At 31.4% G+C, this 144,179-nt stretch overlaps 4 protein-coding genes across 6 annotated transcripts in view; all 4 read right to left on the bottom strand.

The window, feature by feature from the left end:
* LOC129976126 (uncharacterized) overlaps positions 1–12,381 on the bottom strand; it is a 24,658-nt gene extending 12,277 nt beyond the window's left edge. For both annotated transcript variants that reach the window (XM_056089526.1, XM_056089527.1), the window contains exons 1-3: positions 12,261–12,381; positions 6,205–6,408; positions 4,529–4,720 (exon numbers count right to left, since the gene is read on the bottom strand). In XM_056089526.1, the coding sequence (XP_055945501.1) occupies positions 4,529–4,720; positions 6,205–6,408; positions 12,261–12,296 (432 nt within the window). In that variant the 5' untranslated portion in view covers positions 12,297–12,381. The remainder of the gene's footprint in view (positions 1–4,528; positions 4,721–6,204; positions 6,409–12,260) is intronic.
* A 10,542-nt stretch (positions 12,382–22,923) lies between these two features.
* Positions 22,924–50,254, bottom strand: LOC129976197 (uncharacterized). 2 transcript variants are annotated; one of them, XM_056089646.1, is made up of 8 exons: positions 50,122–50,254; positions 46,392–46,586; positions 41,892–42,080; positions 32,580–32,768; positions 31,076–31,267; positions 27,854–28,039; positions 23,677–23,862; positions 22,924–23,338 (listed from the first exon to the last, which is right to left on the bottom strand). In XM_056089646.1, the coding sequence occupies exons 1-8, from the start codon at positions 50,155–50,157 to the stop codon at positions 23,243–23,245; spliced, it is 1,269 nt and encodes a 422-aa protein (XP_055945621.1). In that variant the 5' UTR covers positions 50,158–50,254; the 3' UTR covers positions 22,924–23,242. The 2 variants fall into 2 exon arrangements, with proteins under 2 accessions (XP_055945621.1, XP_055945620.1); XM_056089645.1 differs by lacking the exon at positions 50,122–50,254 and adding an exon at positions 49,955–50,064.
* An 8,764-nt stretch (positions 50,255–59,018) lies between these two features.
* On the bottom strand, positions 59,019–89,467 carry LOC129976259 (uncharacterized). Its single transcript, XM_056089738.1, has 8 exons — positions 89,334–89,467; positions 83,050–83,244; positions 78,411–78,599; positions 74,580–74,768; positions 69,496–69,687; positions 67,728–67,913; positions 63,886–64,074; positions 59,019–59,344 (listed from the first exon to the last, which is right to left on the bottom strand). The coding sequence occupies exons 1-8, from the start codon at positions 89,367–89,369 to the stop codon at positions 59,339–59,341; spliced, it is 1,182 nt and encodes a 393-aa protein (XP_055945713.1). The 5' UTR covers positions 89,370–89,467; the 3' UTR covers positions 59,019–59,338.
* A 7,071-nt stretch (positions 89,468–96,538) lies between these two features.
* LOC129976283 (uncharacterized) lies at positions 96,539–122,218 on the bottom strand. Its single transcript, XM_056089768.1, has 8 exons — positions 122,086–122,218; positions 119,782–119,979; positions 118,099–118,290; positions 113,506–113,691; positions 112,377–112,571; positions 108,754–108,936; positions 102,830–103,015; positions 96,539–96,776 (listed from the first exon to the last, which is right to left on the bottom strand). Exons 1-8 carry the CDS (start codon positions 122,125–122,127, stop codon positions 96,759–96,761), a joined length of 1,200 nt encoding a protein of 399 aa, XP_055945743.1. The 5' UTR covers positions 122,128–122,218; the 3' UTR covers positions 96,539–96,758.
* Between the last annotated feature and the right edge of the window lie 21,961 nt (positions 122,219–144,179).

The following is a 144,179-nucleotide window of genomic DNA, read 5'->3' as shown; positions in this document are numbered from 1 at the left end:
AAGCGTAAATAATAAATATTTGACATTTATTTCTGAAATAAGTTAGATAAATAACAAAAATAAATGTTCTAAGATAATTTAGATTAAACAAATAAAGATTAAACAAATAAATTTCAACTTTGAAATGACTAAAAAAAAGAGTAGCACAAATTTTGTGTTTCAAATTTTTAGGGACAGTGGAATTAAAAGCTTCAAAACTTCAAATTAAACTTTTTTACCGTTCAATATTAGCACCATTTTTTCTGATGACATATATTCTGTTTGGCATGGAATATATTAGGTTCTGAAGAAGTGTTGGATCCAGAGAATACCATTATTGCTTGTTGAAGCTGCATTTTCGAATGAAATTGGCGCCCTCCTTCATAAACTGTTCTTGCCAAAAGACCCCATAGATTTTCAATGGGGTTTAGATCGGGGCTTCTGGCTGGCCAATCCATAACTTTCACATTGTTATCTCTAAACCACTTTTTTGTTGATTTTGAGCTGTGGATAGATGCATTATCCTGTTGAAAAGTCCAATTTGGACCACATATTTCAGGTCTTGCATTAAGTAAATGTATTTGTAACATTTCTTGGTATCGATCAGAATCCATTCTTTTATTCACAAATGCCAGTTCGCATGTACCATTGAAGCTAAAAGTTCCCCAAATCATAACAGATCCACCGCCCATTTGCCTTTTGGAGAAAATCTCTGGTTCTTTTCTTAGATCATGCCAGTAATATCTCCAACCGTCTGGCCCATCTAGATTAAGCTTCTTCTCGTCGCTGAACATGACTTCTATCCACTCATCTTTGAAATGATGTGTTCCTTTGCCCAGGATAAACGTTGTAATTTGTGTTGTTTGGCAAGTGGTGGTTTGCAAGCCTTTTTCATGTTTTTATTTCTCTTGATTGACCTCCAAACAGTAGTGTAAGAACATCCCAGTTTCAATTCTTTTGTTACTTTTCGTATTGATGATTTTCCATTTACACATTTCTGAATAATTCTCTTGCGGGTACGTGAATCTAGCTTTGGCTTAGGTCCTCGCTTTTGAATGGCAGTTGATTTCCCATTTAACTGCTTCACATAATTTTCCACAGCACGTTTTAAACGTTTTATGAGGACTGCAATATTTCTCAAAGACTTTTTTTCGTTGTAATGAGCTTTTATTTGGCCTTTTTCAAGATCTCATAACCATTTACCTGTAGCCATATTTCTTCGGCAAAAAATTAAGTACTAACGTGGACGTTTTCAACATAAGCTTTTTAAGTTATTAAAACAACTGGTAGTAAATGAAAATGAGCAATAATAAAGATTTAACTTGAATTTGTATACCATCTCATCTAGCTGTCCCTAAAAATTTGAAACACAAATTTGGCATTTTTTTTCTATTTTCTTCTTTTATTAGCATTGATATTTATTTAATTATTTTAGATTATTTTATTATATTTAATTTTTCATGTTTTTCAAAGAAGTTTTTACAGATATTAGGTAAAAATTATTCCGATTTTATGTTTTCATATGGTGTCCCTAAAAATTTGAAACACACCTTAAAGTATATTGTCCAAAATATAAACGTATTTAATGATTAAAAATGGCGTGCCACCTAATAGACAGTACGATCTTTTTAAAGCTTTTTATCAACTTTCCCTCCAGATATCAATTTAGCATATCATTTTATTTATTTATTTTTTGCTATTGAGTCAGTTATCGGATATTCAACTATCCTACATTAGGATTGGTCCAGATTAAGCATTATCGGAATTCTATCGTCTAAGCAAATTGCACGCTTAATTACATTTATAATTTATTTTAAATAATTATAAATGCAATTAAGCGTATATTTTTTTAGTAAATGTTGAGCTGCACGAGAGCTATCCCCGCCTTGCCGTAGCATACAGGATAAACTAAATTATTGCCATCATAGTGATAGCCTTCTGTCGGAAACAATACTTGAATCATCCCCCCAAAATGAGTTCCAAAAATAGTGATGCGAAGTTTCCGATATGATGATTGGCTCTCGTTTTCATGGTAGTTAAAGTGACGTGATGTTTACTACCTCCATTCTAATGATGGGACATACCTTTTACAGGAAGGGATGTGGTATGGCCAGAGATGTTTATTAGAAACCAATAAGTATTAAAAAGATTTAATTGTTTTGATATTCGTTGCGATGATTATTATTTTTATAGTAAGTTTTTGAAATATTCTGTCACAGTTTTGTTTCGCAATCCATTTTTTTAGAAATTTAATATACGAAAAATGTAGAAAATGTACAAGATGCGATTTATTATTTTCATATATATTATATATATATATTTACTTATCTTAGACTTTATTATAAATATTATAACATCTCATATTCCATTTTCTACGAAATTAAATTTCCAGAAAGCACATCACTTAAAAATCAAGATTTTAGTGAAATTTATCAATTTATAATTAAATTCTGAAGATACTAAAATATTGGCAATGGGATAGCACACTATTGTGCAAAATTGATGAACTGTGCTAATCAATACCATATTTATAAACACAAAATTAACTTAACAAAAACTTGAACTAAATGCAATCATCGAATGCTTTTATCTAATTTTAAAAATAAATAATTGTAGGAAAGTCATTCCATTTGTAATAACTTTAATCATTATTCATTCGCTTATGCATGATTTTGCGCTCGCTATATTATACAATATTATATATATGATGCATATGTAGGATTTTTTTTCTAAAATATTATCTACAAAAATAACCAGTAACATTTATTCACATATATATAAATTCTTCTTCGTCGTCGTGATTTAAAAAAAAAATCTAATGTAAGGTGATGGACACATAAAGTGATTGCAAAGGAATATCTTCTAGCTTTTATCTGGTAAGGATAAAAGACGCTTCGAGGTATTTCCACGAATAATAGTGAGAAGGCGTTAAGTGTTTTTCTAGATAACGATGCTTTATTCTAAAAGTAAGATTAAAAATACTGGTAAAAAAATGCCGCAGAATTATATTCAAAAGATTTACTTACAGAAGTCAACAATAACACCGGTTTAAGCATTGGTTTTGAAGGTCAAATAACCGGTTATAAATTTTATTAGAAAATTCGTCCAAAATGTCATCTCCTTTTCACGTTTAATTTTACGATTTTTTTCTATTAAATACATGCTATTAATTTTACAACATTTATTTATATTTTTATTTGTTAAATTTGATACACATGTGTAGTCTAGCGATATTTATCACTGAAAATCATTTGAATTGGTGAGATATTTATTGCCTTTTAAGGTTTAGGATTCGAAAATCTGATGCTCATTCAAATTCGACGTATTTTACGAGTTTCTGCAAAGACTTACGTAGTAGCTGAATCAAAAATAGTTGTGAACTGAAAATTTAATAAAGGGCTTAAAATTTGAAGTTGCGAGTATCGTTTTATTAGATAGAAAGGATAAATGTGTAGATTGTTAATAGATAGCTTATACTTTGCTTTTTGGGGAGTTACTCCATTTCTGTTGATGTGTGCGTGTTACAACGGAAAGGGGGGGGCATAACTTCTGAGGGTAAAGACTCCTGAGCACCTGATTAATTTTACAACAGATTCTAATATACTAAAAACATATGAAATAAAGAATTATAAAGACAATAAAACCGTAAAAATCTAATCTAAATTTAGAAAACATGTTTGCGAAAAATGTACATTGGAGCTTCCTTGTATCTAAAAATTATGATTCGCTATAAATTACTTAAGCTTATTTTTTATATTGACGAAAATAATTATTTTTATTTAATTATCTTAAATTTATTATTTTCTTACAAAAAAAATGATATTTTTCTGTTCAGTCAGGAAAATAAAATTTAGAAACCCGTTATTTGACAGGTTGCTGCTCAAACAGTTATGTATAAATCTTGGTACATTGTAGTGATAAACAACGGTAACAACAACAACATTAAAAAAGGTTAGAATTCAAACTCCGAAGAGAAAAGTCAATCAACTTCTGTTTACTTCTTGTCTGTACGGCTCAGCTCTTACAGTTAGTTCCCTTTACATGGTATCGAATGTTCAAGAAGCTAAAAATCATTCGTCCTAATTGAGATATCACCAATATTCCATATTCCAGGACCTCCATTTGTTCCCAAAATGACCATGTTTGTCATCAAGCCAAGGTCATCATTGATCCTGCCTTCCTTCAGAATGCATTAGAATTAGAAATATTTGTAAAACTTCCTATGAAACTGCATATGAGATCTCTAATTAAGCAGAATTGGGTATCGTATTAGATTTCATAATTTTGACATTTACCCCCTTACTTTAAAAAATACTTTAACATGAATGTTTATTATCTCACTTATAAGCATAGTTACAGAAAAGGTTTAACAATGAATAACAGTTGCGAAAGTAAAGGCTGCATGATTTATATTTTGTATCTTACATATAAATTTGCTGCTGTGAAAAAGTATTCACGTTTATAACTGATTTAACTCATATAACAAAAGCGTAACTAAAATATAGAATACTGAAAACTAGATATTAATTGGGAGTATTATTCTACTTACATTATGCATGGAAGATACGGCGAAATAATAAGCAGATGCAGCAAGTCCAAGGCAGGGCATCCATAGTTTATCATTACGTTTCAATGCTTCGCTGAATGCATAAACACTCGTGATGTAAAAAACAGTTCCATTTGCCAGATTCCAAGCTGACCAGATCTGTTCCCTTTCAATAAGTGTTGATCTCCGGTAAAGCTGGAAATTTTAATTGATGGAAAAGAAAATCATGTATAGGAATTCTAAAGTTTTCAGGCAAATTTTAAGAATATGTAAAGCGTACACGCTCGTACACATAGATAGAAGAAATATAGAAATCAAAAAATCAGTCAAGTCTCCCGTCCAATCTTAATATAATGAAAAGCGCATCCACATATAAAAGTTTTGTGCATCATGGTAAGTGAAGAAACCTATTCTGGAATTTTGGAGCCTTTTGTTCAATTGATTGAAACGAAGATTCGGATACAAGCTAAATTTTACTAACAAACTATGTTATTTATCTAAATATTGGGGTTATATTATCGTATTTACATGCATATACTGATGCATGACCGACGACCCCTCGATAGATACAATTTAAAATCTGATATCAGCCTGACTTAAAATGATGAAAAAATATATCGCGTTTTGTTTATCATTTTAAGTTTGAAGTAATCACTTACACTCAGACAAGAATAAATTCGTTTAAAATTTGAAAATTCACAAGTTTGACATTAAGATTACATTCTAAATCTCACTCGTCTACAGTTTGTTTCAATATCCTGAATCTACCACTTTTCGATGATTCCATCTGACTGACGAGTGAGACGTGAAATGATGAGCGCCTTTCCAGAATCTCAAATTTCCCCCATTAGATACTTTTTGTTCCAATTTTTTTTTCCCACGTGTATGCGAGTTGTGTCGTTGCTGACTGCATTTTATTTTAAATCAGAATTGCGTATTGAAATGGCTAGTTCAAGTGGTAAAATAGCTTTCAGGCGTGGTACGAAGAAAATTTTGCTAATTATTTCATGCAATATATTTAAAAATAATAATATACTTGAGTAGAAAAATCATTAATATTTTTTTAAAATATCAAAATATTATAAATTTTAAAAATATTTATAACGTTTCATATTTACAACAATTCCTTAAATGAAAATAAAATGTTTTAAATAGAATAAACTCTCGATTTTCCATTGTTGTTAATCTTAAAATATTGTCAAAAAATTCAGTAACATAAGAAAAGAAGCATTTTAATAAAAAAATCATTTTGTAAAGAAGTAATTACCAGATTTTAAGAACAATTTTTCTTTTATTCTTCATAATTTAATATTTGTGCCCTTACATTAAATAAAAATTGCTCTGAAATATTTTACTGTGTATTAGTACCTTTTTTCTGCCAGTATTACTAATTATCTGTAATGTTTACGTCCCATAAATCCACGAGAAATCCGAGTTTACTTTATTGTAAAATATAAACATCCCCTCCTTTCATCATTACCTAGATATTTTTCCCAGATCGGCAGACATATCATTCCAAAACTGTTTCTCAGATTCAGAAATCTATATCTTGTAGATCCATCAAAAATTTAGAAATCGATTACTTTGGCGGTTACAACAATTTCTCTTCGTAAACAAGAAAGCAAAAAGAAGATATTCTTTTGTGTTCTAAATTATTGTTTCAAATAAAAAAAACTTACTTTTCGTATTCTGGTGAAGACCATGGAAATCCCTCCAATGGCAATCGCAGAAGACATAAGGGGCCAAATTCGAGAAGTGCTATGTTTGTATGTGTAAATGGCAAGAGCAATACCACCAGAAATTCCAATTCCAGCACATGCGGTTATTTTTAATGGATTCTCTATCTCTAGAATTGTAATTGAACGAGAGATCCCTTGCCCATGCTAGAAAAGGAAAACAAACAATGAAACTCGAGAGCTCTTTTTGAAGGCTTTGGCCGGACATGGCAATTTTTTTTTCAATAACGATGATATAAGTATAAATCTTTCAATTTGTGATTTCCTTTGTTTTACGATGGAAATCTGAGAAATTGTGTTTAACATTAGTCTTTTTTTTTAACATCAGTCTAAATTTTTCAGACATTATGATGCATAAGACTAGATATCCTTGGAGACTCATGCACATAGTAAATAAAATAGGTTTAAAACTATTAAAATATTACTACTTTAATATCTGTCATAAATGGATGGTTAAAAAATAATTTATCAAAGAAGTCATGAACATTGCGCCTAAAAAATCGATACTGTTTATTTTTTTTCAGCCTCCGCGATAAATATTAAAAAACGCAAATTATCACAAGTACGGCATTTGGCAACTCAAGAGTTGGCGATATTGATATCCGAAAATTGCCAAGTAAACCCGGAATGCAATCATACAATTCCATCATACAATCTCATGTTTGATGCAACTTTAAAACTGGAAGTTTAATTGTCGATCTTGGCATAATCTGAAACTCGCCCATTATCTTGGCATTCTTGACGTAATCTGAAAAATCTTCAAATAAAGACGGAAAGAGCTTGGTGATCTCGGGATAATATTAAATCCAGCCATGCTCTTGGCGTAATCATCTAAAAATAGATAATCCGTAAATGCAACCATCTTGACGAAATTAGGACATTTTATATGCAATGGAAATTTGCGATCTTGGAGTCTAAAAATCACCAAATAAACCTAGCTCCGTAAAAATAAATACGCGCTAGAAATTTAATAGAAATTAAATCGCCAATATTCCCGGCAAATCAATTGATTGATAAAGGCATTTTACTTCGTAAATTAAATGTTCAGGAAATCCCACGTTTTAATAAATCGGTATTTACTCCGATTTGTGATTATACAAATGTAATGGTAATGTTTTATTACTCAAAGTATACTGCTATATCAGTTTATTTACATATAAATAATCGCGCTTGCGAGCCCTATTTTGGCATTTCTTTAAGAATTTTCATTTTCAATCTTAACGTTATCTGATTTCTACTTTAAATACGTATATAAGCCTTTTAAGCATTTTTTTTGTTTTGTAATTGAATATTTTATTATATACGTTATCGTAATCTTTTCTCCAGTGTGATCTCTGACACTCGATAAATAGCCTAGAATATGCATTAAATATTTTGGATTTCGCCTCTTGAAGCTAATAAGTTGATATTGTTAAAAAGTTAAAAGATGTATAATTTTTCAAGAATAATTATTTAAAAATTCTCTTTTCCAAATTTTATAACACGTGGAAGAGTAATATAACTTATGGAAGGATTTTCAAAATATATCAAAATGTACAATTGGGTTTTGTTTTCTTCCCGCTTTTTTGTAATACTTCAGATCATTATGTCCGATTGTTTTTTTTAATAGAATACCACCTCCCTCCTCCATCCATTTTTTTTTGTCCCATAGCATCTTTGAGTTTTAGAAAATGAGCTCACTTCTATTGGGTTGGCAACTAAGTAATTGCGGATTTCACTCATAGATGGCTTCAGTTGAATTTTTAGGTTTGCAGACGTAGTACAAATGTAAAACACACTTTATTTGATAGTTGGCAATTCAGTTGTCAATCAGTAAAAAAAGTTTTTTGAACGGTTGCGTAGTTTTCGTTTGGCATTCGTTGAAATATTAAAAATTAAAAGGAACATTTTCGTCATGTTTTGCTTTTTTATTTCTGCAAAGGGAAAAACGCATCGCAAGCTCATAAAAAGTTATGTGCTGTTTATGGTGACGAAGCCTTAAAAGAACGGCAGTGTCCAAATTGGTTTGCCAAATTTCGTTCTGGTGATTTTTCACTCAAAGATGAAAAACGCTCTGGTCGTCCAGTTGAAGTTGATGACGACCTAATCAAAGAAATAATCGATTCGGATAGTCACAGTACAACACGTGAGATTGCAGAGAAGCTTCATGTATCACATGCATTGAAAATCACTTAAAACAACTTGGCTATGTTCAAAAACTCAATACATGGGTTCCTCACGAACTGAAAGAAACGCATTTAACGCAACGCATTAACAGCTGCGATTTGCTAAAGAAATGTAATGAAAATGATCCATTTTTAAAACGATTGATAACTGGCGATGAAAAATGGGTTGTTTACAACAATATCAAGCGGAAAAGATCGTGGAGCAGGCCAGGTGAACCAACTCAAACATCAAAAGCTGATATTCATCAAAAGCAGGTTTTGTTATCAGTTTGGTGGGATTACAAAGGAATTGTCTACTTTGAACTCTTACCACCCAACCGAACAATCAATTCTGATGTCTACATTGAACAACTAATGAAATTAAACAATGCAGTTAAAGAAAAGCGGCCCGAATTGACAAATCGAAAAGGTGTATTCCATCATGACAATGCAAGGCCACACACATCTTTGGTCACTCGGCAAAAATTATTGGAGCTTGGTTGGGATGTTTTGCCACATCCACCATATAGTCCTGACCTTACACCATCTGATTACTTTTTTTCGATCTTTACAAAACTCCTTGAATGGTAAAATTTTCAATGATGTCAAATCGTACCCGATTTAGTTTTTTGCTAATAAAAACTAGAAGTTTTATGAACGTGGGATTATGATGCTGCCTGAAAGATGGCAAAAGGTCATTGATCAAAATGGGCAATACATTACAGAATAAAGTTATTTAGTTCCATGAAAAAATTGTCTTTGATTTTCTAAAAAAAATCCGCAATTACTTAGTTGCCAAGTATATAGTTGTAATGAATATCTTCTCATCTATTTATCATATTTAGAACAATTTTATTTGACAAAAATTCGGACTTGTAGCAGTTGTATTATTCTATCGTCTTTTGAATAATAGATGACGATGCCTGATTAGGTACGCATTCCATAGTGCAATGCGATTGTTATTCAAATGAGATCAGATGTTGTTCTCCAAGAGGTGTGTGATCATTAATGTCTGGTCTTATCTTTCGTTTGTGTTTGTTTTGTGTGAAATGCGATCATTAAAGAAATGTTCCGGAAAACATACGTCCGCTTGAACGGATCGTATTGATCTTCATTACACCACAAACTTCCAATCTAACATCATAAATTTACAACAAAAATAAATCGAATATTTCTATAATACCGATTTCAACAATGCTTTTAAACTAGCTTGACTTCTTTAAATTCAGCTTTGCAAAAATCGTGAATCTCACACAAACGGATAGTAGAGATCATCGCTTCTAGATTTCCAAGTGATGTTACAATATTTTTAGAAATTTAAATTATTAGATATTAATCGTAATTTCGATATTTTTCCTCAATCACTTTAGAGAATGCAGTTGATCAAAATCCTTCGTAGATCGCTTCGCAGACCAAAATATTAACCTTCCAATTTATACTAACATTTCCAATTAATTTTTTCTCGATTACATCTCGATAAATCATTATTTATTTCTAACATTGCTTTTTGTTGATGAAACAATCAAAATTTTATTGTAACCTCAAATCATTCACTCCTTTATATTTTCTAATATCAAAATTATGATAGATAATTATTTCAATTTAATAATTCCAAAGCAGAATTTTCGCTTTTATTTTTATTAATAGTATTGTTAGATTAGTAATCTTTCTGTTAATTGTATATTCTAACAATTGTTACTTCTCGAATGGAACGGTTAATATAATCAAACTAGTAATAGAAGATTGACGGATCAAAATGAATCTTTATTGTGATGCATCGGAGTAGAAAGAATTTTTTCTTCATATGATTAGAAATGTTTGAAAAATTCAACTTCCATTGAATTATTTTTCCTCTATTTAGTATTTTTCTGAAAGCTTAATGCATTTTAGTATTATTCTAATCATTGGACTGAAATTTCGAAATTTTAGGCGATTTTTTTTTTACCTTATCGTTAACAAAAAATGTGCAACCCAGAGGACATTGGGTTGCACATTTCCAATGTTTATTTTAAAATAGTTTAAAATAAACATTGTATTGCCCTGATAAAAATACTTACACTTTGGAGCAAAGTTTAATAAGATTAATTTCCTGTTTTGAAGCTTCGCAGAATTTTTGGACAGAGTTAAGTCAGATAACGAATTATTCTTCCCGATTTAAATACTTCTCAATAATAGAGACGTTCGAACCGTGACACATTTAAACAGCAAACCAAAAGTGGCGAATTCGGTGACATCAAGTCATGAAACCGAGGATCTTAAATTCGATGCCGAAAAAAAAAGCCACCAGAGGATGCTACTATTTTACTTTCCAAACGCTCGGCATTTGGGATTAAAAAATATAAGAACACTGCTTTAGCGAACATTTAAAAGATAGAAAATTAAAGTTAAAATTAGTTCAGGTATTTAGATTGCGTACTTTATTTAACAGTCGGCTCCATCCATATAAAAGATTGTAAAGATCACAAAATCTGCAAAAGGGGTAGAGGGTACTTGGTTATAATAAACTCGAATACATTTTCGAAAACGATAAGCTTTCTTACATCAAAAATAAGAAACTAAACAGAATAACTAAGACAAGAACTAATCAAAAAGTCATACTGCTTCGAAAATTAAAACATGAAAGTAATCGTTCAAAATGCGCAATCTGGTTTCATGTTTTTAAGTTTTGAAATATAATGTTTTAAATCAATAAATACGCTTAATAGATGCCATTATATCAAAAACGCATTGGTTAGCATAATTAAAACATACTATATTCCATGACGATTGCATTTTAAAAGTCAAATATAATTTCACATTTCATCGCTTAGTTCTTAGTAAAAAAGTAATAGAAAACATAATGCATCCGTAGAAGATAAAGAAATATTGCAGACTTTATTGCTATTATAAATTAGCTGCTCCGTGTTCAGAAAAAACATTAAACAAATAATCAATTCAAAACAGAGTTTCGAAGTTCGCAGATATGTTCTTAAGGACTATTACATATAACTGTTTCTATAAATACAAGCTGTAAAGCAGGTTAAAGTTTTAATAATTGCCGAAATTACTCTAAATTACTTTATCTTTACTAGATCAGAGACACTTTGGAATAAAAAAAAAGTTCAACTTTAAAAATTGCAGTAAATTAAAAATAGGCAGTAGTTTTTGTACCTTGATATTGGGCAAAATCAGTATATATCCAGCCATTTGGATTTATTATTGCTGTTATTTTGTAATTAAATGAAATTAAAAATTAAATTAAAATTAAAATTAAAGAAATTTGAGAATTTCGTCTGTTTAGAAAATCTAGTTGATATTCAGCAATAATTTATATTACTTAATGGAACCAGAAAAAGTAAGTATATTATAATATTATATTGGAGATTTTAATAATGGCAATAGCGTTCGAAATTTGATCGAAACTGCCATTTATAAATCGAAACCATTTCCAATATAAAAAGAAATGCGATCAGTATTTTGGTAAACTGATTTCTAAATTATTAAGATGATATAAGGGAAAAAAATTAGCAATATTTAAACAGAGAATTTTTTTAGAAATGTAAAGAATCGGACAATAAAAAATATCTATGACTAAGATAATCAAATACAAATTTTTGAAAGAAACATTTTTTTCTTCATAAAACTGATCAATTACGGAGCTTGCTGCCTTCGATACAAGCAAAAAAAAAAAAAAAAAATATTCGACATGATTAAACCAGAGAAATGAATATTTTCCAATCAAAGTTTATACACAAATTTATCAGTAATTACTTTATTATAGCATAACCAATAGCAGAATTAATCACATTATAGTAAAATTAAATAACAACGCAAATGAAAACATCTAAAAAGTTTAATAAGAAATTTAATACTTACATTCTTCAAGTAATTAAGAGGTTTCGACCAAAACATTGCGAAAAAATGCTGATAAAATTATGAACTAGATATAATATGTATGGTAACTCTAAAAAAACTAGATGCGTATTTTGCATTGACTGACTATCAAATGAATTGACTGAAATAACTCCGATTATATCCACTGCCAGCAGCAGAATTTTGACTGTTGCCAACCTTATGATTTGTATTTGATTTTTCGCTAGTGAAGCTGGGTTCACACGAGGCCAACTACAGCTCGCAATGGTAGGTCACGCCTACTTCAAGAAAATCACGTGGTCACAATGGGACAATGGCAAATGATTGTCCCGATGAGACACCATTTGCTAAATTATTGTCCCGATGAGACATCCATTTGCTATTATCCCGTTGGGTTCACATGATCATCTTGAAGTAAGCGTGACCTTCCATTGCCCGCAATAATTGCCTTGAGTGAACCCTGCTTTATTCTGTAAACTGACTGGCAAAGTTAAATTCCTGTAGCTTTTCCAGAATGTCTTAAAGAAAAAACTATAAGTATCTTGCGAATCTTATATAATTAAAATATACAGATTGATTCAGAACCTGTATAGTTTACATAATTTACATGAAATTCAAGCTTAGCCAATTAAATCATTTTTTCATAAGAACTTATGGACACAAACGAAACATCACAGGTTGCTAGTTATGTGCAGTAATGGAAGCAACAGGACACTATTTTACTTCGAATATTTACCAGAAAGTAGCTTTAAGAACGCCTTCTGTAAGAAGATCTGTTGTGCTCTTTCATCAAAACATGATAGCAGTTTATGTTGTGCGAACGAACAAGCTGTCTCCCACCATCCCCGGCCCATACTAATATGCTGAAATAGTTTTGTGTGCCATGTTATTTGTGTTTTTTAAAGTTTTAAAAGTACTCTTTATTTCAGGATCCCAAAATTGCTATTTTTCGATCACTGTATTTCGCAATAGGGTGGAACGAAGATGATCAATTCTTACGATTCCTGATTCAGCGAATAATTTGAATTCACCTTATTTCTAAATGTAAACATCTTTTCTTTTCTTTTCTTTTTACCTGTCACCCATTTTTTCACGATATAATCATTTTTTGACGCATGCGCAAAAGTATGGAGGATTTTCGAATCCCAGACTAAACAGTGTAGTATTAGCAATGCATAATAATAGATGCGTTCATATCAAATACAGTTTTGTCCTTGAAAAGGTAGTTAGGACTGGAAAATACGTTTGTATTACAGCCTTTTATATCTCTGTCACATATACTCTTTAAGAAACGAAATTTTGCATTTTGGTCATTATTGGATGATTTTCATTTCTTTGTCTGTTGTCTTTTTTTGTCACAGAGATTCTTCTTAAGATAAAATTTTGCGTCTGCTTATCCCCTTTTCCGTACATTTATACTATTATTGGAATATTTTTAATTCCTATCCTCTTTGTAAATTATGCAAAGATTCTTATGAATTGTCTTATATGTATTGCACTATTTTTTCTTTGGAAAGCCCTATGATTTCTTTTATTCTTTTAAAAACTTTTCAAAGCTGTCCCATATAATATTTTTTTTTTCTTTTGACTATGTCCAAATAGTCCATTCTTCAATGATTTTTACATTATTGTTTTTACATAATTGACACATTTTAAACTTTCTAATGAAAGAAAATACATTTTTTAAAAAAAATTATTGGTTCCCAGATGGTCGTGAGATGGGAATATTTTCACTTGGGGAGCAGATAATTAAGGGTTCAAAGCAAAATTTGATCGAAAAGTCTCCAAGTATATGAACGAAGTAAATTTTAAATCTACTGCCATAGATCTCTCACTTTGACGTAGTCTGTTATATTTATATATACGCCGCGTTTTGAAGCAGCACAAAAGCTAGTTTAGAATAAACTTCGTAAATGTTGGTCGGCATCAGACGGCAAGGACGTAATAGATACCTCAATTGGCAATTATCTCTAAACTTCTATGATACATTAACGGCAACATATTTGACCCTTAAGGATTTACCGAAAACAAGACTCACTTATACGGCTACTAATATTTGGATCATATTCAGAATCTAGAGCTTTGGGTCTCTGGAGCAGAGACATTATAACCAACTTATTGAGAGCACTTACTTTGTTGTTGGTCTGACATATGCAACATCTTCTTAATCTGAATAAAAATGATTTGTCCTATTTCATGATAATCTTGCCTCGAAGCTCTTTGGGTAAGTGGTCCAATAGGTTTAACGTCAGTAGATGAATTTCAAAATATTCGATGAATTCAATCAAACAGAAAAAACACAAAATCAAGTTTTGTTCTCTTCAATAAATCATAAGCATAAAACTGACCACATTGAGGAAATAACCGTAACTTAGCAAAACGTGTATCCGTAGCGGGGAATAACTAATTTCAAAGAATGGTATTAAGTTTTTTTTCTCTTTACTTTCTTGTATCAGAAGTATAGAGGGAGTATAATAGACAAATGACGAATCTCCACTTTTTAGATCTCCTTGAGATCGAAAAGCACATTTTTGGCATTATGTTTGTTTATCTGTGAAACCAATACACAAAAAAGGCTTTGAGCTTGACAGTTGAAATTTGGTACATAGAACTACGATCAAATTTATGGATTTCTACCAAATTTTAAATGGTCCGCAGTGGCCTGGTGGTAAGGTCTCGGCTCGTGAGCAGGAGGGTTTCAGCTTCGAGACCCAATTCAACCGACGAAACGTCGAGTAAGGGGGTCTGTTGCACGTTTGATCCGTCAGGGTCAAACGTTCTCCCGCTGCTATGGTGCGGTGTGGAGAGGGCAATGCCAGCTCAGATGTCGTCCTGGTTATCTGAGAGCGGTTCAAAATTACAAGGTCCGTCCCAAAATAGCTCTAGTGTTGCTTTACAACGTGACGTTAATATATAACTAAATTAACTAAACCAAATATTAAATGAAATCTATTCACAGTAGGTCTATGTTGTTGTTCCACCGCAATTAAATTACAAAATGCAAAAAGCTAAATAGATAAAATTTAGCATTTAAAAAATATATATTTATCAAATTTTGAACCAAATTCGTCAAACGGTTGGCGGTCTGTAGGCCGCACTTTCATATTCACATAAACATAATGATTTTAATCAATGAAATTCGGTAAAATGTCTTATGACTGCATAGCTTCATGTTAAATTTTTGTGTCAATCTCTCCCAAAAACAATTTTGGTGTCGACAAAAATGCCTCCAAAAATACTCATGATAAATTCTTTAAAAATTGTAGATTCAAGCCAAATGTATATATTTTGTATCTAATGATCACCATGCTGTTCGCTGCCTTATCCTACGGCGAAAAATATTGATCATAGGAGGAAAGAATAAATTTTTATTGAAGAGTATGTGAAAACGTTTCGGAGGATATTTATTCTAGTTTGGATTTATTTTAGTTTCGGTTTCAAGGAATGAAAAACCGATTTTTACAATTGTCCAAAACGTTTTTCATTCAGTTGAATTTTTAGCAGGTTTTTTAGTTACATATGGTTGAGTTTTAATTTTTTTTCAATGATTGAAGGCTATTTGAATTTTTCAATTTTCAATTACTCTTGACTTTTATTGTAGCATGTACTCTCGTTATGTCCTCGCTACTATACGGTTCAAGGCTAAATTCTGAAGTGATTTTTGAAAGCTTTGTTGACGCATTGAATAATGAATGTACCTTATGATGCCTTGATGGAATTTTGCCGTGTTATCTAATTGCCTAGATGTTCTTAATTTGGATACTTTATTATGTAGCAGAGTCTTAATAATTTGTAATTATTTTCTAATTTCTCAGGTTTCTATTACATGGTTTTGATTTTAAGATGCAAAGATATGTTGCGGATGATATATAATTGCATATTTTAAATTATTTATCGTTTAGAATTCCATTTTCCCCTTGGCTGAGCAGCCTGTTTTTAAAGTTTCGTCTTGGCCATCCGAACATTGGTAAAAATTAAAAAGTGTGTCAATAATAGCTTTTATTAGTTCCATTATGAGAAATATTCAAATGAAGGAAGCTCGTAAAATACCGTCGTCAGTGTTTCTTTATGAAGAGAAACTTCATAGTTCAACAACTTAATTTTATAAGTTTGCTGACTAGTATGGTTATAACCCATTAATCATTTATTTAATATGAAATAGAATTAAGAAGGTGATGTAATTACACAGAGAGAATAATAAATTGTGAAGTACTGTAATATCTTGATCCTGGCCAATCAGATAAGAGAGTTGCGTAACAAAACAGTTATTTTATTTGCAGCCCTATATATGTACACAAAAACAACTTGTTCTCATCTAGGTTAATATTATTTACAAAATTCAACAACAGTTGAAATGTTAATCATGAAATAGTTCCTCGATCAAACCGGAGAATAAACACCAAAATGACGCTAACTGGTTGTTAGCTCAAAATGGCTACTCCAAGGGCCAGTCCAGAAATCCACCGATCTTAATAGGGTGGATCTTAAGACAAAAGCCCGCATCACATGGAGCTTCTCACAAAATCAAGAACAACTTCGAGCACCAACGTTTCTCCGAATTCTCCTTCGACGCCTCTCACTGCTCTCCTCTTTTCTCCCAATTAAAAAAAAATATTGTATTTCCGTCAGATCTCCGACTTTGATTTTCTCATTGTTGAACTTAAGTTCCTGATCACCCAGTATTTGCTCAGCAATGCTTCCTCAATGGTCTCCTGTCCATCGTGGGAATATCTATTAACGATCCATGTCTATAGCTGACCCTTCCCAAGTACATGTTAATTATATTCAATCCACGCCGGCTAAAGTCCACCTGGCTTCGACACTTAGTGACAACGGTTGCTCTTTATTCATTGTTCCTCGAAGATGTTAGGAATCCATACAAAATGGAAAAAAAATTAACATCTGGATGTTTTGGCATTCTTCTCCCTTGAAGACATGATGGATCTACTTGAAACGGCGACACCCTCACATCCGTGACCCTTGATCGGGTTACGATAAATGACCAGACACAATGACACTACTAATGAAAAGGATCCACATCTAGCTGTCCGTAGACATTTATCTATGTGCGGGAAATAGTGGGATGTTATATCTGGCCGGAATGCCAATTACCATGTGAGGGAAACGGGAAAATGTTACAGTACATAGAATCTGAGCTTTGTTGCTGTAGTTGTTGCACTGAAAAAAAATTAGCCGTCGATTTTAATAACATTTGCGAAAACGAGTTTCTGTAGCATTTCAAAGTGCTATCACTTTATGCCGTACATTGTTAACTAGATTGTAGTCTTCCTGAAGTTCTATAAAAAAAAATATTTGTTACCACTCCCTCAAGTGATGTTCTGATTTGTACAGTACAAATCGTTAGGATTAACTTCAACAATGCTGGTTCTTTCGGCAACGGAATATTAATTATTTAGAATTACTTCATACCTTATACTCAGTTTTGAAGCTAAATTGGAACAATTTGAAAATCGATTTCTTAATTTATAATAGGTGACAAAGCAGTGATTTTCTTTATTGGAATTAAAATATTGATATGGAAAATCCACAAAATCAACAAGTCTGGTGTAGTGATTGTGTAGTGAAACAATCCAACATATACAATAAAAAATAAATACGTTTTTCCCAACATGAAGACCCAAACACGCTTAAAGTAAAACACAGCTGATGCGTATACAAAAACAGCAGCAAATAAACGCAATTTTACAAAGAGCAGTAGAAAGAGAGACCTCAACCAATTATTTACATCTCTTAAACTTTTGATATTCTCCTCTGTCTACTACTCACTATGGCTGAACTGGATTGAGGATTAAGTCGACTATATAACTGACTACTTAGCACTTTTTGCTTCAATACTTAATGCCAAGACCCAACCAAAGACCCAATGCTAAACTCGCTAATCGTTGAATTCAACGCAATTGACTGACTCTAGCTCGGCCTCGTGGTTTTTTCTTAGTCTCCGAAACAGGGTCCAGAAACTTCTAGGAGAATCGTTATACTTAGCATCCTTATTTTCCCGTTGCCGAAATTCTTTATTATGTAATCTTCCATTTCGTAACTTAATTCGCCAAATGATCTCCAAACCCGGGAGTCTGTCTTCTGTTCGATATTCATCAGAGTCATTCGTAAAACTGACTTCCTTACGATAGAACTAACTGCGTTGGGAAGTGATATTACGAAGTCGTAACAATATGTATGTATAGTTTGCCAACAGATTTTAAAACCCTCCGCACTTGTGCGCATGCGTTAGGTTGGGTTTAATTCATCAAAATAGGGGTAAGAGGAAAGTTCAAAAGAGGAGATAATTACATTTAATAATAAAGTAAACTTGGATTATTCGAGGGTTGAATTGAAATAATACGGTTAGAGACGATACGATATTCATATACATTTGGAAAAAAATTGGACAAAAAAGTGCCTAATAGAGCGGAAATCAATGTCGAAAAATGACGAAAAATTCCAGAAGTGCGCCCATTCTACTGCATCTCACCCCTTAGTGAGATAGAATCGTCGAAAACTGGTCGTCTCAGAATGCTGAAACGAACAGTATACTAATAGAACAGTATATAACGTATACTATTCTTATGTGTACAGCGGATCTATGGTGAAACTGGATCAGAAAGTCAAGATCCTCCCCACCTTTCTTAATTCCAAACCCGAGGATCTGCTACCATTATATGAAAAACAGGACGTTTCTTTGTAAAAGTTACCGGATGTCTAAATTCTTTTTCTTTCTCCACATTCAAGATCACGAGAAACAATCATATGAAATTTTACAAACAAACGTTACCTCTCAAGTATTATTCTTCACGATGTGCCATTATGTGCCCATTGATTTCTCTAGGGCTTCAGAATTGTAATTGATTAACTTCTTTTCTCTAGAATTTGACATAGGTTATCATATATATATATAGGTTATCGCATATCATATTGTTTTTCTTTTACAATACCCCCTCCCCCCGCTAATTTGAATGTTGAGAATTCAATCCCTTTTTACTAAAGAAAGTCTGTCGTAAATGTCAGGCATTCCTGTTGAAGTTTCGCATGTCAAAGTGGTAATGATAGAGAAATATAATAAGAGAAAGTAATATATTGATAATAATAGAGAAGTAATATATTGACCAAGAGCAAAACCTTTGTTTCAACTATTAAATTCCATCGCTTTACTTTTTTTTCACATGAAACCTTTATTTTCAGTTGCAACAGTTTGAATTAAAGTAGTAATCCGATAGGAAGAGAGACTTTCAAGTTGAAGAGGGAGTATTCCTGCTTAACGGCTTCACTTAGCTTATTGTAAATTATGTGAAAAAAATCAAAACTAATCTTTTGCATTTGGATGACTCCTCTCAGACATCATTTTGATGTTTTATTTATTTTTTGATTTTGATGTTAAGTCAACCATCTAACTCTCCGACCCGCCCTAAGGCATACGGATTTAAACCATAAAACTGAATGACCGAACCGCCGCAACAGCAACACTGGCGGGAACTGTGGTTGAGTCCTAAAGGCCATCACCGGCCACGGTACAACCCTCCCCGAAGGAAGTACGTCCCGTCATCGATGGGAGGAGCCAGATCAACCACCTATTAGTGTACCCTCCAGGGTGGCGAGATCCAACCACCATGCCGGAAGCATCTCATCCTCATTTCGAGGTGCCCCCCCCCGAGGGACTGATTTTGATGTTAAAATCAACTAGAGAATAGTAAGAAGCTGCCCATTAATTTTACGCGAAAATTCAACTTTAAAAAATTATACGTATTTGTTCTTTGAGGCAATGAACAAGTCCTTGTATTAGACGAATAATTAACTATGCATCAAATAACTTTTTTAAGTGCAAAGGGTTATTAATCTTTCACATTATAATAGTTATCCACTGTGAGAATAACCAAAATTCATCACAATGAGTAATTTAGCCTTAAAATCTTAGTTTGAATTTGAGAGTTAAGTTGTTGAAAAATACCTTATTATTGGAAACTGACTTGGAATTTTACTTCGTGATGAGTTAATCAGTAACTATACAAAAACTTACTTCAGTAATAGCATTTAAAAATGTTGAATGGACCTCAAATTAAAATGATGATTAAGATGCAAAATAATTTTTTTTATTCTTGTAAAACATTGGACGATCAGGTATTGACGTTTCTTGTTCTGTTGCCTTCAGAAAGGTTTCAGAATATGTATTAAGAACTGCTAATTTGGAAATGTAACGTTCTCCGTTACTCTCACCTGATAATTGGAATTCCGGACAGATGTAACATCATCTGCTATCCTACCCATTATTAAGTACCACCAGACTTTACTTAGGGGACCTTTTTAGCCAGTAGTCATTGTGTCTGGTCATTACTTGTATCCTGATAAACGATAAATATGGGCGTTCGTCGTTTCAAAGAGATCCCTCATGTCTTCAAGAGAGATATGACGGAAATAAAATGCGGGTTTTTTGTTTTGAGAGGAGAGAAGAGCAGTGAGAGGCGTGTAAGTCGGAGAGACGTGGGTATTCGAAGTTGTTCCTGATTTTGTGAGAAACTCCTTGTGATTCGGGGTTCTGTGTTAAAATCCGCTTGATTGAGATCGGTGGTTTTCTGGAGCTACCCCTGAAGTAGCCGTTTGCACTAACAGCCTGTTAGCATTTTTTGTGGTGTTTATTCTGCGAATTGATCGAGGAATTATTTCATGATTAACTTTCAACTTTTGTGTGAATTTTGTAAATATTAACCTTGATGAGAACAAGATGTTTTCTTGTATATATATAAAGCTATAAATAAAATAGTTGTTTTGTTATGTTACTCTTTTTTTTTTTTTTGATCGGTCAGGTTTAAGACAGTACAGTAATGAGGATAATTTTTGCATGCAATTTTCTTTGTCCTCGTCTACTTTTTATCCAAAAATTCAAGTTTTAAGACAAAACTCAGCCCAATTCCTTTGTGTTTTAACCGAAATAAAACATAAAAATAACAGTAGAGTTTAAACCCACAATTGTCTATCCCGACAATATTCTAATACCGAATTGCCATAATTTTAAAATTATCTAAAATTTCTTCATTCTCAAACGTTATAATTCGATATGAAAATGATCATTATTCCTTAAATATCTCAAAGGTTCGGTAGATTTAAATTAATGAAAATAACTTTTTTTGTCGTGTGATTATTTAAGCCAACTTTTTGCGTAGTAGCTTCTGAGAGAAAAGACCCCTGAGCATCCGAGAGCAGACGTCTGACTTCTAGCTCAAATGAAGGTAACACACACACATTCGCTTGCACAACCCCTTTTTACAGGGGGGGGGGCTCATTCATCCACCTCACAGGGAGAACACAAGGAAGAGAACAACCATGGCCGAACCAGGACTCGAACCCGGAAGATCACGAGGAAGACGCGCTACTCCTAGGCCTGGACGCCGGTGAAAATGACAATAAATGTACAAAATAGAATGTCATCCAAGTAGATACAAACAAGTAAAAAGTTGTGCAGGCAAAATGTTACATCAGACGAGTTTCATATTCAATATAATATTCTAAGGAAATTTTATTTTTAAATACAATAAATACTCATTAATACAAAAAGAAATTTAATTGAGGCATTGGAAAATTTATTTGTCAAAATGCATAAAAATGATACAAAGGGCTTAAGCACTGTATTTTTTTTTTTTTTGAAATTTGCTATTTAGTATTTTGATTTGTTAAAGAAATCGCCACCCCGAAGAGGCAATAACAAAAATTAAATGCTAGATAAATTAATTGCATTTCTTTATAGTAGAATTAATTTATGGTAAAATCGTTCGAGATAAAAAACAATGCATATAATTACTCTTAAAAATATGGAATTTTTGGGTCATGAAATTACCAACAATAAAAAAGGGAGTCCATCATAACCCTAATGTAATATCATATATAACAAGAAATTCTCTTAAGAAGGCAATGTATTTGTGAAAAATTTAAACAGTCAATCAAAAAAAAAATTCAAATCATCGCTTTAACGGAGGAATAAAATTAAATCAGGCAAATAAAAGATGTTGCGATTTTGCAAAATAAAGATTTTTTGAAAAAAAGGATTTGCGGTTTGAATTTCATTAGAATGATAGAAAGCATTGTTACAAATGTGTATGAAAACATTATGAAAAATTAAAATTGAATATGCAGAATTGAAACTGAAAAGGATATTTCCTTTACATTTTAAGATGGTGAATAATAATTTGGTCCAATATTACTATAAATATTTAACTATATAATAGTTTGATTAAATAAGATGTAATAAAATTTTCGTAAAATGTTTCCTTATTTATTGTACCTACGCCGAAGAAGCAACCACCAAATGAACCTCAAGTTTCTAAGTCTTAATTCGATTAGGAGATTCTGTAATGAATCAGTTAATTATATTTGTTCTTCGTATTTATAGGTTTTGAGAAATAAATGTTTCATTTAAAAGTTATTATTAAAACTTAAATATAATAGAGAAATTTCAAGTTTTATTTAAGAAATGTTTTCAAATTCATGCAGCATGTAAAACAATCAGTTAATTGTATTTGATGTTCGTATTTATAGATTTTGTGAAATAAATATTTCATTAAAAATTATTATTAAAGATTTAATACAATAGAGAAATTTTATGTTTTATTTACTAAAGGTTTTCAAAATCATATAGCATGTAAAATAATTTTATATAGCCTTATCTGACACATGAATTTTATTTCTGATTAATATCATTACAATAAGCAGGTAAATGAATAACATGGGTAAAAGCATTCATTGTATCTCGTTTTTTAACAAATTAAAATGCAAGGTAAGAATCCATTGTCCTAACCAAAAGAGATCCAGGTAAAACTTTAAAAACATATGTGAGTAATTAATAAGCATGTTTCTGGTTTGAATATATTCTGTATTGCATGTTCATATTTATTTTCTTGAGAATGAATTTGATGGATGGGAACCATGATTTCATATCTTGATCAGGAATAGAATACCACAAAATGGGATTAAAAATTGTACAGTCATGCAGGAGACATGTACCTACGCAGAGCAACGTTCTTCTGATATTTTTTATGTATTTTTGCCATTCTGTCCATGATAATATCCCTGTCTTTTTCCTGAAAAAAAATTATAAATTTAATAATAATAATTTTTTAAGCCTTTTTATGGATGCACAAAAAAATATTTTTTTATTCTTTTATTTAAATTTTTTTGTTATAAAAATTTAGTTGACTGAAATATGCAAGTAAACAAAATATGAAAATTTCAGTATTTTCAGAAGAGGATTGAAAATCAATTGTAAAATATTTTTATGGCATGAGGCCTTGTGAAGTTATAACTAGATTTTAGGATTTCCATAGAAAAAAAAGACACGATTGTATCACCATAAAAATATATTTTAGTTCATTTAAAATGTTGATTAATTATATATTAAAATGAATGTGGAAATGCTTACTTTTCTGAAACCTCTATATGTAGCATACATTCCAGCAGGTATGAAAGGCATTATCACTAGAGAGAATCGCCAACCCATTCGGCGACCAATGCATGTTGCAACAAAAGAACTGTATATTGTCACCACGGGACCCAACAAGCACAGATAGCATTTTCGAAGAAATGGTACAGGAAGCATCTTGTAAAACTGAAAAGTGTAAAAAAAGGGGTATTTTAGTTAATATTCTTTGTTGATAAGAGAAATGATTAAGAATATATTTGTTAAAATAATAAACTCTTCAGAATCAAAGAAAATACATTTTACAATGATCATAACATGAAGTCAGTAAAAATGTGAATCTAGTAAAAATGTAAAGAAGAATTGTAAAAGTAATTTTAAAAACATTATCATCGTATTTTTTTGTTATTTGGTATCGCTTGTCTAAATCTCCTAAGGAACAATTCTTTTGTTTTTATTTAATGTCCATTTATAAATTCGGTTATTCAAATGTAAAAATCTAGGAGAATGAAATTTGGACATTTAATTAAGATATTTTCGTTTCTGCAAATGTTTTGACCAAATTCTCTTTCAGAAAGTACGTGCCAAATAGTCAGTGTATATGTTAAAATGATTAAAATTGGAACGAACTGCTAAATGATATTTAATATGACTATCATATACTAAATGTTAGATTTAGATGCATATTTGTGAATATAGTCAAATTTTGGATCAAATATGCTAAAAGTTTTGCTGCTTGATTGCTTATTTTTGTATAAAAAACTGCTTATTGTTGTATTGAAAGCACGCACGTTAACAAAAAACATAGGTACTAATGTAAATGATACTTTGAATTCGAACTCCACATAAAAATGATGTTCATTAAATTAGGATGTAATTAGTTAAAGTATTCGGAAATAACTTTATTTTTATTCTTTTCTTAAAAAAGATGGGAAAAATTAAAAAAGAAAAAACCAAAATATACAAAAGTGATTTTTTTTTGGCTCAAAACAGGTATGAAGCAAAAATCTTCTAGCTTAGACGCTTATGAAATAACTTGGTAAAAATTTTGTTGACAGCCTAAGAAATTTATATTTTAAATCCTGAACTAAGAAAATAAGCAGTAATTGTTATTTATTCTTTAAATTTTAGGACGAGACTGATAAATTATCATTTTTCATAATGTGCAGCACTAAAACAACTGTAAAATACTTCTAAACGAATACAATACTTATTCTCTATTTCGGGAACTGCAGAACATACCGAGAATTTATTTTAACAAATGTGAGAAAAAAATGTGCATTATATTTTAATTTACGACGCTTTTTTTATGCAAAAAAAAATTCTACTAAAGAATAGAATTTGAGAAAATAGCATCTAAAGATGTAAAATAGCATAAAAACTATGTAAATTCAAATATAAAAATCAGCAAAATTTCCCAAAATATAGACTTGAAAACCAAATTCTAACAGTTTTATAATTAAATCTGTTTCAACATTAAGAATATTAAATAAAGATGTTTCATAATTTGGCCAAAAAAATCGAGTTTTCAACGTAATGAAAGAAATTCAAAGGGTATGCTCGAACGTACAGAATCGAAAGGAACGCCTTTCCCTTCTTTTTCTTTCTTTCTCTGTCATACACTCTGTCAAGTAAGCTAATTGGAATCAGTTATGTATGCGTTGGAATTAAAATAGCTACATTACAGAGTTAGTTCAGAAATTTATATTTTTCAAGCTCCAATAAGCCATAAAAATATTTAAAATAAATGAATAAAAGGAATTTATTCTTATGTAAAAACTTGGTTATTCTTCCATATATTATATATATATATATATATATATATAAACGCTGATGCGAAGTGCGTCTTTACATTCTTTTGAAGATCTTATTTAGTCTGAAATTTCTTTGGATTTAAGAAAGGAATAGGATTGGGCATATCTTATTTTTAGAATTCACCATAAATTCCAAAATCACAATTTTGGTAAGCTAGTTGGCCAGCTCGTTATCTGGGTCTTAGGAGCGTCTGGGTCCAGCTCGTTAGGAGCGTCATTCACTCCTTTTGAATTGCACAATAAATACATTGAACAATATCTACCGTCGCAAGAGATTCGAGCCTGTCTCCATCCATGGAGAACGTGGCTTATATCCGAGTGATTTTCTTCAACTCCCTGAGTTGAGATGCGTTTAATTCCTTTTAGTTATATCAGCGTCCCATTTGTAAAGCAACCCAGGGTATTTTAGGAGAAACCTTTTAATTCTGAATCACGTTCAGATGACGAGGACGACCCTCCCCCCTCCCTGGCACAACCTCTTCTCCAAGCTTCTACACCACGTTAAAGGTCAGAACATTTGGCCTCGATGGATTTAACGTGTATCAAATCAAGTTACACAGCGAGTCTTCGGACGGCCAAGACTTTACCACCAGGCCAACGCAGCCTCTTTTCTGAACTGATGAAAGGGTTAAAAGGCCAAAGCTTTTGGACTAATAAGGAGCTTTAAAAGATGTTATGGTATGTGACTATGTTAGGCAAGAATTTGAGAAACACTCTAAAATAGTTATATTTTTGAATATTTGCATAGAAACGATTAAGAAAACATATATGAAACCAAAAATTACCAATTGAATAACAAAGTTAATTTAAAAATTAGGTAAAGGGCTTTCTTGGACTAAAAAAATTAATTAAAAAATTTTAGTTTAGAGGTTTACCAATTAATTTGCGTAAAATTTTGCAGAAAGCTTAAAAAACATATTACCTAGTTCCTGAATTTAAAATACATTTGCTTTTTAACGTAATTATTTCTGTCCACTCTATAAATATTGGAATCCATTGGAATGGCACATAACTAACAAAATTTTCAACATTTTTTAACGCATTGTGAAGCATTAAAACAATTGTAGAATATTCCTAAAGGAATAGATTTGCCGGTTCTCTTGTTCAGAAACTGCAGAACAGAGATATTATTGCACCAAATTTGAAAGAAAAAAACATGCGTTAGATTTTAACATATGACGATTTACATGATACAATTCTGCCAAAGATAAGAATTTCAAATAATAGCTTTTAAAGATTTTAAGTAGCCATAAAATGTCTATAAATGCAAATATTAATATTACATGTAACTTCCTAATAAATTGAGTAAGAAACAAAATTTCAAAAGTTTTATACAGAGAATTGTTCAAAATTAAATTAAAAATCTCCTATTTTCATAGAAAATCGACTTTTTTACTTAATCAACTACTTAAAAAAAAATTCTGTCTTTTGAAAATAAAGCTGGCCGAGTTATATAACTTTGTTTTAGACCATTTCGAACAAGTTCAAACGTCTTTATCAATGTGTATTTTAGAACAATCTAGATTTTTTTTTTTAAATTTCAACCAACATTAGCACCATAAGAACAAGAAATTTATACACTAAAATAGTGTCTAAAAATTGATCTTACAAATGCTGATGAACAAGAATTTAGTATTGCAGAAGCATTTAGATAATGAAATGGATGATCCATTGTGTTTACGGATAATATACCTGCACTTAATTTTGACCATAAAAAATCTACGTTCATATTTCGGGTTATTACCGGGAATTCTTTCCTCAATTCATTTCCTTAATTTCGTTTAAAAGGAATCTTTTTCCGGGTTACTAACAGGAATTTTTTTCTTAATATCGTTAACAGGGATTTCCCTGATACATTTTCCTACTTTCGTTTATCAGGAATTTCCCTGGTTCATTTTCCTACTTTCGTTTATCAGGAATTTCCCTGATTCATTTTCCTACTTTCGTTTATCAGGAATTTCCCTGATTCATTTTCCTACTTTCGTTTATCAGGAATTTCCCTGATTCATTTTCCTACTTTCGTTTATCAGGAATTTCCCTGATTCATTTTCCTACTTTCGTTTATCAGGAATTTCCCTGATTCATTTTCCTACTTTCGTTTATCAGGAATTTCCCTGATTCATTTTCCTACTTTCATTAAATGGGATTTTTTTCCGGGTTATTAACAGGGATTTTTTTTCCCAAATATATTTTCCTAATTTCGTTTATCAGGAATTTCACTGATTCATCTTCCTACTTTCGTTAAATAGGATTTTTCCCCGGGTTATAAACAGGAATTTTTTTCCTAAATATATTTTCCTAATTTCGTTAACGGGGATTTTTTTTTCTTTAACTGATTTCATTTTATGAAGAACAATTGTACTTACCTCATAGATCGATCTGCAGAGAAGAAAATGGCCTAATCCAGCTAGAAGTAGGAATATAAAACGCACCATAGATGCATCTTCCACATAGTGAATTGTGAAGCATGCAGAAGAGAATACGAGTGGCCCAGCTATCATGCCAGAGAAGGAAAGAAATATTTGCGTCTCCAAGTCAATATATCGCCGAAGCTGTTGAACGGAAAATTCAATCTGAATTTAATTTGAATTATTCACTTTGATAATTCAAATTAAATTGAATTAAACTGCGTTTTAAGTAAATTTAATTGGAATTAAATTGAATTAAACTGCGTTTGAATTAAATCTAATTGGAGTTAAATTTAATTTGAATTAAATGGATATGAATTAAATTTAATGCAAATTCTGTTTTAATTCGAATTAATTTCAGACAAAATTCAAATTAAATTAAAAAAGAAAACGTTTAATCTTATTGTCTTTGTACAGGTAAGAACACAAATACAAAACGCTAAACTTTCAAAATAATTAGTGAATTAAGAAGAACGTATTTGGATTAATCGGATATTGATCCAATTTTTTGAATTTCCTGCTAATTTCACCTACTTGTGATATTTGGGGGTGTATGAATAAGGTTTTCCTGATTATATGATCAAACAAAAATGCACGCATAAATCTAGATTGCATTTGAAATTATGTGGGTTATATATTTATAAACTATAGAACATTTAGAATAATTTGATGAAATTAGATATGTTATGTGAGAACATGTTTGTGTTTTTTGAATCTACAAAATGCACTGTCAGAAAATTGGCGATATATCGCTTTTGAGGCATCAATTTTTCGCTTTTATAATTATTTCAAAACGAGAAAGAAGGTTATCAAATTTAGCGTCTTATCGCCAACAAAAGGTACAACTTGTTGTGAATGTCCACCATGTAGGCGAATTTCTTGTCTGTTCGATAAAGTGCAGAGTCCTAAGAAGTTGTCGCCAGAAGAAGCACAGAGAAGAAAATAGGAATGAACACGATATAGCGAAGGGAATTCTTGAAAATTACACACACACACACACACACACACACACACACACACAATTTTCATAACTGGCAAATGAAGTTTTGGATCTCGAACGATTTTGAAATTAAAAAAAAAAAAAAAAAACAGTTTCCTAAATATCAACTCATACGCAACTTGATATTCCCGTGATTGTTTCAAACCAGTTCAAACTGGTTTGTCAATAGAAAAAATTCTGCAGTCGAGAAAAAATTTTCAGGACTCTATTTATTTTGAGATGCTCAAAAAAACATAGCTTTTCTACACATTGATGATGTCGAAATACGAGTTATGTTAGAACATGATATTTTTTATCTACGACTTAAAAAAAGTTTGTTTTTTTAAAAATATTTCTTTGCAGTGAATAATCTTATTTCATTCTGCTTATTTAAAAAGGGTGTCCCAAACTCAGCTCGGGATTTGAATTGGCCATCGTTCGTTGGCAAACCTAATAAATAAATAAATAAATAAATAAAAAAAAAAAAAAAAACATTTGGCGTCTGATAGTTTAGGGTTAGCAAAAATGAAGCGTTACACAAAAGAACAACGTATTTTCGTTGTTGAACAATATTTCAAAAATAGTGGAAGTCTGGCTGCCACAATTCAAATATTTGAGAATTAGCCCTCTAGATCGTGTGATTTAACACCATTGGCTTTCTTTATACGGATTATTTGATGCCAAAGGTATATACCAATAAAGCCACAAGCACGCGTGCTTTGAAGGAGGAAACTAAATGCTGCATCAACAAAATTCAGTTACACTTATGCAAAATGGTCATAGAATAAATTTAGACAAAAAAGTGCGCGTGAACCATCAAAGCCGTGGGTTATCCTGTGTACTCTACGACTTACCTTTTTTTGTACTTCAATAAATATAACAAATAAAAACATAACAATTTAAAGAAAATTTCTTTTATTTAATTCAAATCTTGCGTTAATACGTTGCTCTATCGTGCAACGCTCCATTTTTATGAACCCCTAACTATCAGCTGTTAAATGGCTTTCTTAATAGGGTTGCCAATACTTGACTGTACGAATGATGGTAAATTCGAATCTTCCGTTAAGTTTGGGTCACCTTTTATGATACTTACTTCAGGCAACCCTAATGAGGAAATTGTTTTTTCTGAAGATGATTCATGTGGCTTCTGGGAGCAGACTGATATAATATGTTTTTGCTTCGAGAGCGCACCTGGAAGCACTAATAGCGGGATTTTAACTTTTCAAATAATTCAATGCATATTGTAAGAACTAAAATTTTGTATGCTATCCTTAGACATGCTAAGACCCTTGATAATACTTATATTTGTTAATAATGCTATTAACTGTAGAATGAGTTACGTTAACTATTTTCCTGATTTCGTGAAGCGGTTTACCTAACTTAAAATGATGAACAATCAGCTCTCGTGTATTTATAGATACCCATGCTGTCATGTCAGGAAAAAAATTCAAAATTCTAACTTATTTTCTGACTGACCGAACTTTGTATCACTGTTTTTATTTTAATGTGTTCAATGCGGTTTGTTAATATTTCCATCCTTCACTTCAATACTATAATGCGAAACAGATTTTTAAAAATGCTTCATAATATCTACTTATTTTTTAATTTTTTTTTTCGAAATAACTGGCGATTCGTTTTTAAACATAACCTTATTGATATATTTTTTTTAAAAAACAACATGCACGATTTCTGTAAATTTTTTTATGTCGATAGAAATGTGCGAGTTTTACTTTGACTGATTGAAGATGAAATTATAGGAATTAGTGTATTTGAAATACTTATTATATAAGTGAAGAATTATAAAAAGAGCTTTAAAATAATACATAATAATAATTTGCTCTGCATGATCGTATCGACATTGCTCTGCATGATCGTATCGACATTGCTCTGCATGATCGTATCGACATTGGTTTACATGATCGTATCGACATTGGTTTACATGATCGTATCGACATTGGTTTACATGATCGTATCGACATTGTTCTACATGATCGTATCGACATTGTTCTACATGATCGTATCGACATTGTTCTACATTATCGTTCAAAATATCGAACGATTATTGTTCTTCATAATTGTTAGATATTGTTCTGCATTATTATTTCAGTATTATCCTATATACTGTATTTAAATGTATAATCAATTAATTCATAAAACAAGATTTCATGCATCAGTTTGAGGATTACTCAAAATATACTCACACAAGTAAGGGATCCGAAGATAAGAAAAGCGCCAAAGAATATACCGCCAACCATAAAAGTAATCCATAGCGAATGGAATTTGTTTATTGATCCATAAATAGTCAGAACTAGACAGCTTAAGGTAAGGACGCATCCACCCATCATTGTTTTAATCACTTTAAGTAGCAACGAACTTTTGTCTCTATTATCTGCCTGTAAAGATGATTATATCATTTATGTTTTCACAATTTCATATATCTCAAAATTATTTCTTAAATAATGAAGTGCAGATCAAGTGTTGTTAGTTTAGTTAGATTTTGATGTTATACCAAGAATTTTTTGGATAAATAAGAAGCAGATGTCATCCATAAAGAAAAGTGCACACGTCTTATTTCGCATTCACCAAAATTGCACACATATCTCCTTATGACTAAATGCTAGAAGTTAATAATTAAAGGACAAAAATTCGGCTGAGTGCATGAAGTGTGCTTTCAAGATAAATCTGACATGTCGAGGAAGGATTTATGATTATATGATGCTACTTAGTAGATGTACTAGCTGAGACAACTATTATTAGGGACTAGTGTGTGAATAGAAAAAAACGAAGAAAATGTTAAATACAAAAATATAGACATACAAATGCCTCGAAACGTTTTAACACTTTGTACTATTGAGAAGTAACAAGGTGCATAATTAAACAGATGCAAGCGCATGGACTCATTTGATTGCTAAGGGGTCTCATAATTTTAGGTTTGTTATAATTCCTAAAAATTGATTAAAGAAATTGTTATTTTATGGCTTTTATAATTGTCATCATTACCTAACAAAAATATTGTTACGAATATGTAATGATTCTTCCCAGCATAGTTGGTTCCACCATCGGAAAGAATGTTTTACAGTCATCCGTATTGGACGGAGTCCGTGTGTCGTGTCGGAGGTCCCGGAGCTTGGCGACAAACTTGACGACCATTTGGCGACTTTGGCGCCAAAATAGGTTATACCCGAAACATCGAGAATTTTCCCGATCTGTCCAGTAGGAACCGAGATACGCCTCGAACGTTCCTGATTGGTTGAGAGACTTCTAGTCCCGCCCCCTGAGACCTATAAAAGGAGGCGGCCGCGGCTGCCAGGGTGGTCGTAGTCGGAACCGATGGTAAAGAGCTGGCCTTCCAGAGATAAGCGGAGCAGCGACGGAGTGAAGCTAGTGCTGAACTAAGCTGTGTGCTACTGTCTGCAGTAGAGTCTGTTGTATGCTGCTGTTTGTGCTGTTTTGTATGCTGCACGTCTCGGCTGAAGATAATCGTCTTCTGTGCTGTATATTGTTGTCGTCTTTGTGCTGTCCTGTGTGTCTTCGTGTAAATAAACGTCGTTGCTTTATTTTCTACTGCAGCCTGGTGATTGAGCGTTCTTCACACCATATAACCCCACTATCCAAACGAACCTCGGGAAAATTCGTAACAATATATTGCTTTCTTTAGAATGACGAGTCATACTTAGCTTAGAAATGTAAAGGGTTAATACTTACTTCACTAAATCCTTCAGTGGCAATATTAAATCCAATAATCCCAATAAAGACAAATGGCAGCCAATAGAGGCAGTTTTCTTCATGATGCCGATAATAAATCAAGTAGGTGTCTGCGCATGCTATTAGTCCTGGTTCAAACATCAGATGACATAATTGCAAAATGGGTCTCCTATTAAAAATTGGTACCAACTGAAATAATAAAAAATTAAACTTTTTAAAAATAGGTTTCTAATCGTGATAAAAAATTAATTTGTTATAATCAAACAATGTGTGAAAACAATGGTAAAAATGTAAAGAGAAGATTGAAAAGTAAACCGATGTTTAATCATATTTATGTTTAAATTTTTTGAAGAAAGTTTAGGAATTTTAGTTGTGATACTCAATATGGCTTTACCCTTTAAAAGGGCCATTTTTTTCTAGTCATATTATGTTAAAATATTTTTAGGCTTGAAATTAGAATAAGAAAAAGGATTCATTTAGCTTATTAGATAAATTTAATTTGATTAATTAATTTGCTTAATTAATAATTAACAAATCAAGACACATCATTTTGATTGAGATAAAGAACTGAAGCCTCTAAATTTCTGTCTTTCTAAAAAAATTAGTCAGAACTGATGCCAACCTACAAAATTTCATACAAGGATTAAAAAATTTGGTGGGAAACATACTTTCCACGGCCCTAGAACGGGTTAAAATATTTATTCTACTTTATTCACTGTCTCATGTTTTTTTTTTTTTTTTTTTTTTTTTTTTACAAAATGGCATTTTGACAAAAATTCATAGCAAACTTATTCAAAGAGTTCAAAAAATAAATATTTTTAAATACTTTCAAAATTATTTCTAAAACATTTTAATTTTTGAGAAACCCTCTCTTTTATAAGAATTTCATTGAATATTTCATGTTACTATACAGCAGTACCGTTAGTTGTAATTTAATCGTTTCAGAACCCCCCCCCCTATCACGTGGAAAAAGTTTCAGTAGGTACCCCAAATACGTTGGCGCTTGAAAGTTTACTAACAGTTAACAGTTGAAAGTTTACTAACAGTTAACAGTTGAAAGTTTAATAACAGCGATATAACTGGATTATTCCAGAATCTTCAAATTACTAGAGTCGATACCTCAGACAGAAACTATGTAAATTCTGATGAATTGGTGGATCAATACCATTCAGTAAAATTTTTTGTGCCTGAATATTAATTTAATTAATGAAAAACCTGATAGACCATAGGCAATTAAATATTCATCTAAGACAGAAGAAATAAGTATATTCAATTATTTCTAGGCTACTTGAATTTACTAAGTTTCAAAAGCAATAATGACACATTCAGGGCGCAGTTTAATTTAAAATTAATGGCCCGTTTTAAAGCAACATTAGGAATATTTTGGAACGGACTTCGTAATGTTGAACTTCGGTCAGATGGCGAGGACGACACCTGAGATGGCACCCACCTCTCCAAACTTCCACACTACACCAGAAGAGGGATATTTTGCCCCGGTGGATTTTGCATGCACCGGACCCGCTCACACAAGGTTCTTCGGTGAAATTAGATCTCGAACCAGAAACCCCCTCGGTTCCAAAGACGAGACATTGCAACCAAGCCACCACGACCCCCCCCCCTATAGAGCGCAGCTAATCTTTATAAAATGGCCTTGTAGAGAATGCGGTAAACGGATAACAAACAACAAAAATTTCTGTTGACAAAATGAAAGACCAAGATAGTTTGCTTTTTCCTGGAAATATATTTTAAAAAATGATATTCTATCTCCTTTATGCAGAGAGAAAAGATTATAGTTGATGGTTAATTTCTCAGAGAAATGCCACAGGTACAAATTTAGAAAAGAGGAGTTGAAAAACAATTTTCAGCTCATAAATTCTTGGCAACACAGGTATCGAAAAGTTTTAATGGAATTACTAACTGTAGTGCGTAGGGATTGCAATACCGGGATACCGAATACCGGTATTTTGAGTCATTTGTACAATTTTGTAATACCGGTATTCACAAGTTTAAATACCGGTTTTTCGGTATTTACTAAAAATCTTTTAATCTGTCTTCACTACATGTTCTCGTGATAACACTTACATGTGGAAAAAAATTGAACTAAAAAGTATCTAATAGGGGAAATCCAAGCTCAAAGGTGAATACCGGAAATGCCCTTATCGTTTCGCATCTCACTCCTTTTATTGAGATGGAATCGTCGAAATGTAGACGAACAGTATGTGAATCATCCAAGAAGGAGGGTCAAAATTATCCTATTACATACAGCTCCGAGCAATACTGCACACGCGCAGGATTCGTAGTCTGATATTCGTATCTGTGAAAACAAGGTTGCAGTTGTGAAGAAAGTGCGTAATATTTCGATATTTTTTAAATTGGTGAATTTGTTATTCACATTGTATTTGCATATCATACTTTAGGGATCAAAATATTTTTCAGATTTATTATATATATACTCATAAATAATAACCCATAATAATGAAAAAGAATAACTTTAAAGAACATAAAAAATCAGTTGATAATACTTCGGTTTGGTTTCATTATTTATATGATGAAAAGAATATGGTGGCACAATGGAAAAAATGCTCAAGAGTTATTAAAGTGAACGGAGGAAGTACAAGCGGACTCCATACGCATTTAAAAACGAAAACATGATACAAATTTGTTAAAGAGGAAAGAATTCAATTGCGATAAAGATACAAATTTAAACACAGTTTCTAAGCCCAAGCCATCAGGAATTTTAGATTATTTTCAAAAACGAAAAGATAATTTGGATGAAACTATAAATAAAATGACAGCATTAGATGGTTTACCATTTCGAGTGTTTTGCACTTCTACTGAATTACGAAAATCCCTATCCGCCAGAGGTTTTAAAAATCTAACAACATCGATAAACGCTATAAGAAAAACTGTTATAAACTACAATAATGGTGTCCGCAGTTCTTTGAAACACGGGCTATTACAATTAAAAGTAAGTGGTGAAAAATTTAGTCTTACATTTGATGAATGGACACGGGTAAGAAATAGACGCTATTTAAATATAAATATTCATTCAGAAAAATTTTTTGGAATATAGGACTTACACATGTCTCGGGAAGTATGTCAGCCGAAAAATGTGTGGAAGTGCTTAAGTCTAAATTAGCGAAACAAGGATTATCCCTGAAAGAAGATATTGTATCCATAACGACTGATGGAGCAACATATATGAAAAAAGTTGGAAAGTTGATTGGTGCAAATCAGCAATTATGCTATGCTCATGGAATTCAATTAGGAGTAATGGATGTATTATACCAAAAAAATAAAGAACAGAAGAATCCAAATACTGTGATATAGAAACTTCGGATTCCGACTTCGAAGAGAGTAAGAGTGATATTGACAATGAAACTGTTGAAGAAGATATTGCTAATGAGGATGAAATATTAACCCATCAAGAATTGCTTCCTATAAAGTTTGAAAAATTGTTAAGATATTTAAACGTTTCCTTACAAAAAATACCATATTACAAAAATATATACTAACTGAAAATAAAACAGAATATATATTAATATTAGATTCTAAAACACGTTGGAACAGTTTACTCCTAATGATGGAACGATTTTTGAAACTGAGAAATCCAACACAAAAAGCAATAATCGACTTAAAACTGCAAATTTATTTTTCAGATTAGTGAATTTGACTTAATATCCAGAACTGTATCAGCTCTACTTCCAATAAAACTGGCTGTTGGGGCATTATTAGGGATTGCAATACCGGTATACCGGGATTTTTAGCCCTTTTTACAATTTTGTAATACCGGTATTCACAAGTTTAAATACCGTTTTTTCGGTATTTACTAGAAATTTTTAAAATTGTTTCTATACGTTCAGGGAACGCCAATATAGCAAAATAGTATATGTTTTTATTTTTATGTCTCACTAACGGGCGAAATTAATTAGACTGTGAATACAAAGTTGCATCGTACAATCAAGAGAAGTGATAAAATACTGTTTGACAACAGATTATAAAACCCTCCGCGCTTTTGAGCATGCGTTAGGATGGGTTTAATTCGGTAAAATAGGGGTTAGAGGAAAGATGAAAGGAGGAGATGTTTACATTTAACAATGAAGACTCACGGTTTTATGAGAAGTAAACATTACAGATAATTAGTAATACAGAGTGTCTTACTGTATTTACATAATTATAATGATTATAAAAATGAAAATGAAAAAAAAAAAGAAAAAGAAAAGAGACTAACCAATTTAAATCTGATCAAGTTTATAGTAAATTTTCTTTAATTTTTTTACCCAGGCACCTACCTACTTTCAGAAGAATTCGGCACAGTTTTGAAGATTATGAGGACACTAATGTCGATAGTAGGGATTGCAATACCGGTATACCGAATACCGGTATTTTGAGCTATTTGTACAATTTTGTAATACCGGTATTCACAAGTTTAAATACCGGTTTTTCGGTATTTACTAAAAAAATTTTTAAATTGTCTCCACTTTATGTTCAGGGATCGCCAACATAGCAAAATAGTATACGTTTTTGTTTTTATGTCCCCTAAAGGGCGAAATTAACTAATTAATGGCTTAATTGCTTAAATCTAAATGAGCGAAACATGGATTATCCCTGAAAGAAGAAATTGTATCCATAATGACTGATGGATCACCAATTATGAAAAAAGTTGGAAAGTTGATTGGTGCAAATCAGCAATTATGCTATGCACATGGAATTCAATTAGGAGTAATAGATGTGTTATACCAAAAAAATAAAGAACAGAAGAATCCAAATACTGTGGATATAGAAACTTCGAATTCCAACTTTGAAGAGAGTAAGAGTGAGATTGACAATGAATATAATGACAATGTAATTGTTGAAAAAGATATTGCTAATGAGGATGAAATATTAACCCATCAAGAATTGCTTCCTATAATTTATAAAGTTCGAAAAATTTTTAAGATATTTAAACGTTCCCCTGTATAAGATGACATATTACTAAAATACATACTAACTGAAAATAAAACAGAATATATGTTAATATTAGATTTTAAAACACGTTGGAATCGTTTACTCCTAACAGCACACATCACTATCTGAAGATTATATATTACATTGAAAAATTGCATAGTAGAAAGGCATATCGAAATAGAAAATGTCTTATGGTATTTACATAATTATAATGATTTTAAAAATGAAAATGAAAAACAAGAAAATAAAATAACTAATTCAAATCTGATTAAGTTTATAGTAAATTTTTTTAAAATTTTTTAGCCACAAACCTATCCACATTAAAAGAATTCGGTTCAGTTATCGAAGATTATGATGACACTAATGTCGATAGTGAAAAGGAATTGTCTCTTGAACAAAAATTAGAATTAGCGATAAATAAGAAAATTTCAACGAACCAAAATACAATACAGAAATCAGCTATATCCAAAACCATCCGACGAGAAATCGATTTATTTGAAGATGAGGGATTTAGATGTAAATACTTGGAAAAAGTATATCGCGCATTGCTAACAGTACCACTAACTATCGTAGATGCCGAAAGAGCGTTTTCGACAGCTAGTAATTTTTGCACAAAATTTCTTTTCAGTACAACTGATGCATTATGTATTTTTAAGATCACATTTCAAAAATTTGTATTAGTACCACAGACTGAATAGTGATATTTAGAATTTTTTTGTGATTTAAATAAATAAGTTGTTCCTTTACTTTTTTGTTATTCTTTATATACTGTTAAAATTTATAAGTTACAAATTATTTTTTGTAATTATTTACCTAAAACCCTTACCCTTTTGTAAATTATTTACCCTTTCTAATAAAACTGGCAAATAAAGCAAAGGAACACCTGTGTTTTCTTTCTTTTTCTAAAATTTCTAATACCGGTATTAAGATCTAAAAAATACCGAATACCGGTATTGAAATTTTGGTCCGGTATTGCAATCCCTAGTCGATAGTGAAAAGGAATTGTCTCTTGAACAAAAATTTAAATTAGAGAAAAAAAAATTCAACAAACCAAAGTACAATACAGAAATCAGCTATATCCAAAACCATCCGAAGAAAAATCGATTTATTTGAGGATGAGGGATTTAGAGGTAAATATTTGGAAAAAAGCATATCGCGCATAGCTAACAATACCACCAACTAGCCAAAAGAGCGTTTTCGACAACTGGTAATTTTTGCACAAAATTACGTTCCAGGCTTAATGACAGTACAATGGATACATTATGTTTTTTAAGATCACATTTCAAAAATTTGTAATAGTACCACAGACTAATTAGTTATATTTACACTTTTTTGTGATTTAAATAAATAAAATGTTCCTTTACTTTTTTGTGATGCTTTATATATTGTTATAATTTATAAGTTACATATTTTTTGTGATAGTTACACTCTCTTATAAAACTGGCAAATAAAACAAAGAAACATCTGTGTTTTCTTTCTTTTTCTAAAATTTCTAATACCGGTATTAAAACCAGTATCCCGGTATTAAGATCTAAAAAATACCGAATACTGGTATTGAACTTTTGGTCCGGTATTGCAATCCCTAGTAGTGCGATTACCTTCTGATTTTTAATCATAAGTAATGTATGAAAAATGAAATGTATGTTTGAAGGAATGAAATGTATGGCTTATGAATGTAATCATAAGGAATGCATGACAAAATGAGGCATGTTGCATTTATTTTTAACATTTTTTAATCTGGATAGTCCAATTACGAACTCTGTAGAGATTTCCACTTTCAGTGTGACATATCTCTCGCCGATTCAAATCCAATTCAGATTAATTCAAATTTTTTTAGTTACGTGTTTATAACACAATATGGGTTGAGCCTTATGGCTATATTATATATACTTGGCTTATTATATATATGGCTATATTATAATACTTGGGTTTGTTGCCCACAATTTGTTGATTATTGTTTTGATAAATTTCTTTGGTGTACATTATGTGTACGACATACAATAACCAGATAAAATTGTGCATCTTCTTCGATATTTATGTATATGAATTTCACTGAATATATGCTTTCTTCTCTTTCCTTTTTTTTTAATAAAGTAATCCGCAACAATCGTTGCCCATATCAAATTATCAGACTGTATTGACTTTGAGAAACTCTTTCTTACTCTTTCTCTCCCATAGATGAAAAATAGAAAGAGATTTCCCTCATTGTAATTTTTCGTTCCCTCCCGCCACATTTTTTCTGCTACACCAAATTTCATCTATAATATTATATTTCTTTCTATATACGTTTTTTTTTTAATCAGATGAATTAGCCTTTTTTTAAGCAGTGTTTATTTGGAAAGTTTAATTTAGTTTAGTTATATTAACGTCCCGTTTTAAAGCAACACTAGGGCTATTTTGGGACGAACCTCGTAGTCTTGAACCGCGGTCAGATGACGAGAACGACACCTGAGCTGCCATCCCCCTCTCCACGCCACACCAGCGAGAGGACGTTTGACATGACGGATTTAACGTCAACAGACCCCCTTACACGACGGTTCTTCGGTGAAATTGGGTCTCCAACCTGAAACCCTTCTGCTCAGAAGCCGAGACCTTACTACCAGGCCACCGCAGCCTATGTTTGTGACTATAATTGTGATTCTGTGCCAAATTTTAGTTTCCGTCGGTAGGAAAACAGGCGTCTAAATACAAATATTATTTTTGGGAAATATTAATGACAATAAGGATTAATCAAAGGAAAACAGCTCTCGGGGTTTTAAACTAAGTAAAAATGCTTTATTCACGGACCTCGTAATTTTGAACCGCGGTCATATGACAAATGCGACACATGAGCTGGTACCCCCTTTCCAGACATCCACACCACACCAGCGAGAGGAATTTATTTGAAGAGAACTACATATTTAAATACTTTTTCTAATTTTATGCAAAAAGGGGGGGGGTGCTTTTTTTTTTGGTGAGCGATCCAACATGATATCCTTGCGATAGTTCTATTTAATTTTTTTGTATTTCCTTTAATATTATTGTGTAGGTTTATTGCTAAATCAATACTTCAAAAGATTGCTCTCTTAAAAGATCTTGGTTATAAGGACAAAGATTGAAGAAGGTACTCAGAATAATATTCAGATATAGAATCTTCACAAAAAAATTGTAAATTCTGGCATGTGCATAAAACTATGCCATGTGGCATATGGTACATACATGGTATATAAATATGTATATCGTATTTGTATAAATATATATCATAACAAATTAAACATTGTAGATGTAACCTAAACACTACTTATAATTTCATTGCCAATAACTCTAATACACTGTTTGAATGTATTCAAAATCTAATTACCATTAATCGATTAACTGTATTAAATATTGTTTCTAAACAAGTGGCGCCACCTGGTAGTTAATTTTTAGACAATTTACTATAAGACCTAATAATATTTATAATATCAATTTATTTCTTTAGCCCATTAATCAAAAGTTCGGGCTTAGTAGTAAAGTAAGTAGTTTTTTACGATCCAAAAGTTTCGGCCGAAAACGGAAACAAGGTGCCGACAACGAATCATTCCACGGTTAGGTAAATCGGTCCTAAGTAGTATGCGCGCAACTTTCAGAATGTAAATACTATGCATAAGCCAAAATTGGTTTAATTTTGTGGGATATTTGATAGGTAATTACCACCTGATGTAATAATAGTAGATATATAAAATAATTATTATCAATCTCTAAAATATAAATCAATAATATTTATTTGTATTCCGATCATAGTTGCCGAACATCGTACTGTCTATGCCCGTGATATTTACGTTTTTCCCGATCATCGAACTTCGGGCTATACTCGTAATGGTAGGTTAAGGGGTTAATATTTAATTTGTAAAAGAAAAATTAAATATAGATATCTATTTTGGGCCTTACTAGTAAAAGAATGTTTCAACATCTTTTTATACACTAATTATTTGTGTATGTTTATATAGATTTAGAGAATTAAAGATACTGTTTACATTCTCTTAAATCTTTGAATACCGATTTATTTTACCATCAATTTATGCAGTTCTTATTGTTGTTTTATTTTAATTGTGAGAAGTTTTGGCGCAGAATAAGCTCAGAAAAGAGGGGAAAAAATAATTAAAAACAAAATTTGATTAATTCAAAAAACATTATTTCCTTTACTATCAGAGCTATGCTTCTACTTTTCTTTATAATAACGTCAGACACAAATCATCAGCACGAGTTAACGGTTAAATACCATCAAGATATAAAGGTTTATATTCTGAGAAACTTTCACGCACTTACATTTTTCTGAAAATTACCAATTTACTTTTACTTAATAATAGCACTCACACAAAGATATGAGAGCTTTATTCTACTTACATCATGAAAAGCTTTTATGCAAAAATAGTAACCAGAGGTAGCAACTGCGAGACAGGGAATCCAAATTTTATCTCCACTTTTCAAGCCTTCACTGAATGCGTAAATTCCTACAGAATAGGCGAGAGCTCCATTTGCCAATTCCCATGCTGACTGAATTCTATTAGTTTTAATACGCACTGAACAGTAATTCTGAAAAGAGTATTTCAAATTGGTGAAATAGAAATATACATAGTTATTGGAAGAAAAAAAATTGGTAACAATTTCATATAGTGTTATCTTTAAGTGTATGCGTTTTCCTTTTTAACCCTTATTATTCCACTGGTGTTGCTACTGTAATATCGGGTTGTATACATACGTAATGCTTAAAATATACACAATGCAGCTTTTTTTATATTGTCATTAACCCTTAACTGGGGACTTGCGGTCTGTGAGACCGCTAGCGATGGATTTCGGTCACCCCTATTCTATTTTTAGCTCATTTAAAGGGATTTACCCTGTAGCTTCCTGTTCTGTGACCTTTAATACATGTGCACTTTTTCAGCCGATTTCAGCGGATGCCTTTTAAAATAATTCAGTTATTTCTTTAAGCGCGGTCTCTAAGACCGCACCTCCCTGTTAGTGTCCAAGGCTTAGCAGATGGCGCTAAAACTTGGGCCCCGAAATATCATCCAGTTTACTGATCCTATTATGAAGCAGTGTTACAGACACTTTTAAATGAAGCAGAAAGTGATTTTAGTGATAAGGATAATAGCACAGAAGAGTTTTTCGATGAAAGTTCGCATTCAACTGATTCTGATATGTATGTTCAAACATAATTTTTCTAGTGATAATGTCTTTTGAAAAATTTATAAAATATATTAATATACCAAGAGATATATATACAGAATTTACAGGTTGATTTTTATACTAGTTCTTAACCTGTATATTTAAAATGCCCTAGAAAACCGTGCTATGAAAGTCACTCAAGCCCATAAAAAAAGGGGCAATTTTACCCATTGTCAATTTTTATATTTTTCATATAATTGTTAAATTTTACATTATATTGTCTTCTATATACCTACATATACTGTAAAAATAAATATGATTTAAAAAGTAAAATGTTTTTTCAAGAATATTATTTATTGTAACATGTAATTTGAGAAGAAAACGTATCTTCCAACGCATTTACTTTTTTCAATGATAATATATTTTGAAAAATTTCTAAAACATATCTATATATCAAGAAAAATATCTGCAAAATATATTGACAATTTTTCATACCAATACATTCATTAGAAAATTTAATTTGAGTATAAATGAAATGCGGTTTCGTAGACCGCACCTCCCCAGTTAAGTCCTAAAATTTCACCTCCCCAGTTAAGGGTTAATTTGGTTTGCAGCCAGAATTAATAATTAAAATCGCCGTGAACATTATTTGAATAAAAAATTGAATTTTATATATTTTATAAGCCTAAAGTATACGTGCAACCAAATAGCGCTTAGCGAAATTCTGCGAAAGAGTCTAGGATAGAGCAATTCCAGTTTTCATAATTTCTGCTGAAACCTCAAGCCAGTCGTGAAACTTTGTCGCTAAAACCACATCCAGTAATTGAAACCTCTATACAGAATCCTTATCCCATGGTGAAGTCTCGCAAACGAAACTTTAGTATTTACACAATATCATGCTAAAATGACTTGACTGACATCTTAGCATTGCTACATAATTATTATAACCATCCATCAACAGGAATATTTATATAAAGACATTTTTGAGAGGTTAAAATGAAAACGTAGTAAATTCGATTTCTTCTCATTTAGACTATTTTAGAGTATACTAAATAATGTGCAAAATGAGTTGCTGATCTATTATTTATCTACTTTTTGTAGAGTAAAATTAATACATTATTCATTTAAATAATTCAATAATAAAAAGAAAGTCATGAAATTAAGTTTTTTTAAAATCATTTTGCTAACAATAAATACAGGAATCTAAGACATTATAAGGGATACTTAAAGGATAAGTATATGGTACTGTTCATCTTCGAATTCTAAAACCCTCGCGCTTTACCACATCCTTCAAGAGAGTTTATTTAGTCAAAATAGGGGTGAAAGGATAGATGAAAAAAAGGAGTTTACATTTAACAATATGGTGAACTCGGATTATTCACGGATTTAGGAGAGGATTCAACGGTGAAAAAAAAGAAAGAAAAGACTTAAATCCGGTCACAGATTTAAAAGTGAGTAACTCTTAATTTAAAGGATTTTTATTTACTGTAAGGGGTCGACACTATAAATGCAATGAATGAGTGAAAAATTTCTGATTTTAAATTTATTAAATTAAAAAAAAATTTAAATAAACATTAAATTACAATCAATTAGTGGAAGATTTCTGATCTTAAAATTATTAAGTTTTTTTAAAAAATTAAATAATAAATTTTTTCGAATAACAATTTTTTTTGTGTTACAACACTTACTTTTATTTGTATTCAATTTTTTGATAACGTTTTGAGATTAACAACGGTAGATAATCTGTCACATTTAACGATATTGTATAAAATATTCTTTGTGTCACTCTTTTCTTGCCTTTTTAACTAGTCATAAAATCAGTCAATACGCAATTTTGAATTAAAATGAAACGGTACTGTCAGAAACGGTAAAAAACTCGAAAAAAAAAACTGAACTAAAAGTTATTTAATGAGGCAGAAATCAAGGTAAAAAATGACCAAGAATTCTAGAAATGTGTTCTCCTTTCAGTGTCGTACCCCTCGTTGACAAGGGGTAACCTCGGGATAGTGAAACGTACAGTCATTTAACATGAAACCACAGCCAAATGAAAAATTATGATGTCAATTCCTTGAACTGCTTATTTATTTAAATACCCTAATCTGACGCTGCATTTTATTTTTGGCATGCATTGTTACTATCATCCCTATCAGAATGGAAAGAATTTCACTGATACTCAAGTGTGTCCGAATGATTTTTGCCTTTTAAATTACTATTTTATCATAAATACAGATTTGAATACCAAAAATCTAGTACATTAATGCACGAGTCTGTTATACTATGCAATCATAAGTGGATAATATTATAAAGGCTACTAAACAAGGCATAAATTATTGAGCTAATGCAATATCTTTATCATCTATAAATATCTTATCAATCTATATCAAGTATATTTCAGATGTATAGAACCACCCTTCCCCCACACGTGAATTTTACGATTGCTCAGATTTTTATTTTGAGAATCTCGCATATGAAAGATTTATTTAAAAAGAATAGCTCATAGTATATTCAACAAAATCGAATATGCATTTTGGATAAATTTTTCTTCAACAGTTAGACAAAAATTTGTACATAGATACAATTTTAATAACGAAATCAATACTAATTTCCTTTAATCAGGATAATAACATTTTAAAGTTGTTGCGCTAATGTGCATGCGGATACGAAGATCAACATATGTGAACGCTTAAATGGATTGGAATAAAAATTCCAAACAGATCAGCAATTAAAATGTATACACAATGTACAAAATTTTATTCATCCAGAAATTTGCATTTTATAGTTATGTTCATTTATATTCGGACAGCTTAATAAATTTCCTAGCATGGATTTCACTAAAAATTGTATACAAACAACAAATTTGTATAATTTGTATACAATCTACAAATTTGTATACAATATACAAATTTGTGTAATCTACAATCTACAAATTTGTATATTAGTTCTTAAATTTAATTTACAAATCCAAAGAAGTAATTTTATCGTAGGCTAGACCGGGAACGTCATATGAACCCTTTCCATTATCATACGTTGTTGACCGGGAACATCAAACGACGACTTTCGATTACCATACGTTGTTGACCGGCAACGTCATACGACGCCTTTCGATTACCAGACGTTGTTGACTGGGAACGTCATACGACGACTTTCGATTACCAGACGTTGTTGACCGCGGACGTCATACGACGCCTTTTTATTACCATACGTTATTGACCGGGAACGTCATATAAACTCCATCGTTTACTATATGTATTTGATCAGTAACGTCATATGACGTCCTTCAATAACCATTCGTTGTTCATCGGGGAAGTCATATAACGTCCTTCGATAGCCATTCGTTGTTGATCGGGAACGCCATATAACATTCTTCGAAAACCGAATGCAATTGATCGGCCTTTCGAAAAATTCGCTGGTCACACACCTTAGTTCTTACAAAAAAAAACCCGTCAACAATGCATTAATACACAAATCTCGAAATTTACATACCAAATTTCATGAATTTAACATGTTTACAAAAGTACGGAGATAGATAAAAATTTAAAATAATCTGTTCTTTGGATTTTGGAAGTTCTCATATGTAGAAATGGGACGTTCCATCAAAATATTGATTTTGAATATTCTTAATGATTTTCATATAAGAAACAAAATATTAATCGATGAATTAACACATGAAACTCTGAAGTAAAGGCATTTTTTTTATCTATGCCTAAATTTTATGAAAAAAGAAATGAAGCTCACTTCCTGCATAATTTTGAAAACATGATAAGCTCCACCAATGGCAATTGCAAAATACATGAAGGGTAAAATCCTGTATGTTGGATTATCATACGTGTAGGTGGTAAGAGCTGTGCCACCAATAATTTGGACTCCTGCACACATCAGTTCCTTGAATGAATGCCCGAACTTAGGTAATCGAAATGAATCTCTAGCAGGCTAGAAAGGAAAAAAGAAATATATATAACGATGTGATTTTATTTAATTGACTATTTTCCCATTTCCTGTCACAGAATTGTAAACAGATTATTTTAATTGAAAATATTTTAAATTATATTTTAATACAGCAAATTCAATGGTGGAAAAACTCGAAAGTTTCTATATTTTTAAAATGCAGTCCAGTTATATATATTTTCCAGGAAAAGTTCCCTTGCAGCAATTTACGGTTTTAGTTTCTGAGTTGCAATCTAAAACAAGCCTTTAAGTTTGTACCTAGATATATTATAGGATGAAAGAAGGAAAAAAGAATTTCATGCAATATTTTTGCGTTTAAATAAAATGTCCTTTAATAGTAGAAATGAAATAGAAGTACAAAATTCCAAAAAAAAAAAAAAAGCACAAAAGGAATTATGAGAATTGCAAGGAATTCCATTGCAGAAGATTTTTAAAATAAGAATTTAGACGATTTATTTTAAAGCGCAGACCGGCAGTTAAAAACTGAAAAAGTATATATATTTTATGTTTGTATTCACATTAAAAATAAAATTGTAGTGTCTTATTAGCAGTAAAAAAACTGAAAATGTAGAACTAAATTAAAATCTTTAATAGACATTTTTATTATTTTTAATTTAACATTTTTCATTAAATAGTTGTAGTTCATATACAACCCAACCATTGTAAAAAGTAGTAAACAAACCAGCATTAGGGTTGCTAGAAAAACGTTTGGTTGCCATATTGGTGACAAACTTGGAGCGAACACTAAACTGCACTTCAACCGGAAATGCTTAAATTAAACTGTTGTAGATATTAAAAATGCCTGCATAATGAGATATAAAAGTAATAAATTAATTAGATCAGAAGTAAATTTTAAAAAGTGCTAATTTAATTTTTTTTTTTTTTTTTTTTTTTTGAAATTTTATAGATATTTTAGCAATTATATTTAAGTAAATGTTACATCGGAGGGAATAAGTCGTCAAGATTTCAGATTAAATTTTGCATTATCTTCATCATTATTTTTTGAAAACTTTTCGGTGTTTATAAAAATAAGGTTGTCAAAAATTTTTTATTATTTTTAAAATCAGTCGGAATATGAGAAAAATTTTTTCCTAAAATCTTACTCTACGATTTCAAATATCATAATGATTGACTTTCACAAAAATGTCGCGAACCAATTTTAAAAATCTATAAATGTTCTACAAAAATATGGCACAAAATAAAATATACATTCCAATAATATTAATATTTCCTTTATGCAAAGTAAATATTAATATTATATTTACTTTGCATAAAGAAAATAATAAAATGGACTAAAGAGAAATTTAATTGTATTCATTAGACATCAAAGCATTCATTAGAGACTTTTTCCAATGCATTTTGCTGCACTAAGTTATATCTTAAGTTGCATTAAGCAACATTAAGTTATATTTCCAATGTTTAGTTTAAGTTCTAATGTTAAACATTAAGTTATGCTTTGTTGCACTAAGTTATGCTTTGTTGCACTAAGTTATGCTTTGTTGCACTAAGTTATGCTTTGTTGCACTAAGTTATGCTTTGTTGCACTAAGTTATGCTTTGTTGCACTAAGTTATGCTTTGTTGCACTAAGTTATGCTTTGTTGCACTAAGTTATGCTTTGTTGCACTAAGTTATGCTTTGTTGCACTAAGTTATGTTTCCAATACATTAAGTTCCCTATTTCTAATTGAGATTTTTTTTTTTAATCAAGAGCTATTTAAACATTACTTTTTCTCAAGTCGATTCCCTCTCGGTATTTTAGTAAAAACATCTAGAACCACAATCTTCTGAAATTGGCAGAACTCAAACATTTACGGTGTAAACATGTGTTATGTCAAGATACTTTTGTCACATAAGCGACAACGACGTACTACACAAGTCAGTAGACAAATCTCGCTCGTTAAAAAGTTCGCGATCCATCTACTGAGATTGCTTGCTGAAACACAATCTTAGGTCAAAAATTAATTCATTTTGTAAATAAAATTTTTTTTTCGATTTCTGCAAGATACCGAAAAATTTGAATAATAACTCGCTGCTGTTATAGTGAACTGTTTCGCACGCTCACCTGTGAATTTCTTGCCACTGCAAGTGGTTGTGCATCGAAGCAAAAATTTCTGTTACATTTTTCAAAATGATTGATGGAGAAATACGTTGTAAGGAACGATATAAGAAATTCCCAGAATATATCGAACAGAAAATGCTATGAATTAATATACAATTGAGAAATCAGACAATTATTTACAAAGTATTCTCATTGCTGCTGACAGATTGCTTTTGAGACATTCAGTACATAGTATGGAAACAGAAAATAAAAATTTAAAATACTTTTTAAAATAATAGCAAAAGAAACGTATTTATTGAAAGCATTTGTCAAATTCATTCATATATAAAAGTGAAATTTTCTAGGATTTTATTTTTTTCTCAAGAGACAAAGGACATGCCGATAAAAATTGATAAGATTCAAATCTCGAGTATGAAAACTCTTATAAAGATAGGTAAATCAAACCTAAAGCAATGTTTTTAAATAATCACTCATAATTTTACATTTAACTTGTGTACAAAACATATATTTAACTTTACAATGCGAGCGTGTACAAATCTCGATAGCAAGATAAAATTTAATAAATATAAAAATATAAAAAAGAACAAATATAAAACTGACACCAATAACACTAAACATACCGACATCTCACAAACTCATTGAAACCATTATTTGACCGCTCGCGGTATTTTAGTGTTAAAAAGATTGTTGTTATATTTAAGACTGATATTCAAATGATTTTTGTGCTCCGATGAGCTTAGAAATTATTGAGGATAAACTTTATCTATGTACTTTATCTAGAAGTATCTATGTACAGTATTTCATGACTAAAAGTCGAGCCGTCTTTCAAAAGAGCATTCTGAACAATTTGCAGTTTATGAATGCTTTCATATTAAATTTAGAAATGTTAATCCCTTGGCATACGAATTTACTTAACATCCTAATCAGGTTACACATCCTACATTGGACATTTATTGTTATTTTGATTCTTATAATTACTTTGAATCTTATAACAATATAAGGGGCATTTTAGAAATTGAAATGGACCTTTACAGTTTAAATACTTAATTCCGTCGCTAAGTTACAGAATTGAAACTAAAAATCCAGTAATTAAATGCGCGTGTCAGACACGTCATAGTATTCGAAGGGTTTAAAACAGATGGAACATTTCCTTATAGCATGAAAATCAAATTGAAGTTAAACATCTCTATATATAAACTATTTTTTTTAATTCTAATAATCCTACATCAGATCTTATTGCAATTTTATATACACAAAGAAATGAATACAAGGTTTGGATTAAAATATTACTCACAAGTTGATTTTTCGTTCGACATGGAAAAATATTAATGGATAAAATATAACTTAACATCAATACAAATCTATTAAATTAAAGCTTTGAGCAACAAATTGGAAGCATTAAAGTCAATATTACCAAAAGGGAATGATTGGTAATTTTAAAATATATCGTAGATTACTCACAAATTTAAAGAATTTTCTGTCTTTCCACGAAGACATCGTAAGAAAATAATAAATCTTCGATTTCCAGATTTGCAAATGTATGGATATTCTGATATACTTTTCTGTTAAGACGTATATTTTCAAAAGCGTGCGCCAAAATAACTCTCGATTATTTCTACTGCAGTTAAAATTGAAAATTGATTGCACCGCTTAACATATATTACTTTTCCTTTTCTTTATGTCTGACGCCTATTAAGTGAAGTGGATAAGTGAAAGTTAACACCTGTAGCTTGTTTCGAATCTTAAAAAAGATTACTATGTTTTCAGTTTTGGTTTGTATATTGATAACTTGGGAGGGAAAATATAATTATTAATTAGTATATAAATTTTAATTATGTAATTCTAGAAAATAACGGATCGATTGTCTCTAGTTTTGGTTAATATAGCAATCAGCAAGTTGATTCAAAATACATTCGACAAAACGACAGTGTAAATCTAATGTACATCTGTCTGTAGTTGATATATTAATAGTTTTTATAGATACTGTAATTAGTTATCAATATATATTTTATAATATACTGTTCGTTTCAGTATTCTGAGATTACTACTTTTCGACGATTCTATCTCATTAAGGGGTGAGACGCGGAAAGGATAAGCGCATTTCTGGAATTCTTTGTCATACTGTGACCTTGATTTCCGCCCTATTAAATGCTTTTTTGTTCAAATTTTTATTTCACGTGCGTGCCGTTTCTAATCGCATTATTCTATTTTAATTCAAAATTGTGTATTTATTGTTTATATGGCTAATTCAAGTGCTGGTTGAAATTCTGCTAATTATTTCATGTAATATATTTATAATAATAATATTTTTAAGTAAAAACATCACTATTAATAATATTTTTGAACATACCATTTAAAAATAATATTTATAATATTCTTAAGACATTCCATATTTACAGCAACTTCATAAATTAAAAAAAAAAATGTTCTAAACAGAGTAAACTCTCAATTATCTAAAAATATTGTCAAAAAAATTCAATAACACATCCAAAAGGAAGCATTTTAATATAAAAATGTCCTTATTATCGTCTGAAATAATAAGTTACTAAATATTAATACAATCTTATGATAAAATATTCCATTTATTCATCATAATTTAGTGTTTATACCCCCTTGTAGTAAATAAAAAGTGCTCTAAAATATTTTATTGTGAATTAGTATCTTTTTCCGGTAGTATTGCGAATTATACGCCTCATAAGCCACGAATAATCAGAGTTTACTTTTTCTTAAATGTAAACACCTCCTCATTTCATCTTTCCTCTCACCCCCTCAAAAGAGCGGAAAGATTTAGAATCCGTTGACAAATAATAGTTAAGCAGTGTTCACACGACGCCAACTACTGCACGCAATGGAAGGTCATGCCTACCTCTGTAATATCATGTGTCCCCAACGGGACAATGGTAAACGATTGTCTCGTCGGGACAACTATTTGGCATTGCCTTATTGCAGTCACGTGATTTTCCTGAAGTAGGCGTGACCTTCTATTGCGCGCAATAGTTGGCCTCGTGTAAACCCTGCTTTACAGACAATAAAATAACTTGACTGTCTTGAATGTTAAAGAATCTGTACACACAATATCTATACACATCTTATCTATTCGCACGTGTCACAGAAATCACTCTTATCGAATGGTAGTAGCCCAATGTATACAAATTATCGTATAAATTTCAGACTGCATAATTGAACCTTTTTATACGTGCATTAAATTCGATGCTTCACTTAGCTGATTAATGGAGATTCAAAACATTATTAGAAATGTTCTGGAGAATATTCGCCACATCACCGACAAGTCCATTCATTCAGAAAAAGGAAAACATAAATATAATCAATAAATAAATCTCAAATAGAATGCTTAATGAAGTGTAAAAATAGTTTTAATCGTAGTGCAATGTATAATCATAATGACTTAATTATGTAAATTGATGTTCAAATCTTTTAAAAAAGGTTATCTGACAAAAATGGTGTTTATATTACATAAAAACCCAAAACATTATCTTTTTAATTATATCAATATCATTTTTATTTCATAATAAAGTGATTTTAACATTATATAATGTTAATGTTATATTAAAGCAGTTTCGTAGTCGAAGAGAGAGAGAAGTCATTTCGACTTTTTAAACTTCACGTTTATTCCATCCCGGGAAACATAATCTACGTAGAAGCAGAAGCGACGAGTCACGTCAACGCAGAACGACACAAGAGTAGAAGAGAGCGGAAAAGAGAAAAAAGGCAACGAAATATTTATCCCCATAATTATATGTCGTGAGATTCTGATAAGGATTTCTTTACACGTGTCGATTTAGGTAAGGGAATTATGGGGATCTTTTAAAAGAATGTGTTTATATCAAAATTTTTTATCCCTTCACTCGAAGTGTGGGAATTTGTCGATTTCAGAGCTTTTACAGAGCCCTCTGTGGAATTAAATAAAGAAAGATGGAATTGGATCAGAAAATAAGGGAACATTTTAGAATGAAGTTAATATGGTTAAAATTAAGATAAAAATTAGGAAATTAATTAGAATTTAATTTAGATTTAGAGATATCATTATATATATGCATCGTATATGAATTAGTTAATATTCTAAAAATTCAATAATATGGGTGAACAACTTAGTTGCAAAAGGCGGCGAGTACAATAACACTATGAAATAAAATGACAAATATATCCCTTCACGCGAAACAAAATGACAACAAAAATTACAATTGAAAAAATGAACAGAAACAAATTATAGTCATTGGTGAAATTAGAGTGAAAAACAATTTTAAAACTGCATGTATATTTTTATGAATTTATGATGCAAACAAAAAGAGTATTCAGCATTTGATAAATGATGGTATTATGCAGCTTTTTTCTCCTATCTGATATGCGTTTTATCTGTGCCAAATTCAATAGGACGTAGAAGCATCAGGATGCATTTGATTACATGCTGGAGGTCTGAGCAACAAGAATTGCAATTGTGTGACAATGTTTGAATTGAATTTTATAGCCTTTGTCGCATCCGCGATTTAATTAAAACAACTCAATTTAGCAATTTCTGAAAAAAACGCAAATTATAGTGTAAGGAAATGTATATGCACTCTTCTCGTAAATATTTTTTTTTTATTTATTGTTAATGATTAGAAGATTGGCTATGACACCATTAGCTCTCTAGCCTTTATTTCTGAACTTTACAGTTTAAAAACACAAGTACAGAGCACGCGTCAAGATGGGTAGCATCAAAAATTTGATGTTGCCCGCACAGAGGACATAAGGGATAGTCACAAAGCACAAGCCAATATAAGTACGCGGACAAACAGTCACGGCTAGTAGTAAGGTTGAAAAGTGCCACAGCTGCACTACTAGGAAAATCTGGGATCAACTGTGTATCCTCAAGCAGTGAGGCCCATGGCCTACCGACAGAGTCACACAGAGCTCTCTATTTTATCCCAAAGGCATATCTTCTTTTTATCAGGAGTTTGACTGAATGAAGTGAGAGTCTTTTCAAAGGTCTCTGGTGGACTCTTGCCCCCCTTTTCCCCTTTTGACCATGAAGCCAGCAACTAGTTCCTAGGAATCCCACAGTTGTCGTAAATATTAGTTATATTAAATTCTTTTCCTATATCTTTGAGCGTAAGTTTTTCACACATTCAAATTTACGTAGTTCTATATCAATTTTACGGATTAAAAGAATCCTAAGTTCCAGCATTTTGGTAATTAGAGAAATTTTATTTATTTTTCCAAACTTAATGCTGATGCAACAGCCTTTATGTAAAATTACTTCATATATATATATATATATATATATATATATATATATATATATATACGTGTGTGTGTGAAATAATATTTTAATTCTAATTTCAATTTAATTAATTTCCAATATTTTATCTTAATTTAGTCCATAGTAACTGCATTCTAAAAATATTCTCTTATTTCGTGATCCAATTCCACTTTCGGTTTAATTAATTCCTCTGTAGAATTTACTGCGCAATCACTTCTACGTATCAAATGAAAGTGATACTTCCGTTGAACTTCTCAAGGTCAAAATATGTATTGAATAGGCGCGTGCCAGAAATTCCATCTTATATAAAACTAGTGATCATTTGTTTCGGCACTTTTGCTTCTTTACTTCTGCTTTTGTGTCGAGCTGCGTCTGCTTGTAAATAAATTGCTTTCCCGAGATGGATATTAAAGAGAGAGTAAAACGAAATTAAAAATACAACGTCTCGTCTATGTCTTCAAACCTACATTCTGCTTCAACCAAAATAATGTTACATATATATTGTAGAAATAAAGTATAAATATCGACCACGCCGATTCCTGATTGGCATCCTTTTATCATGTATTTGTCTTAAAGTAAAGAATCTTAGGAAATGAATTGAGATCAAATGTTCCTGAGTGAATTGATTTGCTTCTTTATACTGTTTGTGGGGGTTTTTTTTCTGCAAATGATATTTTTCGGCTTCTTTGCAATATTAGTAATTATTTTATATTTTTACCATTATTGTTTGATCGCCCTGTATATACTTGTAACAATTGTTCTTAATTTGAAAAAAAAATATTTTAGTATTTCTTGATATATATAAATCTGTTTTAGCTCTGCCAATTTGTTGCATACTACTGATTATTTTCGTTTTTCTTCCTAGGTCATTGAATGTTTCTTCAGGATTTTTAATGTGCCAGTTTGTTATTAAGACATTTACGTTCTCTGATGACAAGAAATGAGTTTCATCTTTATGGACAATAGCTGAATGCGCGATGTCCAAGTTCCAAGACCACAGGTTGATTATCAGACTATCTTGGGTGCAGTTCTTGTTTCCATCAGTACCATCCACGCATATTAAATCTGCCATTTTGCCTCTTCGTTAGAAAAGGAATCGTTTTACTTTCGTCATCTTCATCTGGCCAAGATTCGATACAAATTCCTTATGAAATTCCTTTATGGATTCCAAATGGAATTTAATAAAAGCAATCTAAATGAAGGCCAGACTGTAGAATGCAATGGGTTGGTGGCAGATTCAATTCAAGAATAAGAAGTGGAAGATTATGAACAGTGGCTGCAGGCCATGCTGACCAAATAAGGTTTCGGGTTCAGGAACTGAGTGTAATATTAATCTTAATGAGTATTTCCATACAAGTGAATCTTCTACAGATTTAAAGCTTCACGTTGGCAAAGGGATGGGTCAGGTATCATCCTAATTATCTGAGGTTGATTCGAAATAAAATTCAGAGTAATTCTTGAATGCCTCTAAATTCTTTTGTTTATATGGAAGCATGTTTTAAATACACCTGGATACGACTTTTACCCATTTGATTGGAAATCGAGTTTATGCGTCTTCTTAATTTTTTGGAATATGTGTCTTGATGTCAGATTGTATATGTGTTGTATTTTGTAAATTAAAAAATATTTTCATTAAATACTCGCAAGCTAAGTAAAAGAATTTAAGTTAAATATTATAAGTTATATTAATGATACGTTACAAGTATAATTGATGTAGATAGTTCGTTTGTTCCGTCCGATTATAGTTCATGTTTTAAAACTAAACATACCATAACCGGTCAAATGACCGATTATGAACTTTTGCATCGGAAATGAGCATATCATCTTATCCCTTTTGCATCTTTGACTTCATGACTTTTTCTAAGAATTATATGCAGTTAATATTCTATTATTTGTAACTGGTATTTTGAGTAATTCTTGTCGTATACCGTTATCTACCACAAACAGTCATTTGACCGGGAGAACAATTTATTGCTTTAAAGGTTATCGGATCAAAAATTATGAAGTAATGTGTATTCAATGTATTGAATTCAGTTAGTTGCATATTGATTTCGATGGCATAAATGCCTGGATTTTTTATAAATAAAGATGCAAATATCTCGAGACAAGATTTTCTACTCCAGTTTGGAGCAGAACTAGTCGCCGATTTTCGAGAAGCCGTGAACAACCAAAAGAAAGAATAAATACAAAACGATCGATGCCTGAATCTATTTCAGATTCTTACCAATATAATGCATGTCAAATAGAATATTGTAAGGAAAATGAAACCATCAAAATTTGTTCTAAATGGGAAAAATATGTTTGCGTAAAATGTGCAATGAAAACACCCTGTATATGTAAAAAAGGCGATAAGCAATGAATTAATAATTTTTATTCTTTGTGTATGTAATACATAGAAATTGACAATATACAATTTGTTTAATTATAATGAAATAAATTTGTTTATTTCCTTTCTAACATTCATATTTCATACATTCAATCAGGAAACAACGTTCGGTCATTTGACCGAGTATGGTAGAAATGGGTATGTATTAAGTGTTAATTGATTAGTTCATGATGGAATGTTTTTACCATACTCTTCCTTTGAAAATATAGTGCCACAAATTGAAAATTTTCCTTTTACCTTTTGCAGACACCAAGAAATGAGTCAAAAGAATTCACTAGTTCCTGGTGCAGTAAGAATGTTATTGAAAGCACAAGAGAGGATTGCTATTATGGACGCAATCGATGCACTTGAATTTTTAAGAAATTCTGGATCAATTGATGTATTTAACACTCAACACGAATAAATATGCACTTTTCAAAGGCACCAGAATATAGCTACATTATATCATAATTCAATCAATTATCATGCTATGACAGCTTTTTGCGAAATGAATCCTAATTTTCCTTTAGCAGATATCAGTTTGATTAGATAATCTCCAGTTTCTCGGTCTTTTCAAAACATAACCTATTATTTTACAATCGCGACCGCTGCAAACGAATGATAGAGTCCTCGAGTTTGAAGAAACTGTTTGTCTCCGAGCGATGAAGGCAAATTCATTCGTATATGGTGCATATTGCAGTATTTTAAACATACAAATTTCAGGATTTTTCCCATTTCGGTTTGGTGTGTGTCGTAAAATTTCATTATGGTCATCTGACTACCTGTCGAAATTCAAATGATCATAAATCTTGTTTAATGACAAAATACCTAAAGAAGTGATTTGGTAAATTTCTAACGGCTTATATCAGAAAAAAAGAAGCAAAAGGCCCTATCTATATTTTTTTAAATATTAATCGGAACATATAATTTAATTAATACTAATTAGTTTAACATTATAATGTTTTGATCCTGGCCGATCAAATAAGAGTAGAGTAACAAATAATTTCTTTATTTACAGCCTTATAAGTATACAAGAAAAACTTGTTCTCATCCAGATTAATATTATTGACAAAATTCAATCAACAGTTGAAAGTTAATCACGAAATGGTTCCTCGATCAATTCGGAGAATAGACACCAAAAGAAACGCTAAGCGATGCTAGCTCAAACGGTTACACCAAGGGTAGTTCCAGAAATCCACCGATCTTCATCGGGTTGATCTAAACACAGAAGCCCGAAAAGCACGGATCTTCTCACAAAATCAGAAACACCTTCGAACTCTCATGTCTCGACAACTCCTCATTCAAGCTGTTCTCACTGCTCTTACCCCCCCCCCTCTTCAAAAAATATCGCATTTTATTTCCGTCAAATCACCACCTCTCATTTTCTCATTGGTGCACTTGAGCTAATTATCTCCTAATAGCCATGCAGCAATGCTTCCTCAATGATCTTCAGTAGATCGTGGGAATGTCTGAATGATTCATCTTAATGACCCTTCCCGAGCACATGTTAATTACATTCAATTCGCCGCAAACTCCTGCTAAAGTCTGTCCGACTTCGACGCTTAATGACAACGGTTTCTGTAGATTTATGTGAGTTGTTCATTCCTAATGAAAAAAAGTTTAAATTCTGGATGTCTTGACGTTTCTCCCTTGAAGATATAATGGATCTCCTTGAAACGGCGAAACACACGTGCGGTCCTTTATCTGGATGCAACTAATGACCAAACACAATGACCCAACTGGAAAGAAGTATCCCCCTCCCATCTGGCAGTCTGGAGGCTCTTAACAATGCGTGGGGTAAACAGGTGGCGTTACATCTGGCTGGAATGCCAATTATCAGGTGAGGGAAACAGGGAATGTTACAACATTAAAATTAAGAGCTCTTGTCATTACAGGGAACTTAGAAAATACATTTGTGGGAACATCGCCTCTGGCCTGGTTTATAGCAGTTACATTTGTGAAAAGGGAGTAGGATTATAGTAAACAGATACTAGAAGAATATTCTTTAGAATTTTGCTGGATTTTAGATGATGCTGTCAAGCATAAATCGCAGGATTTCTAAAGTCAAAAACTTTGAGATTCATCTGCAAAAGAAACAAGGGTCTGATTTTCCGAATTCAGAAACTATTAAATTGTTGCATTTTTTTTTTTTTTTTTTTTTTTTTTGCACCAGAATAAGAACTATTGTCATAGTATTATACAAAAACTAATGACATGAAAATTAAATTTCGAAAATAAATTAGGGCTATTTGAAAAACATCTCTGCTAGTATCTGCTCTAATTCAGATACCAAACAACTTCGGATACATGCATATACAGTCCAAGATTCACGGTAGGCAAAGAGTTGTTAGTCCACTCTTCAGCCTTAATGAATTTGATTGCATAACTCTGGATATGAAGCAAAATAGCTTTAATGTGATTTCATTTAACCCGATAGCCAAGCAATTAATTTATCAAACTCGTTTCGCACAGAAATATTCCGTCATGACCGGTTAACAGGTTAAAATAGAAAATTTTGCAGCCCGGGAATTGTCATGATCGGTTCTATCCGCAGTTTAAACTACTTAAATTTGGTTTCTTACAAGAACTTTGTAGCGAAGAGCATTGAAACAAAAGGTAATTACGAAGCACTGCACTATTTCAAATTTAAATATTGAGACATCAATTGAGTTGCGATATATAATCGAAATAAATTTATTCATTATTTTATTTACAAGAGAAAAATAAGGAAAAAATGATAAAAAATTTTCTTTATTCAATGCAATGAAAAGTTAAGTGAGCAAAATATTCATAAAACATTTAATAACTCTATTTAATAAAAAGTTAAACATGGAAATAAAATCAATAGTTCGCCAAGGCTGAACAAGTCTAAAATCTTAAAAAAAAAAATAAACATGAATTTACGTTTTGAACATTTTAAATTTATGAAGGTCATTGAGGTAATATGAATAATTGTATAGAACAGCACATAAAATGAAAAGATGAAATTTGATGGTATTTCGATGCATATTCACATTGCAGATGCTACATCAAAGCCTTGTCACTTGGATTAATCAGTTCTGAAAAATAAATAAATTTCACTAAAGTTATAATGTTTATAATCTGGTATACTATCTGTAAACTTCAACATGCATAAAACGAAATTTGTACACAATGTTGTACAAGATAGACAGCTAGACTTTATGATACCACATTTCACTACTTCTTAGTTTTGTTTTGGTTTTAGTTATATTAACATCCCGTTTTCCTAAAGCAAGAAAAGAGACGTTTCGGGACGGAAAGTGTAATTTTGAACCGTGGTCAGATGATGAGGAAGAGAGCTGAGCTGGAACCTCTCTCTCCAAACTTCCACGCCACACCAGCTGGAGGACATTTGGCCCCGATGGATTTGCCGTGCATCAGACCCGCTTACATAACGGTTCTGAGGCGGAATCGGGTCCCGAACCTGAAACCCTCCACTTCTGAAACCGAGACCTTACCACCAGGCCACCGCGGGCCCCACTACTTGTTAGATAATGAAAGAAATTTGAAAATCTTATTGAAATACATTCAAACCATTTTAAATTGATAATGGCATTGAAATTTTAAAGTTATCTATAATTTTAAATTTTTAAAAATATATTTACAATAGTACTAACAATAACAATAGTAAAACAATAATACAATGAAAAATAAAATAATTGTATCCCTTCCTCCTCATCCGATCGTTTATTCACCTTAAAATTGCCCTCGTCAAAACTTTAAAAAACAAAGTTCGCTGTAATTAAATTAATAATTATTGAATTAATATCGATTCATATTAATTTAATACTGATCTAGATCTTCACTTACAATTTTATATGATATATTTTTAAAATACGCTAATCAACTCAAGCCAGTTAAAATGAGGATATGTTTAAATTTAATCATCATTTATATAATGTTGTTTGATCATTATTTATATAATGTTGTTTGATCATTATTTATATAATGTTGTTTGATCATTATTTATATAATGTTGTTTGATCATTATTTATATAATGTTGTTTGATCATTATTTATATAATGTTGTTTGATCATTATTTATATAATGTTGTTTGATCATTATTTATATAATGTTGTTTGATCATTATTTATATAATGTTGTTTGATCATTATTTATATAATGTTGTTTGATCATTATTTATATAATGTTGTTTGATCATTATTTATATAATGTTGTTTGATCATTATTTATATAATGTTGTTTGATCATTATTTATATAATGTTGTTTGATCATTATTTATATAATGTTATTTGATCATTATTTATATAATGTTATTTGATCATTATTTATATAATGTTATTTGATCATTATTTATATAATGTTATTTGATCATTTTCTCACATTAATTTCAAATTCATTTTTATAGCGAGATAACAGTTATTTGATTTTTCGCATACTCTCTGGTAAAGATGCCCCTCCCTTTCATAAAAAATTGTAGACAATGGGCAAAGCCGTGAAAACCACGAGTACTCAGATTTTTATTTTCACATCTCAGAACTGCGGGGTTCTTTTAAATGCAGTAAGGAAAATACGTACTTCGGCATTAACTGCTTCTCACTAGTGAGCAATAATTAAGGAAGAACGATCTTTGATTTGAGAATCTAGAGATTTTATCAAATCAAGTGTACTGGTGTTGTGACGAATGCATTTTTGTTGATTAATTGTTAATATGCGATTATACACAAGTACTGGAAAACTGAATATGTATTTTGACACTTTTTTTCCAACCGATTCAAATTAAAGTTTGACTCAGATCTAAAATCGTAATCACAAGGTCACTAACTAAATTTCATTAATCTAACTTGTTACGGTTTTGGATAATGTTAACTTACAGAAAAGGTATTGACCAACATAAGGTCAACTCTTTGACGATTTGGTTCTAAATTTGATGCAGTTCAGTTATATTAACGTCCCATTTTAACCCTTTGAGTCTCACCGAGATATATATACATGTCCCATTGATATTTTTAAATCATCCAAAGGGATAAGTAAGTGCGGAATTTATTGAAGGGCATGTCCCAGTGGATTTTTGTGACTACATTCATATGTCAGTGTCATTTTTAACTACATCTTAGTAATAAAGTATTAATAAAGAAACGCGAACGAAAACCGCATGTGTCATGAATAAAGTTGCACTATGCAAAAACTGTTTTGCAATGCATAGAAATGTCACGAATAATATTGGATATGTAATTAGTAAGTTTTCTTGCAATAATTTTTTTTAATAAAAAAACTAGACTCAACTTTTCATTGTATTTCATATGGTCACCTCAACCCCAATGCGTTACATATGTCCCATTTAAAAAGACCACTGGGACGCATATGACCCACATCAAAAATTGCACATATAGTTAATTTTTGTTTTTATTTTAGCAGAATATAGGAATTTTGTACTTTATTTTACCCATTATAGCCCTAAATTATCTTAATTTTGAAACAAAACTGGTATTGAAAGAGTTAAAGCAACACTAAGACTATTTTAGTATGTACCTCGTAATTCTGATTCGCGATTAGACGACGAGAGGGACAGCTGAGTTGGCACTTCCCTCTCCTTACTTCAGCAACACACAAGCGGGAAAGCGGTTGGATCCGTCTGATTTAACGTGCATCAATATAAATATGTGGGCTTGGTGCACATTAAATATGACGGGCCCAAACGTCCTCCGAAACTTACACGATGCTACTTCTGGAGAATCGGGTCTCGAGCCCGTAACCTTCCCGTTTCGAAGAGCTTTTACCATTAGACCACCCCGGCCACAAATAGATGCAGAACTTTACTTTGAATCTCCGAGTGCATGGTGTTGCCTAACACACACACGGGTGGTGAAACAAGCTTACCCTAAAAGTATAGTCGACAGACTAGTCGATACGATTATCAAAGTCGTTTTGTGTTTGAGTTTAGGGGTTATCACATATTCAGATATACAGACGGAGAGACGTTGAAGGAATTCAGCCAAAGTTTAAAACTAATCAAAAAATTGAAGAAAAATATTTATATCCTGAATTCCAAATCTCCAGCCTTTGAGATTTAGGTTCTTGTGATCACTTTTACTTGAACAAATAATCACGTTCTCCTTGAAAGAACATTGTCCAAATTCAATGGAAATTCTTAAGTTTGGTCTAAAGGCACACATCAAATTTTAATCATCTAGCTTATTATATTGTTCGCCATCAGATTCTGAAATCCTCCATACTTTTCAGCATGCGTTAGGGAGAATTAAATTCGACAGAATAGGGGTGAGAGGAAAGTTGAAAGGAAGAGATATTTACATTTAACAATGAAGTAAATTACAGAAATGCGCACGTCCTTGCGAGTCTCACCCCTTAGTGGAACAGAATCGTCGAAAAATTGTCGTCTCAGGATATTGAAACGAACAGTATTTTTAAGTTTGAAATAGATAGACAAAATCCCAGAAATGTTTCTTCTGTTAACTTTTGAATGTTATGCTATGGATAAGAATTTTTTTCTTTGAACTTATCGAAATGGGAGGACGAATGTTTCATTACATTCTTGAAAACGTTGCTTTATTAGCACACAAAAGAACTGTTATTACATGAGAATATTATTGATTGTTGTGAGCTCACACCCAACATTTGGATAGAATTAATGTATGATTGACTTTGTAAATATTTAAAACGAAAAGTGCAGAACAATTTAGATAATTGTGAAGAATCTTGACATTGGTGAAATTAGAGATTTTTTGAAAACTAATATAATAATTTAATAATCAAGATTCAACTTTTTATAATAATATTAAATTATGTAAAGCTATGAAAATATTTTGAGGAAATTATTTCATCAATTTAAATAATAATAGTAATTTAATTTATAATATAAATCATATTCACAAATAAATGTCCAGGAAATAAAGTATTCTTGAGTATTCTACAGTTGTCTGACTGTTATTTTGATGACTTTGCCAAGAGAATATAATTTTAGAGTTATAGCATGATTTTCAGATTTCCATGTAGAAAAAAATATAAGAAGATGTTTTAGTAAATTCCTATTGTTCCTTCTAATAATATCAGAATGTTAAATAATTAAAATACTTGCGAATAAATGATTCAGATCAATAAAATTGCTGGTCTATTCTAGAATTACTGGCCTGGTGGCAAGGTCTAGGCTTCGAAGTCGGAGGGCTTCAGGAACGAGACCCGATTCCAAGGAAGAACCATCGAGTAAGCGGGTCTGGTGCATGTTAGATCCGTCGGGGTCAAACATCATCCCACTGTTTTATTGCGGAAGTTTGGAAAAAGGGATGCCAGCTCGGGTGTCGTTCTCGTCATCTAACCGTGGTTTAAAAGTAAGAGGTTCGTCCCAAATTATCTCTAATGTTGCTTTGAAAAGGGATGTTAAATGGGAGATAAATGAATGCCAGGAAATTCAAATAAAAAGGCACAAATTATCCTGAGTATTCTACAAAAATCTGGCGATTATTTTGGCGATTGAAAGATTTGTTGTGGTGATATAGCCAGCTTTTCGTATTTCTATAAAATAAGACGCCTTCGTATCTTTATAAGAAGCTATTTTAATTCATTGAAACTTTTGATTAATTCAATATAGAAATGCTTACCTTTCTGTAACCTCTATATGTAGCATACATTCCAGTAGGTATGAAAGGTATCACCACTAAAGAGAATCGCCAATCCATTCGGTAACAAACCCATGCTGTAGCCAAAGAGCTGTATGCAATCATCACGGGGCCCAATAAACGTTCATAATATCTTCGATAGCCTACTGGCCTAGGAATAACTTTGTAAAACTGTAAAGTATAAAAAAACAACGGTATTTTAACTAATGCTCTTTGTCAAAGATATTCTTAAAAATATATATTTTTAAAAAATAAACTATATAGAAAACTACAAAAGATTATTTCACAAGCATTGTACGATGAAGATAAAGTAAATATACATCACATATTTATTTATTGATAATATACAAGTTTAAAATGAAGAAATTCGAGAATGAATTTTAAGAAGGTTTTTTTTTCAAATATTAATTAATTAAATTTGTCCTGTAATTTCTATTTGGTCGCCATAGTCGCCAAATCCGTTGCGAACTGGTTGCCAAGTTTGTCGCCAAGCTCTATTTTGCCACTTAATATTGTAATTCTATCATATGTATCTACATATTTATATTAATTGTAATTATTTAATAAAAATAACTATAATAAAAAATTGTTGACCTAAATAGGAATCGACTTTTATGTATTCCTTGTTTTTTAAATTTTTTTTTATATATATTACTTGTTTAGAAAATACTTATCAAGCATTCTGTGTATACGTCAGCATGATCACTGAAAATCGCGAAAAACTGCTTGGATGAAATTTAACATGATATTATATACTGAAGATTGGATTCAGATGCAGATTTGTAGATCTATGTCAATTTCTGAAACAAATTTACTCAAAGTTTGACTGCCTGTTTCTATATATGTAAACATACTTACCAAAAAACAAAATATGCTTCATATAAATAATATTCTAAATTCAAATTTGACATAGAAGTCCTGTTTTTTTAAATTTTGGACGTAATCTGCAAGAAATTCGAGAAGTATGTTCGAAATGCAAAATCTACGCCCCATCGACATTAATAATTTGCCTCTCTGTCCTGTTTTTAAAACATAATCTAGCCGGTAAGTATCAAGTTGGATATGTATGTGTATGCCTTGCAAATTAAAATCGCTGAATTTTAAAATGAAGGTTATTTTTTTTTCAAATCCCGGTATGTCAAAAAGGAAAAAAATAAATTAATCAAAAATTAAGTTTGGTTAGTTCAGTTTAGTTATATTGCCGCACTGAAGAAAGACAGTCGAATCTCCATGGCCGAATGGTCATGGCACTGGTCTCATGATCAGGAGACCTGGGTTCGAATCCCGCTAGAGACAGTGCGATTAATATTATATGTAAATATCCAAATACTTAATTCCTCGATTTTATGTTTTCCTTTACTTCATGTTCCAGAAGATACGGGACATTTCTTTAGTTTACCAGACAAGTGTTCTGGACTTTTCTTACTGTCTCCAGAAGAGTATTCTGGAACTTTCTCTTCTTGTATAAAAGCAGAAGATTTGTCAGTCACTGTATTCTCAGTTCTGAGTTCAGTTAATAAATTGGTTTATCTCTATCTCTTGTATGTGCCATTCAGTTCTATACTATAGCATCTACGTGACAATATTGACGCTCCGCTTTTAAAGCAACACTATGGCTATTTTGGGACTAAATCACGGTCAGATGAAAAGGATGACACCAGAACTGATACCACTTTACAAACGTCTATATCACACCAGTGGGATGTTTGGCCCGACAAATTTAGCGTGCACCAGACCCGCTTACACGACGGTTCTTCGGTTCAATCGGGTCTCGAATCTAAACCCCTCCAGTTACGAGGCTGAGACCTTGCCACCAGGTTACCACGGCCATCAAAAATTAAGTTCAAAATTGTTAATTTTTCGACATAATCGCAGAGGAAATTACTGCATTTGACATATCGAAAAACCAGGTTATTGAAATCTTTGAAAAACGTTGACAACATTGATGCGAGAGTGGTCTTAATAGTATTTTGAAGTTCCTCTTTAGAAGACGTTTTATCGACGTTTTCCACAGTCACAATTTTGGCATGCCAATCGGCCCTCTTATAATCTGGAATTCCAGCATCATTCATTTTTTTCGAACATGATCAATTCAATGAACGATATCTTATGTCGCAATAGATTTGCATCTTTACCTCCTTTCATCGAGAACATGGTTTAGAGAACTTCTTCCTAAAGTGAAAAACTAGTTAGGATGTCAATGCTTCCATTCTGATAAGGAGCTTCAAAGAACGTCGTTGCCCATCTCGCATCACTAGCGACAGTGCTTTTCGAAAATGGTATGGGTATCATGATCCTCGGGTACGGAAAAACTTGAATCTTCACGGTGATTATATCGGAAAGTTAACCTGTTTGTACATAGCTTTTGGCAATAAATTGCTTCTGTCTTTAATTTTTGTCTAATTTTGTAGTCCATCAAAACTTGAAAAAAAAAATCGACTTCCACCTTTATCTAAAGGTTTCACTTTATAATAGGATCTCCACCCTAATGAACGTGGCATTCAGGACACTCCTGGTCAAATATCTTTTTCTAAGCCATTTGATAAAGGAATATGCTTTTAGTTCAACAGATGACAATACTTCTAGTTGTAAGATAAAAGAAATTGCACTCTAGGTTGTGTAAATGAATACACTACTAAAAAAATTCAGAAGTCTTCGTACTTTAATACTGTCTCTATCATATTAGTCATACAATAAAGCATTGGTATCCATTTTAAACAATAAATATTTTTATCTTCTGAAACCAAAGCTGCCAAAGCTTATATATCCATGAATTTCATTGTTATAAGCCAATAATTGGCCACTTTGAGTCGGTGCAAGTTTCTTAAACTATGCTATTTTGAAATGATCTAAAATGCAATATTTAAACTACGATCAGTTTAAGCAGAAAGAGACGGAGAAAATTCTAGATTAAAATATTAGCATCTGTCAAAATTGTACCTTAAATTTCATTAAACGATTGTTGAATATCTTAGACATTCGAATGAAAGATCCATTGCTCTCACGGGTATTATACCTGCACTTAGCGTTGACCAATAAAAATCTCTCAAATTTTGGGTTACTGACAAATTTTTTACCCGATTGACTTCATTTTTTGAACAGGTCTATTGTTTGCCAACTGATTCTAAAACCTTGCAGGGTTTATTGCGCTTGCGTTAGGGTGGATTTAATTTATCAAAATAGGGGTAAGTGGAAAATTGAAAGATGCTTACATTTAACAAAAAGGTGAATTCAGATTGTTCACGGATTTATGAGGCAACTGCCAATAATTGTCAGAAAAAGATAATTTGCGATAAAATATTTCAAAGAATTTATTTACATTAAGATGCATAAAAAATAAATGGAAGATAGTTGTTCTTAATTTTTTTTAATTTAGTTTTTTTTGCAAAATGATTATGTTAAAATGCTTCGGGGTTTTTTTTTTAATATACTATTGAATTTTGACAATATTTTGAGATTAATACCGGTGAACAATCGAGATTTTACTCTTTTTAAAGCATTTTACTTTTATTTAAAGCATTGCTATAAAAACATTGATATATCTATAATTTTATAATACGATTCTTTTACATAAAAATATTCTTAAAGTATATTTTTGCTACTTGAACTAGCCATATAAGCAATAAATAGTGTAATTTTGAAAAAATAATACCATTAGAAACAACACGACACCAATTTAAAAAAATGAACGAAAAATTATCTAATAAAGCGGAAAAGAATGAAGAATTCCAGAAGTGCACCTCATCAGTGCGCATCTCACTCCTTAATGCGATAGAATCGTCAAAAAGTGGTAATCTCAGGATACTGAAACGAACAGTACTTACCTGATGGACCGATCGGCAGACAAGAAAATTGCCTAATCCAGCAAGAGATATGAATATAAAATACTTCATAGTTGTATCTTCCACGAAGTGAAACGACAGACAAGAGGTCAAGATAGTCAGTGGTCCAGCCGTCATGTTAGCGAGGGAGTAAAATACTTGCGTATCCAAGTCAGTATACCGCCGAAGCTGTTGTAAAAAGTATTTCAGTGAGAAATTTCATACGAATTACGATAGCTAACAGCAGTTACATCTAAAATAGTTAGCTTTATTGTCCATGTACAGGCAAAAACACAAATACGGAGAATAAAGTCTCCAATAATAAGCATTGAATTATGAGGATCAGGGTTGAATACTTTGCAATCCATTTTTTTTTAATTTAACACATTTGTAATATTAGTGGGTCTATGAGTGAGATATTCTTTATTGTCATGCTCAAAATACAGGTATTTTTCAAGACTAGTGCGTGCATATATCAAGCGTGTATAGAAATTGTTATTTATAAACTATCTAAAATTTAAAAAAATACTTTATCAAATGCTGTTTTTATCATTGACATGTTTTGGTTTGTGGTTTTTTTAAAGCCTCAAAATACTCGGGGGAAAAATAAAGTTAGGGATCGTAAGAAGTTATCACCCGAAAAAGCACAAAGAAGAAAATGGGAAAGAACGTGAAACTCAGAGCGGAGATATTGAAAAGTACATATTATGCATTTTTTTTTTTAATTTTCAATTTTTTTAGCTGGCAAAAAAAGTTCTGGAGCTCGAACGACTTTTCGATGGCAAAAATGATTGCTTTTCTGATTGCGCAATGTAATTGTCCCGTGATCCTTAAAAAACAATTGAAACCGGATTTGCGCTAAAAAGAAAAAAAAAATCTGGCCTGGAAGAAAAGCTTTGGAGTTCAAACAAATAATTTTAAGATAAAAAAAATTGATTTTCTAAATATCGACACATGAGTAATTTGGTAATCACGTGATAGTTTCAAATCGGCTTAAACTGGATTTAAGAAAAATTTTGATCTCGAGATGATACCACGGGACTTAAAAAAGTAACAATGTTCTTGCATAGTAACATGAAATTTGTTATAGCAGATTTCATTTTTAAATGCTCTTCCTAAATTCTTAATTTGAAGTAAATATACAAAATCAGCATTTCCCTTTTTAAAAAATTTTAAATGTTTTTAAAAGCCTTTATTTTTATGCAATGAAACAATTTGAAAGACGAATCTTATTTTTCTGTTTGAAACAAATATTTAAATGCTAAAATATCGTCATTAATTTGAAATTGATTATGCCTAAACCATAAGTATAAATAAGTAAAATGTATGTATTTCTGAATTGCTTTAGCTAGTTTTAAAAAAAAGTCATATCTTAAATAATATCTGTTCATTTTGCATGGCATTAACATTTTATTTTTGATTGAAGGAACTGCGCTGTAAGAAGCATGCTCATTTGTTTGAACACAAAATTTTGAAACATTAACGAATAATTAAATATTTGCAAAAGGATGCTTCAAAATAATTTATTTTTTCAAATTTGAATCTTTCCTTGCAGAAAATTTACTAAAATCAAAGCCTATAAAATAATAGAATTGCTCCTTCGAGCATATCTGTACTTCCAAGTTTAAATGATATTTAAAGAAAAGCTACTAAAAATAAAATGAATTAATTTAATGTATAACCAACTAGTTATCAAAGTAAGGATTCGTGCATCGATTTGATGATTAGCCAAAAATATACCCGCACATGATTAGCCAAAAATTATACTCACACATGTAAGTGATCCATAGATGAGAAATGCGGCAAAGAAGTCCATAACAATCATCAAAATATTCCAAAGCCGAGGGAAATCGTGCATTGATCCATAAATAGTCAAAACAAGACTGCTCAAGGCAAATAAGCAACTTCCCATCATTGTTTTAATCACTTTAAACAGAAACAATTTTCTTACTATAGTATCAGCCTGTAAAAATAGTTACGTTCATTATTTTTCATAATTATATCAATTTCGATTCTAATTCATGAATAATGAATCGCTCATCAGATGTTGTTAGTTTAATCAGATTTTGAAATTACACTAAGAATGTATTGAACGGAAGATAAGGAAGAGATGGATGTCATCCTTAAGGAAAATTCGGCACATTTTATTTTGCACTCACTAAAAGTCCACTCATTTCAAGTTACAAGGTGCCATATATTGGAGAAGGAGCCAATGCTGAGAAATGCATGTCTAATAATTATATCCTGAAATCGTTATTCCAGTTTTCCTTTGTATATTGTTACGAAATTTCCGGGTTCGTTTGGATAGTGGAAGTGATATGGTGTGGACAAGGCTCGAGCAGTAGAATGCAAGCAGTTCTACAGCAGCAGTAAGCAGTAATTTCAAGCAGCAGTTCTACTGCCGCCTGCTTATTGCTCAAGGCAAATAAGCAGGCGAAAGTAGAAAAAAAAATGACGTTTATTTACACGAAGAAGGACGGCACAAAGACGACAACTATATACAGCAGAGACGAACACAGTAGACGACAGTACCACACTTCAGTAGACAGCAACACACGAAGCGGATAGACAGAATCCAGCAAGAGAGGGGCTCCTGGGAGCTTCGCTCTACCGTCTCTCCAATGGCTGACCTTCTCGCTTTAGCTGCCGACTCGCTACTTCACACACGTCTTCACTTATACCACTTCTTCCTCGTAGCTTCAAAATGCCCGTCTTTTATAGTTCCGGGAGGCGGGTGTAGAATCTTCAGACCAATCAGGACGTCTCTGGGTGTATCTCGGTTCCTACTGGATGGATCGTGAAACTTCTCGAACTTTCCAGTATGATCCATTTTGACGCCAAAGTCGCCAATGATCGCCAAGTTTGTCTCCACGCTCTGAGGACATTGACGCGGCACCCGCTCAGCATGCACAGGACAGATCGTCCAACGGTCTTTCTTACTATGACACTATTCGTGCTGGGAAACAAATTACTGGTTTGTAACAATATGAAGTAATGAGAACTACTGTGCCGTTTAAAAAAATTCGAACCCTAGATTGATATCTTAATTTTCTCCACGAATTTAAATTAAATTTATAGATATCTATCGAATTTGCAATGAAATCTAATCAGAGCAGATTTGTCTGGCAACTTGAATGCAAGTGAATTCTATTAATACAAAATATACGAGGTTAGATAGATAAAATTTAATACATAGGTTTGGTATTTATATGGGAGTTCTTATCGAATTAGAAATCGCATATGTCAGAATTAACCACTAGACGGTTTGTGTTCTCTTATGCATGAATAAACGATAACTCAAAAACGAAACGACTTAAAGTAGTTATGCAATTGTCTCTACAATTGCAGTTCTTCGTTAAATTTTGATCCCAGTCAATCAGAAAAAGAAAAAACCTATTTCCGCATTAAATTTAGCAAAGATTCTAGATTCATGCTAAAGATTTCAATTTCGTATCCATTGTTGGCCAATCTCACGCATAACCTTATCAATGCCCATGATTGTGTGCGATGGGAGTTCTTATGGATTGGTTTGGTTTAGTTATATTAACGTCCCGTTTGATGCAACACTAGGGCTATTTCGTAATTTTAAACCGCGGTCAGATGACGAGGACGACACCTGAGCTGTCACCCCCTCTCCACACCACACCAGCGGGAGGACGTTTGGTCAGGACGGATTTAACGTGCAACAGACCCCCTTACACGACGGTTCTTCGGTGGAATCGGGTCTCGAACCTGAAACCCTCCGGTTCCGAAGCCGAGACCTTTCCACCAGGCTACCACGGCCCAAGTCCTTATGGAAGAGTAAGCAAGAAGGCTTCGAAGAAATCACTCCCACTTTTTTTTATCTGTTACTGAGAAAAGAGTGGAAGATATTAGCAAGAAAAATTAGAAGAAATCATATCTGTATCTGGCAGATATTAGCAAGAAAATATAAGTGATCAGCAACTCGAAATGCATTTAAATCAGACATATAATTCACGTGTCTCTCATGAAGATGAGACACTGATGAACTCATTAATAATGCATTTGCTCAGCATTTTCTTTAGATATTTGAGGGATGGTAGAACAGAACCAGCAGATATATGCTCAATCCAATTACTATGTCCTAGGTTCGAGTCCCAGTTTGGGCTGGTTATTCTCCCCCCTCTGTTCTATCTGGGAGGTGTGTGAAAGAGCACCTCGTAAAGAGGAGGTGTGCAAGCGATTGTGTGAGTGTCATCTTTTGAGCTAGTAGTCAGATTTGTGCCCTCGGGTGCTCAGGGTCCTTTACCCTCAGAAGCCATTATAAAAACTCGGCTTAAATATGCGGACTTGACTATGATAAATGCATAAGTAACAACAGCAACCAATTACTGTTAATACACTCCCCACTTCTCCGATATTATGCGTCTATAATGACTTGTGTGACATAAATCGCATGCAGTCATTGGATTTGGGGAAAACTTTTGTTCTGTATTTTGCTCACATAGTGAATGGGGACTTAGGCTGTAATATTTTGCAATGTGAGAGGTGTACCAGAACGAAAAAACCATCTCTTGTGACGTTGTATAAAATCTTCTCATTAATGGGTTAGCTGGAGTGTTAATGTGGGTTCACACGAGGCTAATGGTTGCGCACAATTGTTGTCTCCTACTGTTGCCCTCGTGTGAATAGTTGAGACAACGTCGGTGGGACAATGGCAAATGGTTGTCCCGTTGAGACACCCATTTGCCACTGTCCCATTGCGGTCACGTGATTTTCCTGAAGTAGGCGTGATCTTCTATTGCGCGCAATAGTTGGCCTCGTGTGAACCCACCTTTAGTATGCCAATTTGCATAAGCGCAGTGAATTGTTCGCATCTGGATACGTCAGCATCCCAGAACTTCCCATCCTGAAGTCATTCATTCTCTTCCTACATGCTGGGATCAGCATTTCAATGTCTATGACGATTATTTAGTTGCATTCATCTGCACGAACTATAATTATAATATCTTTTTTAAAATTTCTTTACACAAAACTGTGGCTAAGTTTTCCTTTGGGCACACCTTACACTTCAAGCCTCTAATTATCTGATATTTCGCCATTAATGACTTTAAGAACACGTCGCGAAGAGGGTTACAATAATATTTATTCAGTAGATATATTAGTCTATGTAGCTATTATTAAGGATTATTACGTAAAGAGAAAACGAAAAAAAAAATGTTAAATACAAAAATCTAAAATACAAACATCTTGAAAAATTTTGACTTCTTGATTCCCAAAAGAAATAAGGTGAGTAAATAGTTGCATATGGTATCTTTTTTTTGCTAAGGAATCTCAAATTTTGAAAGGTTTTCTATGATTCTTAAAAATTAATGTAAGCAATTTGTGATTAACAGTACTTAACAGGAATATACAAAGTGTCCTGAAATAGACTGACGACTTTCAAAAATGCACAACAGGGAAACGGGTGATGTTAAAAACGCAATTCTTGTAGCGAATTCATGCGACAGAGCTTAAACTTTTTCTCCAACAGTTTTTGTTTTAGTTCAAAAAGTTCTCGATGGATGGAGCTGCAAGTATCCTTTATCGTTTCTCCTACATGCAAGTCATCTGCCTCAGAAGGGGTTTCAATTTAATAAAGAATGTTTTGTGATTGGACGAGCAGTAAAGAATTGAGAACCTGTTCTGTAAGAAAATTTTAAAAATTATGTATTCGTTGTAGCAAAAGATTTTTCTTGTACTGGAATTCCACTGATTGGAGGACAGTATCACGGCAACAAGAAGCTTTCAGAGTAAATTCCAAATCGTTAAGGACCCGCAGGCGAATAAAATAAGGCAATTGTACGAGAAATTTGCACGAACAGATAGTATTGTGGACGAAAATGTTGGAACGATTGGACCACACCATTCGGCTATTACACAATCGAAAATACTATTCGTTTGTGTATCCCGAGACGACTATTTTTTGATGATTCTATCTCGCTAAGGGTTGAGACGAGGATTGATGAGCACATTTCTGGAATTCTTCGTCATTCTTTGACCTTAATTCTCATCCCATTAGATATTTTTTCAATCTTTTTTTTTTCTCGAGTATTTGAATATAATGCCGTTTCTGATTTTATTATTTTAATTTATTCTGCGAGTAATTAGAGTTTATTTTATTGTTACATTTAAGCATCTCCTTCCACCTTTCCTCTCACCCCGGTTTTGAGGAATTAAACCTAAACTAACGCATGCGCAAAAGAGCGGAGGGTTTTAAATTCCGTTGGAAAACAATATTGTACTGCTTGTTGTTTGTTTCTTATGGCACTTGCCACCGACAAGCCCACTGTTACGAAGACAGCGATTTAAGCCTGAGGGGGACGTCTCTTATTTTTTATACCAGCGCCAACTAGGGCCAAGAGTACGACTTTGCCACTCACGCATCACTCATTCGCTTGCACAACCCCTTTTTACAGGAGGGCACATTCACACATCTCACAGATAGAACAGAAGAACAACCATGCCCAAACCGGGACTCGAACCCGGGACGCCCAGATCACGGGGAAGACGCGCTACCCCTATGCCAGGACGCCGGCATATTGTACTGTGATTTTCATTTCTTAAAATATTTTTTTTAAAAATGTATGTGATTTTCAATTATTTTTATTTACATGTTTACTATCTAAAGAGCCATTTATCGACAAGTTTTTGAACTAAAACCAAAAACTGCTTAAGGAAAAATATTATGCTCTGTCGCATAAATTTGCTACAAGAATTGTTTTTTTAACCTTAACCGTTTTCCTGTTATACATTTTCGAAAATCGTCAGCTTATTTCAGGCCACCCTGTAGAAACGATGGTTCTTTTATAATGGAATCTACTTAACATAGGAGTGCAAATCGCTAATACTCACTTTACTGAAACCATCAGTGGCAATCTTAAATCCAATAATCCCTATAAATACGAATGGAAGCCAATAGATGCAGCTTTCTTCATGATTTTGAAAATAAATCAAATATGTGGCTGCATATGCTATTAGTACTGGTTCAGACATCAGTTGAAAGCATAGAAAAAATGGGTCCATATTAAAAATTGGCATCAACTGAAATAACAAAAAGTTACGTTTAAAAAAAACCAATCTTATTTGTGAACAAAAATTGAATTGTTTTAATAAAAAATTATTGTGTCAAAACAATGGTAAAATACCTGAAAAGATTGAAAAGCAACCCGTAGCTGCATCATATTTGTAATATTTTAATTTTTTTAGAAATAATTAAGGATTTTATTAGTAACGTTCAGTGTGGCTTAAAATATTTATATCATTTATTCATTTTATAGTTTTTTTATAATTTCTATGATTTTCAAATCTTCGCTTTAGAGACGTTCTATATTTTAAACATTCTAATAAAAGTAATTCTAAAGAATTTATTATGTAGGGATTTCTTCAACATTATTACGAAATTTGCGGGTTCGTTTGGATAGTGGAAGTTATATGGTGTGAAGGCGGCAGTAGAAAAGAAAAAAAAAACAACGACGTTTATTTACACGAAGACAGGACAGGACAGCACAAAGACGAGAACTATATACAGCATAGAGAAGACAATTATCTTCAGCCGAGACGTGCACACAGCAGCCTACAAGACTCTACTGCAGACAGTAGCGCACAGCATAGTTCAGCACTATCCTGACTCCTTCGCTGCCCTGCTAATCTCTGGAAGACTCGTTCTTTACCGTCGATTCCGACTACAACTCCGCTGCAGCTGGTGACTGCCTCCTTTTATAAGTCTCAGGAGGCGGGGATAGAAGCCTCTCAACCAATTCGAGGCGTATCTCGGTTCCTAATGGACGGATCGGGAAAATTCTCGATGTTTTGGGTATAATCTATTTTGGCACCAAAGTCGCCAAATTTTGTCGCCAAGTCGCCAAATAGTCGCTAAGTTTGTCGCCAAGCTCTGGGACCTCCGAAGCGATACCCGGACTCCGTCCAATACCAATGACTGTAAAACAGTCTTTCTGATGATGGAACCAAATATGCTGGGAAGCAGCATCCCAGATTCGTAACAATATATTTAATGGTCCATAATTATGAATAATTTGGAATTTTGTGGTCAATTTTCATTAAATTAAACGATGAAAGTTTCCTCCAGGACTGAAAATTAAATATTTTCATGCAATTCATTTATTATTAATTTCCAAATGAAAGGCATTTTATTATCACCGGGAAACACAATTATATAAAACTTCATAAACCTGATGTTTCCAGAATAGGATTTTAAACCTTTTACAAAATTGTATTTTGACGAAAAATAAATGAAATAAAACCAATTCAAAAAAAAAATCAAAAAATAAAGCCAATTCAAGTTTAAAAATCTTAAATGCTTTCAACATGATTTATGAAAAATTGATCTTTGACAAATCCACTCTTTTATGGGATTTTTTTCTTGCAATATACTAACACCGCCTTTCTGACGTAATCCTTAAGGAACCCCTTCCCAACCTTCTACGTGAAAAAGGAATGATAACTATCCTAGATACATTCGCCCTTGAAAATATAACATCCGGATATGGATAGAGACATAATTGGATTGTTCCAGAACCTTCGATTAATTTACTGGAGTCGATCTCTCAGACAGAAGCAGGCAAGTTCTGATGAATGATAGTACAGTGACATTTAGTCTAAATTTTTTGTGCCTTAATATATTAACTCATTATTGGAACTCCCCTAACAGATGCATAGTTATTTAATTATTCATCCAAGAGTGGATAACTGAGGATTTTCAAAGATTTTAAACTTTCCCAAATTTGCTACAAATACTAATATCAGACATGACTTGTTCAAAATAACTTAGAATGAATATTGTAATTGGATAACAAAAGAAAGTTTTGTTGGCCATACAAAAGCCAGACATTTTTTATTCGGAGATTATATAAGAAAATTTTACAATTCTATCTCTTAATTTCATCCGAGTTGGATCTATGCAGATGTAACAGAACGCGATTAATGTTAATTTTCTGAAGTAGCACCGCACGTGCAAATTTAAATGCAGCGTTGGAAATAAATTTTCAGCTCGTAACTTCTTGGCATTTGCAGTTACATAGAATTTTCAGTGAAATTGTTCATTGCAATAATATCATCTTTTGATTTTTAATCACAAGGAAATTATGATGATTGATTTTTGTGCATCGTATCTCACCTGTTCAAATCCATTAACTAATTAGTTTAGTTACGTGTTTGCCAAATAACATTTAATTCCAAAAATATTCTTTTGATAAACCTCTTTTGTGTATATTATGTATACTACAGAAATATAATAACGCATCTCATATTTATATTATACGTGTATATTATATATATATATATGAATGACATGAATTTCAGTGCATATTTGCTTTTATTTTTATTAAAGCAATCTGTAATGTCACTTGGCAAAATCAAACTATCATGCCGGTTATTGATTCAGATGTTTAGTTTAGTTTAGTTATATTAACGTCCCGTTTGAAGCAACACTAGGGCTATTTTTTGACGGACCTCGTAATTTTGAACCGTGGTCAGATGACGAGGACGACACCTGAGCTGGCACCCCCCTCTTCACACCACACCAGCGAGAGGACGTTTGGTCAGGACGGATTTAACGTGCAACAGACCCCCCCCTTACACGACGGTTCTTCGGTGGAATCGGGTCTCGAACCTGAAACCCTCCGGTTCCGAAGCCGAGACCTTACCACCAGGCCACCGCGGCCCTCCAGTTGTTTGAGAATCTTTTCCTCACTGCCTATGAGAATCTTTTCCTAAGCCTTTCCTGCGCATGAGAAATGGAATTTTTTCTTTGTTATTTTGTCGTCCCTCTTCTTTTTACTGTTCACAAACAAATTTGTATATTTTTAGGTGTAATTTTTTTTAAATATAAGGTAAATCAGTTTTTATGGCAGTGTTTATCTGGAGGAATAATGGCATTTTAAAGCAATTTGTTTTTACTATTGCATATAAAAAAATTAATATTATCGGGTGTAATTCCTTTCCTGATGAGTAATACATCATGATATTCTTTCTACATTATCATTTTTTTCATTCTATATTTTTTTGTGCTATTCATTCTATATTTTCTATATTTTTCATTCTATATTGTTGTACATATATACAAATTTTTCAAAAGATTGTTTTTAAATCATTAGCGTTTGCAATGTTAAGATATCTCCAGAATATTATTATTAAACGAAATTTATCCTAAAAGTTTGTGAATTATAATATGTGCTTAAAAATATATCTTTTGCAAAGGTCATAATAAATTAGGACAGTCGTTAAATATAATCAAAAACTACTAATAATTTCAAATTTTAAATAGTTCTTGGATTTTCTTGATCCTTTATATACAGAATTATTTACTCATCAATTTCAGTTTTATTTTTGCATCATGAGAAGTTCTGATGCAAAATATTCCCCAAAAGAGAATAGTTATTTTAAAAATTTAATTTCATTAATATTTAAAGATTTTTAATTTCTGTCTTCATCTGAAACCTCTAGTTGAAGTTATGTTTCTGCATTTCTTTAGAATACCGTCATAAAAACAATATTCATATTATTACAATAATGTCAGAATGATTTAAACTATATTTTTAATGCCATGGTGATATGAAAGGCTAAAATTATAGAAAAAGAACGATTCAAGTAATTTTTCTCGAAATAGCCTATTTGTTTTTTAACATAATAATTGCATTCTCACTACGATAACAGATTATTACTTACATCATCAACAGCTGTTTTAGAGAAATAGTAACCAGATGCAGCAATTGCGAGAGAAGGGATCCACATTTCATCCTCTTGTTTCAAGTACTCACTGAATCCATAGACTCCTACAGAATAGGCGAGAGCTCCATTTGCCAATTCCCATGCTGTCCGAATTCTATTAGTTTCAATATATTTTGGAGGGTAATGCTGAAAAGAGTATTTGAAATTGTGAAATAAAAACAGGCATCCTTTTTGAAAAAAAAAAAAGAATCAAAATTCAATCAATATTGATTTAGCCAAAATGTATGCATTTTCCTTTTTCCCTTAAGTATTCCAAAAATGCCGCTACTGTGTCATTGGATTAAATGCATATTTTAGTCTTCAGACATGTATATAATTTATTTATGATCAAGATCTTATATGAGCAAAAATTATAATAATCTCGGTAAACATTGAAAAAATTGAATTGTGTGTTTAAAGCCTAAAGTATGCACTCAATCGAATATTGCCTTAGCGGTGCCAATGGATAGCTAAGGATTAAAATGAGAATATATAAAAGAAATTTAGTAGCATTTTTATTTGTTTGTCATCCTGGTCAACTTATTTCATCTGTATGGTATAGAGCGTTTTAGAAGTCGAAGAACTCAAAAATAAGATTGCAACTTCAAAATATACATACATAATCTGTTAATTGATTCGTTAGAAAATATCTTAATTCAAAAGAAATAAAAACTGCAGTTCTTTTTTTCAAATTTGGCGGAAAGTCTATCAAGGATGAATAAAATATGTCAATTTTATTTTGTCTATTACACTAATTGATATTAAACAATGTAAAAAATGAAAAATAATGCGTCATATTATTTAATAAGATGAAGCAGTTGAAGATAGAACAATTCCTTCTTTCATAGCTGCCACTGAAACCTCAGCCAGGCGTGGCACCTTACAGCCGAAACCACAGCCAGGCGCGGCACCTTACAGCCGAAACCTCAGCCAGGCGCGGCACCTTACAGCCGAAACCTCAGCCAGGCGCGGCACCTTACAGCCGAAACCTCAGCCAGGCGCGGCACCTTACAGCCGAAACCTCAGCCAGGCGCGGCACCTTACAGCCGAAACCTCAGCCAGGCGCGGCACCTTACAGCCGAAACCTCAGCCAGGCGCGGCACCTTACAGCCGAAACCTCAGCCAGGCGCGGCACCTTACAGCCGAAACCTCAGCCAGGCGCGGCACCTTACAGCCGAAACCTCAGCCAGGCGCGGCACCTTACAGCCGAAACCTCAGCCAGGCGCGGCACCTTACAGCCGAAACCTCAGCCAGGCGCGGCACCTTACAGCCGAAACCTCAGCAAGGCGCGGCACCTTACAGCCGAAACCTCAGCAAGGCGTGGAACCTTACAGCCGAAACCTCAGCAAGGCGTGGAACCTTACAGCCGAAACCTCAGCAAGGCGTGGAACCTTACAGCCGAAACCTCAGCAAGGCGTGGAACCTTACAGCCGAAACCTCAGCAAGGCGTGGAACTTTAGCGTTGCATAAAAATGTTCACACAATGGAAAGGAAAAAAATCACTTGACTGATATTAATCATCACTGCGTAGCTATTATAACATTCTATCAACAGGGATATTTATATTGAGACATTTTAGAGATTAAAATAAAAATGTAGCAAATTCGATTTCTTCTCATTAAGCTTCGACCATTTTGAAAATAGTCTGTTTTAAATATATTAAATAAAGCGCAAAATGAGTTGAAAATCTAGGATATGCATATTTGCTTTTTAAAAACATAAATTTATGTTTTCTCTTTATATTGTAAAAAATATAGATTCATTTCACTTACTCAAGAATAAAATAAAAATTGTAAAATTCAATTTTTTTAAAAGAAATATTTTACTAGAAATAAATACAGAAGCTTAAAATATATGGCATTTTAAAAAGTAATTTAATACGAAAGCAAAGTCAAATGAAAAATTATGATGTCAACCCCTACAACTACGAATTTATTTAGACACCTAATTAAATGCCGCATTTTATTTTGGCCTGCATTGTTACTTTCATTCATAAATAATCTCACAAATACTTAAGTGCATCCGATTGTTTTTTTTAATTACTATTTTTACATAAATACAGGTTTTGCATACCAAAGAATTCCATATATTAATGCATGTCTTGAACCCATATTCCATATATTAATGCATGTCAGTACAAATGGATATTTTAATAAGGGATACTAAAAGTAGCAAAACTGATAGAACTAGGCTCCAGAATCCTTAATGTGAATTTTTTTCCCCACAAAAGACCTCATAATGAGACATTATTTTGCAAATAATAAGGGAACTACTGCATTATTTAACTAGCAACTTTACTTAACTGAAACCTCTTTCTATTTTTATATTAGACGTAATCACCTCCCCCCACCATGCGCACATAAACGACCCGATTGCACAGATTTTGACATGCAGAGTTTCGCATATGAAATGTATGCTTCATCGTATAACCAAGAAAATCAAATATACATTACGGATGCATTTTTCTTACATCAAATGAAATAAAAAATTTACATAGAGTTGATTTTTTATTAACACGATCACATACTATTTTTCCTTAATCAAGGTCATTGCACTTACAAGAATTCGGTTTAGTTTAGTTATATTAACATCCCTTTTCAAAACAACACAAGGGCTATTTTGGGACGGACTTCATAGTTTTGCACTCGGTCATATGACGAGGATGATACTTGAGCTGGCACTCCCTCTCCAAACTTCCACATCACACCAGCGGGTGGGCGTTTGGCCCTGATGGATTTAACGGACCAGACCCGCTTACGTGACGGTTCTTCGGTGAAATTGTGTCTCGAACCTGAAACCCTCCAATTCCGAAGCCGAGACCTTACCAGCAGGGCATCGTGGCCCTAAATGCAATCGTATATACAGTTTAGCATAGATCAATCCTTTGCTGAATTGAGTTCCGAATTCCATGTAGATCTAGTTATAAACTATTAGCCACCTTTGGCGACCAGGCGGTTCGCCAATATTAAAGCTAGTTAAAATTTTAATAATTAAATATTTTATGCAATTCCTACTTTAATAGCTTCTTCATCAAAATATTTTAAAACTTTGAATTTTGATTTTCATATAATTCACTCATAATATTATAAAAGTCTTCAGTCATAATGTAATGGGTATCTCTCTAATTTTCTGTTAGGTCCCGTAGTATTTATGCTTTAAATTAATGTGGAAAGGATTAATTTGCAATTAATGCAATGATATTTTTTTACTGAAACAACATTTTTTTTTATAATATGATTACTGAAAACAGAGTCATTTAGCTTTAAAACTTTATGGGCACTAAAGAATATCTTTCTTAATTTATGTAATATCTCAAGAATTTGTCAACAAAATTTTCTCAGGTTCATCATGAGCAGATCGATTAATGAATAATGTTTAATTTTAAATGTATCAAACACTAAGAAAATAAAACGAATCGTTTAAAATAATCGGTTGAAAAGGTTTAAAAAAAACTACTTAAAAACGATGTACTTAAAACTATGAGCATATACATAAATATATAACTAACATAAATACATTTTAATTACAAAAGCATACAACTAACCTAAAAATAATTTAAATCAATTTCGCATCCGTTGATAAGTTGTCAGCAATCAGAACACAATGCGCATGCGTGAATTTTCAACTACAGTTACGGTAACGCAAATGCGCGAATATTTCTACGCCAGTTGGGGTAATGCTATGCAGATTAGAAATTTATTTCCTTTATTCTGCTTTATTTCAATTCAAAAGTACTTCAGAATGTATCTGAAAGATCGATTAGTTAACAATGTTTAATTTTAAATACATAAAACATTAAGAAAATAAACAGAATCGTTTTAAATAATTGGCAGAAAAATGTTTAGCCTAGCCTCATTACTGTTGGGAAAAAAACCTTGAAGGCTTACTCATTTGGCGGTGGGGAAAATGGAAGATTTTTTTGGCGGGAAAGTTAGTTTTTAATTAATAATTAAAATTCTAATTAAAAATTCAAAAAAAGGGACCCCAGGTGCACATTCCCGATCTCTAAGATATACGTGTACCAAATTTGGTAGCTGTAGGTCAAACGGTCTGACCTGTGGAGCGCCAACACGCACACACACACACACACTGAGCTTTATATAAGTATAGATGTACCAAATTTCATTCAATTTGCAATTTATGTTTTAAAATTAGTGTTTATTTATACTCGAACAATTTGATAAAAAGCTTCCTTCTAATGGATTTCATTCAAAAATTTCAAATTTTTATCTTTAAAATAAATTGTAATATACAAATATAGAAAGCAACTAATTGTGTATAAACATCACGTACCAAATTCCCTGCACCTAATTCGAAAGGTTTTGGATTTATCTTACTCGCAGACAGACAGACAGACACTTAATTGAATTAAACTTACTCGCAGACACACAGACACTTAATTCCAGAAACTTAATTATCTTTCTGTGCATACGTTTAATTCAATTAATCTGTTTTCGGAATTAGGGTTGTTTGAAACGCAGAAATTCAACTTCAGCGAAGTTGTTTTGAAAAAAAAAAAAATTATGAATTGAGGCTTAAACTTTGAAGTGAAGTTAATTTTTAACCTCATGCCCGTTATTTTACAAAAAAAACTCACTTTCAGCAGAATTTTGAAGACATTATAAGCTCCGCCGATGGCAACTGCAGAATACATGAAGGGCAAAATCTTGTAAGTTGGATTATTGTACGTGTAGGCGGCAAGATACACGCCACCACCAACTTGGATTCCTGCACATACCAATTCTCGGAATACAGTTTTAATTTCAGGGATTCGAAATGAGTTGCTTGCTCGCTAGAAAAGCAAAAGAAACAAAGAAATGCATTAGTTCCGCGTGCTTTCTGAATGTATTTTCACTTCCGTTATGACATAGTAATGAAACAATTTTGATTGAAAATATTTTACATTATATTCTAATATAATACATTCAATAACTGAAAAAAAATGTGTTTATATAATTTTAACAGATATATTGTACATTAGGATGCAACGAAGAAAATAAACTTTTGATTTCTAATTTGTAATAGCTCGGAAAAATTGCCTTTTGGTACAAATACAATAAATAAAAATTATAAAAAATATTAGCTTAGTTATATTAACGTCCCGTTGTAAAGCAACACGAGTGATATTTTGGGACGGACCTCGTCATTTTGAACCGCGGTCAGATGACGAGCACGACACCTGAGTTGGCACCCCCCTCTTCACCCCACACCAGCGGGAGGACGTTTGGTCAGGACGGATTTAACGTGCAACAGACCCCCTTACACGGCGGTTCTTCGATGGAATCGGGTTTCGAACCTGAAACCCTCCGGTTTACAAGCCAAAACCTTACCACCAGGCCACCGCGGCCCCATAAAAAAAATATTAGAGCACGTCTTGAGGAACCGCAAGGCAGTTAAAGCTTCATAAAAACGCACTTTTTATATTTTTTAAGGATTTTTGCGTGCTTCGATTATGAAAAAAAAAATTCATTAGGCATTGTCATACGAATAAAAGTAATGTACAATAAATACAGTAATACAGTATACAATAATAATAAAGTGCAGTGCTATTGCACTGGCAAGGTACTGAGTCATCGCCGTAGCAGTTGTTATTTATGTAAGGTGAAGATTTGTCTGCTTCTGGTGACAAGGGCAGACCTAGTTTCCAATCAGTAGCTTTGTCGAGTTCAGTTGAGTTAGAGTCTGCCTTCCGTCTATTGTGAAACTGATTAACGTAACTGATTTGTTAGTTTGTGCTTGTGTGATTTGCTGTTAGTAAAAATGGCTTCGTCTTAATTAGTAAAGATAAGACAAATTTCGGGGTGTTTTATTTTTGGAAAATTGAGTGATTTGCTTGAAGTTGAAAACACTACTGACAAATCTATATTATAACCTCAAAATTGCTTCAGAGAAGGATCCTTCTGCAAGCGAAATATGTGATACTTTAGTTCCCATAATAGAGCAAATATGGTCAAGAGCTATTCCCTTTGCTTCTAGCAAAAGGACTTCACAAATGATAATAGCTTATTCTAAATACGGGAATTGATTAAAATCTAGAAGCGTAAAATGTTCAGATAAGTTTAATTCCAACCTCACAGACTTTAGAGAAGACAAAAGTTTATTTGATACTAGCCGCCTTTGGCGACCAGCCGGTTCGCCAATCTTAATGTTCGTTAAAATTTTAATAATTAAATATTTTATGCAATTTCTACTTTAATAGCTTCTTCATCAAAATATTTTAAAACTTCAAATTTTGATTATCATATAATTCATTCATAATATTATAAAGGCCTTCAGTCATAACGTAATATGTATCTCTTATTTTCTGTTAGCACCCGTAGAATTTATGCTTTAAATTAAAGTGGAAAGAATTTATCTTCAATTAATATAATAATATTTTTTATTGAAACAAAGCATTTTTTTATAATCTGATTACTGAAAATAGAGTCACTCAGCGTTTAAACTTTATGGGCACTAAAGAATATCTTTTTAAATTTATGTAATATCTCAAGAGTTCGTCAACAAAATTTTCTTAGATTCATTATGAGCAGATCGATTAATTAACAATGTTTAAATTTAAATGCATCAAACACTAAGAAAATAAAACGAATAGTTTAAAATAAACGGTTGAAAACAGGTTTTAAAAAAACTACTTAAAAAACGATGTACTTAAAACTATAAGCATATACAAAATATATATAACTAACATAAATACAATCTACTTACAAAAGCATGCAACTAACCCAAAAATAATTTAAATCATCCATTGATAACGTTGTCATGGCAACAATCAGAACAGAATGCGCATGCGTGAATTTTCTTCGCCGGTTACGTAACGCAAATACCTGATTTTTTCTACGCCAGTTGGGGTAACGCTATGCGGATTAGAAATTTTTAATTTCCTTTATTCTGTTTTATTTTAATTCAAAAGTACTTCAGAATGAATCTGAAAGACTGATTCATTAACAATGTTTAATTTTAAATGCATCAAACATTAAGAAAATAAACAGAACCGATTGAAATAATCCGCCGAAAAATTTTAACCCTAGCCTCATTACTGTTGGGAGAGAAAAAAAAACTGAAGCCTTTCTCGTTTGGCGCTGGAGATAATGGAAGATTTTTTTGGCGGAAAAGTTGGCGGTGGGGAAAATGGAAGATTTTTTTGGCGGAAAAGTTGGCGGTGGGGAAAATGGAAGATTTTTTTGGCGGAAAAGTTGGCGGTGGGGAAAATGGAAGATTTTTTTGGCGGAAAAGTTAGAATTTTAATTATTAATTAAAAACTAATTAAAAATTCGAAAAAAGAAACCCCAGGTGCACATTCCCAACCTCCAAGATATACATGTACCAAATTTGGTAGCTGTATGTCAAACGGTCTGGCCTGTAGAGCTCCAACACACACACACATTGAGCTTTATTATAAGTATATATTGCTGACTTGTATAAAAAAAAAGTGTCAGTTATGGAATAAAAGTTTCTAAACGATCAATAATCTAACAGGAAAATTGGCTAATTTATATTGATATTGCTACCACAAGCGCTTTGATCAAGAAAGGGCAAAGAACTACATAGAATAGTTAAGTTAAATCAAGAACGAAAAAAAAAAAATATTAGTGCATTAGAAACGATTACTGGCAACAATGTAAACGCTGAAGAACAACAGTCTTCTTTACAAAAAGATGCAAGCCTACCAGATCCAACAAATAGACAAGAAGCGATAAAACTGCCAAGTGCCTATGCGGTTTAATATTAAGTTAAAACTTTATACAGAAGGCATCTGAAGCTGAACCAATAGTTTAGGGGACTCGGTTATCAACTTTCCCTGGCTTCCTTGTCGCATGCAAGCAGTGGAAAGAGCTGTGAAACTGGTGGCCGAATCGGCTTAAAATATCTGTGGTTCAATCACAAGAGAAGGATACGTAAGAGCAAAAATTGACTCGCGTATGAATATGCCAAAATTTAATTTTAAAAAACTGATTAATGTGGCAGTGAAGTAGAAACAAACATTTTACAGCTGTAACATTTGTAATCAATAAGGATACAGAAGTAAGAAACGCAAAATTGGACATAAATATATTTTTTTATTATTATACTTAAATGGTCTTAAAGACTCTAAATGCTCTCCTATATATGTTCAAGATTGGGACATTTTATTCTGACCAGTATTTTCACACCAAATCCAAAGTTTATTATATCTGGTTTTCTAAATAAAACCTTTTTTACTGTGCGATCTACAATGTAGTTGTTCGGATCACCTTGGTCTGCGCAGACGCAATGATGTGATGAATGAAAACATAATAAAATGAAGTTGTGGAGAGGACGACAGAGAACCCCATTTCCATAGAATTTTGAGATTTATTTCCGGTGAATCAGTTAATTACAAGATCATTTCATGAAACCCAGTATTCAAAATATATATCTGGTACAAAAAAATTGTTCAAAATAAAAAATATGTTGCGAGAAATAGAATATTGATTCTACTTGAAGGAAGGAATAATATATTTGACCAAGAAGAAATTCCTTTGCATTCATTAACCGTTAAAGCATTCATTCGACCTTTTCCGATGCTTTCCTTTTTTTTCCACCCCTACCTGCGATTCTTGAACTGCTTCCGATAAAATGACGAGTATAGCGGCTTTTCATACCATATAGCATAATGAAGAGCTACACTCGTCACGCGACTCAAGTTACTATTGAATATGATAATAAATTCGGTTTTAAATTTCTAGTGAACTGAATCTGGCAGTACTTTCATTTTTTATGTTGATATAGATCACTATCATATCTGCTTACAGTTGCATTGTCTTGGTACAAGTTACAGCCAAATTGTTGTTAGCCTGTGGATCTCATTCTTAAACATTTCACGTGAACATCTGTCTTAAAGGGAAAACATTCTGTGAAATAAACATCGCAACGAATAAGAGTAGTTCACTCGATGAAGATAAAGGTAATTGGAGGGATGCAGAAATATCCGAAGAAATAAGCATACACTTACCCGATACTGATAATGAAACTAATGGTGGTGTAATATTGAGCGACTAATAAGTGATTTTAGTGAATGCTCTGGAGGCATAGACATATAAGAATGGATATGGAAGGAAATAGATTATGTGCTTGAAATAAAAAAATCTATGGGAGTACCTAGCGTAAACGCTAACACTAGGAGATAATCTTAAGTCTTTAGAGGTTTTTCATGAAGTGTTGAATCCGAATTTACGAATTATATTCATATCAATAATATAATTTTAATTAACACAATGTATAAATTATAAAATAAACTTTCTTAAATAAAAATTAAATGTTTACTTTTTACACAATTTTTCATTATTAAATCTTTCTTGAAGGGGTAAAGCGTGTTTAATCGTTTACCTTTTCCCAAGTCGATTTCCTCCTGGTAGTTAAGTAAAGACTTTTGCAACCGTGAACTTAAACTTGAAGAACTCAGCCACTTGCGGTGGAAAGGTATGCTATGCACGTGGAGAATATTTTGTTACAGAATCGCCAACGTTGTTCTACAAACATCAGCGCTTGTCAAAAAGTAAAAATGATAATCGTGACCCGGCGATTGTCATGAGTAGTCGAATACAATTAGCTTAAGCATGGTCTGGGGCCGAAAATTAATTCATTTAGAATATATAAATCTTTTCCTATTTTCTATAACGGTATCAGATAATTTGCGTGGTCTGGATGCGAATTACAGTATTTTGTCACGCGCACATGTGAATTTCCTGCCACTGCAAGTGGTTAATTTCATCAAGGCGAAAGATAATTTCCGTTACAATTTGCAAAAGACATTAAAGGTCGAAAAAGATTTTGAGAATGAGACAAGAAATTGCAGAAGTTATGAAACAAATTATTACATTTTAATACACAACAGATATATTAGGCATATTTATGAAATAATCTTTGAGTTACTTGCAGATTGGTTATAAAAACTTCAGTACATAGTCCGAAAGCAGAAATTAATACATTTTTAAACATCACATCATAAGATATGTTTATTAAACGGATTTGTTTTTCAAATGCACTCATATTTCAAATTCAAATTTTCTAAGGATTTTTTTGTCAAGAGACAAAGGTTATGCCAATAAAAATCGGAAAATATATTCGAATCCCGAGAGTGAAAAATCTTGTTACTTTAACTTTCATGTATCTTTACACTTTTTGAAATTTTCCCATAATTTTAGTGGTCATAGCATGCCCATATATAACAATACAATGCAGGCGTGTGCATTTATATTTTGACAGAAAGATAAAATATAAAATTGAATATTAAATCTTACAAAATAAAAAGAAATAAAACTGACATCATTTAAAAGGTTTTTTCATTTTAAAAATATGAAAATAATTTTTTATATTATAATGATATCAGAAGTTATCGGGGGTAAGTTTTGATATCAATTTTTAATTCTAAATAAAATTTTGAAACAATTTATGTCAGAATTTATTGACCTAAAAGTAACCATATACTGCATTTGATAACTGTTAGTCGTACCGCCTTTCTATACAGTATTCTTAAAAAAATTTGCATCATTTTGCAGTCTATGAATGCTATGATATTGAAGCTAGAAATGCTAAAATAGTTGAAAACTCTCCTCATAGCAATAAATTCTAACTGAAATTAATCTTTATATTTCTATACAAAATTAATTTAAAAAGATTATAATAAACCTGTATCAGATCTTATTGTAATTTAATACAAGCAAGGAAATAAGTACAAGATTTGATTTAAACTATTGCATAGAAATTTATTCGAGATAAAAAAAATATGATGAATAAAATATAACTTAACATAAATACAAATCGATTAAATTAAAGATTTCAGGAAAAAAATTGTTGTATTGAAGTCAACATTATCGAAAAAAAAATGGTTGATAATTTTGAAATATACGTAGGCGTACTCACATCTTTAAAGAATTTTTTGTTTTTCCATGAAGTCATCGTACAAAAATAATACCCACGAGCTGCAGACAGAAAATGTATGAATATTCCAAGAAGTGTTTATTGATTAGATGTGTGCTTTTAAAAGTACTGGCTAAACTATTCTCGATTGATTATTTCTACTGCAGTTAAAATAGTTAGACTGTGGTTACAGTGAATAGTTAAGATTGACTGTACTACCTAATATATATTCCGTTCCATTTTATGTCTGTTACTTTCGCTATGTACAGTGAATAAGCGAAAGTAAAATCTTTCAGCTTGGTTCGAATCATTAAAAGATAATACTTTCTCTTCAGTTATAGGTTAACATGGTATAAAATATATAGCAATCAATCAATACATATATTTTTATTATATAATTATAATTACTAACAACTTGATTGTCTCGAATTTTAATGAATATAATAGAAATCTGCAAATTGATTCAAAATACATTTGACAAAATGGCAGAGTAAATCAGATGTACATCTGGCTATAGTTTATAAGCGAACAGTTCGTTATTATAATCGACCATTATTTTTTGATTTATCATATGGTTATAAACAAAAAAAAACCTTGAATGCTAAAAAAATTTCTAAGTGTATACAAAATGTTAAAAATATGTGGCACAGAAATCATTTTTATTACTAATTGTAGAATGGCAGCAGGCAAATGCAAACAAATAATTGAATGAATTTCAGGCTGCTTCATTTTTACAATTGCATTAAAATTCACACTGCTTAGCTAATTAAAGGATGTTCAAAAGATTATTAGAAATGTTGAAGAGAATGTTAGCCATGTCACCAAAACATCCATTCAATCAAACGAAAGAAAGAGTAAAAGAAATCGAGAAATAGGTTGCAAATAGAAAGCTTAATCGAACGCTAAAATGGGTTTAATCATCGCCAGATGAATAATTATAATGACTTATTATGTAAATTGATATCCATTATTTCCAAAACGATAATCTTTGTAAAAGGATAAACTTTTTTAAAAAATGCCTTTTTAATGATACCAAAGGCACTTATATTTCAAAATAAGGTGAATTTTTAAATATATATATATGCATCCTATATGAATCATTCAACAGATCAAAACATTTACAATCTTGGCGAGCAGGCGAGTCTCCAAAGGCGACTAATATAATAGAATTATTATAAACTTATTCAAAATGCATTCGAGAAAATGACAGAGTTAATCAGATCTACAGAAACAAACAATCACATAAGAAATTAAGGGAAAAAACAGTATTAAAAATTGTTATGAATACAAGAAACAAAAAAATGAAAGATTCAGCAGAAGGACATAGTATAATGCAACCTTTTTCTTGTAGGCTAATATGCAATTTATCGGTGACAAACTGAACAGGAAAACGTCGTATAAGCAACAGGATCCATTTGAGATATGCTTGGGATTATTGAAAAACTAGGATGCGAGATGTGTGTCAGTGCTTTAAATTTAATTTTTTAGACTTTATATAAAATTATTACTTCTTTATATAAAATAAAGCAGATCATTTCTTGGCATCCTTTCATTATGTATTTGCTTTCAAGAAAGGAGTCTCAATAAGGGATTCGAGATGAAATTTTAATTTGTGAATTGGTTTGTTTCTTTATACTGTTTGCGCTTTTATTCTGCAAATGATATTTTTCATTTTATTCGTAATTATTTTATATTTTTATCATGATTTTTAAAACGTAATTTTTGATTGTTCTGTATATATTTTTCATAATTGCCTTTAATTTGTTCAAATATTCCAAACTGTTAGCTTACAAAAATGATTTTGTATTATCACAAAACTCAAAGTTATCTTTCTAATGATATTAATATTATTTTTATTTCATAATAAAGTGTGTTTTTTAAATATATATATATATATATATATATATATATATATATATATATATATATATATATATATATATATATATATATATATATATATATATATATTCATCATATATAAATTATGTAACACCTTAAAAAGTTCAAGAATCTGAGCGAGCAAGCTGGTCACCAAAGGCGTTAAATATAATATAAATATACAAGATGATTCAAATGTATTCGACAAAATGATAGAATTAATCAGATGTACAGAAAAAAAAATAAACGCACCTGGAATTAGAGTGAAAAAACAATATTAAAAACTATAATGTGTTCTGTTATGAATAGTATATGATTCCAGCAAAAGGAGTATTCAGCAACCAATCCATGGATATCTATTAGTATCATGGAACTTTATTCTTCTAGGCTGATATGTATTATGTATGACAAATTCGGTAGGAAAAAGGACGTAGAAGCAACAGGATGTATTCGAGAGATGCCTTGGAGTTTTAAGCAACGAGCATGTGAGATATGTTTTGGCATTTAAAACAGAATTTTGGAACGTTTATGTAAAGTTATTACTTTGTTTGCATAGATTTTGGAGAAATAAAGTATAAAAAAATTCTATCATGAGGATCCTTGCTTAGCATTTGTTTATTATATATTTACCTTAAAGAAAGTGGTCTCAGGAAAGGATTTGAAATCTAACGTTCCTACGTGAATTGGTTTGTTTGTTCATTTATTTGCGCTTTTATTCTGTGTATGATGTTTTATTTGCAATATTCGTAATTATTTTATATTTTTTTCCATTATTTTTAAAACGTAATTGTTGATTGCCCTGCATATGCTTATATTAATTGCTCTTAATTTGAAAGGCCTCTTCCAGTCCTTCTTTCATTTTTATTGATCTGTTTTAACTTTGCCAATTTGATTTATTTTACTTTTCTCTATTGGATCTTCAAACGATTTTCAATACATCATTTTTTTATTGAGACATGTACTTTCCCAAATAAAAACAAGACCATAAATGCAGGTTTAAGAACAGTAGCTGAAGACGCGATGTCCAGGTAGCAAGGCCTCAGGCTGAGGATAAGACTGTCTCGGGTGAAGTTCTCATTTTCATCAATAACATCCACGATGTTAAATGTGACATTTTATCTCCTCGTTAGATAATTTCTAATTTCATAAGCATCACCTGATCAACATTCAAAATATGTCCCGTCATAGAATAATCGTCGAATGGCTTCCAAACGAGATTTTAAAGTGAGTAAGCAGAATTAATTTCAGACTAGGGAATATAAGGAGTTGATACTAATAGATTCAATTCAAGAATCAGAGGAGGAAGATTATGAACAGTGGCTGTTGACCCTGGTGACCAAATAATAAAGCTTCAGGTTCAAGATCTGTCGTATGTGTAATTTTAATCCTAAAAAGTGGCCTCCTACATGAGGGTCTTTACCATGTTAAATCGTTAGGATTGATGCTTCACGTTGGCAAAGGAATGGGTCATGTATCACCCTGATCAACTGCGCTTGATTCGAAGTAAGGCTCAGAAGAATTCTTCATTGCTCCTGAATTCTGCTATTCATGTGGAACTAGTACGTCTTAAGTCTATCTAGACCTGACTTTTATTCAGCTGATACGTTAAAGAAATTTGAAAATTGAGCTCATTCCTCTTCTTAATCTTTGGAATATCGGTCTTGGCGTCAAATTATTTCAATTCTTTCTTTGTGTAATTTAAAAAGTAAATTTATTTTGATTGAGCATTCACAAATGAAACATAAGAATATATATTAGATGTCAATCTATATGTTAGTATATTATAAATACGCATCAATAAATATTGTTACAAAATTTCCCGGGGTTCGTTTGGATAGTGGGAGTTATATGGTGTGAAGAACGCTCAATCAGCAGGCGGCAGTAGAAAATGAAACAACGACGTTTATTTACACGAAGACATACAGGACAGCACAAAGACGACAACTATATACAGCACAGAAGACGATTATCTTCAGCCGAGACGGGCAGCATTCACAGCAGCATACAACAGTATACACAGCAGCTCTACTCCGTTGCTGCTCCTCTAGTCCCTGGAAGACGAGTTCTTCACCGTCGCTTCCGACTACTCTTCGACTCCACTGGTCCACGACTCAATTCACCACTGGTTCACAACTACGACTCCGATCTGATTCACCACGACGACTATTCTTTCGCTTCCGACTACTCTTTGACTCCACTGGTTCGCAACCCAATTCACCACCGTCCGGCAGCTGCGGGTGCTTCCTTTTATAGGTCTCAGGAGGCGGGGCTAGAAGCCTCTCAACCAATCAGGAACGTTTGAGGCGTATCTCCGTTCCTACTGGACGGATCGGGAAAATTCTCGATGATTCGGATATAATCTATTTTGGTGCCAAAGTCGCCAAATTCGTCGCCAAGTCGTCAAACTCTGGGACATCCCATGGAACCAACTATTCTGGAAAGCCGCATCGCAGATTCGTAACAATATTGTTCGTTTATTTCAATTATAGATGACGTTTTGATTGATCAGTTAGTGATAAAATGCTTTAAAATATCGCTCCTTCGAAATTAATGTTACAATGCGAAAATTCCTTTTTGGCTGAAGTCATAAAACGAGATATAAGAGTTAGATATGAATGAATGTATCTGAAAGTACAAGAAAGGATTGTGTTTATGGACGCACAGATGCAGTTGAATTTTAATGTAGAACGGTGGATATATTCGAAAGGTAATATGAATAAATAAGCAAATATCGATAGTTCCAATAAATTCACTTTATTATGTGACAACTTTTTTTCAAAATGAGTTATATAATACAGATATCTGTTTCATTAGATGCGTTGTATAGTTTCTCGGCGCTTTTCAAAAAGCACAAAACCTGTCATTTTCATATTATCGCAATTATTGAGATCTCTTCGAGTTGTCGATAGAATTTTTGTGTTTGAAGAAAACGTTTGTCGCAGAGCAGTGGTAGTAATTTCGTCCGCATATGACACATATTAAAGGATTTTAAATATACAAAATTATGAATATTTTTATTTTTGGTTTGTATCATTTGATTATTATATTCATCTCACCACAGGTCAAAACTAAAAGTGATCATATTTTTATTTTTTTTAGTTTATCATCAAATTACCTAGTGATGAGATTTAGAATATTACCATTGGCTTATCTATTAAGATGTAAAAGATAATTCAGTTGTGACGTTTAACAGTTATTGCTTATACATGAGATACTCGCATCACACTTTGTAACAGCTTAACTCTCTGTATATAGCTGGAACTACTCAACTTTTGATTTTTAAGTTGGAAACTGTTGTGGCTTCGTTGTTTGAGTAAAAACAAGAATTCGAATTGCATTTGCATTTAGAAGTCATTTATTACAAAGAAATAAAGCAAACGGACCCTCGCCACAAGATTACCATTTCTTGTATACGACCGATTACTCCGCCACTACTGCACGAATCAGTATATAGGACTACCACCATATTTTCCTCAAGAGATGATTTTTTTAAAATCTTAAGCAGCGTTCACACGAGGCCAACTATTGCGGCCAATTGAAGACCACGCCTACTTCAGGAACACATGACCCCAATTTTAAACGGTTGTCCCATCGGGACAATCAATTGCCATTGCTTCATTGCCGTCACGTGGTCTTCATGCAAGTGTGACCTATTGTGCACATTAGATGGGGTCGTGTGATCGCTGCTTTAATTCAGAGTATTTAATTTGATTACTAATTTAACTCTTTCCACTCGGATGGTAATTTTTACTCACCATTCAAGACGGTGCATTATTTTGACGTTTTATACGTTTGTTTTTTTAATTAAAAATACCTAAAAACTTTAAGATGTGGAAAATAATTCGAGAATATAAATTAGAATAATTTTATATATATTTCGGAGCAATGAACAATTACTTTTTCGAGTGCAAAGGGTTAATATTCTACAAAAATTAAAACTGGTACGGTTGCCTGAAATCCAAAAAATAAGTAAGTGCCGACTTCGCCTCTGGTCTGACTTACAGCAGATACATGGGTAGGAAAGCGAATAATTTGGCAGCAAAAAACTTCTGGAACAATGAATGCAATTTTGGATATAGCTGGTTCTCAGATGATACTGTCGGACACAATTCTTACATTTCTAAAGTCATAGGGTAAATGGATATTTACTTTCCCAAGAGAAACAAGGATCTGATGTCTCAATTCAGTGACTCTGGAATTAATTGGAGCAGAAGAAATGAAAAGTACAGCGATATTGAAACTTAGAACTATTGTCATAAATAAGAAAGACAAAGTAGACTAATCATAAAAATTCAGTTTTGAAATTAAAATAGGGTTACTTCGGAAACGGCCTAAGCAAAATATATTTGTAGGCATCTCCTCTAATCTAGATAGTAAGCCGAATTTAGGATTATCGAATAAACTGTACAAGGTCCGCTGTAAGCATAACAATGCTGATCTACTCTTGGCAGAACTTAAAGAATTTAGTTTTATAGTCATGAATCTGTGGTATAGTGTTTATAGTCATGAATCCCGAAATTGGAAGAATATTCTTGTGTTTTAGAATGACTTTAATAAACCTGTACAAATAATTTATTTTCGAAGTTTCACATTGAAATATTTCATCTTATTCGATGAACAAGTTAAATAAAAGATTTCGGGCCCTTGAAACTTATAACGGATTAACTCGCAGTTTAACCCTTTCTAGGGCAGTGCGAATTATGCTTCTCACCAAATTTATCTATATTTGTATGAATTTGTGTAGGTTGGTATCAGTTATGACAAATTTTTTTTTTTACAAAGACCGAAACTTAGAGGCTTTAGTTCTTTATCTCACACAACATGATGTGTCTTGATTTGTTACTTAATTATTAATTAACTAAATTAATTAAATTAAATTTATCTAATAAGCTAAATGAATCCCTTTTCTTATTCTAATTTCATGTCTAAAAATATTTTAACATATTATGACTGGAAGAAACGGCCCTTTAAAGGGTTAAGCAACTTGCATTCTGGTTTTTAACAAGAAAATTGTAAAGAATAGCATTGAAATGGAGATAGTAAAAATATACTGAACTGTTTTATAATATAAGTTAATATAATAAATATATACAATAAAATGTATAATAAAATATATAAATATATATAATAAAAATATATTTAAAAAAATTGTGTTAATTGAGTTGAGCTTATATAATAAAAAAATTCAGTTATCATATGCATAAAGGAAATTATTTCATTCAATATATTTACAAGAAAAAAAACAGAAAAAAATGGCAAATTTAATGAAATATTTTCTTTATTAAAAGCAACAAAAAAATTTTAATGATAAACATGCGTATAAAACATTGAATCATTCCATTTAATAAAAAAAAGTTAAATATAACAATAAAATCAATTAGTTCGCCAAGGCTGAACAAGTTTAAAATCTTAAAGACATGGTACGTTAGAAACATTTGAGGATCACGGGTTGGTGCAATGTGAGTAAATATTCGAATGAAGTAAAAAGATTCGATTTGGGAGCATTACGATGCATATACACAGTTATGATACTACATCAAAATCTTGTCACTCAAGTTCATCCATCTGAAAAGCAAAATGATAATTTTCACTAAATACAGTATAAACATCTTTTCACTAAATTAAAACATGCATAAAACGAAATCTGCCCAAACTGCTCTATTGGGCAAGCCCCTAAATAACACATTTTACAATAGAAAGTATGCAAAGAAATTTGAAAATCTTGGATTTATTTAAACAACTTGCAAAATATTAAAAAAAAAACTGATAATGGCAATTGTAAAATTTGCTACAATTTTAAATTTCGAAGAATATTTTAAATTTACTATAGTAATTTTCATTATTACAATGAAAACTAATTTTATTCCCTCTCCATTAAAATCATTTAATCACCTTATCCTGTACCATTGTGAAAAATAACGTTCCCTTCTTTGATGCATTAAATTAATACTGCAATAGATCGTCATTTACTAATAGATTGATATTGTATATTTTTAAGATACGTTAATAAGCTTAAGCGCATTAAATGAAAATACTTACTTTGATGCTTTTTGACAGTTTGATGATTGATTCATTTGATCAAATTCATTCTTTTTATAACGAGATAACAAGCATTTTATTTTATTTTTGTCTTCTGAATATTATTACGAAATTAAAATGAAACAATCATAATTTGGAGTTTCTTTTGATCATTTTGACGAACGAAAAACAAATTACATTTTTTTCATAACATTTTGAAACTTTTGGTATTTATCCCTTTTGAAATGATATTTTAATACTTTCTCTGTATTATTTTTGGAAATTTTATTTCTTTATAATGCTAATTCGCTTTATTAATTCGTTTAAATTGTCATCATATATTTAATTATGGCGATATTTTAAAAGTTATTCCTGTTGAAATTTTGTTTTTAAAGATTCGGCGAAACGCTAGTAAGAAGTTCTAAAGCAGAAGAGAAAGCAGTCTTCTCGAAAACTTTTGCATATTCCAGTAAATATGTTTCGCTCTCACATTGAATTGTAAACATTCGGCAAAGCCGTATAAATAACTGCTCAGATTTTTATTTTCACTTCTGATAATTGTGAGTTTTTGTTTTTTTTCAATACAACAAAGAAAATATACACATTAACACTAACTGCATGCCTCTAGCAAAAATTAAGGAAGAGAGATCTTTGATTTGAGAATCTAGTTTAAAGAAGTCAGCAATTAATCGCTGATATGCGATAGTACACAAGTACCAGAAAACTGAATGTGTATTTTGACACCTTTTCCGGTCGATTGAAGTTATGATTAAAGAACTGCCTCAAATTTTAGTCACAAGGTCATATACTAAATTTCATAAACACGTTGAATGCCGTGGGGTTTACCTGAAATTGGCGGACCTATATGAATTATATTGCAGTAAATTCAACGTGGCAATCAACGTATTAACCTAAACTGTTAAGTTTCAAAATGACGTTTATTTACAAGGAAATTACAAACCGACACATTGTCAACTCGTTGACGGTTTGGTTGTAAATCTGATAAACCTATAAATGCTAAAGTGTTGAATAAAATCTAGATCGGAGATTTGCAATTTGTAGTTATTGCTTTCACTTGTATTCGAGTGACCAGACAGACTTCCCAAAAATTAATTCCATTCAAAATTTGATAGTAATCTTCAAACTTAATGTCAAGTATATATACTGATTATCATCTATCTAGTTAAATGAGCTTGAGTAATTATAGACATAATTCCACAAATCTCTTTTACTGTGTATGTAAGGTTTTAAGCTTAAATATTCATCGAATTTCGAGTTCCAATGTTTGTACGATACCTTATCACCTTACCTTACCTTACCAATTACGATACCTTATCTTTTTATGCTTTTTATTTGAGTAAATGGCAGTTTATATTAGAATATCGTAACGTTTCCCTTCTTTCCTCATATGATAATTGGCATTCTGGCCAGATGTATCGTCACCCGTTACCCCACATATAGTTAGGTGCTTCCGGACTGCCAGATGAGGATCCTCTTCACCAGTAGGATTGTGTCTGGTCATTTGCTGTATCCACATAAAGGATCACAGATATGTTTCGTCATTTCAAAGAGATCCATCATATCTTCAAGGGAGGAGAACGTCAAAACTTTTATATGTTAAACTTTTTTTCCTATCATGAGTAGGCACCTCAAATCTTCTAGAAAAGATGAATCGTCAGCAACCGTTGTAATCAAGTGTCAAAGTCAGGTGGACATTAGCCAGTATTAACAGTCAGAAACCGTTGTCATTAAGTATCAAAGTCAGGTGGACATTAGCCAGTATTAACAGTCAGAAACCGTTGTCATTAAGTATCAAAGTCAGGTGGACATTAGCCAGTATTAACAGTCAGAAACCGTTGTCATTAAGTATCAAAGTCAGGTGGACATTAGCCAGTATTAACAGTCAGAAACCGTTGTCATTAAGTATCAAAGTCAGGTGGACATTAGCCAGTATTAACAGTCAGAAACCGTTGTCATTAAGTATCAAAGTCAGGTGGACATTAGCCAGTATTAACAGTCAGAAACCGTTGTCATTAAGTATCAAATTCAGGTGGACATTAGCCAGTGTTAACTGTGGATTGAATATAACTAATATGTGTTTGGGAGGGCTCAGCTACAAGGAGGGATCATTAACAGACATTCCTACTATCGACTGGAGACCATTGAGGAAGCATTGCCGAGAAGCTATTGGGTAACAAGGAATTCTAGTTCATCAATGAGAAAATCAGAGACGGAGATATGGTAGAAATAAAATGCGTTACTTTTTTTAATGGAGAGAAGAAAGAAGAGTAGTGAGAGCTGTCGAAGGAAATTCGATGTGGATGTTCGAAGGTAGCTCCGATTTTGAGAGTAGCTCCGAGTGATTTGGGTTTCTTTGTTAGAATCCACCCGATAAAGATTGGTGGATTTCTGGAGCGTCCCTATGAAGTAGCCGTTTGAGCTAACAGCCTGTTATCGTCTTTTTGGTGTCTATTCTCCGATTGGATCGAGGAACTATTTCGTGATTAAACTTTGAACTGTTGTGTAAATTTGTAAATAATGTTAACCTTGATGAGAACAAGTTGTTCTTGTATGCATATATGAGGCTCTAAAAAGAATTGTTTTGTTGCGTTCCTTTCTTATTTGATCGGTCAGAATCAAGACATTACAATGTGAATTATATTATAAGAAATGCAGCGAGGCAATCAATGCGTTGTTAGGTTTTAAAATTATGTTTAATTACAGGGAAAGTGCGGATTAACACTTGGTCAACCCGTTCAAGATTTGATTCTAAATCCGATAGAAACCTACTAATGTTAAAACGTTCAATAAAATCTAGTTTGGAGATTTACGTTTTGTGGTTATAGCGTTAACTTTATTCGAGTGTCCAGACAAATTTCCTCCAAATTAATTTCATTCAAAACTTGATAGCAATCTTCAAACTCGTCATCATTCTAATCATCATTCATCAACAAAATCATTCTAATATTATTCTCATAGACATTATTCTAAAACTATATTTTACTGTGTACATAAGGTTTTTAAACGTAAATGTTCATCAAAATCTCCAGTTGAGAATTTTTGGACGATTACAATATTTTATCTTTTTATGCTTTTTTATACGAGTAAATGGCAGTTTATATTAGGATAACTTATTTTGAAGACAGAAGAAAATTGCTTTCGTATAAAGTGTTTTCAATAAATTTAACTTTTCACTTTTATGAAGTAAGTGAACCCGACTTTCCGACCCGCCACGAAGGCACACGAATTTAAACCATATGGCTGAATGACCGGACCGCCGCAACAGCAAAACTGGTGGGAACTGTGGTTGAGTCTTAAGGGCCATCACCGGCCACGGTACAACCCCCTCCGGAGGAAGTACGCCCCGTCATCGATTGGAGGACTGTTATGAAGTAAAACAAATATAAAAAATTAACACTTATACATGCCGAATTAAAAATTGACAACTCAGTCGAACATAATAGTAAATACGATTACAAAAAGGTTTTCCTGTGACAGAGGCATAAAATGGAGATTCGAAATCTCAGTTTTTGAGATTATGGTTTATGGTTTTTATACTTTGATTTTTTTATATGGTTAATTTTTTTTTTTTTTTTTTTTTTTACTTTGGAAATCGAAAAGTAAATATTAGAAACTTGCCTCACCAGAAATTTCTTGCCTATTCTAACACTTGAATTACGGATGGTGTACGCCAAATAAAGCAAACGTCTATGCGATTTGATCAGTTTCAAAACTTGATTAATAACCCAGCAGTTCAGAGCTCAATATAAAGTAATGGAAAAGAACCAAAATTTTATGTACTATTTGGTAAATTCCTCTTCGCAAATGATACTTTACACGTTACTCCAAATGATATCAATTTATGGACATTCTATACGAACAGTCTTAAAAGATAAAAAACAAATAGCGGGGGGGGGGGTCGGGGGATAATGAACCAGTTAATAGAACACATGTACCGATTCCCTAGATTTCATAGTCAAACTTGATATTAAACATTTAACAGAATCCAACTAACATTTTTAGTTGGAAAGTATGCACATATTTAAAGAGACTTCTAATAAAAAAAATGATAGTGTTGTCCCTTTCCTTCATTCACATTCCGCGGCAAAGGCCGTTAATACCTCAACTACTCACATTTTTATTTTCAGAGATCTTCACCAACGTGTTTTCAAATCACTTCCGTAATATAGGGAAGACAATCGAAGGCGCACTTGACTTCTTGACCAATTAAAGTCAAAATTTGGTATTTTTTGGTTTCAAAACTGTCAATTTCCATGCACCTTAGTTTTTGTGTTTGATTTATTACATTTACGTGCATGCAAATATACAGATCCATGGATTCTTTATATTTTCTATGCAAGTCTATATCGCTTAAATTTGCATAGATTTACACTTTAGACGCCAAAGTTATGTACTAAAGTTTATGTATCTTACTCTATTGTTTGCCAACGGGTTCTAAAGCTTTTCTCAGCTTCAGAATGGGTTTAATTCGTCAAAATAGGGGTGAGAGGATAGATGAAAGGAGGATATGTTTATATTTAAAAATAAACTCGGATTAATCATGGACTTATGAGGCATAAATGTTGTAGATAATTCGCAATGCTGGCGGAAAAATATATTAATTCACAATAAAATATTTTAGAGCAATTTTTATTTATTGTAAGAGCCTGAACATTTAATTATAATGAATAAATGGAAAATTTTGTCACAAAATTAAGTTAAAATTTGATAACTTTAGAAAATAATAATTTTTTATGTTAAAATACTTTTATATATTATTGAATTTTTTGACAATATTTTGAGATAATCGAGAATATACACTATTTAAAACTTTTTTTTTTCATTTAAGGAATTGCTGTAATTATGGAACGTGTTAAGAATATTATAAATATTTTTAAATATATAATTTAATAATTTAAAAAAATATTAATAACGGTTTTCTCACTTAAAAATATTTTAAATATATTCCATGAAATAATTAAAAGAATTTGAACTAGCCTTTGAATTAATAATACAAACAATGACGCAATTTTGAGTTAAAATGAAGTATCTAATAGGGCAGAAATCAAGGTCAAAGAGTGACAAAGAATTCTAGAAGTGTGCTCATCCTTCCGCTTCTCGCCCCTTAATGAGATAGAATCGTCTAAAAGGGGTAGTCTCAGAATACTGAAACGAACAGTATACATGTCTAAATAGAAATAAACACGAAAACGCGGCTATCCTATGAATGAATTAAGAAATTTAGAAATTTTGCATCAATGTTTCTAAATTTAATGCAAAGGTCTCAGATGATAGATTTCATCCGTCTAGTTTAAAACATTTCTGTCTTCACAGATTAGAAAAACGAATTTCCGGAATTATCTAAGTCTGAAAATCTGAAACAATGAAATTTTCCTAAATCCCGAATTCGAATTCCTTGATGCTTTCACTGTATACAAAAAAGCTAAAAACTTTAATGCGATCCGTTTTTCCTTTAATGAATCAAAAACTAGAAATTGTGAGCTACCATAACGAAACAATTCATTCAAATCATGAAAGAACGTTTTTACAAGTTGAAGATTTTGTTTATTTGGTATAAAATTGAGAAAAAGAATGCTCACATTTGTGAAACCTCTGTATGTTGCTAACACCCCCATAGGAATTAAAGATATCGCCACCAGAGAAGAGCGCCATCCCAAGTGGTAACCAGTGTATATTGTAACCACGGTGCCCCACACGGTTATCACGGGACCCAATACCCGCCGACTGTATCTGAAAAACATCCTCCGAGGAAGGAGATCGTGAAGCTGAAAAATAAAAGAACATTAAATACATGCAATGCATCTAAATGAAAATCTTGATAAATAATGCGCAATTTTAACTTTTTATAGTTCTCTGGTATATATTCTTACCACCTGCAAAAGAATTTGCTTGTCGGCTCATAAAAAAAAAAAAGAGAATTTGCTTGTGGGTTAAAAAAAAAATTTGCTTGTGGGTTAAAAAAAAAATTTGCTTGTGGGTTAAAAAAAAAATTTGCTTGTGGGTTAAAAAAAAGAATTTGCTTGTGGGTTAAAAAAAAGAATTTGCTTGTGGGTTAAAAAAAAAGAATTTGCTTGTGGGTTAAAAAAAAAGAATTTGCTTGTGGGTTAAAAAAAAAGAATTTGCTTGTGGGTTAAAAAAAAAGAATTTGCTTGTGGGTTTAAAAAAAAAGAATTTGCTTGTGGGTTTAAAAAAAAAGAATTTGCTTGTGGGTTTAAAAAAAATTGCTTGTTTGTTAAAAAAAAATTGCTTGTTTGTTAAAAAAAAATTGCTTGTTTGTTAAAAAAAAATTGCTTGTTTGTTAAAAAAAAATTGCTTGTTTGTTAAAAAAGAATTGCTTGTTTGTTAAAAAAGAATTGCTTGTTTGTTAAAAAAGAATTGCTTGTTTGTTAAAAAAGAATTGCTTGTTTGTTAAAAAAGAATTGCTTGTTTGTTAAAAAAGAATTGCTTGTTTGTTAAAAAAGAATTGCTTGTTTGTTAAAAAAGAATTGCTTGTTTGTTAAAAAAGAATTGCTTGTTTGTTAAAAAAGAATTGCTTGTTTGTTAAAAAAGAATTGCTTGTTTGTTAAAAAAGAATTGCTTGTTTGTTAAAAAAGAATTGCTTGTTTGTTAAAAAAGAATTGCTTGTTTGTTAAAAAAGAATTGCTTGTTTGTTAAAAAAGAATTGCTTGTTTGTTAAAAAAGAATTGCTTGTTTGTTAAAAAAGAATTGCTTGTTTGTTAAAAAAGAATTGCTTGTTTGTTAAAAAAGAATTGCTTGTTTGTTAAAAAAGAATTGCTTGTTTGTTAAAAAAGAATTGCTTGTTTGTTAAAAAAGAATTGCTTGTTTGTTAAAAAAGAATTGCTTGTTTGTTAAAAAAGAATTGCTTGTTTGTTAAAAAAGAATTGCTTGTTTGTTAAAAAAGAATTGCTTGTTTGTTAAAAAAGAATTGCTTGTTTGTTAAAAAAGAATTGCTTGTTTGTTAAAAAAGAATTGCTTGTTTGTTAAAAAAGAATTGCTTGTTTGTTAAAAAAGAATTGCTTGTTTGTTAAAAAAGAATTGCTTGTTTGTTAAAAAAGAATTTGCTTGTTTGTTAAAAAAGAATTTGCTTGTGGGTTAAAAAAAAAGAATTTGCTTGCGGGGCCAAAAAATTATTTTAAAATTATAAAAAAGGAATAATCAAATGCATAAAATTCGATTAAACTACTTTAATAGCTCTGAAATGCATCAAGTCTATAGTTAAATATCAAATAAATTCAAAAGTGGTAAATCAAAAGGGTGTTTAAATTCAAAAGTGGTAAATATGCTTACCAATGCCCGTTCACGATATATGGATTTTCGTAGAGACATTAAGTTCCGGTTTTGTTCATTAAATTTTAATTCCTGAAAAAATTCAGACGAGAAACACCACTGTGTTGCTTTCCTTATCTCTAAGGTATTCTTATATTTAATTATCATTGTTTGTTATCGAATTTGTTTAATTTATTTTAATTCATTTAGAAAAATGAACAAGATATAGTTAGAATTTCATAAAATTTGGAATCTTTCTGAAATTTTAGAATTTAATTCCATTAATTAAATTTGGAATTAAATTTTGATGTATTGATTATTTGAATGCTGTAATTAAAGACATTTTAACTTATTTCTTAAAGCAAAACGTGGCTAAGATGTTAATAAAATTGTATCGATTGCAACAGTTTTTATGCAATATGGCAATACGACCAGCGAGCTCAATACATGCAAAATGAACTTCAATCTCTAATTTAAGACCTTTCAGAATTTGAATTTCTAACTAATAAAATATATAAAGCTGTTTTAAATTACCAAAAATTGAGTGGTTAATATACTTGTCATTGAATGTTCGATAATATTTTTTCCTTTAATGCTCAGTGGTAAGTATGCTTACCAGTTTGGGTTTTCCCTCAGAGATCTCTGGTAAGCCCTAATTTCTTAACTCAAATGATAAATCAATGAACTTTCGATGTTTTAGTATTTACAACAAATTATAATGATATAATCCTAAAAACGTTTATTGGTCAGTGGCCTGGAATTATGCCCTATAAAGGGTTAAATATCCAAATATTTAAGAATTACGACTGCGTTCGGGATGAATTGTTTGATTAACATTTGAAAATATTTACACTTTTTAATATTTGCATTTCAAAGGTTGAAAAAACATCTATGAAACCAAAATATACCAGTTAAAGGGTAAAAATTGTTTAAGAGAAACTTGAAAAAAGGGCCTTTTTGCCTAAAAGTGGATGTAAAGTATCAGTTTTTTACTTTGATAAATTTCTAAAGGATTTCCTTAACATTTTGCGTATAGCTTAAGAATTATATTATTTAGCTCATAAATTAAAAAAATAAAGCATTTCTATCCGCTTTTAAATATTGTAGTTCGACTGATAAATAACATTTTCATTTTCTTTTTGCATTATGAAATATTACAAATTTATAATCGTTATAAATGAATTCTGATTCAAGATATGAAAAATATATTGAGAAATTATTATACAACTTTTGAATAAAAAATACGCATTAGATTTTAATTTATGAGGTATTTAAGAAAATCCTATCAAATATTAGAATTTGCGAAAATAGCATCTAAACATGCAGAACAGTCAAAAATGAGAAAAACAGAAACATCAAAACGTATGAAATACAAATATGAAAATTAACGTAACTACCAAAAAATAGACTCAGAAAGAACATTCTAATGGTTTTATAAAAAATATCATTCAAACGTTAAGAATATTAGCTCCTTAACCTAGAACTACAAGCATGGATCATTATATGTATACGGATCATCGCATCGTAATACGGCATAGCCTGTATTACGATGATCATGCCGGAACTACAAATAAATGTTATTGATTCGTTATATTTTAGAGACTGATAGTTCTTTTGAATATATACCACAATTATTACATCAGGTTGTAATTACCTATCAAATATCCCACAAAATTAAATCAGTTGTGTCTTATGCACAGTATTTACATTCCTCAAGTCGTGCGCGTACAATTTAGGACGGATTTGAACCGTGGAATAGCTAGAAGTCAGTGCTACCTTGTTTAAGTTTTCGGTCCAAACTTTGGAACGTAAATCATTGGCTAAGGGGTTAAAAAAATTTCACGATTTCGAAAAAAAAAATCGATTTAACTAGCTCAACTACCTTAGTTATAGAAAAAACAAAATAACTTATCTTAATTTTAATATGAATAATGAACAAATATTGGAGAGTAAGTTTCAAAATAAACTCAATTTGGAAGCTATTTCTATTTATGTCAACCGCCATGCAAATATTTAAAAGATCGAGTCGTATATTTTACTAACTTTAAGATTGATATTAATTCAGAAATAGTTGTTAAACGTACTAGTTTGCCATAGATTTTTTTGTCCCATTTTATTGCGAAATTTAAGCCACCTTACTACCAAAGACACCCCAAGATTCAACGCAATTCGTCCAAATTGCTTTGGGAACTTCAGTATAATATACATTGTCTTAACATTTAGTTTATTAAAGAATTGTTTAGAATGTTATTTTATTACAGTCTCAATCTTATATTCGGTAAATATCTCCTCAAATTCTTACTAAAGTCTTCTGTAAGTATTCAAATAAATATTCCCAGTATGAGAAGAAACCAATCGAATATAGATAGAAAGGCTACCAGCATATAAATGCGGTATTTTTTTTATTAATGTTGCCAAGATTGCTGTAGATTTTATTTTTTAATTATTTCGTCAAGGATTTCCTTAATCATATTTTACATTTCTTAAATGCTTAGAAATTCTGACGAAATTGGAAACTGTTTAAAATTCTACCGTTTGGAAAATAGTTTGTGAGATACGGGGAAGGAGGAGTGAAGGTTAAAATTATATTACGCCCAGAAAAATATTTTTTTACCCATACCCGCACCTCCATAGATGGCTTAAGATGTGTAATTGACATCGAAGACTATCCTGTTTGGCAGCCATTGGCGACATCTGCAGAAACGATTGGCAAGATTCCGCATTTTTTTTAAAAAGATTTGATTGAGAAGAGTTAGTGTGGCGGAAGTGAAGTGGATGGATGTGTTTGAAGAAATATCTAGTTAAAATCAAATCAGAAAAAAATCTGAGTTTCTTTTTTTTTTAGAATTTTTTTAGAATTATAACTCACTCGTGTCATTGTTATATACTTTTCACTTCTATGTAGTTTGCTTTAAAATTTGACAAATGAGCTAACGTTTTCTATCCGACTCATTTAAGACATCTTACTCTCCGAATAATTACGTACTGCATTCTTATGACATTAAATCTCATTAAAATCAAGCAATAGTTTAAACTTAAGATAAATAACATTGTCTTTTATTCCACTGTATTTAAGAGAGGAAAAAAACTATTTGTGACAGACTAATTTCTTATGTCTATCATTCACAAACACTTCAAACTAATTGGTGAACATGTTTCTAGAACACAATAAAATCCTTTCCCTTCAAGCACTCGAAGTCTTTACTTTATCGTCCTCCTTTGTTTAATGACCAATTCGAATGATTTGATAAATACAGACATTGGAAACTGGGGGAAATTTATCATTCAGTTATCCAGTTCCACGTCGATCCCGTTTTTTCTCTCCCATCAACGATTTAATATAGTAATTAAGAAATATAAGACTTGCTTTAAAATACGTGCACATTAGAAATCGTTTGCAGACTTTCATGATTTTAAATTTTGAATCCGTCAACATTCAATATTTGATTTCATATTAACATTTGAATACATTTGTTTTTAATGAGAAGAGATTTAAAACACTGTCTATATCTTAAAATTACCCAAATATTGACAAAATTGCATAGATTTTGCATCATGCTAATTTATTTTCTCACATTACCATTCACGAATTCAAGAAAAAAAAGTCAAAGGCAAGTCTAGAATCTCCATATTCCCCATTTATGGCACCGTGTAATTTATTTCCCAGATTTAGACCAATAGACTTAGACTATTTTCATCAATAGACCCTTTTTGGTTTATTGATGGAACAAATTAGCTGCGAACATTCAACAAATTTTACGAAAAGGACCCAGAAGCCTATTTTGAGAATCAATTTTGCATTGTAGTCAGTAGAAATTACTTTGTAATAGATATATTTATTATATTCCTCATTTTCTAATTTACAATCACTCTAATCATTTTTTATCACAAATACTTATGTTCTACCACTCCATTGGCTCTTCATGAATGAATTCGGCATTACTCTAAATCTCCCGTTTCTAGTCTGCACAGGAATAATTATCGAAATGATTTCATTACATTGTATCGAAAGACGAGTATATAAGACGAGAGCAATAGTTGAGCTACCACGTCTTCAAAAGTGTCAGACCTCATTTAAAAGAAGGAATTATGACGTTGAGCCATTAAATGAACACCAATCTCGCGTGTTGAACAAATTCTCTTTAGTATCGAGTTTGCAACCCAAGTATGTTCGAGATTTATAATATTGCCAAGACAGAATGACGTCTAATATTTCATAATTAATAGGCATACTTACATCCATGACTGATTTAATGAGCAGAACAAGACTTATTCCAGCCGCTAAGAAAAAGGAAGGCACCACTATTGGATTTTGTATAAATTTTACACCAAGGCAAGTCGATAAGAAGATAACTGGCCCTGCTGTCATACCACAAATACAATTAAATACTTGTGGCTCCAAATCAGCATATTCCTGGAACTTATAAACATACATTTATTCAAATAAAGTATTCAAGTATGAAAAATTATACTGGGGGGTTATAATTAAAGTTCCTTTTTGAAATGGTCATAAAAGGAAAACTACTGGAACAAATATTATCAAACTTTGTAATAGTTTAAAGAAGGTCATGGGAATTTCTTTTCCCACGAAATAAAAGTTCAAACACTCACCACCAGGGAGAAATGAGGCTGTATGCAATATTGTTAAGCAAAAGAGGACATGAAAATGTGTTTAATCGTTTCTGAAATGTATTACAAAACGTGTTCTGTGTGGCGTCCACCATTTTCTGAAAGCAAGTTAAATCGCATAACTGCATTCTCAACAGAAGCTTTTAGCATATCGGGAGGATTTTACGCACATGTCGCTGTATCGCATCTTTCAGTTCTGCCAAATTGTTCAGATTATCGCCATAAACAGAGCTTTTGAGATAGCACACATTGAATATGATTTGTAACATGTTACAGTAATTAAAAATATTTTAAACCGGCGTCTTCACGTCCGGTTTTGCTTAACAATCTTGCAAACAGCGCCATTTTTCCCCTTGAAGGTCAGTTTCGGAACTTTTTTGGAGGAAAATAAAATTCCCATGACCTCCATTATATTATTACAAAATTCGATAACATTTAGTCCAGTAATTTTCTTTTTATGACCATTTCAAAGTGGAACTTTGATTATAACCACCTTGTATATTAGTTAAATAATCATCGTCGTAAAGAAGTTCCCATACATCACAAAAATACCAAAAGCTCTGAAATGGCTGAAATGAACGACAATTCTTATAACACGGCGCATATAGCCCATTTGTATCCTAAAACAGCGCACGAGGTCAACAAATGCGTATGGCAAGCAGTTGTCTCAATGAAACAACTATTTATTATTTTGCAATTGGATTCGCGTAGTGCTCCTGAAATAGGCATGGCCTGTTACGAGCAATAGTTGGCTGCATGTGAACATTACTGAGTACTCTTAAAATGTCAGATTGTCTTAAGTTTCACGATAGAGCGCAAACTATTTTGAATTCTTTTCTCTGACTTGATACAAAATCTGCTACAGATCTGCAAATGTACTTGCAAACCATTAGAAATTTCATTTATGAAGGCGTTATATTTTTAAGAATTTGTTCAGATATTGATGAATATCTTTTCCTTGGAATAAACTGGCTTATTAGTTTGCAGTCATCTGCCTCGTCGCATTAATATTATCATGTTCGTGTATACTTTGGTGGATTAAACTTTAAGATTTTCGAAAAAAGCTGTCAAATATCTAGTTTTATATTATATAATCCCATTCCAGATTTTATTCTAGTTCACTCCAAATTAACTTGTTCATTGTCGGAATTGGAAAACCAGATTCCTCGAGTTCAGAACCTTTTAAAAATATACAATCTTCAACATTTCGATTTTTTTTACAATATTTGCATTACTCTACACACAAGAAAATAAAGTCGATCCGTACAGTCGATAAAACAAAAAAAAGTCGATCCGTACAGTCGATAAAACAAAAAAAAGTCGATCCGTACAGTCGACAAAACAAAAAAAAGTCGATCCGTACAGTCGACAAAAAAAAAAAGTCGATCCGTACAGTCGACAAAAAAAAAAAGTCGATCCGTACAGTCGACAAAAAAAAAAGTCGATCCGTACAGTCGACAAAAAAAAAAGTCGATCCGTACAGTCGACAAAAAAAAAAGTCGATCCGTACAGTCGACAAAAAAAAAGTCGATCAGTACAGTCGACAGAAAAAAAAGTCGATCCGTACAGTCGACAAAAAAAAAAAGTCGATCCGTACAGTCGACAAAAAAAAAGTCGATCCGTACAGTCGACAAAAAAAAAGTCGATCCGTACAGTCGATAAAAAAAAAGTCGATCTGTATGAGCTTAACAGTAAATTTGGAATTACTTTGTCATGTGCAAATGTAATTTTTAGTGAATCTTCTTGTCATTGGCATCAAGATTTAGTTAAGAAATGAAATAGTAAAGAATTTAAGCTAGGCGAACATTGTTACTCGTATTTCTTCTAACCATCCACAAGTGGCTAAGAAAACAAGTTGTATTCCCCGATGATTCCATTTTGAAGATAGAACCTGTCCGGACGATAACCAGAGGAGGTTGGCGACTATCTACTGTGCTTGCAAGGGAATTTTGGGATTGCTCCCTCATTTTCCAAACAATAGATAGCTGAGAATTTTTTCCAAGTATTACGCTTTATGCAAGTCTAATAAGACAGCAGATCCACTATTCCGAGAAGTTTTGCACATTTAAAATTAAAATAAGCCTTGGTATTTAATAATCGTCTTTATAAGTTAAGTAATTTAAATTTAAAATGGCATATTCAACATTTCCAAGCAACTACGAGCATTATATTGATATGCATTCGATATCGGAAAATCAGTTCTATATCTCCTTTCAGTTTACTTTATAACTAGTACTATTCAGTTTACTATACAAGCTACTTTATAACTGGTTTAATTTAATGCATTTCGAGTGCATTATATTAAAATTGGAGAACAAAAGTAATAAAAATAAAATGATATATCAACACACGACAATTAGTTTCTTAATCGTTAGAGAAAATACATTTGAGAAAAGATTTTATATCGGTTTCCATAAGCATAATCTTTATACAACTACATATAGTGCATATTGTTACGAATTTAATATTAATTCCTCACACATTTAGTTTAATAGCAAGAAAACTTTACTGATATTCTTTAATAGATGTTGAATGGATACCGAATCATTGGTGTTCGACCTTAGCTATAAGGAGATTAATTTGGCGACAAAAATGAAGAGAATGTGGGAATCTTGGCGGTATTTCTTTTAGGAAGCAAGATACAAGAACCTTCTAGAACTTGCAAGGTCCTGTCACAAGAGTTGTAAAAGCAAAGGCAAACACACGAGTGGTAGTTGATTGAATTCTCTTCTTGGAGATTTGATGTTTAACATGATTTATATGAGCGCTTTGTGCTGTTGCAGTTATATAACAATCTGCTATTGATTGCACATGAGCAGTTTTTATATTTCAACTTGTATATAGCGTTTCTTGAAATTAAAAAAAAAGCATCGTTATCCGTTGTCGAGCCTTAAGTTTTCACTGGACGAATTTTTCTGGTAACTATACACATGCATTATGTATTTAGTAGAAAATAAATATGCATGTTTTTGAGTATAAGATTACATTGCCGAAATACATAGCTATAAAATAAAAAGAAATCAATTCTCTTCCAGACCGTGGTCCAGGTTTGAGATGTAACCAACGGAATTAGGATTTTAAGATTTTCTGTGTACAATATAGTTATAAGTAAAAAAAAGGGGGGGGGATTATTTCTAGATGGAAGCATTTTCAAATCCCCCCCCCATTTGGCGATAATGGTAATTGATTAAAAAAGAGGTTAGTGCTTCTAAACGGAGAAGGTGTACTTACAGCTTCTAACGAGCTGGAGATATCCGAAATACCGTTGAGAATCATTGTGAAGTAAAAAACAGTAATAATTGCATGGTATCCATTGTTCATTGAATAAACAACCAGCACTGCCCCATTGATGCACATAATGCAGCCACCTAAAAGTAATTCGATTCCTTTGAACAGCAACCAATTGGGCTGGTCATTGCTTCCAAACTATAAAAAAAGAAAACGGAATATTTTGAAAACTGCAACCTTAATATAAAGAAAATCTTAATAAAAAAAAATTGAAATGTGCCATCACAAATATCAAGTTACTAAAGGAGGACATTTCTTAAGTCACGTGGTATCAATCCAACAGAAAAGCATTTTCTCACATGACTCATATTTCGCAATCATCCACATATAGAAAAGACAGTTCATCTTAAAATCAATCGAGTTTAATTTTTTCCTGCAAAACCAGTTTAAACTAGTTTTAAACAATCTAGTGACTATCAGATTACGCATGTGTCGATATTTAAAAAATGATGGGTCTTTCTCCCACCGTCTCAAAATCGTTCGAGCTCCAAATTTTTGGCAGCTAGAAAAATTGTAAATTCTGTATTACATTATATATAAACTCTCCTCGTTATCTTGCATTCATTCCCATTTTCTCTGTGCTTCGTCGGGTGAAAACTTTTCTTCAAGACCCTGCCCATTATTTGCCAGACAAGAGAATCGGATACATGGCGAACCTTCTCGCCAAGTTTTAACTTTTTTCGAGGAGAAGTCGCCAAATGTGACAACTTTCTTTATCTTTTTCTAATAACTCTAAAAGCGAAACATTCATGCCTCAAAAGCAAAAAATCGCCCATTTTCCACACTTGTATTTTGAGGCTTCAAAATCCCCAAACAAAAACGTTCTCTCATAGTAAAAGGTTATTGTGAATGATTAATCATGATACAGATATGCGTCACTATGACTTTCTGATCTTGTATTTGGGTCTGATGATTAAAATTTGATGCCAGAATAAAGAATTTATGTTTAATTTAAATTACCTCTAATCTAAAAATAATTTTTGGCAAGCCGTATTTTGATCATATTAGGAACTTCTTATTTTTCAATACTTTTGTCAAAGATAAATGTGTTGAAAACCTTATTATAACTTACGCGTTTATATCCAGTGAATGCAATATGATTTCCAACAGCAACAAAAGCGATCCAAGGCAAACAGAACATGTCGTCATGCTGTCGAAATCCCAGCAGGTAGTAAGCACCGCCTGCAATTAGCGCCGGTCCGAACATCAGCTGAACGCATTTCAAAAGTGGCATTCTGTTCAAAATTGTTCTTCCTAACTGGGATGAAAAGAAATATTCTTGTATATATTCAAGATAATTTCACAAAACCCCCAATTAATGAAGTTTAGGTGAGAATCGTATATGCTGAATCATTAAAAGAAACATAACCGAAATTATCAACTGGAAAAGCAATCATAATGAAAATAAATTAAAACTAACCATTTCCCGAGTCAAAACTATTAAAAAGCATTGTATTCAACAGGTGCTAATACTGCTACAGAAAACATATTTCTAATTTAATGAAGTTTATTTAAGTTTAAATGCAAGTATGAAGCAAAAAAAAGGAAGAATGAATCCAGCCTGAAGACTTTTTCAAGGGTAACCCTCAGGCAGAGTTTCAAACCAAGTATTCTTTTGTATTATGACCGAGGATTCTGGGTTGTTGAGGTTACAGATTTTTTTTTCTTTCAGGTGCTTATCAAATAAAACTATGCAAAGGTCTGTAAAAGATGTTCTCATACCGCATGGTCCTTCACGCGCTTTGCTGTGATCTTGCTTCGACTTGAATTTTGAAATAATATTTTGCTTATTATTGACTAATTTATTCTCTTTGGTTTTATGATATTAATTTTTATCTACAAAACTTGAATTTCTTGCTATTTTCGGATCACGAGGGGGTCAACAGATGAACGGAAGTAAGATCCATCCTTCACAGAAAAAATCCCTGATGTCAGTTTCTGCCTGAAGGTGACCCTTAAAAAAGTCTTCAAGCCGAATTCATCATTTCTATCTTTTTTTTTATTCAATTTTCTCATTTAAATTTAAAATTTCTCTAATTTGGATAACAGAAAATTATTAATTATAGAAGATTGATGAGAATTCATGACGGGGCATTCAAAATTAAAATTCAATAGGCTTTCAAAAACATTAAAAATTTAATAGGTATTAAAATTTGAATTAAGAATATCAGGGTTTCAATTATGGAATATTATTGAAATAAACACTTAAATAACATAACTAGCACTTTAACGTTTTTGAAGAATAAAGTACATACCAAATAATCGCAATAAACAAAAATTAAATATTTTAAAAGCATTAAAGTTCATAAAAAAAACAAGTTTGTTAATTGAATTTCTAGCATTTTGAATTAAAACAGTTCTACAATACAACATTAAAATTATCCAAACAACTTGTCCCTTTCAGTCTAACATTTTCCATCCGAGACATAGCATCCTAATTTTACAAATATAAAACCTCATGATATATTGGTAAACACATAACTAGGCATCAAACATGCATGATGTAGATAACATAATTCTCGTTCTGGTTACAACATTCATTGATGATTGACAATATAGGTTGGAAAGTATTATCTCTGCAGATTTTTAATCTGGCGATACCAAAATATTGTGCCTAAATGCATGCAGTTTTATTTTCAACTTTATACAGATCTCCGATAGTCAGCATATCAAATCTAATATTGCGGGCTGGACAGAAATCGACCAAACAAATTATGCACTTAACTCATTAATTTGGTCAATGGTTTCGTTTTCGTTAGTTAGCATTCCCCCCCCCCTCCCCCCAAGGATTTTTCAAAATTTTCATTTGTTCAAAATATTTTGAATTTTTCTCCTGTGTCATCTTAGATCATTATCATACAAAAACTATTTTTAATTAAAAATGGATTTTGTATGATATACGGTTTATTTCCAATTAAAACAACATTTAGTAAAGTGATTTTTTTTAATGATATCAACTTCATTTTCGCACACAGTTTCTAATTTAATAAATTTTACAGAAATAATGTTAAGTATCTTTTTGCAACAATGTTTTTCCCATTAACAATATTAATTTATAATAATCAATAATTGCGTTTGATAGATACGCAAGTTCCAAAAGATCTTAAACTTATTTTTTGCCTTGGTTTGGTTTGGTATAGTTATATTAACGTCCCGTTTAAAGCAACACTGGGGATATTTTGGGACGGACCTCGCAATTTTGAACCGCGGCCAGATGACGTGGACGACACCTAAGCTGCCACCCCTCACTCCACACCACACCACACCAGTGGGAGGACGTTTGGTCATGACAGATTTAACGTGCAACAGACCCCCTTACACGACTGTTCTTCGGTGGAATCGAGTCACGAACCTGAAACCCTCCGGTTCCGAAGCCGAGACCTTACCACCAGGCCACCGCGGCCTATTTTTTGCCTTCATGCTATAATTAAGAGAACATTTAAAAAATAAAATGAAACGAATAGCAACGAGTCAATACTGAAATATTATATGACGATTTGAACCAAAAATTAGTAAATAGTATATTTTTGTAGCAGTTCAGTTTGAGTAGCCAAGTTTATAGAATAATTGCATCGACGAAGCAGATCTCGGCGATTTCAAGTGTTCTACAGTGAAGGTCTGCATTAGTCATTGTTAGAATTTAGCTTCCACCAACTCCATTTGAACGATCATGGGGTTATAACTTCGAGTGGAAAACTCCAATTCTTTAAACTTCAGAATTCAATTATGAGATTGCTACACATTTTAGAATTTCATCTCTACACACACCGTTTTGTAATATTTCTTCGTCCTATTTTTTTTATAGTAAAGTGAACCAATTCAAAAATTCTAGTTAAATTTTGAAAAATCGAAAAGCAAATAAAAAGAACAGAACAACCAAATCAAAACAAGAATTTAATTAAATTCAAGATATAACTCATGTTTTAAATATTAAAACTTGATATAATCTATAATGCTATAGGCAATTCATTAGTTTCAATTCATTATTTAGAGAATAGTCCAGGTGTTTGCTATTTTGGCGCAGCTTGGACGAAAGATTGGAATACATATTAATAATACTGCTTCCCTGTGGAATTATTCTCAAAGTACAATAAATATATTTACGGTTATTTGAATGTTAGGGTGATGACCTAGACCTTTGTTACGAACTTGGAAAGGAATTTTTATGATAAAAATGAAGATTTTAGAAATTAAAAACAATTTTGACACTATCTGTTAGGAGAGATTCGGATAATTTTCTACAAACTATGCGCTGCCAAAAAATCTAGATAAAATTGAAATGGTTAAAGCAAATCATTCAAACGAATTCTCTTTAAAGTGTTACCGTACTGTGAACGGCTTCCGTGAAAATTACGCCGTTGCTATCATTTAAAGATTTATGATTTAAATGTGCATTAATTTCTGCAAATGATGTCGCTGTGTGTACTTCCGACGAGTTTTGCTAACTGTGCTTCGTGTTTAGAATATTGCATCGTTTTTCCATTAAACAGATGCTTGAACTTTAACCATACACTAAACAGCCGATTCTCGATAACAATGCATATATGACGTAATGAACTAAGGTCCAAAGACAGATAAAGAAATGCTGTGGTAAAATTTCGAACTTTGTTTAGTGGCGCACCAGATGAGATTCTTGTGATGAAAAATTTCAAGTTGTCAGCTGGTAAATTAGGTTATAATTTCCATCACCAATTTTAATGAGACATTGCGTATGTCTATAATGAAGTATTCAAAGCAGAAAGGATGCTTAGGAAGTACGCATAGCTGAAAATCAAAACTGACCTAAAAAAAGTTTTCCAGTCGGGAAGATAAACTGCTGAATGTAAAATCTTAATTTATCTGTAGTAAATGAATCATAGACTATTAAAGCTGCGACAATTATATTTTGAAAAGGCGAATAAGCACTTTAAGAACACTGTTGAATTGTATTTAACATATAATATAATGCTATGGGTCTTCGATTTCGTTTTTCGGCATAGTTGATTTTATAATAAGAACGATAATGAATGCAAGAATCAATGATCTTGTTGATACATTTGGCAACTTCGGTCACGAGAATTAAGATTATGGAAAATACAAGAATATTGATTTCAACTCTTTTAGGGGCTAAGATCTGTAAAGTTTCCTGGAAAATTTCATCCCCTGTCAGAAAATTATAAATGCAAACAGCTGAAACATTTTTGTTGATTCTCTTTACATTTTTTCATAACAGTACGATGTTTTTTACCTTGCATTCTGTGTGCTATTGCTGTTCTTATTTTGTCTCTTCGTGTACTGAATTTCCACGAACTCTTTTCTTATAGCGTGGGCTGTGTTTACTACGAGTACTTTTTTATTTAGTGTGTAATTTTATTTAGTGTGTGTTGAACTTCTTTCACTGAACGATTTCCCATTTAGATATATAGTCATAAACAAATAAACAAAAAAAAAACCTCATAAAAGCGCGAGACTTTGAAATTGCTACGAATAAAACTCAGCCATAATGAATATGCTAAGAACAGTTGGAAATATTGAATAAAAAATAAGTTTATTACGGATTTATTTCAAAATCCAATTTCCTTTTATTTACGAGTTTTTTTGTGTTTTATTTTTACCTCCATATTTATTTTAATTAAAAATAGATACATTAACAGTAATAACTAATTTCTTTAATAATTGTACTTACACTGTTCATTGACGATACGGCGAGACAGTAGCCGAAACCTCCCACTCCAACACAGGGAATCCATAGTTCGTGACTACGCATCAAAGCTTCACTGAGTGCATAGACATTAGAAAAATAAGTAACGGTTCCTGTTGTTAAATACCACTTTGGCCCAATTCCTCCTTTTTGAATATTTGATGCTATTTGGGAATACTGAAAAAGAATATTTCTTATAATCAGTAGAATAATGTGTATACATCTTTTCAATGTAATGTTAGTTCAGGTCTGCTTACTCTTTCTCCACTCGAAAAGTTTTTTTTTTTTAATTAAATAGAGTAAAAGTAAAACAATATTATGGTGAATTGAATCTCGAGTTGGAAAAATCGTAGTGTGACAATACTTAAGGCTTGATTCGTCTTTAGTTTTGAAATCTGTTCTTGACTGTACGGCAACGATAGCGTGTACATAAAAAACATTTAATAGAATCCCAACGCGCATGAGGCTAAGTATTATTGAGTTGCAAAAGATTTTTTTTTAAATTATTGAAATTAGAAAAAAAAATTGTATGAAAATTTTTCAAGTATCATTGAAAATCTTAAATTTTAAAATAGTTTTTGGTCAATTAATTTGGTTTATTAGTTCAAATGTTATTGCAGGAAAGCTATACAATCTGGATTTTTTTATTTAAAAATTTAGTTAAAAATTAAATATTTTTGATTGTTTAGTGCTCAAAAAGAAGTTATCACTTTAATTGGCAAATTATGAAAAGTAATTTTTAAAAAAATCCAATGCACATACTAAGAAGTCAGATGTATATATCTGCGTGAATTAAAAAAACTGCAATTTAAGTGCATAATTTTATAAAAAGCGAAATTTACTATATTATAAAGGGTTTCTTTTTATACTTGCGCATTTTAATGCACTTGGCGAAACATTACAACAGCGAATGAGAATTTTGTAAACTTTGCGACAGTGCTGATTATTTCTGATCTTTGCACTGAAATGAGGAATATTCAACGCAACGGAACAAAACACAACACGGTACTTCGAGCTCAACAAGTCGAAATAAGCCAACTTGGGGTGCATGTTTAAATAATTTGCCAAAGTTGATGAAAAATGGGAAATTGTATTTCTTATGGTCATAATCATTACTTGAATTAATACAAAATTGGATAAAGAAAATGATTCTTTGTCCTGATTTTGTTAATACATTGACACCGCCTCACCATATTCTCATTCAGTGTGGAATTTCATAGAAGTAGAACACACTCTCCTTGTTTAACATGCTGTTCACCTTATAAATAGCTTCAGATTCACCCTTATTGTCCACTTATCTCTTGTTCTATAATTAAGAGATATGTTGTGAAGCTTTATAAGCCAGATAACAGCTCCCGGACAGGAGTGATCACTTTTGTCTAGTGGTCATGTTACGCGACTGCGAACCCAAACGCTGCGAGTTCGGGCCTCGCTATAAACAATCGCTACAGATAATAAAATGCTTAACTTTTTGCTAAACACTTCGAATCGTAGGTATGAATCATGGCAGCGAAAGTATTTAAGGCCACACACCACACGCATAACAAATCAAGAAATCAAGTTCAAGATTTGTTAATTAAAATGAGACGATGGTTTTGAATACCTGCAAAACTTCACTTAGAAGTTATTGTTTTCACTCAAATTTTTTCATTCAAAAAAAGTACTTACTTTACGAATGTTCATACAGAAACCAATAACACCAGCTGCACCAATTGTAGAAAACACAAAAGTTGAGATTGAATGAAAACCCAACTTCCAAGAGTATGTTGCAAGGGCTGCTCCACTGACAATTTGCATTCCATCATACATCATCTGTTTCAGCAGATTACTTCGAATTTCAGACACATGGAGATTCCTTCCATTGTCCTGGAAAGAAAAGAAAAAGAACTGCATCTTTAAAAAAAAAAATCAAATTAGACAAAGATTCGAAAGAGGAATCTTCTGCTAACAATGACAGAACATTTACTTGATTATTTCTCCCATCGAAAATGACAGTCGGCATGTTAATATTCGGACAGGTATCTGTCACGTGACTATTCCGTACATAAAAAGGAATGCAGCAGTAATAAAGGGTCTCTTAAAAAATCAGAGACGAAAACTCGCAGTTGAGATGCGTATAAAATCAGTGGAATAGAGTTACAAGTATTGTATAACAATCTCAAGAACCTAACTCCACGATCTTGCCAATTCTCCAATTAGCAACAATCAGATTTAATAATCAACAGACAACAAAAAACAGTCAAAAAAAGAGACAGCATGCCAAATATTGGTCCAACCAGCTTAAATTTATTCGGTGATCTATTTTTTACCAGTTATTTTGCATTTATATGACCAATATGAACCGCGCAGAGCTATGGATTAAAAAAAATCAGATTTTACTAGAATCACAAGTGATTTACTATATGGCCCAAATAAACATATATAGAATGATATATTCTACATATGGCGATTAATGGCTTAGAATCAAATTAACCCTCTTTTGAAGTATTATTATTCTGTTTTGAAAACACTATTTTTTATTAGTATTATGTAAAGTGATCTCGCTAAGATGACACCAGATACATTTTCTTTTTGAGAACTTCCACCTTCATTCGTTAGTTTTTGTGCGTGAATATCCAAAATAAAATAAAGTAAAAGTTAATTATAAGCAAAAAATAATTCAATTACGAAAGTTAATGATACAATTAGAAAAACTGAATTACGTTAATTAAATTTATCAGAAAAAACATTTTTAAAACTTGATGACTAAAAAGAATAAAATAAAAATCTGTATCAATTTATGCGATGCTTTCAGTTGAGTTATATTAACGTCCTACTTTAATTGAACACTAGGGCTATTTTGGGACGGATCTCAATATTGAACCGCGGTCTGATGACGAAAATGACGTAAGATGGCACAACCCCTCTCCTAACTTCCGCACCACACCATCGGCAGGACGTTAGGCCCCGACGGAATTAATGCGCTTCACACCCGCTTACACGACGGTTCTTCGATAGATTTGGGTCTCGAATCTTATAACTTCCGTTTCCGAAACAGGGCATTAACACAAGGCTACGGTGGCTCATGTACCTGTAATTTAATACCACGATATTTTGACAAGTTTAATCTGCCTTACACTCTAGTGAATTATTTTATAAATTAACCGATGAACTGTTACGGACGTGAAATAAACTAATTTAATTATAAAGGATACAAAATGTTATTTATACAAAGCTAAAAACCCTTTGCTGTGACTAAGATTATTAAACTAATTTAATTATAAAGGATACAAAATATTATTTATACAAAGCTAAAAACCCTTTGCTGTGACTAAGATTATTAAACTAATTTAATTATAAAGGATACAAAATGTTATTTATACAAAGCTAAAAACCCTTTGCTGTGACTAAGATTATTAAACTAATTTAATTATAAAGGATACAAAATGTTATTTATACAAAGCTAAAAACCCTTTGCTGTGACTAAGATTATTAAACTAATTTAATTATAAAGGATACAAAATGTTATTTAGACAAAGCTAAAAACCCTTTGTTGTGACTAAGATTATTAAAGTGATATTTGGGATTATATGGAATATTATTAATGAAACAAATATTTTTTTTAAAAAATAATGCTTTTTAAAAATCCTCATGCAAAACACACTGTGCACTATATAAAAAATTTTTTAAACAATATCCCGACTCTATATCTTTTCAAATTTAGAACTTAAAATCAACTTTTTTTATCAGAATAGTTAACATAACAGGATGAATCATGTCGATTAATTCACACTTTACAGGCCAATTATTCATCGGTTAAATCAAATTATGCAAACATTAGATTTTTCTCGATTTAATCAATTATTGCGATAAACTATGTCTAAATAAACAATTTAATACTTCATAACTTCAATTACTATGAAAAGAAAACATATTTCAAATTTAATACAAATAGAAACTATTACACCAATTAACTAATAACTCATTACTCACATCTTCATGTTCTGCTACGTCTCCAATAAAATTGGCATCCATTCCTACCAAGGTACACAGCGTTAAAGCAGTATTTATTTCAGAATTTGTTCAGAGTAATCTATATTTGTTACAGAGCTCATATAAACAGTTTTAGTTGTCACAATTGCGGTTTGAAGATTCATTTCACTGTTATGTCTAAACTTCTTTTTTGTCGCTCCGTCAGCAAGGTGAGTGAATATTTCGATACCAACCGGCTTGAAATATATGTCGGGTACCATAAATGGAGATTCAAGATATATCAAAATTCTGGTGTTAACTTCTTGTATGTTTGTAGTATTTTTACAGTGAAAGATTATTAAATGTATTATTTAGGTGTAAAGTTTTGGAACAAACTTTTAAAAAACTTTAACCCCTTAACTTACAATTTCGAGCATAGCCCGTAGTATGATGATCGGGCCGGAACTAGAAATGAATGTTATTGATTTATGTAATATTTTAGAGATTGATAATAATTCTTTTGTGTATCTACCAAAATTATTATATCAGGTTGTTATTACCTATCAAATATCTCACAAAATTAAACCAGTTGGGTCTTATACACAGTATTTACATTCAGTAAGTCGTGCGCGTGGAACTTAGAATCGATTTGCCGAACAGTGGAATGGCTCGATCTCAGAGCGACCTCGTTTACGTTTTAGACGTTTGAAGTTTATATCCAATTAGTTAAATTAGTGCCTCATTAAAACAAACAACTTTTGCATTTAAAGTTTTTCCGATAGCTACAAATCTTTGAAGTTTGGGGTTGAAAAATGATTTTCAAGCGCTAATTTTGAAAGCTTCTAACATCAACAGTTTGTGTAGCTATATAGTAACTCAATTTGACCTCTTAATCGTTTTTCACGAGTGCCATACGTGCATCGATTTATCGAATTTTTATAGTTGTAAGCAAAAAATAAACAATTCAAAACGATTATAATTCAATAATAAAATTGCTTCGAATACAGAGATAAGTCAAGTATTCAATAGATTTCCATTTGAATCAAAATAAGAAAATATTCCCAAAAATAGAAGTCATCTTATTAGATAGTAAAGAAAATAAAACAGTTAAGAGGTTAAAGAATTCTATTTTTGCCTTCCAGCTTGCCGAGAGGAATTTTTTAATTGTGTTTGGGAGAAAGAGTAAAATGTTATATTTGTTTAATCAGATGCTTTACGATAGTATATTTTTCGTTTTCCTATTAATGATAATGCAGCCTTTTTACTTATATCGGGTTTCTCCTCAATTCTTCAATGAAAAGAAATAATCCACGTTTTCTTACCTGAAAAAACAACTTCAGCGAGTTTCTGAATTTTGAGATTTTATTTATTATAATTATTATCGATATTCTAAATGAACTCATAAGGATAGGTGAAACAGATTTGGTCAGGATATGTACCGGAAAATGACATTTTTGCAGACGAGTAATCAATGTTTCCATTGCGTCCAACCTGTTATTAGAGACTTTATTCTAATCGCTTTTCTGTATCTTCTTTCTACTGTGGTATTTAACAAGAGCATAAAAGTAGAGAAAACAAAAAAAAGTTTAAAACTTTTGCACTTTATGTGCCAAATTAAGATTGAGAAGTTACATATTGGTGAACTTTTCCCCCACAATATTTCCTGTAACATTTTCAATTAGATAATTACCTCTTTAATTATAGTGAATGGATCCATGTTTCGAAGTAATTTAGTTATCTTTTCGGCAAACGTTTCAATTTTGAGATGTATTGACCACCATTACTAATGCTACTGTAACTGGTTTGGTATCTGATGCAGGATGGGAAGCAAATGTTGACAGTTTGTATTGATATCGAAAGAAGCCCATCCATTTTAGGACGTTTGACGGAATTAGTCACGCAACTCTTCTTTGAATTCTGCATTGTCTGGCAAGGGACTACTGACAAAGAGAGGAAAGTGTATCTGGGAATAATACTTGAGTGGTAGATTTTTTCTGCTGACATTTTTTGTACCAGAAGCATTAAAAGGATCTGAGTTTCTTTGTATTCAGTGACATAGGGAAGGGAAAAAGACGCGTGTGGCCGTCTCTCCCTCACAATTTCTGACTAAGTAATAAGCAGTATCCGACACTGAAAAGAAGGAGTCTTCTTCACAGTAAATCGTTTTCATAACTTCTGGATTCTACAAGTCATCACGTTTTTTGTGTGGTCTTGGACGACGCGCATGTTTGTTTCCATTCACGTCAAGTTTATAAACGAACGAAACCACTGTTTAATCGTAATTTTACGATTCAGATACCAATGAAAAGTAAAATGCAATCGCATTTGTGCCAGACCAGATGATAAATAAAATATCAATGAAATAATTACTAGCTCGAAGGCCAATTGATAGCAGTAGGGTATTATGTCGCCTTCCTTAAATTTCCGTCATTAATCGAATATGTGGCATTTTGTCGTTAATGCTTTGCCTCACAACCCCCATCTGAAGACTATCTATCGTAGATAATGTATTAAAATTCTTATCTAATAAGAATTTGAAAATTTCCAAATTGCTTGCCAATAAACAACTAAACGAAACTGGATTAATTGATCTGTTGATTTAGCACTAATTCAAATTTTTCAATAAAAATAGCTTATCCTTTATTTTTGTATTTTATACATCTTAATTAACAACTTCTTTTCTTATTTTGAGTGTATGGCAAATATAGAAAAAAGCACATTCTTGAATGCTTTATTTATTTTGAATCGTCTGATTTTTTTTTTTTTTCATAAGTTCCAAAACAACAAACCATTTGGAAATAAAAACTCAAAATCAGATACCAATTCGTCGCATTCGTGCCATTAATAGTCAGCAGCAAAATGCATAAATTCACACACAATTGCTTCTGAAAAACTAATTACAGAATTCGCAATTCATTTTTGTATTTCAGAGATTTTTACTTTCTAGTATACGAAATATAGAGAAATTATTTTAATCGTCAAAAAATTCGAATTCGATATTTTGACGAATCTTTCCGTATTAGACTTCCATGTGTTCGAAAAACACATTTTTGGAAAATGTTCGCACGTCTGTCTGTCTACGACAAAGATAAATGAAAAATGCTTTTAACCAGACGATTGAAATTCGGTATTTGATCTTCACACGGAACTTGTAGATTTCTATAAAATTTCGGGAAAAATCCGATCTTAGCAAGTCAGTCTGTCCGATTGTTCGAATATAAGTTAACACGGAAACTATAAAACAATGTGAGCTGGACAGTCAAAATCTCGTTCACATATTTAACATTATATTGTGGACACTTGTCAAATTTTGACTTAAATCCAACAGGGGGGATGGCCGTTTGGTGATTTGTACTTTCAGGTAATCTTAAAACTCGGAAGCTAAAAAAAGCAATGACTTAAATATAACAATTTTGGTAAGTGATTTTGTGAATACAAATGAATTCTGTATCAAATTTTTATTTCAATCAGTTGGAAAAAAATGTGTCTAGGACAAAAATTCTATTTTTAGATACCATTAATCTCATTCCAGTGATTTGTAGCGTATTGGTATGAGCAAGAATAGAAACTGGGACCTTGTGGTTCGCAGCCGAGTAACATGACCGCAATACAAAAGCAATTGCTCGTGTAGCGTGGTTGTTGACTAGCTTATAGGCCTTCACTACAGATTAATCGCCAAAACTCTCGCCAAGGATCATATGATAGAATCAGTAAAACGGCTAAATTCACGCCAAATGTTAATATTTCATAACTATTATACACCATTACCATACAAAGCGTTTTCTCTTGGATAATACCTTTAATACAGGCATTAAAGGGAGATCACTCCCGCTGGTCAGTTTGATAAAGGAAAAGGCATACGATTCAATAGTTTGGGAATCTTAATCTTTAGGTATTAGGCGAAAAAGTGATTGCACAAACTCAACCAATTAATTGCTATCTAAAAGAATAAATTAAATTAAGAAGCTTTCAAACATTTTGTTAGACATTATTTAAAATTTCATTACATTCTTAATTAATAAGCGTTGAAAAAATACATCTTACTGATTTTTGTGACTCCAAAATTGTTATACTCATCCATAATTCTATTTTTTCTTGCACATCGTATTACCTAAAATTAATTTAGGAACTTTGTTTGAAAAAAAAATTATAATTTGAAATGAACTGTAATGGGTTGATTCCCTCGCATTTTAGCTGTGATATGTAAATTTTTCATTTCAAAAACGTATTTAGATAGATGCGTTAATTTTCTTTTAGAATTTCAATTCAAAACTGTATAATTATATCTCATTTTCAAGTAAAAGTCTCAAGGTGTTCTACCGACTGCTTTATCATTATACTGTTGTTTACATCTTATGTGAAGTTATTGTAAACGTCGGAGAATTCGGATTCGAGATTATGACGAATCTTCGCATTTTAGACCTTCCTGAGTGTTGGAAATGCATTTTAGGAAAGTGTCTGTCCATTTGTGACAAAGATAATCCTAAAACGCTTTGAGCTAGACGGATGAAATTTGGTACATAGTATTCACACCACATTTGAATCAAATTTTGAGTAAAATCAATAGATTCAGAGGAAACCTGCCTGTCAGGCGGTTCGAATATAAGTTAACTATATAACTATACAATGAAGCGAGCTATGTGAATAATGTTTGGAATACAGATTTTGCATGTCTATTTTGTAGATATTTATCAAATTTTTCTCCAAATCAAACAAGAGACTGCACGATTGTCGGTCTGTATTTTTCGAAAAATTTAAATGTGATAACACAAAAATGCACCGACTTAAATTCATCAAATATGATAAGTGATTTTGTGGCTGTCATTGTAAAGCTAGATCAAATTTCGGTTTCTATCAGTTGTGGAAAAACGTATTTCTAACACAAATTCACCTTTATTAGAGAATATGCGAGAAAGTTTTATGAAGGCCATAAAAATATCATTTGAACGCCCATTTGAATTGATGTTAGAAGTAAAATGCAGAGTTTCACCAGTATCTGAATGTCGATTTTTAGTTTATCTTCCCGGTTATAGCCTATTCCACAAACACATTAGTTAAAGAACAAGTGTTATAATGTTATTTTTCAAACCCGAAAATTTATTGAAAATTAGCGGGAAAGAAATATGGAAAAGTATCTATTAAAGGTGTCTGTTATAAAGAAATCAGAATTTCCTGAACCATTCTCCAAAAATGAAAAATCGAATAAATTGTCTTCTCAAAGTTTGAGAAGATAATATTTAAAAAAAAAATTGAGGAAATCCTCAAATCTTGAGAAAAATCCTTAGAAATTAAAATAAATTAGAGATTTTTTTTAAGTTAAAAGTTTTTTTTTTTTTTTTTTTTCCTTTGGGAAAATCCTTTAATCATGTTATACATTTAAACAGTCTGTAGTTCCAAAGTACATGATATGGCAGAATCTAATATGATTTATAGGTATTCGTTAGTTAACATTCTCTCATCGCGTAACTAAGATAATTCAAATTTTCTGATAAAATCAACTTGATTAAATTTTGAATTTTAGATATCATTTGAATTAATCACTCATCTTATAACGGATCGCACCACTAAACCTAGCCGTCTGCATATCAAAGCTTGATGCAAACAATTGGTAATAATTATAAGAGTAAATTGTTCCGCTCAAATATTTTGTGTGAAAGTGTTATTGTTGTTCGTACACTTTGAAATACATCATTGCAATACATCATTAACCAATAGCTGAATTTAATTTGCTCAGTTAATAAATTGTCCATTTCAAGTGGATTAATTTGCTGACAAATCCTTAAAACAGTGATTATCGACCTTTTTTTTTTTTGACGCGGCACTCTTAACGATTTTAATATTTGGTGGCACACAAAGAAAAAGATACGTTTAAAAGTCGTTTGCTTACCTATAATACACTGTGTAAAATAGTTTATGACAATAATTTTGAATGTAAAATAAAATAATATAATATGTACTACAAAAACAACATTACGTTTATTAAAGGATTAATTACAAGGTAATAATAAGAATACTTTTAATGAGAAATTTGAGCTTGATGTTTTTTGGTCATAAAAAGGACAATGCTTCTCTGATATCGTTTTCTACATTTAACAATCTCGATCTTTTTTCATTTCTATATTAGTTACTACTGAAAATCCGAATCACACAAATATGATGTAGAAAATTGTAATAATATTTTTAATGCTTATTATTATTATTATCATTATTTTTGGATATCATGGATAATCGCCATAAATCATGGGATAACATTTTTAAAATCTGGCGGTACACTTTAAGAATTCTCGACCTACAAAAGTGCCGCGGCGCAGTGGTTGAGAATCGCTGGCTTAAAATATCAAGTTACATCTGATTGCCATAATTAAGGAGAATTGCATATGGTCAATTAAGGTCCCTGTTTCGGAAGTTCACTTCCTGTTAACATCTGCTTAAAGAATCTCTGATGTACGTTCATCCCCACCTTTGTCATACTTCCAGTAAACCATACGGAAAACACGTGTGCATCACTGAATAGAGAACCGGAGATAAGAAGAGGTTGCTATAATTCTCTTGTAAACAGCTGCATTGCCATTCATTGACTGTTGGATTGCTGTGAAGAGGTGATAAGAATGTGGTTCTTGTGTGAATGAAAGTTGTCCATATGGTGGGATATTTCAGAAATCTTCATATTGTTATAACTGTTAATCAAACTCGCGGTGATTCAGCGAACCTAGTTGCACCTGGCTTTGAGCTTTTTGATTAACTTGACTTAGATTTCTAAATAAGTTGAATCCAATAGATGCTACATATATTTTAGTAGTTTATTTTGTTACTAATCATTCTAGATTCAATGACTGTGCATACATTTGTACTGTTCGTTTCAGTATTCTGAAACGACCACTTTTCGACGGTTCTATCTCACTAAGAGGTGACACAGAGAAGGAAGTGCGCCATTTTTGAAATTTACTTTTTGTTAAATGTAAACATCTCCACCTTTCCTTTTAACCCTATTTTGCCGAATTAAATCCATCTTAACGCATGCACAAAAGCGCAGAGTATTTTAGAATTCGCTGGCAAACAGTAGTTGAAACTTGCTTTCGTTATGTTACATAAAAAAGAAAAAAGAATTTCTAAAAAAATGCCATCACTTTTCTCATACAAAGCTATAACATTTGCAAATAAATCAATTTTCAGTAGGAGAAATCAAATCAAGTCATAGATGTTATATTACATCTCAGTATGTTACAGAAGCACCACTTCCCAGATTTTAAAGCTTAGTTACAGATTAGTTAAGTTAAATTAACTTCTGCTTTCAAAATTCTCGATGACTAATTTGGGACGGAGCGCGTCCGTTTGAATCGCGGTCAGATGAAGAAACCTAAGCCGGCAACGCACCTCCGAATTTCCTCCGAATTAAATATAAGATTTTATTGAGTATTTATCTTTCTCAGTAATTCTTCACTTGAATTAGTTGAGAGAATGCATTCAGTTTAAGATGCCACAATTTAGCTTTCACAAAAAAGTTGTGTGGTTGTGATTAAAAGACAAAGAAAAAAAATAATAAATCGTTTCTGTACTATATTTTGGTCTTAAAATAAGGGGGGGGGAGACAGAAACTCCTAAAAAGTTACATCCTCCTAAAACTTTGAATTTTCTGATAAATATGGAAAATAAGAAATTAAAACCATTCTGTAAGTGTATTTCCTGACTGTGCACTCTTTAAATTGTATATGCAAGAACAATAATATTCTATCATTCTGAATTCTAGATAATCAGTATAGACTATTTATTCTTTACTGTTTTATTTTGCGCTCATTGAAAATGATAAAATATTTGAAACTAATCAAGACAGGGTGTTATTATATATCTTTTAGATCCCCATTCGATTAAATCCACAAGTAGATTTAAAATTAAAAGTTGGAATTTGGTTTATATTGTTCTTGTATTTTTAAGCACAAAGATTATTCCAAACCATTAGTATATGTATATATTCATAGACTATCTTATAAAAATAAAGCATCTTAAGAAGAATTTGATTGATATTACAGAACTCTATCATTATTTCAAATTGTACTATTCAGATTATACTGGCTTTAATATTGCTAACACATTTTTTCCTAACTTAAACAAAACTCGATATTTGATTAATACTCAAAAGTTTAATAATCAACCCAAGTTTAATAAAAAAAAATGCTTAAAAAGCTTATAAATAAAATAATTAAAGCTTATAAAAATAAAATTTTTAAGTACATTATTGAATATGTTAATCAAGATTTTTAAGAAATATTGGAACTTTTTTATACATTTCTCAACCATACTTGCAAAATTGTTAAAATATAATTGAATCAGTAACATGAAAAACGGTGCCGTTCTTTATTCTACTTTTACTTTCATAAATGGTTCGATAAAATGAATAAATAAAATTTGGTTTAGTCATAAATAAGAAAATTCCTACTAGCATAGTTCTATAAAAGATATTTATATTTAAATTACTACTATTTGTACTATATTTCATTTTAAATTAAGATATAAGATTCTGAAGAATGAAAGAGACATCAATCTCCAAGTCAAAGATCCAATGCGACATTGCAAATTCATTTATGCCTCTTTAAAATTAAATAGCAGTAACATTGGCTGGGTAGTTAATTATTTGCCATTGATGCTTCTTTTAAATTGGCAGCACCAGTCAGCAGACGTACGAAATAATGATCTTCTTTATAAAATAATATTATTAATTAGTTATTTTATTATTTTAAAATAATTAATTAATGTTGAAAAAGTTGCTTACAACCATTGACAGATGATTTTTGTGCCAACAATTTCGGAGTAGTACGAGAGGCATTATAAAAGTTTATATTATTCATACAAGCGCCAGGTAAATTCAACCCCTGTTCTTTCAAGGTCAACCCTTTTCTAACAATACAAGGGGATACAAGTAAGGGGGACGATTCTCTTCATATGATTCGCAAGTCTGCGTCCCTCAAACTGGACAGACCTCTCCCCATTTGTTAGAAAGTCGTTGTCATCTGATACGTCCGTTGGTCAGTACATACCTTTCTTTAGAAATCTGTTCTTAGCATCGTAGCTCATTTCGTTACAAGTTGCCTAAGAGTGTGAGTTCTATAGTGCTGTGTGGTATACAAGTCTTCTGGTAGTTACTTCGTGATTTGGTAAGTAAAATTCGTTTTGAACAAAATATTCTCGTTTTTGTTAAATTTGCTTTCATTTTAAAAAATTCTTTCAATGTGAACATTAATTTAAAATACAATTAAGAGTAAGTGATATTTTATAGCTTTTCCTCTAAAATCCTCTTTTTAAAGACATACTCTAGTTTATTTGTGCATCGTGGTTATTTTATTGTTAAATTATTTCTAAGTAAAATTTAAGTTAACAATAGTTTTGATATATGACAAGACGAGTTGACATGCAAATAATTTTATTTCATGTGGGTTGTTGAATATTAAGTAAATTCGAACATTCGAATATCGTAAGTTCGAATATATCGTTCCATTTTACCAATACTAACCTATGGTCGCTTTAGGAAGAGGTCTTTCATCGGTACAAAAGTTACTGGGCTTTGTTTTTAAGATTTTTTAAAACAATTAAGACATATTTAAGTTTTTAAAACCAAATTAGATACAAATTGATGTACCTGTCTCAACTCGTCTTAACAGCATATTGGTTGTGAGGATATTAGTAGTGAAGTGGAGATTGGACAAGTCAATATTTTTTAATACAAATCCGTCGGTATTTCAAATATTTTCTCTGATTTCTAAACATTTATATTACACGCGTTTTAAATTTAATTTTAAGACTGAAAATATTGGTAGATTCTCATTTGGAGACAGTTTTCCTGATTCAAATACTTTTTAAACGCATATCTGGTTAATTCTTAATGTACTTTTTTTAAAGATTTTTCATTCAATCGAAGATTTGACTTTTGTATACTGTATTCAATTAAAAAGGCAGCAGTAAATTGAAAACCTGAAAAAAAAAAAACGAAATCCATTATGAAATATAGACATATATATTTGTGAATCGTAGGCTCTATATTGAAAACATGAGGTTCTGTATTGTACTGTTTGTTATGAATCATTCAGTTTTAAATCCTGCTAACAGTTGATTTATACTAATTAATTATCAAAAGTAAAATGATTAAAAAGGCTAAATGTTTTATTCTAGTTATTATCAATTATTTAAACTATATAAATAATACTGATTTATTAATTATGAATAAATATAGTTAAAAAAAGGGAAATATTCAAAACTAAATTTTATTGCATTTTTATATTTTAAAACAGTTAACTTCGTTTCCTGTAAAAGAATTTAGATTTTTTTTTTAAATTCTGGTTGAATATTCAATTGTGGAATTTTTCAGTAAAGGAGTGTATATTGTAGTTGATACAGATTAGCTTATAAAATCGTTTTATAATGTCTTTTTCTATCAGAATTTCACTGCAATTATCAATGAAAATAATTTCAAATTTCCTGATTCCAAATGATTCCTTACAGTTATTAGATTGCTTATTTTAAACTGAGATTAGGATCTTTTGTATCTTTGAATGATGTTAATTTTCATATTTTGTGTTTTGCTTCTACTTGATTTATTTGTTCAGTTATAGAGGTTTTCATTTGTGGATACCAGATAATTTTTATCATTATTATTGTCAAAGATAAACAAATTGTTGTATGAACTCTTCCGATTACTATGTTGGACGTTTTTAAGGTGAAATTTTTCAACACTCTTCACTAATTAATGAATCTTCAAAGTTTAATTAGAAATGCTAATAGAAGTCCCTGGAGAGCCCTCAAAATTGTCTTTCAGTTAGAAGAAAGAAAATGTAAAAGTATATATGATGTTAAAAATGGTCGTCAAACGGAAGGTTTAATCGAACGTCCCCAGATAGTTAATCATATGATTTGCATATGTTCACGTCTTCTTAGACTATTGTTTCGCAAAATCTATTTTTGTATTAACTTAAAATTTAAAAAAAAATTACAATTGTTTTCGTTATTTTTAATAATTTTTTAAAGTTATATTTGATACATTGTAACAATGTTCTTAAAGTTATGCTTGAAATTCAAACTCATCCGTCAAAACATTCAATCGACTGATTTTACAATATTAAAACCTAAAATAACTGTATTCTTTCAAATAATTTCGAAATAGGTTTTTTTCACTTCCACTTTTATTGGCATCACTTTACTAGGAGTTACTTTTCTGCCATAAAATAATGAATGAACCCATCAGTCAAGCCGCTTTTATTTCGTAGAATATAATTTTAAATTGTACGTTAATGATTTGTAGCATGCTTCTTCAATTAAATTTCTTTTTTCTATTAGTTCAGATAATAAAGAAATTTTTTTTCAAGAATTGTATTTTACATTAATTTTTTACATTAATGTAACTGTCTATAAATTAGTACTTTGTACAAAGGAACTGATTGACAAAGGTGATAAGTTTTTAAAAAAATGAATTTTGATTTTGTTGAATAAATTGTGATTAAAATATTTAAATTAATAAGGAAGATTTACGTTCATATAAATCATTAAAATATAAGATAAATCTTATTTAAATATCTCTTAATCTTCAAAAATGAATAAAATAAAATTTAAATGAATGTGTAAATAAATAAAATTTATTAAATACTTATTTATTATGGAATGCTGGTTGCTTTTTTATTTTATCTGGAATTTTTGGTCGTAAAAATAGTTATTAACATTTGTCAAAAATAATTTAAAGAATATAAATCAATGAAGCAATATCTGCTATCAACTGATATGTATCAATTTTTGAATATAAACTCTGATCGTTTGTACATGGAATAACAAACGATTTATATCAATGTTAATAAATCAATAATCATTGTTTTATTAACCTTTTTTGTTTTTATACGTTTGTAATGTGAAAGGCAGTATAGAATGGATCAAAATTTTAACCAGTTCCCAAGTCCATTTAATGAAACTTTTTCTTTAGACTCTTACAATCTCTGTTCATCAGTGTTTCTCAGTTGCGAAAACCCAAGCGATATAATATTTGCTTGACCTTCTATTGAGTATTGGGAATAGTTTAGATACCACATTTCTCCCACTCTATGCCCCATTTGAAAAAATATATACTTTTTTTTCTCTCAACCTGTGAGGTCTGTGTCAGTATCAACTAAGCTATCAATAAGAGAATCATCATTTTATTGGTGTACTGTGTTCTAAGCAATATTCATCATTGATAAGTTGTCAGAACCTGAAGTTCTATCTCCTTTCTTGACTCCTTTATAAGTTTTTAACCCACGAATTTCAGACAATTTAATACAATGTGATGTTGGGATATATCACATCTTTTGACTGATGTCGAAAATTCAGATAGAACTGGCACGCCAAAAAGAAGTGCTGGTCAGAGATGTAGCGCAGAACCTTCAAAAGCAGTTTCCAAATAGATTGCTTTGTTCTTGTCAGAGAAGGGTCCAGGAGTGCTGTTACCTACAGGGAGTTCTATAAGATTGAGTTAGTGCCATTCTATGCGAATTGAGAGTTAAAAGCAATGTCTGACTGATGAATTGTTTGAGCCTATATTTTTTTATGGTGGAAATAAAGAGTCTGTTCTCACCAGAATCGGTAATTTAAAGTCGTTTAGCCTTTTGGCTTTTTTATTTCACCTTGGCATATTTATAAGTGCTATCCATGACATTTTGAAAAATATTTTCTAAATAAGTTGTATTGTCTTTTAGTCGTTTCTATTTTGCTATTAGAATAATTTATCCCAACATGGAAAATCACTTTCCTTATTTTGCAAATTCTAAGGTTTCAGTCATTTCTCCTTGTTTGTTCTAATAATTAAGTTAATTCTGCTGATTAATTAGATCAGCGCTTCCATTAAGAAGCCGGAGACATTGACAACTATTATCAGCTTATACCTAATCTAATGAATATGCCATGAATTTCCATCTGCTTCTTTAACGGGCTTCTTATCCATCAATCTCATTACAAGTCTGTAAGCAAGCTGGCCACACATGACAGGGGATGACGACTTCTGTCAAGTGATTATTTCGACATTGTGTGTCTACGGAGAAGAGGGAGGGGTTAAAAATGTTCAAAGTGATTGTGCAAGTCTGGAGAATCGGTTGGTGAATATGGCAGCAATCAGTCACAACAAAACCTGTTGATACCGCTTCGTTTAATCATAATCAGTTTAGTGATAATAGGATAGTTGGCAGTACTCAGATGATGACTATGATTTATGACGGATAAGTCATTTGCGGCCCTTAATGTGAAAAAACTTTTATCGGCCTGAAATACATTGACAATTGATAATGAGAGCGTATCTCCGATGCCATTCCAATTTTCCTTTTACTTCTTGGGGAAATAGTGAGGGAAAGTGTCTCTAATGACTTATTCTACACTTCTGCGTCGCAGAGTATATGTGTACAGTTTCTAAATGCTGTCAATATATACTAAAGTATATAAAAGCTGACGAAAGCTTAAACCGCATTTGGGAACTGAGGACAAATTTGACACAAATATCTTGTGTATATCGGACCTAACTAACACAAGTACCATCAATATTTAACATCATGAGTCAATACGCTCTTATTTTATCGATTAAATCATTCTTTTTTTTTAATCTTCTTATGTAGGAAGTTGGTTTCGTTAATTTTTAATTATGTTTCCGATTTGACAAAATTTTTCTTTTTTGATATGCATAGAAATTTCTTGCTTCCTTTCCCATTTGTCATTGCGAAAAATTTGGAAAACAAATATTATTAAAACTACTTTTATATAATTTAAATTCTTATAGCGTGACTATAGACAGACTTTCTAATTTTAATATTTTATCTCTCTTTTCTCTGTGGTCTTTATCTTCAGTTACTTTTTTAAAATATTTTATCGTCTGAAAGAAATATCTGAAATTTTATCGCATTGCCATCGGGCAATATCTTTGTAACGATAAAAACAATTATGCAAGATCATTATTATCATCATTTTATCTCGTTTTCTGCGTGTCATTTTAATTTATTGCAGAATGATACATTTGATTTCTCTGATATTCGTCATGTGGATAATTGGGCCGTGCGATTGTTAGTACTTAATAGAATTGTGGCTGTGACACCATTTCAGTATTGTCAAAATTAGCTCACTTTCCTATAAACTCACTAGCGTTTTTTGATTAATTAATTTTAATGATAGCAATTATGTTTCTTCTCTGGATTCTTGGATTCCAATATTATTTTGGCGTGCCTCAGCGTATTTTAGAGTATGAATAATATTGATAATGAGTATTTGTAACTGTTAATATAAACAGAAGTATTTCACAGAGCCATTATTGACTAAAAAGTTTAAAGCAGCAATCAAAATTTAAATAAACTTGTGCTTGCATTTTATAATCTTACTTTTTATTTACAAGTTCTATTTTGACATGGCCTTATTTCATTTCAGTTGCTGCATGCTTCAAGAATAAATTATAATTGATTTTACATTTTTTTTTCTGATTTATAGATATTCTGAAATTATATCAAGTTCATGATGGCAATCTAATTAATTCACAAACCAATGATAACCAAATAAAGTTTTAAACATTATAAATTACTATTTGAATAAATGTATGCTTTCACATCATAACTTTATTGCTATCTTTTATACTATATGCCCTCATTTCATCTGATTTGTGCAATAGTCTTAAAGTGAATTACATAATTGGTTGATCAATCACTTCATAATAAAAAATAATTTTTAAATTATGTGCGTGCTTATACTGGTAATCTAATATTTTCAGATATTCAAAATTTAATTAGTAATCAATTGTTTTCTTTTATTTAATGATGCTCAAACCACAAAGTTATCAATTGATCGTGATTGCGAGTAAAATTTCTCTAAATATTAATATGAATCATAAGAATTGGCAATCAAATATTTCCAAAAATTCAAAATTTAATTATTAATTAATTGTTTAATTTAATTTTATGATGTTTAAGCAACAAGGATGCCAACTGATTGTGATACAGAGATGAATTTCTCTAAAAATTAGAATGAATTATAAAAATATTCTGCACGAAAAGAAGAAAATAATAATTTTTAAAAAAATACACTTTTTATTACTATACTAAAACGGAGTAAATTATTTATTTCTAGAATAGGGAAATACAAGAAAAAATCGTCAGACGCTGTTTCAGCAATATGGAAACTCATCCGAATTGTATGCAATAATTAAGGTTCTTATTTATTTGATGAAATTCAAAATGTTGTGAATGTGCTTACTTTAAAATACTAATTTCAACACATCAGGCTCTTAAGGCTTTTGTTTTGAACTCCAGTCATTTGTTGCTAAAAACTATTTTGAAGGATTTAGTAAATTAATAAAAGAGTATTTTGTTATAGATTTCCTTATTTCTTTTCTTCTAATACATGCTTTTTTTGGCTCGCACATGAGGTCATAGAGTAAATTTTACCACCAAAAGAATATTTGAAGCTTTTTTTCTCTTTCATTTACTATGCTTGGATTTTGTTATTCAAGGCAATTATAATCACTAATGTAAAATGAAAGTTAACATTATTAAACGGCGATACGTAATGCATTCAAGTCATTACAGTTATTTTAATCTAACTAAATCGTATTTATATTTCATATAGTTGTTCATGTAAAAATTCATATCAAAGCTGAATGAGGTATTTTTAAGGTTTAAAGGGATTTTTTTAAAGCAAAAATAATAATAATAATAATAATAATAAAAACTACTTAGAAATTAAGTTCCATTAGCAGCATACTTATACTCTGCTATGTAGTCACAAGAGTATATGCATGCACATCCATTAGCTTCACATTCTACAAGTTAGAGTCGTCCCTACTTGGTAAAAAAACAATGCATATTGTTACAGATTCTACTACTACTACTACTAAGTCCTTAAAGTCACCGGGTTCGTTTGTAGTGGGTGTATGGTATGAAAACAATCAGCAGTAGCCTCAGTAGAAAACAACAGCGACGTTTATTTAACACAAAGACACTAATACAAAGACGTCAAATATTTGCAGCCGAGACGAACACACAGCAGCACTCTACAACAGACAGTAGCCCACAAGTAGTAATTCGGTAGTTATAACAACCACAGCACACATAGCTGCCAGACATCATTCAGCAGGAGAGGGAGTTTTCGGAGTTTCGCTCTACGATCTCTCCAAATGGAAATACTCCTCTGTATCTTCGCTTTAGTTGTATCTAACTGACGACTCACTACCACACGAATGGCTACTGCACAGACGACTCGATGCTGCTTCCACAAAAGATAACTCGGCAGACATCTCAGTTCAGCAATAGCTTGGGCTCCACACAACATTGGCATTCCGACGTTGCTTCGCTATCCTCTCGAACACTAGATAACTGACTACGACTCTAACTGCGATTCCTTGCAGCTTGAGAGTGCCGGCCTTTTATAGTTGAAGGGAGGTGGACCAAGAAGGTTCGGGTTCAATCAGGCGTATTTTGGTTCCTATTGGATGTATCTCTAAAATTCTCGAAGATTGCAGTAATATCTATTTTGTCACCAAATGGTCGCCAAAGGACATAAAGGCCTTCGAATGACCCTTAAGGCCCATCTCAATGACTGACGACAAATGTCTTGGAAGAGAATATAGAAAATTTGATCCACTGATATGTGAAAAGCTTCAAGTGGAAAAGTAACTATGATGCATAAATTTGATAATAAATGTATTTTGTTCCCAATACTTTTTTTTAATAGTCAATCTGAGCTTGAAAAGAAATGGTCTTCGTAGATAGGGTTACTGCTTCCTGAAAAAGAGGCAATGAAGATAATACTCATTATAGATTTTGGAAGGAATTATCCTTTCCTTTAATTATAGGCAAGATCTCAGGACTCAAATTGTTCAAATCTTTTTGAAACTTTAATATGTTCCTTTTAGGCTAGTTGATCCAGGAAAACAATGCTGTGAAGGAATGTCTACACCTGGTTTCCTTCTCGGTTTTCTACATGATTTTCTTTTCGGTTCTCTATCAAATTTTCTTCTCGGTTATTTTTCAACACTAGTTGTACAAAATTATATTAATTACGCTATAAGACAAAACAAGAACAACAAGTACAGTTAATACATTTAAAGGGTTACAGGTGCAGTTAAAGTGTTGCATTCCGTCTTATTTTGTGGACTTTTAATTGGCCAATGAATAATACTTTCTGTATATTCTAAGTGTATTTCATTTAATTCATTCTTAAAATAATTTATTTATTTAGTAAATTTTGATACTTTTGTTTCATGAAAGCTAATGCTTCTGCTCACTAACAGTCAAAAACTGATTTTTTTTTTTTTTTTTTTTTTTTTTTTTTTTTTTTTGTCTAGATTTGGCAGTTACCGAAAGTAAACAATGGAACACGTGGAACCGGAAATTAACGAAGTAAGTATTTATATTTTATGTTTCCTCTCTAAATTCTTAGATGATGTATGCTAAAATATAAAATAATTTCCACTATTGTTTCTACCGGTTATTAAAAGCCTCGGAATCAGAAAGGCAGCGATCTACAAGCATTTCAATTACCGGGCATGAATACTTTTAAGAATTTAGAAAAAACGCAGTGCTGGACGAAATTGTTCCCTTTTTGGTCTAAAATATATATATACTGGTATAGATATTTTATACCGGTTTCTCTCTTAATCTTACACTTTTATTCCAACACTCCCAATTATCCAGCATGTATTTAGAATATATTATTTGGTGATGGTTGCGATTGGCTTTTATTATCTGTTAAAACAGAAACTTCCCCCTTTTCAATGAATGCTTTTACGGTTTCATGTACCTCTTGCTCAACAGTTTAACATATTTTTTTCTTAACATATTGTTTAGTTAATTTCCCATTAACAATATGTCCACTAGGTTATAACATGTTGTTTATCTATTAAGAGTTTAATACATATTGTTAGTTAGTTAGGAAAAGGTAGCATTTTATATTTCAATGATGTCGAGAATTTCTTGTAATCAGGACACTCCCAATAATCCGACAGATTTCCTGTCTATATGCATTGGCATATTGTTTAGTTAATTTCCCACTAACAATATGTCCACTAGGTTATCACATGTTGTTAATCTATTATGAGTTTAATACATATTGTTAATTAGTTAGGAAATGGTAGCATTTTATATTTCAATGATGTCTAGAGAATTTCCTGTAATCAGGACACTCCCAATAATCCGACAGATTTCCTGTTTATATGCATTGGCATATTGTTTAGTTAATTTCCCACTAACAATATATCCACTAGGCTATCATATTTTATTAATATATTACGAGTTTAATACATATTGTTAGTTAGTTAGGAAAAGGTAGCATTTTATATTTCAATGATGTCTAGAGAATTTCCTGTAATCAGGACGCTCCCAATAATCCGACAGATTTCCAGTTTATATGCATGGATTGGAGAGTCTACTGTATATAGAAAACTTTCTTATAGAGAACATAACGTAAGAACATGCAAAAACTAATAAGAACTAAAGTAAAATAAATAAGTAACCAGAAAATAAAAATAAAATAAAATAAATACATAAACAAAGAAAGAATTCGAAATACATAGGCAGCAGACGATAATTATAATTTTGAACATAAATTGAATCATGAAATAAATATAAATAAAAAAAATTATAAATAAAAAAATACAAGTGAGTAAATGAAGAGAAAATGAAAAACAAAAACAAAAACCGATATACAGATAGATAGTGACGGGATGAGTTCTCTCTATGTTAAAACTATGTACAACAACTTAAGAAAAATGTTAATAATTTCATTGAGGAGAAATGCTAAGTCAGAGGAATAATTAGTGAGATGGATCCTCTAAGTTGAATTTAGTTGACAAGGCTAAAAGGACAATTCTTTGTAACATACTTACGAAAAAGAAAAATAAACATACAATTTTTGATGACTAAATATTTCAAGGCTTCTCATAACAGAATTCCCTTATTTCCCCAAATGAAAAATTGAGTTTTCTAAACATCTGTAGACACATATTGTTGATTTATTAAAGAGCCGTTCCTTAGATTTGCCAAAGAATTCCTAGTTAACATTTTTTTTCACCTCTCTAGGATTTCGTTGGGATAGTTGGGTAGTAGTGATTTTATTATTATATCCCATATAGTTTGCCATTCTACAATTGTGGTTTTATTGTGCATATTTTTAATTGGGTTTTGTGTGAGAAAATCGCCAACCAATTTCTTCTTTTGGATGATTTTTGAGCGAATTTATCTACTCTTTCATTTCATTTATACCTACTATATGTTCCAACACAAAAGAAAGTGACTATGATGGTAACCAATGATTAGATTTTCTTAAATTCATTAAGTTATAAACATTTTTACTTGCGCATGTACTATCATCCTTTTAGAAGATCTGGAGTGATTTTGGCATTAAGAAAATTATTTTCACTCAATGAGGTAATTCGTTTGTCGCAGTTATTTTAGGCATAAAAACAATGGAGCTTTTTTCCAAGAACAAAGGACTGTGAAGTGAGTTTTGTGTACTAAAAGTAAAGCACACAAGTATAACCTACAACGTTTTAAATTTAAGCATGCCAATTTATTGCTGTTAACATAAATATCAGTCTATAATTTGGATTTTTCAGCGTTTGGCCATATTTTCGCTTTCAAAGCTTTGTTTTTCTATTTTGATCATCATTCTGAATTGTTTATACATGCTTTATTCAATCTGTATCTTGATATTTAAAGGACTCCATCCAGCTCCGGTGACTCACCTGAATTTTTTTCATGATTTTTTTTTACCTACTTTTTTTTCAGATGAGGTCTGAGAGAGAGAGTTTAAAGATTATTTCAAAGATGAATTCAAGATTATTTAAAAAATTCATTCAAGATTATTTAAAGATTAATTCAATATTAATTCAAAGATTAATTCACCATTATTTAAATATTAATTCAAAGATTAATTCAGAATTATTTAAATATTAATTCAAAGATTAATTCAGCATGATTTAAAGATTAATTCAATATTAATTCAAAGATTAATTCAGCATTATTTAAAGATTAATTCAATATTAATTCAAAGATTAATTCAGCATTATTTAAAGATTAATTCAATATTAATTCATAGATTAATTCAGCATTATTTAAAGATTAATTCAATATTAATTCAAAGATTAATTCAGCATTATTTAAATATTAATTCAAAGATTAATTCAGCATTATTTAAATATTAATTCAGCATGATTTAAAGATTAATTCAATATTAATTCAAAAAATTAATTCAGCATTATTTAAATATTAATTCAAAGATTAATTCAGCATGATTTAAATATTAATTCAAAGATTAATTCAGCATGATTTAAATAGTAATTCAAAGATTAATTCAGCATGATTTAAATAGTAATTCAAAGATTAATTCAGCATGATTTAAATATTAATTCAAAGATTAATTCAGCATGATTTAAAGATTAATTCAATATTAATTCAAAGATTAATTCAGCATTATTTAAAGATTAATTCAAAGATTAATTCAGCATTATTTAAAGATTAATTCAATATTAATTCAAAGATTAATTCAGCATGATTTAAAGATTAATTCAATATTATTTCAAAAATTAATTTAGCATTATTTAAAGATTATTCAGCATTACTTAAAGATTATTTCAGGCATTAAGTGAATAAAATTCATTTTCCGTATAAGTACATAGTGTGAAGTGTGAAGGATACATTTTGGTTTTGAACATGTTAAAATTAAAGCTATTCAAAGTAATATTAACCATATGGAAAAAAATAGATTATTCTTTTCAAAAAGATAATTAATTGAAAAAAGCTGGCTTTCATAAACGAATCCAGGTATTCATTTTCTCCGTTACTGAATGAAATGTTATATATTACATAAATAAATGTATCTGGTGGAATCAAACATAAAATATTCTTTCCGACAGTCAAATAATTTTTAAATTTTCACACCTGTGGTATTTAGGGACAAAATCAAATATTTTTTGAATGGAAATCCAAAACTTTAGACACCTTTAACTGAACCCTTGTGCTCTGAGAAACAACCGTTCATTTGAGCATGCCTATATTGCCCTTTTGAAGAAGTTACATATCCTTATTTTCCGAATTTCAGATTTTTATTGTTGAAGTATTCATTTTATAGAGGGTGATTAAGTTGTGGAACAGCTGCATGAAAGAAATTTATCTTTCGAAATTAATCCAAATAAAATTTGTGATTGATTTTTTTTAAAATTTGTATTTTATTGAGAAAAATAAGCTATGTTATTGATTTTTAGAAGCAAATATGCTTTAGAGGATTGAAATATTTATATATCCGGGATATTATTTGCAAGAATTTTAATTAAATAAATACAAGTGAAAATTTTAAAGATTTTTGAGCAACAACTTCAAACAACATTACCACAAAAAAATATTATTTAAAAATTCAAAAAATTCTTTTTTTGAGTTTTATATACTGCAAAAATTTATTTTTAATGTATCCCTCCCTTCTTTTTCAGGATCACAGTTTCGTTACTGTATATTTAGTAGTGATCTTCGTTTTTAGCTATGAAGTAAGTATGAATCTCAAATTTTAAGACTTCAATATTGCGTGACCTTATTGGCATTAAAATTCTTTTCTCCAACACTTTGTTAATTTTGTTTCCTAGTGATCATTTGCGTGAATGAACGAGTAGCAAGATTTTATAATATAATGGCCTAAAATGTCTATATATAACAACAAAAATTAAATTTTCATCGAATTAATATATTGTTATCGAAAATCCAAAAATTCCGCTCGCGGATTGTGTGGTGAAAACGTGTAACAGATTCAATTACGAATAAAGTTACTTTATTCTGCACGAAACGCAGCAAAACATGGCAAAGGTTTATACAGTAAACAACAAAATAACATAACAACACTAAGGACTCGGAGAATGTAAGTGGAAGATCAACCTTTAAAAAGAGAGTTCTCTCAACCACTTGAATTGTCTGTAGATTTCTATCGTCTGAGCGAAAATATCTTTATACCGCCCGGGAAAGGGCATCGAATGTTCTAGAACTCAGTTCTTCATGAAGCAACCACTGACATTCTCAAATGTACTATATTTTTCAGTTTTGTCAACATATTGCCAAGGCCAGGGATCAATAACACAGCGTTCTTTAAGTAGCCATATCCAT

The sequence above is a fragment of the Argiope bruennichi genome, chromosome 7 (assembly GCF_947563725.1).
Source record: "Argiope bruennichi chromosome 7, qqArgBrue1.1, whole genome shotgun sequence".
In the NCBI taxonomy this organism is placed as follows: domain Eukaryota; kingdom Metazoa; phylum Arthropoda; class Arachnida; order Araneae; family Araneidae; genus Argiope; species Argiope bruennichi.
This window is presented reverse-complemented; position numbering and strand designations above follow the sequence as displayed.

What these genes read in the sequence shown, in the direction of transcription:
- LOC129976259 (XM_056089738.1), bottom strand. Translation starts at nt 89,369, where the DNA reads ATGACTTCATGGAAAAACAAAAAATTCTTTAAAGAT. An exon ending in TCTATGGATCACTTACATGT is followed by an intron (nt 67,914 to 69,495) that starts GTGAGTATAATT and finishes TTTTTACAACAG; the next exon opens with CTTCGGCGGTATACTGACTT. An exon ending in TCTGCCGATCGGTCCATCAG is followed by an intron (nt 64,075 to 67,727) that starts GTAAGTACTGTT and finishes TATACTTTACAG; the next exon opens with TTTTACAAAGTTATTCCTAG.
- LOC129976197 (XM_056089645.1), bottom strand. Translation starts at nt 50,011, where the DNA reads ATGTTAAGTTATATTTTATCCATTAATATTTTTCCATGTCGAACGAAA. An exon ending in CCACTGAAGGATTTAGTGAA is followed by an intron (nt 31,268 to 32,579) that starts GTAAGTATTAAC and finishes TCATCTTTACAG; the next exon opens with GCAGATAATAGAGACAAAAG. An exon ending in CATATAGAGGTTTCAGAAAA is followed by an intron (nt 23,339 to 23,676) that starts GTAAGCATTTCC and finishes ATTTTTTTTCAG; the next exon opens with GAAAAAGACAGGGATATTAT.
- LOC129976283 (XM_056089768.1), bottom strand. Translation starts at nt 122,127, where the DNA reads ATGGATGCCAATTTTATTGGAGACGTAGCAGAACATGAAGAT. An exon ending in CATTCACTGGATATAAACGC is followed by an intron (nt 112,572 to 113,505) that starts GTAAGTTATAAT and finishes CTTTTTTTATAG; the next exon opens with TTTGGAAGCAATGACCAGCC. An exon ending in TCTCCAGCTCGTTAGAAGCT is followed by an intron (nt 108,937 to 112,376) that starts GTAAGTACACCT and finishes TATGTTTATAAG; the next exon opens with TTCCAGGAATATGCTGATTT.